Source organism: Oncorhynchus mykiss, chromosome 3 (assembly GCF_057628025.1).
Source record: "Oncorhynchus mykiss isolate SJ-2025 chromosome 3, ASM5762802v1, whole genome shotgun sequence".
Lineage (NCBI taxonomy): Eukaryota > Metazoa > Chordata > Actinopteri > Salmoniformes > Salmonidae > Oncorhynchus > Oncorhynchus mykiss.
The window spans coordinates 14,982,465-15,126,643 of record NC_143024.1 but is presented as its reverse complement, the minus strand read 5'-3'; the positions used below and the strand labels follow the sequence as shown (position 1 = coordinate 15,126,643).

Here is a 144,179-nt window from a genome sequence, read left to right as displayed (position 1 = left end):
GTCTATGTTGAATACTGTGTCTATGTTGAATACTGTGTCTATGTTGAATACTGTGTCTATGTTGAATACTGTGTCTATGTTGAATACTGTGTCTATGTTGAATACTGTGTCTATGTTGAATACTGTGTCTATGTTGAATACTGTGTCTATGCTGAATACTGTGTCTATGTTGAATACTGTGTCTATGTTAAACCATCATAGATACAGTACAACAGACTTTGAGAGGGTTGATTAGTTCAACACATCAGGCCTCACAGCAAGAAACAACATTTCTATGATCTTAACGTGTTTAACTAACATTGTTCAATTCATTCATCTGTTACACGAATATGAATGACACAGATAATGAAAGAAATTAATACATATCACAATTGAACTTGACCTGTGGTCCCTCTGTGTGGTCATATATCTGACCCATCAAAGTGTCAGGCTGATCATTAATGTGGCTTGGCTGCTATGGTGACCAGGTGTTTGGTTCGGGTACAGTGACTCTGTGTCACATTAAGTACTGTAGTTATGGAAGGCAGCCTGGCTCTCTGAAACCCAGTGTGTCTGAAGAGCTGCAAAGTTGCTTAGGAGCCATGAACAGGGCGACCATGTCTATCGGCCCCATCTTGCTATCAGATGTGTGTGTATTGTTATGTATTGTTGGATACTACTGAACTGTTGGAGCTAGGAACACCAGCATTTAGTTAGGTATTACTGCACTGTTGGAGCTAGGAACACCAGCATTTAGTTAGGTATTACTGCACTGTTGGAGCTAGGAACACCAGCATTTAGTTAGGTATTACTGAACTGTTGGAGCTAGGAACACCAGCATTTAGTTAGGTATTACTGAACTGTCGGAGCTAGGAACACCAGCATTTAGTTAGGTATTACTGAACTGTTGGAGCTAGGAACACCAGCATTTAGTTAGGTATTACTGAACTGTTGGAGCTAGGAACACCAGCATTTAGTTAGGTATTACTGAACTGTTGGAGCTAGGAACACCAGCATTTAGTTAGGTATTACTGAACTGTTGGAGCTAGGAACACCAGCATTTAGTTAGGTATTACTGAACTGTTGAAGCTAGGAACACAAGCCTTGTGTACACAACCAGTAACATGTTATTGGATTTGAGCTGTAGGCCCATTAAACGCCACACTCCATAGAATAGCTTTCCTTTTAAAGGCTGTGATCGTCCTCTATAAACCATGTTTAAAATAATGGTCATTATTTACATACATTCCCAATAACAGATTACACAGTATATACTGACTGCTATGTACTGTAAATTACTTTTCAATTTTCACTGATGGACTCTGTTTACTCTCCCTCTCAATACTACTCAAGAGTTACTCTAATAGCTCTTTGTACATCCTTCCATCCTTCCTTGTCTTTAACTGGTTAGTAAAAATGTGAGCCAGGTCAAAAAAAATTGTACAAGTGTGTTCGTTTGTGTGATCACACGTCCATGTGTGGGTGAACTAAATCAGATTGAGACAAAGCTTGCTGGTTATCATTCTAGGAAATATAATAATTCCCTTTTACGATCTTACATTTTATTTAGTTAGTAATGGCATTGTGAAATGAGGCAGAGCCTCTCTTTCCCTAAGAAGCTGTGTGACAATAGTTTGTTTTGGACCATCTCCATGACAAGTATTACAGAATGGCAATGACATACGAATCTAGAGACCAAAATTGATTCCATTCCAGAACTCAAAAAGATTATCCAGTATTTTTTTGAAGAGACAATAAATGAAAAAGTAAGAATTATGATCTGCTGAAGTTCTAGAAGCCTCAATCAGAAGGTTATGGGCAATAAAGTCAACAAACTGAAAAATGCATACATTAATTGATTACAAATCATGATCAGAGTCACCAGTGCCTCACCATCGTTACTGTGATGGAAATACAACACCAAGCACATCATTGTCAGTGATAGAACCAAGTCCAATATCTCATTCCCACTTCATTAAAAATATACTGCAGGTCCTGAAGCAAGTAAAGGCAACCACAGTTGAGTAGTTGAGTGACTATTTAAGTAGGAATGTGGGCGTATTTAGTGGGGAATGTCCTATGATCCTAAAAACTGTACTGTAGGTATGATACAATATGTATGCGCTGAGATGTGACAAAACTTAATTTCCTCCACTTAGGGTACATACAGATGTAGGATCTTAATTTGAGCCAGTTTTCTAGAGCAGGAAAATAATCCTGCAGCAACAGGAAATGTGAATTACGTGGATTATAATTAATGGACATTTATGTCGGGGATGAAACATTTTTCTTTAGGACAAATCAAGTCTGAGTTTTCAAAGTGGAAATTACAAACTTTAGAAGCTTTTTTAAAACTCAAATATACCACAAGTTAGCATTTCCTTCTATGCAGGACAATTCTCAGCAACAAAAGAGTGATCAAATTAAGATCCTACATCTGTAGCTGATATCAGCACTCCTACTGTGAGACTCTTTAAGAATACGGCCCAGAACACATTGCTGGTATCCCACCTGTAATTCTGCTTCTCGCTGCCGATGTAGAAACGGTCATAGTGGGAGAAGGCCTGCTGTCCGTCCCAGTCGGTCACTTCCACCCTCAGGTTGTAGGGCCTTTGGCTGGTCAGCAGGAACACAAACTCATTCCCCAGCCAGTGTTCTCCAAACAGACTCCCAAAGCCCTGCAACAACACAGGAGCACTTGTCTTCTGTTTCTGTAGTGTAAGGCAGCTTGATGTACAAGTACACCCCTTGGACAGGACACTAGTCTGTCGCAGGTCCTTGTCCCAGCAACACATGGAGCTATAGAAAAATAATGAATGTTATATCGGGTTCTTCTACAGGGACAAGATCACAAACCCTATATGGTTCTAGGTAGAATTAAGACTGTTAGAGCGATGTTCTACTCAGTGACTCTTTGTTCTCTTTTTTTAAAGGAATTCTGTTCTGTGTTTTCCTCTCTTTTAAAAAATAATAATAACTATGTTCTGTGTTTTACTCTTTTTTGACAGTAGTGAATTGAGGGAGACAGACAGATGAGTAGATAAAGATATATTTATTTAACTAGGCAAGTCAGTTAAGAACAAACTCTTATTTACAATGATGGCCTAGGAACAGTGGGTTAACTGCCTTGTTCAGGGGCAGAACGACAGATTTCTACCTTGTCAGCTCGGGGATTTGATCCACCAACCTTTCAGTTACTGGCCCCCCGCTCTAACCACTAGGCTACCTGCCGCCCCTATAGAGAGAGAGAGATATAGCTAGCGAGACATAGATAAAGAGGTATATAGATAGAGAGGTATAGAGATATATAGATGGAGAGAGAGATATAGCCTCCAGTATTTATGCTGCAATAGTTTGTGTCGGGGGGCTAGAATCAGTTTGTTATATCTGGAGTATTTCTCCTGTCTTATCCGGTGTCCTGTGTAAGAATGCTCCCTCTAACTCTCTTTCTCTCTTCTCTCGGAGGACCTGAGCCCTAGGACCATGCCTCAGGACTACCTGGCCTGATGACTCCTTGCTGTTCCCAGTCCACCTGCTGTCCCCCAGTCCATCTGCTGCTGCTCCAGTTTCAACTGTTCTGCCTGCGGCTATGGAACCCTGACTTGTTCACTGGACGTGCTGCCTTGTCCTGGACCTGCTGTTTTGGACTCTCTTTCTCTACTGCACCTGCTGTCTCTAACTCTGAATGATCGGCTATGAAAAGCCAACTGACATTTACTCCTGAGGTGCTGACCTGTTGCACCCTCTACAGCCACTGTGATTATTATTTGACCCTGCTGGTCATCTATGAACGTTTGAACATCTTGTCCATGTACTGTTATAATCTCCACCCGGCACAGCCAGAAGTGGACTGGCCACCCTTCAGAGCCTAGTTCCTCTCTAGGTTTCTTCCTAGGTTGCTGCGTTTCTAGGGAGTTTTTCCAAGCCACCGTGCTTCTACATCTGCATTGCTTGCTGTTTGGGGTTTTAGGCTGTGTAGCACTTTGTGACATCGGCTGATGTAAAAAGGGCTTTATAAATACATTTGATTGATTGATAAAGAGATAGAGATTTAGATATAGACAGATATAGAGATAGAGATATAGATAGGTTGGATTCTGCAGCACCAGTACTAGACCAGACCTTGGAATTAATCTTTCTTTACCAGAGACATTTTACAATATATCAACATTTGAATGGTGATCTAAGCACACCATGTTTAGACTCAACTTAAACAGTTTCCTCTCTCCTGTCATTTTCTCTCAGAAGTGTTAAATCAGAGACCATTAGCGTCATTATGAAACACTCCCAGCAGAGGGGTCAACGAGCGAACACATACCCGTTGTTTGCCAGCGTCTTTGCCAGGCTACACTCCACACTTCCTTAGCCCCTGACTGGAGGACAGTCCTCTCTCGCTCAGCCCAGAGGCAGAGGCCTTTTTAGCCACAGGGCTATTTCAAGGCCTAATGGGGCTGGCAGTGACAACACAGTGGATTCGTCCTAAATGGCCCATATTCATTTTAAAGTACAATACTTTTGACCAGGGCCCATAGGACACCCTATTTCCCCATAGGGCTCTGGTCAAAAGTAGTGCACTATATAGGGAATAGGGTGCCACTTGGGATGCACAAAGTCTGTTTTGTGATATGCGTTTGTACTTGCTCCTTTTTCTGTTGTAGTTTGACATATACATTCATATGTTGGAATGTTGTGCAATGTAGAGATTCCTATTTTCCCAAAAATCTACAAAGTTTCAATACCGGGAATAATCCCTATTTATCCCGAGAGTCCTGGGAAATACTGCAAAAATCAGAAGTGTCCTTTTAAAACCAAGATGGTCACTGTGCCAGGGTTCTCCCCAAATAAGAGGGGTGTTGTGCCACCTTGTCGGCTTGGCTGCGCAATTATGGAAAGATTTCAGAGCAAATTAAATGTAAGTTTAGTCATGATAGTTACTCTATCTTTGATCGCCAGCGCATTTCAGAAGTAGCCCCACAGAGCGCCCTCCGAGTATAGCGTTGTTGCTTTGTAACGGCAGTCAAACAAAAGTCAAATGACCAAAGTTGCTAAACTTGCTAGATAACCTCCTTCAACGAATGACAGAATATCTCCCATATTTGGCTAAATCAAGTTGATGATTATACCGATAGCAGAACAGCTCATGAATAACAGGGAGAGGAAGTGGAAATAGTTTAAATATCAAGGTATCTTAACGAGGACTGTTTCAAATATACCCATATCAACTCTCATATCGTTTGTTGATCACACATTCTCTATGAGACAGCACAGAGAAGGGGGGAAAGAGGTATTTTGACATGCATAGGCGAGAGGCGTGCTTTGATAATGCATCCTATGGATTACAGAATAAAATGAGCTGTAGCAGTGAGACAGGAGTCAGGATTTTGGGTTTCATTAGGATTGGATAGGGAAATAGCCTAGGTTCTAGGATGAGAATATAGAATTTTCCCTCATGCCTTATTAACGGACTTCATGCCTGTGACAGAGATGCTTATGCAGTGAATTGTACATAGGCCTATCAAATGTGTGACTGTCTGAAGATTCACAATGACAGCTTAAAGAGGCACATGCTCTCTAAAAGGCTACACTGTAAGGTTTCCTGTGGGGTTTATTAACTGTATTCGGGTCATGTGTGCAGTCCAGAGCGACCGGCAGTGTCAATTATGCGTGCACTTTGAATTTATAGCGACTTTGTGTCAAATATGCTAGACTAAAGGCTTCAATGTGACAACCTGTTTGGATAGTGTCCAATAAATGTTTTTGTTAATCTTTTGCTAAGGAATTCATTAGTGCAGACATTGGGGAATTTTATTGTAATTTCCCGGGTCTTGTCATGTATTTTGGGGGGTAAACGTGAAGAGTGTTCCCGGTAATGTCCCGGGATCCCGATTACCCATGTTAATCCCTGGTGCTACAGTGAGGGAAAAAAGTATTTGATCCCCTGCTGATTTGCCCACTGACAAATAAATTATCAGTCTATAATTTTAATGGTAGGTTTATTTGAACAGTGGGAGACAGAATAACAACAAAATAATCCAGAAAAACGCATGTCAAAAATGTTATACATTTATTTGCATTTTAATGAGGGAAATAAGTATTTGACCCCCTCTCAATCAGAAAGATTTCTGTCTCCCAGGTGTCTTTTATACAGGTAACGAGCTGAGATTAGGAGCACACTCTTAAAGAGAGTGCTCCTAATCTCAGTTTGTTACCTGTATAAAAGACATCTGTCCACAGAAGCAATCAATCAATCAGATTCCAAACTCTCCACCATGGCAAAGACCAAAGAGCTCTCCAAGGATGTCAGGGACAAGATTGTAGACCTACACAAGGCTGGAATGGGCTACAAGACCGTCGCCAAGCAGCTTGGTGAGAAGGTGACAACAGTTGGTGTGATTATTCGCAAATGGAAGAAACACAAAATAACTGTCAATCTCCCTCGGCCTGGGGCTCCATGCAAGATCTCACCTCGTGGAGTTGCAATGATCATGAGAACAGTGAGGAATCAGCCCAGAACTACACGGGAGGATGTTGTCAATGATCTCAAGGCAGCTGGGACCATAGTCACCAAGAAAACAATTGATAACACACTACGCCGTGAAGGACTGAAATCCTGCAGCGCCCGCAAGGTCCCCCTCCTCAAGAAAGCACATATACATGCCTGTCTGAAGTTTGCCAATGAACATCTGAATGATTCAGAGGACAACTGGGTGAAAGTGTTGTGGTCAGATGAGACCAAAATGGAGCTCTTTGGCATCAACTCAACTCACTGTGTTTGGAGGAGGAGGAATGCTGCCTATGACCCCAAGAACACCATCCCCACCGTCAAACATGGAGGTGGAAACATTATGCTTTGGGGGTGTTTTTCTGCTAAGGGGACAGGACAACTTCACCGCATCAAAGGGACGATGCACGGGACCATGTACCGTCAAATTTTGGGTGAGAACCTCCATCCCTCAGCCAGGGCATTGAAAATGGGTAGTGGATGGGTATTCCAGCATGACAATGACCCAAAACACACAGCCAAGGCAACAAAGGAGTGGCACAAGAAGAAGCACATTAAGGTCCTGGAGTGGCCTAGCTAGTCTATAGACCTTAAACCCATAGAAAATCTGTGGAGGGAAAATCTGTGAAGGTTCGAGTTGCCAAACGTCAGCCTCGAAACCTTAATGACTTCGAGAAGATCTGCAAAGAGAAGTGGGGCAAAATATCTCCTGAGATTTGTGCAAACCTGGTGGCCAACTACAAGAAACGTCTGACCTCTGTGTTTGCCAACAAGGGTTTTGCCACCAAGTACTAAGTCATGTTTTGCAGAGGGGTCAAATTCTTATTTCCCTCATTAAAATGCAAATCAATGTATAACTGTTTATAATTTAGAACTGTCTCTCACTGTTCAAATAAACCTACCATTAAAATTATAGACTGATCATTTCTTTGTCAGTGGGCAAATGTACAAAATCAGCAGGGGATCAAATACTTTTTTCCCTCACTGTATGTATTCACCAACATCAGAAGAATGCTGTGAGGATATCCCACCCTGTCCTCCTCACCATCTTGTACTCCTTCCACGTCCTCTGGAAGTCCATGGTTCCATCTTTTCTCCTCTGAATGACAGACCATCCTCCCCCTGCTGCCTCCATGTTACAGTAAACCTACAGAGAGAGAGACAGAAAGACCGTGACATGAGTAACTTACACACTACTCTCACACATGCAGTGCATATCATGACAATAAAGACTGTTTCCTGTAAAAGGAGTGACTCCTGTAGATGAGGCTCCCTGGTCCTTAGTTTTGTGTACCATGGTCAGAGGCCACAATGACGGAATGTGTCCTAAGCCCAGGGACGTAGCTTAGTGTAACCATGGACACTGACAGCAGCACAGCTGATAATGGACAGGAACACACTGTTGCCAGTCAGCCATCTGCGGCTTGGCAGGACACTACTGAGGAGGAGGACATCTGCTGTGTAGCTGTGCTGAAGAGGCCAGCCAAGAGTATTTCCAGCTCCAGGATATCACCCAGCCAGCCAGCCAATACCTGACATATTCCTGGGATATTGCTGTTGAATCTTTTGGGAAGTGGCTTTAGAGTACCGTATAATAATTGCTGCCACTTGCACGTAAACTAAAGTAGGTTACAGTCAAAAAGTGCAGCCATTTAATTGTTCATGTCTGTTTTTGCTGTTTCCATGCAGAGGTAAAGCCAGGCCTGCATATATCATCTAATATATGCCTCTATATTACACATTCTGCTAATAGAATTGACATCTCTTTTCCCCCTCTAATATTTATTGAAGATAATACATCAAGTTTTCCGTACCTTTTTGGTCTCCTGTGTGTTGATGTGAATAGTATATAATCCACTGTTGTTGAAGCCAGCTTGAAAGACTTCTGAGCAGTCCCGATACTTTCTCTCCTCATGAGATGAATCTCTTTGCTTAAAGGCAAGGTTGCTGTTTGCCACCACTGTTTAAATAGATAATGAAACAAGAGCAAACACATTATCAGCTAGGCTCCACTTTGAATGCATCCAAAATCCTTTGTAATCAACAGCCTAGACTGGGTCAGGTCCTATTAGAACAGGTTCTTATGTAATCAACAGCCCAGACTGGGTCAGGTCCTATTAGAACAGGTTCTTATGTAATCAACAGCCCAGACTGGGTCAGGTCCTATTAGAACAGGTTCTTATGTAATCAACAGCCCAGACTGGGTCAGGTCCTATTAGAACAGGTTCTTATGTAATCAACAGCCCAGACTGGGTCAGGTCCTATTAGAACAGGTTCTTATGTAATCAACAGCCCAGACTGGGTCAGGTCCTATTAGAACAGGTTATTATGTAATCAACAGCCCAGACTGGGTCAGGTCCTATTAGAACAGGTTCTTATGTAATCAACAGTCCAGACTGGGTCAGGTCCTATTAGAACAGGTTCTTATGTAATCAACAGCCCAGACTGGGTCAGTTCCTATTAGAACAGGTTCTTACGTAATCAACAGCCCAGACTGGGTCCGTTCCTATTAGAACAGGTTCTTATGTAATCAACAGCCCAGACTGGGTCAGTTCCTATTAGAACAGGTTCTTACGTAATCAACAGCCCAGACTGGGTCAGTTCCTATTAGAACAGGTTCTTATGTAATCAACAGCCCAGACTGGGTCAGTTCCTATTAGAACAGGTTCTTATGTTCTGGAATGCATCTTCTTATGATCTTAGAACATGTGGACATTGAAATGAAGGCCAGTCCGTTCCACGTTTCAACCTATTTTCAACATCCATGGACGTCAGCCGGTGCTCACTGGGTTAGTCCAGCCTTCTTAGTCCAGTTATAGGCTTTATCTGTGCCCAGAGAATATCTTGTCTGAACCTGTGAACATTTGACACAATATATCCTCCAGTACCTCTGTTGTATTTTACCCTACCTAGAGTTTTTAAAGCCAACTCGTTCTTCCTGCAAATAATTACTATCTATGCTATGATATTCATACCCCAGAGTATTTAATTTATACTTTCTGTAACAGGAAACATTGGCCCCAGTATCCATCCAGTACCTCCAGACCCTCTGTCCTTAGAGCAGAGTTTCAGCAGACTGTTGACGGTCTCAGTGAGCTGCTGTTGTTGGCTAAGCAGGATACTGTTGTTGCCAGTGGCCTGGTCCAGATGGGTCTGCAGCTCTGTGATCACACTGCTCTGTCTGGCTACCAGCTGCTGCAGGCTGGATCTCTCCTCCTGGAAGGTGACCAGCTCCTCATGGTGCCCAGACTCCAGCTCCTGCATCTTCTGCTCTAAGAGCCTGATCAATACAAGTGATTTGAAAATCCGTTGATCAGTCGATCAGTCAGTCAGCCAATAAATCAATACAGAACTTTTCATGGGAAGAAAATCATTCATGTTGATTTGACCTGTTCTTGTCGTGCAGCTTGCTGATCTCTGTAGATTGGTGGAGGAGCTGGGTCTCCAGTTTGTTGATGGACAGAGAGTTCTCCAGGAGCTGAATCTCCAGCCTGGAGGTCTGATTCAACACCTGTCCATCAGGAAGCTGTTACTATCATTCATATTCACCCAGTCAAGTGTATAGAGTGTATCTATATAGGCTAAAAGTGGCACCATGTATTTTAATGTACTTCATAGGCCTATTCATCCAATCTAATGAAGATAATTGCTGAGTAGGCTACATGATTAATAGTAAGTGTTACTGATATCATAACATGCACTTGAATGTTCTTTGGAGAGGGATATTTGTACATGATTCATACTGCACCTGGATCTCTACGTCTGTCAGCTTCCGTGTGTGCTGAGCAGTCTGGGTCAGGAGGTTGGTGCCTAGATTCAAGATGGCAGCAGTGTGATTGTGGACAGCACTCTGCTGCAGCTGAGCCATCTCCACATTCAGACTGTCCTTCACATATCTCTCCATCTGACACACAAACACAGAGGAGGTATGAAGGGATGTTTAGGGCTTTACCTCTCTCGACAGACTCTGGGTGTTCTGCACACTCACATTTAATTTCAATTTATGGTAATGTCCTAGGAACGTTCTCCAACTGGCTTAACATTGAGCATGTTCTCACATAGTTCAGAGAACGTTAAGAAACAACTTCCTTCTGTGGGAATTTCAGTACTTCAGCATAACGTTTCCTACAGATTTCCTCTTGGTTCTATTTAAAGTCATGTTCTCAAATTGTTCCAAGAACTTTAAGAAAACTTTCCATAAAAAACACAAGAAAACTTTTGTAATGTTCAGAGAATGTTCTAAAAATGTTATTTAAAAACGTTCTCAGAACATTAAGAAAACGTTCCATTCTCAGCATCAACAAAACTCTATCCTCTGTCTTGTTAAGTGTTTGATCTTAATGAGTGTTTGTTTCCTTTTAAAATGGGGTCTGTTTGAATAGACAAAAAGAACAACTGTGAATGCGTTGTTATTAGTCCACGCTAGCTCCATACTGGTGGCACAGTGGACTAATTCCATGGATAGATGATGCCATGTCACAATAAAGAAGAAATGTGTTTGGATGATTAATGCAAACACATTTATAGGGTTAATGTCCGATAGATCAGTTGTCTGACAACGTCATGAACATGTGCTTTGTTATGATTCTGAACCATCAGATAGCAAGCAACAATGACAAAGAATCTGCCATGCGGGCAATCGTAGATTTATCTTGTTCTTGAAACCATGTCGTGTTTTGACTGATTTCATGTCAATGCTTATATGGCTAAAATTCGATAGCTAGCTAACCAACAACTGTAACGATGTATTTGTGCTCGTTGTGAAAATGTATTTATGTTTTCAATAAACATTTGAAGACAAATGATAGTTTACATGTTGTCAACAATCTAAGCCAACCCTGTCTGTTTTACCTCATATTTGTGCACACATTGGTTTTGTTGCTAGACAACCAACTGGTCTATCTGTGCTTGTAGTTCAAAAAGTAAACCTCAAATAAGCCAGTAGTGTTATTAAAAGTCTTACTGAAACACAACTTCCAAGGAACCGTCCATAAATAACCTAATTATATCCAGGGAAGAAAGAAGATTGGATATGTATTAATTCCCTTCAGCAATTGTGCATTGAAGGATTTCCTGCATCGATATGGTCCTGTCTAAGGATTTCTTTGGCCCCTGGTCAGCTACTTAGGGAGGGATCTTTCAGGGTTGTTGAGTTCAGTCATTTCCTTCTAGTCAACCAGGAGAGATCAGTCATGGGACTGCATCTGTATGTTTTCTGCCACAGATGCATCATGTGGACAGGGCTCAGCTGCCAATGACATTATCCATCTGAAGTTCACTGTCCTGATGATGATTACAATGAGGAGAGGTCTTTCCCAGCAATGTGCTTTAAAAATGTATCATTTTTTTTTTGTGATAGCTCAGGGTCATTCAGTGATTCATTGAAGTTTATGGTTTTCCTGTTACCCCGGCTTTCAAGCCATGGCCTTTTCAGTTCATGTGAATCAGTTTAGCCTTGGACAGCTTTTTAAACTATGCATTTTCAAAAATGTACAGTTTGGAAATTACAGTTAAGTAGTCACAATAATGGAATATAAAATATTTACATTGCAAAGTTAGAATTTCATGTCTCACTTTATCCCTGATTTAACGTAACAGATCACCCTAAGTATGATTTTCAACTTAAGAATGTCTACTTTGTGGCTAGATTCCCTCTTCACAGACAGAGGAAAGGCCTGGTCTCTATGACACTTACTGAAAGATTCCCTCTTCACAGACAGAGGAAAGGCCTGGTCTCTATGACACTTACTGAAAGATTCCCTCTGCACAGACAGAGGAAAGGCCTGGTCTCTATGACACTTACTGAAAGATTCCCTCTGCACAGACAGAGGAAAGGCCTGGTCTCTATGACACTTATTGAAAGATTCCCTCTGCACAGACAGAGGAAAGGCCTGGTCTCTATGACACTTACTGAAAGATTCCCTCTGCACAGACAGAGGAAAGGCCTGGTCTCTATGACACTTATTGAAAGATTCCCTCTGCACAGACAGAGGAAAGGCCTGGTCTCTATGACACTTACTGAAAGATTCCCTCTGCACAGACAGAGGAAAGGCCTGGTCTCTATGACACTTACTGAAAGATTCCCTCTGCACAGACAGAGGAAAGGCCTGGTCTCTATGACACTTACTGAAAGATTCCCTCTGCACAGACAGAGGAAAGGCCTGGTCTCTATGACACTTACTGAAAGATTCCCTCTGCATAGACAGAGGAAAGGCCTGGTCTCTATGACACTTACTGAAAGATTCCCTCTGCACAGACAGAGGAAAGGCCTGGTCTCTATGACACTTACTGAAAGATTCCCTCTGCACAGACAGAGGAAAGGCCTGGTCTCTATGACACTTATTGAAAGATTCCCTCTGCACAGACAGAGGAAAGGCCTGGTCTCTATGACACTTACTGAAAGATTCCCTCTGCATAGACAGAGGAAAGGCCTGGTCTCTATGACACTTACTGAAAGATTCCCTCTGCACAGACAGAGGAAAGGCCTGGTCTCTATGACACTTACTGAAAGATTCCCTCTGCATAGACAGAGGAAAGGCCTGGTCTCTATGACACTTACTGAAAGATTCCCTCTGCACAGACAGAGGAAAGGCCTGGTCTCTATGACACTTACTGAAAGATTCCCTCTGCATAGACAGAGGAAAGGCCTGGTCTCTATGACACTTACTGAAAGATTCCCTCTGCACAGACAGAGGAAAGGCCTGGTCTCTATGACACTTACTGAAAGATTCCCTCTGCATAGACAGAGGAAAGGCCTGGTCTCTATGACACTTATTGAAAGATTCCCTCTGCACAGACAGAGGAAAGGCCTGGTCTCTATGACACTTACTGAAAGATTCCCTCTGCACAGACAGAGGAAAGGCCTGGTCTCTATGACACTTACTGAAAGATTCCCTCTGCACAGACAGAGGAAAGGCCTGGTCTCTATGACACTTATTGAAAGATTCCCTCTGCATAGACAGAGGAAAGTTCTGGTCTCTATGACACTTACTGAAAGTGCAGTGTCAGACTGTTTATCTCTGCAGCTTCCCACGAAGACAATTGAATAGTCGGCTAATGGAATCATTCAAGAATGAATTGATCTGTAAGATCAGAGTGCATTAAGATGCCAATGTTAATGCAGAGGAAAGGAAGAGAAGGTCTAGTGCAGTGTACACATGTTGAGCAGGATAAAACGTGTCAAGTGGCAGTCTCCTTATTACAATGTCCAGAGTCCTCAAATAATCACACACTACATTAGACATAAGAAACCCAGAGGAATAGTTGCAGGGCCGGATTACCACATTAGGGGCCCCGGGGCACCTATCAAATATACAGTAACAGTCAAAAGTTTGGACACACCTACTCATTCAAGGGTTTTTCTTTTGTACTATTTTCTACATCAAAACTATGAAACAACACAAATGGAATCTTGCAGTAACCAAAAACATGTTAAACAAAACAAATATATTTTATATTTAAGATTTCTTCAAAGTAACCACCCTTTACCTTGATGAAAGCTTTGCACACTCTTGGCATTCTCTCAACCAGCTTCATGAGAATGCTTTTCCAACAGTCTTGAAGGAGTTCCCACATATGCTGAGCTCTTGTTGGCTGCTTTTCCTCAGTACCACACTATAGCGTTCATTTAATCAAAGAGGAAAACACATTACCTCAGTGCCACACTATAGTGTTCATTTAATCAATCAAAGAGGAAAACACATTACCTCAGTACCACACTATAGTGTTCATTTAATCAATCAAAGAGGAAAACCCATTACCTCAGTACCACACTATAGTGTTCATTTAATCAAAGAGGAAAACCCATTACCTCAGTACCACACAATAGTGTTCATTTAATCAAAGAATGGCCATGGAGAGGAACTCCTGAAACTATGAAGACAGTGAAACTGATATCCCACAAATACACTGAGGTTGAAGTTCTCTGAAAAGCATGGCCCCACATAAAAACTATATTTTTGTTGCTTTCTTAACTGTCGACTGTTCTCCTGTTAGTTTTCAGATGCACATATAAAACATTTGATGGTGCAGTGAGATGAAGAATAGTTTGTCATTTTATATTCACTGCATGTATGCAGGGTTCCAAGTGCTCACCCTTAAGCATAGCCTGTATTACATTATACCAAATGCAATTACCAAACTCAGCACTGGTAATACTGAAGTGGTAGTCTGTTACTACTGAAGTGGCCTTGTTCTCCCTGACAGAATCATCTCTGGTATTCCTTGGAATGTGAATGCTGCTGGCCTAGGTCCCGGTGGGTCAGGGAACACATAGACAGACAGAGACAGACAGACAGACATAAACAGACACAGACAGACAGACAGACAGACAGACAGACAGACAGACAGACAGACAGAAACAAACACAGACAGATAGATACAGACAGATAGACAGATACAGACAGACAGACAGACAGACAGACAAACAGACAGACAGACAGACAGACAGACAGAGCACTGCCTAACGCTGAGCCCATTCCTTGAAATGGACTCCCCAGCCCTGGATTGGGCCAATGTGACATAGTGTGAGAGGGTTCAGACAGACCACAGTGTTTTCTTAAGGACAGCCAGGCCAGCCGGACACACTCAGAACATCACAACCCAGCGAGCAAGAGCCACAGCCTGCCTGTCACATTTTACCACGGCCCAGTCAAACAAGTCCCTGTCATCAATCTCTCATCCCTGGGGCTGCAACATAGTCCCTGGGTCCACACACACTGGAACAACAGTCCTTTTGAAATGACAGTGTTTTTAATTAATAATGCGGGATATGGTGCATTCCTCACTTATGGGGTAAGAGAGAGATTTTTTAGTATCCTTAAGGTTTCTGTTTCTGTTGGGTTGGTGCTCATGTCATTTAAAGCTGTTCGGTGTAATGGAGTAATCCAAACAACAGATCTCCCCAAATATACAGTATCTATTGTATACTGTACTATGGGGAGTAAAATGTAGATAGGCTGTAAAGCAATGATGAATTGTACTGGGGTATGTTATATCTTATTGCTCCTGAGTAAACAGAGACAGAGGAAAGAGATGGATCCAGGTGGGACCGAGCCAAATGTTGTCCTATAATAATAATATTAATTATGGCAGGACACATTTGGCTCGGCCCAAATAGTTCATGGGGTTGAAACACACTCAATGCTGATAATGTGTACTTAAAGATGCACTGTGCAGAAATCGTTCACCCATTTCCTGGTTGCTAAAATTCTAATTGTTTGCCAATCTACCACTTCTTAGACTTGATTTCAACGACAATGACAGATCTATAACTCACATTTCTACGTGAATTTGGTCGGGTCGCTCAAAAAGTGAGATATTTAATACAGTATAAAACACTACAGATGATGAAATGTAGTATACTTTCTAGCTTTGTCCAGATGTTCCACCTCTATATAACTGTGATAACAACAATGGCTAATGTGTTATAAATGCAATAGGACATAGTTCAATCGGATAAAAAGCTGATCATTTTGACCTGCACAGCCATGGGACATGGCATGCATTTCCTTCTAGAGTATAAATATCTGATAAAGCTCTGTTTAGACTGAAACGCCAGGCTTTAATCTTTATATCAACTACTACTATACTGTATGCTTGGAGAACATGCTCTTACTTTGTGAAGCCACTGTGTGTAGTTGTCCATGACGTTCTCCAGGTGTTGGATCCTCTGGTTCCCCAGAGCCGGGGCCAGTCCTGGGAGCTTGGGCTTTTTCAGGGGGGCATCTCCCTGTAGAGTGTTCCCCTGGTACTGGCCCTGTCCCTGGCTGGTGCTGGAGCTGCCGACCCCCTCCTCCTCCGTCAAGCACGGCCTGTTCCCCCCAGCGTTATCTGGTAGCAGGAAGGTATAGGTGCAGGATCCGTGCTGGATAGAGTTGTACTGGCGAGTGTTAGTGTTAGTGCTGGCGCTCATGGACCCGCTGCCAGCTATGTCCCCTGGGCCCCTGGGCAGCTCTTCCAGAGACACAGACACGTAGCCCGTCAGTAGCAGCAGAAGGGCAGCCAGAACCAGCCAGATCATGTGGCAGCTGGGCTGGCAGGGCAGGAAGTACCACGGCATGGCAGCAGGAAACACAGGCTAACGGTCCTCTTTTATGGCTTCTGTCTGTCTTGTCTCTCTTCACAGCATGTCTTCCTGTCCTGTCGTCAATCAGACGGTTGAGAGGTAGACCGTCGATCCAGAAAGATGGCCGCTTCCCATCAGTAGGAATGGATGAGTAGTCCTCTCAAGTGTCAGTGTGGAACTCATCCCAATTCATCACCAGTTGTCTTGTTAGTTGTTGTTGCTGGTCCAGATCCAGGACAGGGATCCACACTACACAGTTGTGTGATGTAGACTACATTGTCAGTCAGTGGACTGATCTGTGTTGGATCCTCCTCCTCATGGCTGGCTGTATGTAGTGCTGTTCCTCATGTCTGCCTGTCTGCATGTGAGTTTAGAGTGCTTTAACGGGGGGGGGGGGGGGGGGGACACTGGAACGTCCAACTCTGGGCAGGCTCTGTGCCTCCCATACTGAGGGACTGATCGAATGGAATGTGAGAGAGAGAGAGTATGGGGTTGTGTGTGTTTGAGAAAGAGCGAGAGAGAGAGAGTATGGGGTTGTGTGTGTTTGAGAGAGAGCGAGAGAGAGAGAGTATGGGGTTGTGTGTGTTTGAGAGAGAGCGAGAGAGAGAGGTATGAGATTCAGTTCTATTAATATAGTCCTGATTTGAAAACACTTCCACAACACAGGCTTGAATGAATGCCTGGTCCATATATAATGACCCCACAGTCTGTAATTCAGACAGATATCTACCGAGAGCAGGAGATGGGCTCTCAGACACTCTTTATGTACAGTGTCTTCATGTAATCTTCATTTAATCATGCAATCATATCCAGCTCTCCCTCATAGGAATGTAAACGTCTCCCATATAGAAAATAAAACGTTGTTTCAATGTATGGAAGGAGGATGGTTTTCTGGGGAAATGAGGGCCAACTCTGAGGGCACGCTCTGCCATCTTTAAAAGAACAAACCGTTTTCGGTTTTAAGGTACCCTGATTTGGTACAACAAGCTTTTTCCTATTTTTTTTGTTAGAAAACGTTGGTAAATTACATTGACATCCAGAAAGTCAATTTAAACATGACATGAACAAATGGAGAACCCAATAGAATCATGTCACTGAGCAGACACATTTTGTAGCCTACCATTGTTTACTATGGCATGCCAGATTACATATTTACTTGTGAAAAACACAAACAAAAATTTGTTTGAACATGAACAAGAATGTGTGTGTTTTCCCTAGACCCCTGCTAGACTTCAGGACTGAAGAGGAGGTGTAGGAATCAAACTAAAGACTCCTGCTAGACTTCAGGACTGAAGAGGAGGTGTAGGAATCCAACTAAAGACCCCAGTTAGACTTCAGGACTGAAGAGGATGTGTAGGAATCAAACTAAAGACCCCTGCTAGACTTCAGGACTGAAGAGGAGGTGTAGGAATCAAACTAAAGACTCCTGCTAGACTTCAGGACTGAAGAGGAGGTGTAGGAATCCAACTAAAGACCCCAGTTAGACTTCAGGACTGAAGAGGATGTGTAGGAATCAAACTAAAGACCCCTGCTAGACTTCAGGACTGAAGAGGAGGTGTAGGGATCAAACTAAAGACTCCTGCTAGACTTCAGGACTGAAGAGGAGGTGTAGGAATCAAACTATAGACTCCTGTTAGACTTCAGGACTGAAGAGGATGTGTAGGAATTAAACTAAAGACCCCTGCTAGACTTCAGGACTGAAGAGGAGGTGTAGGAATCAAACTAAAGACCCCTGCTAGACTTCAGTACTGAAGAGGAGGTGTAGGAATCTAACTAAAGACCCCTGCTAGACTTCAGTACTGAAGAGGAGGTGTAGGAATCAAACTAAAGACCTCTGCTAGACTTCAGGACTGAAGAGGAGGTGTAGGAATCAAACTGAAGACTCCTGCTAGACTTCAGGACTGAAGAGGAGGTGTAGGAATCAAACTAAAGACCCCTGCTAGACTTCAGTGCTGAAGAGGAGGTGTAGGAATCAAACTGAAGACTCCTGTTAGACTTCAGGACTGAAGAGAAGTAGAAGGATGGAGCAGAAGCTGACTTTTTCTATGTCCTCATTCTAGTGACCATGCTGGGGTTGTTGTCAGAAAGCTGCTCTTTCACCCATTTGGCTCATAGACCCTGCTATGCTCCTTACTCTCCTGCCACAGACAGTCACAGTGGAGTCTCAGAGAGGCTTGACTCTCTCCTCCTCATCGTTTTATTTCTAGAATGAAACCCTGTGTTACTGAGAGGTATGTGCCAAAGCCAAACTTGGAACTGGACTCCAAGTTCACACTTTAAATGACTCCAGTGCATAAATACAGTACACACATTTGTCTAGAGACCCATAGTGCTGTTTGTTCAACACACTTTCAAGTTAAGTGACAGTGATAATATTCAAATCAGGACATTGGTGAGGTAGGTGTTTGGCTACTGCAGGGGTAGTCAACCCTGTTCCAACCAGGCATCACACTGAGCTACTTAGCGAATTGATCAGTTCAGTGATTGCCTAAATACAACACACCTGGTCGGTTAAATGAAAAACTTGAAGCGACAGCTGCACTCCAGGACCAGGGTTGCCTACCCATGGGCTTCAGCTACGGGAATCCATGGAGTAGCAATGTAGGTTTACATGAAATGATGAGAAAAGCGTCCCTGCATTGTTATTGTTACAGTAACACAGGCCTTACTAAACTATCATCAAGAGAGCTTGTGTGAACACTGTGTGCAGACTCAGAACACACCAAACACCACCACAAATTATTTTCATGTCATCCAGGCTTGTTAACCAGTGTGTCTCACTCTGTATAGTTTGTTTTGGAAAGGGTGTGTGTGTGTTTCACTTGATTGAATGAATCAGACTTTAGAGATTTGGCGTGAACTATTTGTGAATGAAGTCACCCTTGTGAAGAGGGTCAAATGAAGCAACAAGTGATGGCTTAATAATATCCCCCTAGTGATGGCTTCATATCCCCCTAGTGATGGCTTCATATCCCCCTAGTGATGGCTTCATATCCCCCTAGTGATGGCTTCATATCCCCCTAGTGGTGGCTTCATATCCCCCTAGTGGTGGCTTCATATCCCCCTAGTGATGGCTTCATATCCCCCTAGTGATGGCTTAATATCCCCTTAGTGATGCTTCATATCCCTCTAGTGATGGCTTCATATCCCCCTAGTGATGGCTTACTATCCCCCTAGTGATGGCTTCATATCCCCCTAGTGATGGCTTAATATTCCCCTAGTGATGGCTTCATATCCCCCTAGTGATGGCTTAATATCCCCCTAGTGATGGCTTCATATCCCCCTAATGATGGCTTAATATCCCCCTAGTGATGGCTTAATATACCCCTAGTGATGGCTTCATATCCCCCTAGTGATGGCTTCATATCCCCCTAGTGATGGCTTCATATCCCCCTAATGATGGCTTAATATCCCCCTAGTGATGACTTCATAGCCCCCTAGTGATGGCTTCATATCCCCCCTAGTGATGGCTTCATATCCCCCTAGTGGTGGCTTCATATCCCCCTAGTGATGGCTTCATATCCCCCTAGTGGTGGCTTCATATCCCCCTAGTGATGGCTTAATATGGGGGATATATTAAGCCATCACTAGGGGGATGTGATGGCTTCATATCCCCCTAGTGATGGCTTAATATCCCCCTAGTGATGGCTTCATATCCCCCTAATGATGGCTTAATATCCCCCTAGTGATGGCTTAATATACCCCTAGTGATGGCTTCATATCCCCCTAGTGATGGCTTCATATCCCCCTAGTGATGGCTTCATATCCCCCTAATGATGGCTTAATATCCCCCTAGTGATGGCTTCATATCCCCCTAGTGATGGCTTCATATCCCCCTAGGGATGGCTTCATATCCCCCTAGTGATGGCTTCATATGCCCCTAGTGATGGCTTCATATCCCCCTAGTGATGGCTTAATATCCCCCTAGTGATGGCTTCATATCCCCCTAGTGATGGCTTAATATCCCCCTAGTGATGGCTTCATAGCCCCCTAGTGATGGCTTCATATCCCCCTAGGCTGACCAACTGAGGGAAAATTAGAATCAATACTGTAACTGTCCACTAGATGGTGACCAATTGAGGGAAGCTTAAAGTCAATACTGTAACTGTCCACTAGATGGTGACCAATTGAGGAAAGATTAGAGTCAATACTGTAACTGTCCACTAGATGGTGACCAATTTAGGAATGATTAGAGTCAATACTGTAATTGTCCACTAGATGACAATCCAACACCTATTATATTGTAAAGATTGAAGAAGTGGAATGTTGAGCTGAGGACTTCACAGAGAGAAGATAAAACAGTAAGATAACTCTTTATAATATATCCATATACTACACTTAAAAATACAAGATTATTCTTCAATTATTACAGGAAGGAAAACCTCATGAATGTATATATTGAGCAAAAACATACACAACAATTTTACAGTTACAGTTCATATAAGGAAATCAGTCATTTCAAATAATTTCATTAGGCCCTTATCTATGGACTTCATATGAAAGGGCAGAGGCGCAGCCATGCGTGGGAATAGGAGGGCATAAGTCCACCCACTAGGGAGCCAGGCCCAGCCAATCAGAATGGTCTTTATTACAGACAGAAATACTCCTCAGTTTCATCAGCTGTCCCGGTGGCTGGTCTCAGACAATCTCGCAGGAAAAGAAGCCAGATGTGGAGATTCTGGGCTGGCATGGTTACATGTGGTCTGCGGTTGTGAGGCCGGTTAGACGTACTGCCCAATTCTTTAAAACAATGTTGGAGGCAGCTTATGGTAGAGAAGTTAACATTAAATTATCTGGCAACAGCTCTGGTGGACATTCCTGCAGTCAGCATGCCAATTGCACGCTGTCTCGAAACTTGAGACATCTGTGGCATTGTGTTGTGAGACAAAACTGCACATTTTAGAGTGGCCTTTTGTCCCCATCACAAGTTGCACCTGTGTAATGATCATGCTGTTTAATCAGCTTCTTGATATGCCACACCTGCCAGGAGGATGGATTATCTTGGGAAAGGAGAAATACTAACAGAGATAAAGAAATGTGTGCACAACATTTGAGAGAAATATGCTTTTTGTGTCAATGAAACATTTCTGGGATCTTTTATTTCAGCTCATGAAACATGGGACCAACACTTTACATGTTGCGTTTATATTTCTGTTCAGTATACATCTGCCCTCACAAAGGTGACCTTCAGGCTTCAACTAATAAAAACAATGTAAAGAAAGAGAGCGCTGATGAATAGTTCAATGCATAGGGGAGGAAGAAAATGGAGAGCGAGAGAGAGAGAGGGTGAAGAGAGAGAGGGTGAAGAGAGAGAGGGTGAAGAGAGAGTTGAGAGAAAGAGTGAAGAGAGAGAGAGAGTGAAGAGAGAGAGTTGAGAGAAAGAGTGAAGAGAGAGAGGATGAAGAGAGAGAATGAAGAGAGAGGATGAAGAGAGAGAGGGTGAAGAGAGAGAGGGTGAAGAGAGAGAGGGTGAAGAGAGAGTTGAGAGAAAGAGTGAAGAGAGAGAGTTGAGAGAAAGAGTGACGAGAGAGAGGAGGAAAAAGATGAGTCAGATGCATTAACATATAAAAAGCTTCAGCTCAGGACAATCTAAAGGGATTGTATGGGATATTTGCATAAAGGAGATTAAAGCAGAATATTAAGTCAATAAAGGCTTCCAACTGGGTACAAATGTCAATTCAACGTCTATTCCAAGTTGGTGCAACGAAATGGCGTGGACACAATGTTGATTCAACCAGTGTGTGCCCAGTAGGTTGTATTTCTGACAGGAAAAGATCATTATAGAATTGCACCATCTAGTCTTCAAGAGGCTCCTTAGTTCCTTTAAGATGCAAATCAACTACTTTGTGAGGTGAGCAGGAAAATACTTTGTCTTATAAAATGGTATTTTGACGTTTAATGCAAAGGGTAGGTGTGGGGAGTAATGCACAGCAAAGCAAAGCACAATGCCATTTAGAAATGCCATTTATGTCATTTGAACAAGATGCATTTTCCTTTGTAGTTCATTTCCCACACAGAATTATACTGCACATTCCCAAGCAATGGACATTGGTTATGAGTTGATAATAAGCTTATAACAAGTAATAATGCATAAAATATAGTGATTTTATGTCAATTGTTAAACATTGAGCTACTCCACCTTTCAGTTAGCTCTGACCACTCACACTCCATCAGGAATATGAATAGAACTATTCCCTAGTGGCTCATCAGAATAGTCCAGTCACATGTTCCATTCTGCTTACACAAGCAACATGGATCCTGCTGTAGCTATGTGCTCACATTGCAGGAAATAAAGCCAGGCATTTTTGAAAGTTTTGATTCCTGAGAAACAATTCTCAGCTAACTTCTCAGACATTACACACGGTTCCTCTTTTTCACAAGAAAGTCCTGCACGCACACAGACACAGACGACACACACACGTTTTGTCCTTCTCGTGGAGAACTAAAATTGATTTCCATTCACAATCCTATTTTTTAACCTAACCCTTACCTTAACCGGTAACCCTAAACCTAACCCTTACCTTAACCCCTGACCATAATTCTAACCCTAATTCTAAGTTTAAAATAGCCTTTGTCCTCATGGGGACATGGGAAATGTCCCCACTAGCATTTCCCTTGTTTTACCTTCTAGCCATGGTGGCCAAAATAATGTTAATAATGATTAAAGTTAGAGTTAGGTAAAGGTTATGGTAAGGGTAGGGGTTAAGTTTAGGGTTTAGGGTAGGAGTTAGGGTTAGGGTTAAGTAAGGGTTATGGTTATGGTAGGGGTTAAGTTTAGGGTTTAGGGTAGGGGTTAGGGTTATGTTATGATAAGGGTAGGGTAGGGGTTAGGGTTAGGTAAGGGTTATGATAAGGGTAGGGGTCAAGGTGAGGGTTTAGGGTAGGAGTTAGGGTTAGGTAAGGGTTATGGTAAGGGTATGGGTTGAGGTTAGGGTTTAGGGTAGGAGTTAGGGTAAGGGTAGTGGTTAAGTTTAGGGTTCAGGGTAGGAGATGGGGTTGAGGTTAAGTAAGGGTTATGGTTATGGTAAGGGTAGGGGTTAAGTTTAGGGTTTAGGGTAGGAGTTAGGGTTAGATAAGGGTTATGGTAAGAGTAGGGGTTAAGGTTAGGGTTTAGGGTAGGGGTTAGGGTTAGGTAAGGGTTATGGTAAGGGCAGGGGTTCAGGTTAGGGTTTAGGGTAGAGACGTTCCAAGGATTCCGGGTAGCACTAACCCCAACGTAATTGGCAACTGGGCATTTTTATACATGACCCTAAGCATGATGGGATGTTAATTTCTTAATTAACTCAGGAACCACACCTGTGTGGAAGCACCGACTTTCAATATACGTTGTATCCCTCATTGTCTCTTTATGTTGGCAGTTACCTGCATACAGTGGGGCAAAAAAGTATTTAGTCAGCCACCAATGGTGCAAGTTCTCCCACTTAAAAAGATAAGAGAGGCCTGTAATTTTTATCATAGGTACACTTCAACTATGACATACAAAATTAGAAAAAAAAATCCAGAAAATCACATTGTAGAATTTTTTAATGAATTTATTTGCAAATTATGGTGGAAAATAAGTATTTGGTCACCTACAAACAAGCAAGATTTCTGTCTCTCACAGACCTGTAACTTCTTCTTTAAGAGGCTCCTCTGTCCTCCACTCGTTACCTGTATTAATGGCACCCGTTTGAACTTGTTATCAGTATAAAAGACCTGCACCAGGCTGGGAAGACTGAATCTGCAAAAGGTAAGCAGCTTGGTTTGAAGAAATCAACTGTGGGAGCAATTATTAGGAAATGGAAGACATACAAGACCACTGATAATTTCCCTGGATCTGGGGCTCCACGCAAGATCTCACCCGTGGGGTCAAAATGATCACAAGAACGATGAGCAAAAATCCCAGAACCACACGGGGGGTCCTAGTGAATGACCTGCAGAGAGCTCGGACCAAAGTAACAAAGCCTACCATCAGTAACACACTACGCCGCCAGGGACTCAAATCCTGCAGTGCCAGACGTGTTTCCCTGCTTAAGCCAGTACATGTCCAGGCCCGTCTGAAGTTTGCTAGAGAGCATTTGGATGATCCAGAAGAAGATTGGGAGAATGTCATATGGTCAGATGAAACCAAAATATAACTTTTTGGTAAAAACTCAACTCGTCGTGTTTGGAGGACAACGAATGCTGAGTTGCATCCAAAGAACACCATACCTACTGTGAAGCATGGGAGTTGAAACATCATGCTTTGGGGCTGTTTTCCTGCAAAGGGACCAGGATTTTTAATAAATTTATTTGCAAATTATGGTGGAAAATAAGTATTTGGTCAATAACAAAAGTTTATCTCAATACTTTGTTATATACCCTTTGTTGGCAATGACAGAGGTCAAATGTTTTCTGTAAGTCTTCACAAGGTTTTCACACACTGTTGCTGGTATTTTGGCACATTCCTGCATGCAGATCTCCTCAAGAGCAGTGATGTTTTGGGGCTGTTGCTGGGCAACAGAGTTTCAACTCCCTCCAAAGATTTTCTATGGGGTTGAGATCTGGAGACTGGCTGGGCCACTACAGGACCTTGAAATGCTTCTTACGAAGCCACTCCTTCGTTGCCCGGGGAGGTGTGTTTGGGATCATTGTCATGCTGAAAGACCCAGCCACGTTTCATCTTCAATGCCCTTGCTGATGGAAGGAGGTTTTCACTCAAAATCTCACGATACATGGCCCCATTCATTCTTTCCTTTACACGGATCAGTCGTCCTGGTCCCTTTGCAGAAAAACAGCCCCAAAGCATGATGTTTCCACCCCCATGCATCACAGTAGGTATGGTGTTCTTTGGATGCAACTCAGCATTCTTTGTCCTCCAAACACGACGAGTTGATTTTTTTACCAAAAAGTTATATTGTGGTTTCATCTGACCATATGACATTCTCCCAATCTTCTTCTGGATCATCCAAATGCTCTCTAGCAAACTTCAGACGGGCCTGGACATGTAATGGCTTAAGCAGGGGGACACGTCTGGCACTGCAGGATTTGAGTCCCTGGCGGCGTAGTGTGTTACTGATGGTAGGCTTTGTTACTTTGGTCCCAGCTCTCTGCAGGTCATTCACTAGGTCCCCCCGTGTGGTTCTGGGATTTTTGCTCACCGTTCTTGTGATCATTTTGACCCCACGGTGTGAGATCTTGCATGGAGCCCCAGATCGAGGGAGATTATGAGTGGTCTTGTATGTCTTCCATTTCCTAATAATTGCTCCCACATTTGATTTCTTCAAACCAAGCTGCTTACCTATTGCAGATTCAGTCTTCCCAGCCTGGTGCAGGTCTACAATTTTGTTTCTGGTGTCCTTTGACAGCTCTTTGGTCTTGGCCATAGTGGAGTTTGGAGTGTTACTGTTTGAGGTTGTGGACAGGTGTCTTTTATACTGATAACAAGTTCAAACAGGTGCCATTAATACAGGTAACGAGTGGAGGACAGAGGAGCCTCTTAAAGAAGAAGTTACAGGTCTGTGAAAGACAGAAATCTTGCTTGTTTGTAGGTGACCAAATACTTATTTTCCACCATAATTTGCAAATAAATTCATAAAAAATCCTACAATGTCATTTTCTGGATTTTTTTTCTCATTTTGTCTGTCATAGTTGAAGTGTACCGATGATGAAAATTACAGGCCTCTCTCATCTTTTTAAGTGGGAGAACTTGCACAATTGGTGGCTGACTAAATACTTTGTTGCCCCACTGTATCTCTACACGGTGTATGGCTCTGCTACAAACGGGAAAATGCAGAAAAGCTGAACTGCACAGTAATGTTACCATATTTCATGGTTAGCTATAGACTTTCTCTCTCCTTAAACTCTCCCTCTATTTCTCCTTTTCCTTCCGGTAAATGTGATATTGGTAGTTTTAGCTGAGCTTGCTGGTCCTGTGCCTAGCACAGCTCCTGGGCAATAAGTGAGTCTCTATTGATGGCTTTCCAATCCATCAGCTCAGGAGTCCTGATAGAGAGCAACAGCCTACTTTCAATCCAGCCAACAACACTGTCACATCTCATTCAGCTACCTGCCTGGCCTTCCTGACCACAGGTTTATGTCTCTAACCATGTTTCTGTGCCTGTGTCCCAAATGGCATCCTATTGGTTCATAATGGTGCCACTACACTCTTAGAAAGAAAAGTGCTATCTAGAACCTAAAAGGGCTCTTTAGCGCTCCCTAAAATAGAACCCGTTGAAGAACCCTTGTAGGTTCCAGGTAGAACCCTTTTGGGTTCCATGTAGAACCCTATGTGGAAAGGGTTTTACCTGGAACCAAAAAGGGTTCTTCAAAGGGTTCTCTTTTGGGGACAGCCAACGAACCACTTCATTTTCTAGATACTCTCTTAGGGGGAAAAAGTCATATGTAAAATAAAAATACATTTAAAAAACGGTTCTTCAAAGTGGACTGGGCCCTTGTCAAAAGTAGTGCACTACATAGTGAATAGGGTGCCATTTGAAACTGAGCCCATACCTTACCTCTACACTGACAACACAGGAACTAAAACCAATGGGACAATGTGTACACAATAACACAGATATTGCTCAGGACTAGATGGAGGCTTGTTTGTAGGGCACTGCATCACAGCCACACAACAGATGGGTTGCAGTACAGACACAAACAACAAACCATGTGGTCTGTAAAAGTGTAGATGACTGGAGAGTAGCCAAAACTAAATGCATGCTTTTCAACCGATCGCTGCCCGCACCCGCCCGCCTGACTAGCATCACTACTCTGGACGGTTCTGACTTAGAATATGTGGACAACTACAAATACATAGGTGTCTGGCTAGACTGTAAACTCTTCTTCCAGACTCATATTAAACATCTCCAATCCTAAATTAAATCTAGAATCGGCTTCCTATTTCGCAACAAAGCCTCCTTCACTCATGCTGCCAAACTTACCCTCGTTAAACTAACTATCCTACCAATTCTCGACTTCGGCGATGTCATTTACAAAATAGCCTCCAACACTCTACTCAGCAAACTGGATGCAGTCTATCACAGTGCCATCCGTTTTGTCAACAAAGCCCCATACACCACCCACCTCTGCAACCTGTATGCTCTCGTCGGCTGGCCCTCGCTACATATTTGTCGCCAGACCCACTGGCTCCAGGTCGTCTATAAGTCTTTGCTAGGTAAAGCCCCGCCTTATCTCAGCTCACTGGTCACCATAGCAGCACCCACCCATAGCAAGCGCTCCAGCAGGTATATCTCACTGGTCATCCACAAAGCCAACACTTCCTTTGGCCGCCTTTCCTTCCAGTTCTCTGCTGCTAATGACTGGAACAAATTGCAAAAATCACTGAAGTTGGAGACTTATATCTCCCTCACTAACTTTAAGCATCAGCTATCTGAGCAGCTTACCGATCGCTGCAACTGTACACAGCCCATCTGTAAATAGCCCATCTGTAAATAGCCCATCCAACTACCTACCTCATCCCCATATTGTTTTTATTTACTTTCCTGCTCTTTTGCACACAAGTATTTCTATTTGCACATCATCATTTGCACATCTATCACTCCAGTGTTAATTTGCTAAATTGTAATTACTTCGCTACTATGGCCTATTTATTGCCTCCTCACACCATTAGCACACATTGTATATAGACTTTTTCTATTGTGTTATTGACTGTATGTTTGTTTATTCCATGTGAATCTCTGTGTTGTTGTTTGTGTCGCACTGCTTTGCTTTATCTTGGCCAGGTCGCAGTTGGAAATGAGAACTTATATATATATATATATATATATATATATATATATATATATACATACATTGTTTAAATAGAGTAATATACAAATTAAGTGCGTCCCAAATGGCACCATACTCCCTATATAGTGCACTACTTGTGACCAGAGCTCGATGGGCCCTATGGGCCCTGGTCTAAAGTAATGCACTATAAAAGGGCATAGGGTGCCATTTGGGACAGATCCATTGTGTTTCTACTGTTGACAGCAGCTAACACCAGTCGTTTATAAAGCAGTCTTATCTTTGCCCGGGGAGTTCTGCTCTTACTTTGTCTCAGTGCTGCTGTAGTGTTTGTTTTCTTTGTTTTCCCAGAGAAGTGAAGAAGCAGCGTTTTTGCTAAACATACTGTATATTATCTCTGGGCCAACAGCACAGTAATGAGGCCAGCCTGCATCTAGCTCCCACATCATTGTGGCTTGTGAGGGTACTTGTGGGCTACGTGCTGGAACTAGAATCTTGGGTAAATAAATGAAAATTCCATTATGAACATTCCATCTCAACCTCAGTCTCTCTGTTGGAAACACACAGAACCTCTACCATTTATATGATGCTATTTAATTCAAGAATGTGACCACAGATAATGTGACCACAGAAGCTCAATCAAGATAAATAGCATAACCCACTTCCCAAATTGAAAGGACAACATTGTTCTGAAAAATTCAGCGTCAATTATCTGATATATGACGAATAACATATACATCGCTACCTCCCCTCAAAAGAAACCCCCCGCTTTTTGAACAAACAATGACTTTTACTCTTAAATGATCTATATGTACTAAAGGTGTTGGCTAAGATACCTGCTACAGCTCCAGTTAAACATCACTGTTAGAGCAACATCTATTTAAGAGGTCAGCTCCAGTTAAACGTCACTATTAGAGCAACATCTATTTAAGAGGTCAGCTCCAGTTAAACATCACTGTTAGAGCAACATCTATTTAAGAGGTCAGCTCCAGTTAAACATCACTGTTAGAGCAACATCTATTTAAGAGGTCAGCTCCAGTTAAACGTCACTATTAGAGCAACATCTATTTAAGAGGTCAGCTCCAGTTAAACATCACTGTTAGAGCAACATCTATTTAAGAGGTCAGCTCCAGTTAAACATCACTGTTAGAGCAACATCTATTTAAGAGGTCAGCTCCAGTTAAACATCACTATTAGAGCAACATCTATTTAAGAGGTCAGCTCCAGTTAAACGTCACTATTAGAGCAACATCTATTTAAGAGGTCAGCTCCAGTTAAACATCACTATTAGAGCAACATCTATTTAAGAGGTCAGCTCCAGTTAAACGTCACTATTAGAGCAACATCTATTTAAGAGGTCAGCTCCAGTTAAACATCCCTGTTAGAGCAACATCTATTTAAGAGGTCAGCTCCAGTTAAACATCACTGTTAGAGCAACATCTATTTAAGAGGTCAGCTCCAGTTAAACGTCACTATTAGAGCAACATCTATTTAAGAGGTCAGCTCCAGTTAAACATCCCTATTAGAGCAACATCTATTTAAGAGGTCAGCTCCAGTTAAACATCACTGTTAGAGCAACATCTATTTAAGAGGTCAGCTCCAGTTAAACGTCACTATTAAACCAACATCTATTTAAGAGGTCAGCTCCAGTTAAACATCCCTATTAGAGCAACATCTACGTATTTAAGAGGTCAGCTCCAGTTAAACATCACTGTTAGAGCAACATCTATTTAAGAGGTCAGCTCCAGTTAAACATCACTATTAGAGCAACATCTACGTATTTAAGAGGTCAGCTCCAGTTAAACATCACTGTTAGAGCAACATCTATTTAAGAGGTCAGCTCCAGTTAAACGTCACTATTAGAGCAACATCTATTTAAGAGGTCAGCTCCAGTTAAACGTCACTATTACAGCAACATCTACGTATTTAATAGGTCAGCTCCAGTTAAACATCACTGTTAGAGCAACATCTATTTAAGAGGTCAGCTCCAGTTAAACATCACTATTAGAGCAACATCTACGTATTTAAGAGGTCAGCTCCAGTTAAACATCACTATTAGAGCAACATCTACGTATTTAAGAGGTCAGCTCCAGTTAAACATCACTGTTAGAGCAACATCTATTTAAGAGGTCAGCTCCAGTTAAACGTCACTATTAGAGCAACATCTATTTAAGAGGTCAGCTCCAGTTAAACATCACTATTAGAGCAACATCTATTTAAGAGGTCAGCTCCAGTTAAACGTCACTATTAGAGCAACATCTATTTAAGAGGTCAGCTCCAGTTAAACGTCACTATTAGAGCAACATCTATTTAAGAGGTCAGCTCCAGTTAAACATCACTATTAGAGCAACATCTATTTAAGAGGTCAGCTCCAGTTAAACATCACTGTTAGAGCAACATCTATTTAAGAGGTCAGCTCCAGTTAAACATCACTACTAGAGCAACATCTATTTAAGAGGTCACCTCCAGTTAAACATCACTATTAGAGCAACATCTATTTAAGAGGTCAGCTCCAGTTAAACATCCCTGTTAGAACAACATCTATTTAAGAGGTCAGCTCCAGTTAAACATCACTGTTAGAGCAACATCTATTTAAGAGGTCAGCTCCAGTTAAACGTCACTATTAGAGCAACATCTATTTAAGAGGTCAGCTCCAGTTAAACATCACTATTAGAGCAACATCTATTTAAGAGGTCAGCTCCAGTTAAACGTCACTATTAGAGCAACATCTATTTAAGAGGTCAGCTCCAGTTAAACATCCCTGTTAGAGCAACATCTATTTAAGAGGTCAGCTCCAGTTAAACATCACTGTTAGAGCAACATCTATTTAAGAGGTCAGCTCCAGTTAAACGTCACTATTAGAGCAACATCTATTTAAGAGGTCAGCTCCAGTTAAACATCACTATTAGAGCAACATCTATTTAAGAGGTCAGCTCCAGTTAAACATCACTACTAGAGCAACATCTATTTAAGAGGTCAGCTCCAGTTAAACATCACTACTAGAGCAACATCTATTTAAGAGGTCAGCTCCAGTTAAACATCACTGTTAGAGCAACATCTATTTAAGAGGTCAGCTCCAGTTAAACATCACTATTAGAGCAACATCTATTTAAGAGGTCAGCTCCAGTTAAACATCGCTGTTAGAGCAACATCTATTTAAGAGGTCAGCGGCATATCAGTAAACATTATCAGACAAACAGTAATATCATCCTTTCAGTCTTGCTCAGGGTTGCATCAGCGTAGAGATCATTTTTCTTTCTATGAATTATGCAAACCCTTTCAGACAGTTTCTTCCAAGGGATGTACGTAACATATACACAGACTGAACCGGTGCTATGATTAAAAGGAAGTGACTGTTAGACATGTCTGTCTGGTCTGTTTACATTGCAGACATATCAACAAGCCCCAGCGTGTTATCCTAACGCTTGGTTTGTTTCATGTAAACACAAGGCAAAAAGACGTTGCCCTCATTTCATCATTATTCAGAGCCTTGAAAAGACAGTGGATAAAGAATTGTATTTATGTTCAATTACAGTGGGGCAAAAAAGTATTTAGTCAGCCACCAATTGTGCAAGTTCTCCCACTCAAAAAGATGAGAGAGGCCTGTAATTTTCATCATAGGTACACTTCAACTATGACAGACAAAATGAGAAAAAAAAAATCAAGAAAATCACATTGTAGAATTTTTTAATGAATTTATTTGCAAATTATGGTGGAAAATAAGTATTTGGTCACCTACAAACAAGCAAGATTTCTGTCTCTCACAGACCTGTAACTTCTTCTTTAAGAGGCTCCTCTGTCCTCCACTCGTTACCTGTATTAATGGCACCCGTTTGAACTTGTTATCAGTATAAAAGACCTGAACCAGGCTGGGAAGACTGAATCTGCAAAAGGTAAGCAGCTTGGTTTGAAGAAATCAACTGTGGGAGCAATTATTAGGAAATGGAAGACATACAAGACCACTGTTAATTTCCCTGGATCTGGGGCTCCACGCAAGATCTCACCCGTGGGGTCAAAATGATCACAAGAACGATGAGCAAAAATCCCAGAACCACACGGGGGGACCTAGTGAATGACCTGCAGAGAGCTGGGACCAAAGTAACAAAGCCTACCATCAGTAACACACTACGCCGCCAGGGACTCAAATCCTGCAGTGCCAGACGTGTTCCCCTGCTTAAGCCAGTACATGTCCAGGCCCGTCTGAAGTTTGCTAGAAAGCATTTGGATGATCCAGAAGAAGATTGGGAGAATGTCATATGGTCAGATGAAACCAAAATATAACTTTTTGGTAAAAACTCAACTCGTCGTGTTTGGAGGACACAGAATGCTGAGTTGCATCCAAAGAACACCATACCTACTGTGAAGCATGGGAGTGGAAACATCATGCTTTGGGGCTGTTTTCCTGCAAAGGGACCAGGACGATTGATCCATGTAAAGGAAAGAATGAATGGGGCCATGTATCGTGAGATTTTGAGTGAAAACCTCCTTCCATCAGCAAGGGCATTGAAGATGAAACGTGGCTGGGTCTTTCAGCATGACAATGATCCCAAACACACCGCCCCGGGCAACGAAGGAGTGGCTTCGTAAGAAGCATTTCAAGGTCCTGGAATGGCCTAGCCAGTCTCAAACCCATAGAAAATCTTTGGAGGGAGTTGAAAGTCCGTGTTGCCCAGCAACAGCCCCAAAACATCACTGCTCTAGAGGAGATCTGCATGGAGGAATGGGCCAAAATACCAGCAACGGTGTGTGAAAACCTTGTGAAGACTTAAAGAAAACATTTGACCTCTGTTATATACCCTTTGTTGGCAATGACAAAGTATTGAGATTAACTTTTGTTATTGACCAAATACTTATTTTCCACCATAATTTGCAAAGAAATTCATTAAAAAAAATTTTTTTCTCATTTTGTCTGTCACAGTTGAAGTGTACCTATGATGAAAATTACAGGCCTCTCATCTTTTTAAGTGGGAGATACTTTTTTGCCCCACTGTATATATTGAGTTTCCTTTATCCTTTTTACATGTTCGTCTTCTGCTTAATGACCCTCGTGACAGAAAAATACATGAATTGGGGTCAATTGCATCTAAATTCCAGGCAATTTAGACATGGAGTTGCACTCAAAGGAAGCGGAAGTCCTATGTCCAATTTAACTGACAGGAATGGAATGGATCCCAGCTCTGACACCATTCCAACGGGCACAGGGGAAGTCCTGATAGATTGTTTGTTTTCTCACCCTCTCCTTGTGGGGAGGAAAATGCAACCTTTGTGAAACCACATGGCTATGCATGCCAGGGCTCAACAGGGCATCAGAGTAACACAATCTTTACCCCTGGCTCCAAGTGGCAGTTCTCCACTGAGTTCCTGTGTGTTTCCAGTGAGGGTCTGACATTGACTAATGTAGTGATCAAGAGGACAGAACTAGAACCTTTTCACAAGTAACTTTTACATCCATTCACAGCCATTAATTTAACTTCCTGCTGTTGATGGTTATTTTTTCTGTTCTTCACTGAGTCTGTGGGCCTGGAATCTGGGTCCGTTCTTTGATATCTGGCGGTGCTCAGGAGAATTAGATGCAGCTTTAGGATCTTTACCACCATCAGTCACTTCATTTCTGCAGTCTGACTGCTTTGTGCTTTCCTCTTTCGTTTTCCTTTCCTCTCTTCCTACCATGTCCAAACAGCAACACTTTAGAGACATTATCTGCAGGCCGGCGTCTCCTTTGTAAAGCGTTATTGTAAAACCCCCAAGTCATAACACTCTGGGGGAGGAAAGATCATCTGTCAGATGACTTCTGTAGTAGTGTTTGTGTGAGGTTCAACCTTCAAACTGACTGTTCCAATACTTGTATTGTTGTGCAGTAAGTTCACTCATGTATGACCAACTATTTCACTAAATCTGACTGGTTCTACATTTACAATGCTTTTATGACATCATTATTATTACTTTTCTCCCTAATTTCAATCTTGTCTCTTCACTGCAACTCCCCAACGGGCTCGAGAGAGAGAGAGGTGCAGGCGGAAACATGACTAATCTAACTGCCATCCTTAACATCTCCACTGACACGGACCTAAACATACTGGAGGTGTTTTACTGTCTGTCTGCCCAATGATAATCCTCTCTAGACAATTCCACTCATTCCCCAAGCTGGTCTCCATTCCATCCACTAGAGGACTAACCATCTACATAACAATGCATTTAGGCTCTTAGTTCAACCAATCCTCTACATATTCTGTTCTACCAGTTAATGGAGGGTGAGATTTAACCAGTCCTCTACATATTCTGTTCTACCAGTTAATGGAGGGTGAGATTTAACCAGTCCTCTACATATTCTGTTATACCAGTTAATGGAGGGTGATATTTAACCAGTCCTCTACATATTCTGTTCTACCAGTTAATGGAGGGTGATATTTAACCAGTCCTCTACATATTCTGTTATACCAGTTAATGGAGGGTGATATTTAACCAGTCCTCTACATATTCTGTTCTACCAGTTAATGGAGGGTGATATTTAACCAGTCCTCTACATATTCTGTTCTACCAGTTAATGGAGGGTGATATTTAACCAGTCCTCTACATATTCTGTTATACCAGTTAATGGAGGATGATATTTAACCAGTCCTCTACATATTCTGTTATACCAGTTAATGGAGGGTGATATTTAACCAGTCCTCTACATATTCTGTTATACCAGTTAATGGAGGGTGATATTTAACCAGTCCTCTACATATTCTGTTCTACCAGTTAATGGAGGATGATATTTAACCAGTCCTCTACATATTCTGTTATACCAGTTACCAGTTAGTAAGATTGAACCATTTTTAAAATTGGGAATAGGGTCCCGTGTGGCTCAGTTGGTAGAGCATGGTGCTTGCAATGTCATGGTTGTGGGTTCGATTCCCATGTGGGACCAGTATGAAAAAGTATGCACTCATTACTGTAAGTTGCTATGGATAAGAGCATCTACTAAAATGTACATTTGGTATTCCATTTAACTCATATGCTGCAGAGCCCTGAGGCTGCTTTCACTACTTGTTGATTCTCGTCAGGTGCCTTCTGTCCTACGTAGCTCTATTCGGGTGCCTTCTGTCCTACGTAGCTCTATTCGGGTGCCTTCTGTCCTACGTAGCTCTATTCGGGTGCCTTCTGTCCTACGTAGCTCTATTCGGGTGCCTTCTATCCTACGTAGCTCTATTCAGGTGCCTTCTATCCTACGTAGTTCTATTCAGGTACCTTCTATCCTACGTAGCTCTATTCAGGTACCTTCTATCATACGTAGCTCTCTTCAGGTACCTTCTATCCTACGTAGCTCTCTGAGGCACATAATCTGGTGTGCAAAAGGTAAGGTATCGATATCTAAAGGCTGAAGTTTAAATAGAGAGGGAGTACAAAACTCTACCCTGGATGAGAATAAAGAAAGCAAAGCACTAGTATGTACTTGACTAGAGGCTACGTACAGTTGGACAACAATACATTTTATTGTACATTGTTTTGTTTCCGGACAGATCAATTAAATATGATAATTAATGTTCTCATAACATTTTAACAAATCTCCCTCCAATACTTGGTGAAAGAACACGCTTGATCAGGGGCTTTCCCCCACATGGCTTTATTGCTGTGATTAATCAACAGGATGATCTGAAAGCCTTAGGGTATAACAGGAGACCTAGCCCTCTACTAACTAGTACGTCAGGAGGCTTCTTCACCTCCTAGCTTCCCTATTACACAACATGGAAATGTAATGTGTTACCCAGAAGTACACAGTGTGTCTGTACAAAATTGCACCTTATTCCCTATATAGTGCACTACTGTGCTATATAGGGAATAGGATGCAATTTGGGAATCAACCTGTCTGTGAGTCAGAGTGTGAGTGGGTCGCCTTTGTTTTCACAATCACTCCCTCTGGTTGACTGACAAATCCTGACATCACAGTTGGTGCGGACATGCTCTAACTGGAGTAAACGCTTCCAGCTGCTCTCCTCTCGCTAGGTCGACTCCAAATACCTTTCCCCTGACTAGCTAGGGAGATAAGCTTCCAGCTGCTCTCCTCTCGCTAGGTCGACTCCAAATACCTTTCCCCTGACTAGCTAGGGAGATAAGCTTCCAGCTGCTCTCCTCTCGCTAGGTCGACTCCAAATACCTTTCCCATGACTAGCTAGGGAGATAAGCTTCCAGCTGCTCTCCTCTCGTTAGGTCGACTCCAAATACCTTTCCCATGACTAGCTAGGGAGATAAGCTTCCAGCTGCTCTCCTCTCGCTAGGTCGACTCCAAATACCTTTCCCCTGACTAGCTAGGGAGATAAGCTTCCAGCTGCTCTCCTCTCGTTAGGTCGACTCCAAATACCTTTCCCCTGACTAGCTAGGGAGATAAGCTCCCATGCCCGAAGCATGCTCATTGTTTACGGCAGGGGTGTCAAGCTCATTTTGCCTTGGGGGCCGAATTCGGTCTTCAACGAGGTCTGGAGGGCCGCACTGAACATGTGTTATATTTCCTCAAAGTCAACATTTGCACAAAAACATTTTTTTTTTTACATTTCCGATGCTCCCCAACTGTCTAGCTTCCATTTGGAGGATTATCAGTGAGCTGGACACAGTCAAGATACTGTATGAATGTAGTGATTATCAGTGAGCTGGACACAGTCAAGATGCTGTATGTGAATGTAGTGATTATCAGTGAGCTGGACACAGTCAAGATACTGTATGAATGTAGTGATTATCAGTGAGCTGGACACAGTCAAGATGCTGTATATGAATGTAGTGATTATCAGTGAGCTGGACACAGTCAAGATGCTGTATGAATGTAGTGATTATCAGTGAGCTGGACACAGTCAAGATACTGTATGAATGTAGTGATTATCAGTGAGCTGGACACAGTCAAGATAATGTATATGAATGTAGTGATTATTAGTGAGCTGGACACAGTCAAGATACTGTATATGAATGTAGTGATTATCAGTGAGCTGGACACAGTCAAGATACTGTATGAATGTAGTGATTATCAGTGAGCTGGACACAGTCAAGATACTGTATGAATGTAGTGATTATCAGTGAGCTGGACACAGTCAAGATGCTGTATATGAATGTAGTGATTATCAGTGAGCTGGACACAGTCAAGATGCTGTATGAATGTAGTGATTATCAGTGAGCTGGACACAGTCAAGATACTGTATGATTGCAGTGATTATCAGTGAGCTGGACACAGTCAAGATGCTGTATGAATGTAGTGATTATCAGTGAGCTGGACACAGTCAAGATACTGTATGAATATAGTGATTATCAGTGAGCTGGACACAGTCAAGATACTGTATGAATGTAGAGATTATCAGTGAGCTGTACACAGTCAAGATGCTGTATATGAATGTAGTGATTATCAGTGAGCTGGACACAGTCAAGATGCTGTATGAATATAGTGATTATCAGTGAGCTGGACACAGTCAAGATGCTGTGTATGAATGTAGTGATTATCAGTGAGCTGGACACAGTCAAGATGCTGTGTATGAATGTAGTGATTATCAGTGAGCTGGACACAGTCAAGATGCTGTGTATGAATGTAGTGATTATCAGTGAGCTGGACACAGTCAAGATGCTGTATGATTGCAGTGATTATCAGTGAGCTGGACACAGTCAAGATACTGTATGAATGTAGTGATTATCAGTGAGCTGGACACAGTCAAGATGCTGTATGAATGTAGAGATTATCAGTGAGCTGGACACAGTCAAGATACTGTATATGAATGTAGTGATTATCAGTGAGCTGGACACAGTCAAGATACTGTATGAATGTAGTGATTATCAGTGAGCTGGACACAGTCAAGATGCTGTGTGAATGTAGTGATTATCAGTGAGCTGGACACAGGCAAGATGCTGTGTATGAATGTAGTGATTATCAGTGAGCTGGACACAGTCAAGATGCTGTATGAATGTAGAGATTATCAGTGAGCTGGACACAGTCAAGATACTGTATGAATGTAGTGATTATCAGTGAGCTGGACACAGTCAAGATACTGTATATGAATGTAGTGATTATCAGTGAGCTGGACACAGTCAAGATGCTGTATGAATATAGTGATTATCAGTGAGCTGGACACAGTCAAGATGCTGTATATGAATGTAGTGATTATCAGTGAGCTGGACACAGTCAAGATACTGTATGAATGTAGTGATTATCAGTGAGCTGGACACAGTCAAGATACTGTATGAATGTAGTGATTATCAGTGAGCTGGACACAGTCAAGATGCTGTATATGAATGTAGTGATTATCAGTGAGCTGGACACAGTCAAGATGCTGTATATGAATGTAGTGATTATCAGTGAGCTGGACACAGTCAAGATGCTGTATATGAATGTAGTGATTATCAGTGAGCTGGACACAGTCAAGATACTGTATGAATGTAGTGATTATCAGTGAGCTGGACACAGTCAAGATACTGTATGATTGCAGTGATTATCAGTGAGCTGGACACAGTCAAGATACTGTATGAATGTAGTGATTATCAGTGAGCTGGACACAGTCAAGATGCTGTATGAATGTAGAGATTATCAGTGAGCTGGACACAGTCAAGATACTGTATATGAATGTAGTGATTATCAGTGAGCTGGACACAGTCAAGATACTGTATGAATGTAGTGATTATCAGTGAGCTGGACACAGTCAAGATGCTGTGTGAATGTAGTGATTATCAGTGAGCTGGACACAGGCAAGATGCTGTGTATGAATGTAGTGATTATCAGTGAGCTGGACACAGTCAAGATGCTGTATGAATGTAGAGATTATCAGTGAGCTGGACACAGTCAAGATACTGTATGAATGTAGTGATTATCAGTGAGCTGGACACAGTCAAGATACTGTATATGAATGTAGTGATTATCAGTGAGCTGGACACAGTCAAGATGCTGTATGAATATAGTGATTATCAGTGAGCTGGACACAGTCAAGATGCTGTATATGAATGTAGTGATTATCAGTGAGCTGGACACAGTCAAGATACTGTATGAATGTAGTGATTATCAGTGAGCTGGACACAGTCAAGATACTGTATGAATGTAGTGATTATCAGTGAGCTGGACACAGTCAAGATGCTGTATATGAATGTAGTGATTATCAGTGAGCTGGACACAGTCAAGATGCTGTATATGAATGTAGTGATTATCAGTGAGCTGGACACAGTCAAGATGCTGTATATGAATGTAGTGATTATCAGTGTAGCTCCATTATCATGTATAAACATTCCATTTGGTTTTAGTCATTTTAAAGTATATTGAGATTGTTTTTATTCTTACCCAATGCATGTTTGACACCCCTGGTTTACGACTTTGTCGCAATCTATTTTGCGTCCCAAATGGCACCCTATTTCCTATATAGTGCACTACATAGGGAATAGGGTGCTATTTTGGACAGACACTCTGTTTGGTAAAAATGTTTAACTGAATTAGCGGTAGGTGTATTACTCACACTGACCATAAACAGTCGTCTCTATAGATCGACATCATATACATAAGAACGGTTCTGAAATGTCTGGCTGATGTTCAGTCAACATGGAGATTAGTTCTTCCAAGTCTTTGGTTTCCTTTGTAGAATAAGCCAGATAAATGCTAGTGCTTTCATGACTGCTTTCATGGGGTCCTGGTCTGGTCTGGAGCTGCCAAGATGTAGTAATAACCGGAAGAGAAGAGTAGAGGAAGAGAGGAAGAGAGGATGAGAGGATTAGAAGAGGAGAGGAGGAGAGGATTAGAGGATTAGATGAAGAGAGGATTAGAGGAGGAGAGGAGGACAAGATTAGAGGAGAGGAGGAGAGGAGGAGAGGATTAGAGGAGGAGAGGAAGAGAGGAAGAGAGGATTAGAAGAGGAGAGAAGGAGAGGATTAGAGGATTAGATGAGGAGAGGAGGAGAGGAAGAGAGGATTAGAGGAGGAGAGGAGGACAAGATTAGAGGAGGAGAGGAGGAGAGGATTAGAGGATTAGAGGAGGAGAGGAAGAGAGGATTAGAAGAGGAGAGGAGGAGAGGATTAGAGGATTAGATGAAGAGAGGATTAGAGGAGGAGAGGAGGACAAGATTAGAGGAGAGGAGGAGAGGAGGAGAGGATTAGAGGAGGAGAGGAAGAGAGGAAGAGAGGATTAGAAGAGGAGAGAAGGAGAGGATTAGAGGATTAGATGAGGAGAGGAGGAGAGGAAGAGAGGATTAGAGGAGGAGAGGAGGACAAGATTAGAGGAGGAGAGGAGGAGAGGATTAGAGGATTAGAGGAGGAGAGGAAGAGAGGAAGAGAGGAAGAGAGGATTAGAGGAGGAGAGGAGGACAAGATTAGAGGAGGAGAGGAGGAGAGGATTAGAGGAGGAGAGGAAAAGAGGAAGAGAGGATTAGAAGAGGAGAGGAGGAGAGGATTAGAGGATTAGATGAGGAGAGGAGGAGAGGAAGAGAGGATTAGAAGAGGAGAGGAGGAGAGGATTAGAGGATTAGATGAGGAGAGGAGGAGAGGATAAGAGGATTAGATGAGGAGAGGAGGAGAGGATTAGAGGATTAGAAGAGGAGAGGAGGAGAGGATTAGAGGATTAGAAGACGAGAGGAGGAGAGGATTAGAGGATTAGAAGAGGAGAGGAGGAGAGGATAAGAGGAGGAGAGGAGGAGAGGGTTAGAGGAGGAGAGGAGGACAGGAGGAGAGGGTTAGAGGAGGAGAGGAGGACAGGATTAGAGGAGGACAGGAGGAGAGGATTAGAGGATTAGATGAGGAGAGGATTAGAGGAGGAGAGGAGGAGAGGAAGAGGTGATTAGAGGAGGAGAGGAAGAGAGGATTAGAGGAGAGGATTAGATGATTAGAGGAGGAGAGGAAGGCAGGATTAGAGGATTAGAGGAGGAGAGGAAGACAGGATTAGAGGAGGAGAGGATTCGAAGGGGAGAGGAGAAGAGGATTAGAGGAGGAGAGGAGGAGAGGATTAGAAGAGGAGGAGGAGAGGATTAGAGGAGGAGGAGGAGAGGATTAGAAGAGGAGGAGGAGAGGATTAGAGGAGGAGAGGATTAGAAGAGGAGGAGGAGAGGATTAGAGGAGGAGGAGGAGAGGATTAGAAGAGGAGAGGATTAGAAGAGGAGGAGGAGAGGATTAGAGGAGGAGAGGAGGAGAGGATTAGAAGAGGAGGAGAGGATTAGAGGAGGAGGAGGAGAGGATTAGAGGAGGAGAGGATTAGAGGAGAGGATTAGAAGAGGAGGAGGAGAGGATTAGAGGAGAGGATTAGAAGAGGAGGAGGAGAGGATTAGAGGAGGAGAGGATTAGAGGAGGAGAGGAAGAGAGGATTAGAAGAGGAGAGGATTAGAGGAGGAGGAGGAGAGGATTAGAAGAGGAGAGGATTAGAGGAGGAGGAGGAGAGGATTAGAGGAGGAGAGGATTAGAGGAGAGGATTAGAAGAGGAGGAGGAGAGGATTAGAGGAGGAGAGGATTAGAGGAGGAGGAAGAAAGGATTAGAAGAGGAGAGGATTAGAGGAGGAGAGGAAGAGAGGAGGAGAGGAAGAGAGGATTAGAAGAGGCGAGGAAGAGAGGAGGGGAGGATTAGAGGAAGAGAGGATTAGAGGAGGAGAGGAAGAGAGGATTAGAAGAGGAGAGGAAGAGAGGAGGGGAGGATTAGAGGAAGAGAGGAGGAGAGGATTAGAGGAGGAGAGGAAGAGAGGATTAGAGGAAGAGAGGAGGAGAGGATTAGAGGAGGAGAGGAAGAGAGGATTAGAGGAGGAGAGGAAGAGAGGATTAGAAGAGGAGAGGAAGAGAGGAGGGGAGGATTAGAGGAAGAGAGGAGGAGAGGATTAGAGGAGGAGAGGAGGAGAGGATTAGAGGAGGAGAGGAAGAAAAAGAGAAGAGTAGAGGAAGAGAGGAGGAGGGGAGGAGAGGGAGAGAGGAGGAGAGGAGGAGAGGAAGAGCTGTATGGGAGGTTATGTTACTCTCTGAAGGGAACAAACACTGGTCTACGAGGCTGATCCCACAGGATGTTCTCCACATGAGAGGAACATTATAGTGGAGAGAGACAGCAAGACGCCACCAGACAACAACGACGTCTTGATATATTGCATGTGTAATGGCTAGAGAAAATTCCACTGATGCGTGTTTTGAAGTTGTCATAGACGTCAAACTGAAGCCACAGCGTTCAATATAACTTCCCTGGGTCATAGTCTTCACTATGAGATGGTGATCTTGTAAAGGTGTGTGTGGTGTCTGTATGCAGGTAGTGGTGTACCATAGAGGAATGGGAGTCCCATCACAGCTGGCTATCCTCTCCTATCTAGAACAGATCCATCAGTGGGCTCGACGTTAGGAGCACACTGTAGGGCTCTCCCAGCACGACGCCTCAAACATTCCCCAGACTCATTAAAAAGTCCTATTTGATGTCTGGCGGTTATGTGACTTGAAGAGAAAAAGAGGAGAGAGAAAGAGAAGTCTGGTACCAATGCTAACCAGGGTTGGCCCAGCTGGGGACACTGAACAAAGTAAAGATGATAACACATACCGTATACAGACTGAACAAATAAATACATCTGTGTCCATCTCCTACATGGATTAATATCCCCCTGACATCTATACTAGTCTGGTCTGGTGAGAGAGACATCTATACTAGTCTGGTCTGGTGAGAGGAGAGACATCTATACTAGTCTGGTCTGATGAGAGGAGAGACATCTATAATAGTCTGGTCTGGTGAAAGGAGAGACATCTATAATAGTCTGGTCTGGTGAGAGGAGAGACATCTATACTAGTCTGGTCTGGTGAGAGAGACATCTATAATAGTCTGGTCTGGTGAGAGGAGAGACATCTATACTAGTCTGGTCTGGTGAGAGAGACATCTATACTAGTCTGGTCTGATGAGAGGAGAGACATCTATAATAGTCTGGTCTGGTGAAACATCTATACTAGTCTGGTCTGGTGAGAGAGACATCTATACTAGTCTGGTCTGGTGAGATGAGAGACATCTATAATAGTCTGGTCTGGTGAGAGGAGAGACATCTATACTAGTCTGGTCTGGTGAGAGAGACATCTATAATAGTCTGGTCTGGTGAGAGGAGAGACATCTATACTAGTCTGGTCTGGTGAGAGAGACATCTATAATAGTCTGGTCTGGTGAGAGGAGAGACATCTATACTAGTCTGGTCTGGTGAGAGAGACATCTATACTAGTCTGGTCTGATGAGAGGAGAGACATCTATAATAGTCTGGTCTGGTGAGAGGAGAGACATCTATAATAGTCTGGTCTGGTGAGAGGAGAGACATCTATACTAGTCTGGTCTGGTGAGAGGAGAGACATCTATAATAGTCTGGTCTGGTGAGAGGAGAGACATCTATAATAGTCTGGTCTGGTGAGAGGAGAGACATCTATACTAGTCTGGTCTGGTGAGAGGAGAGACATCTATAATAGTCTGGTCTGGTGAGAGGAGAGACATCTATAATAGTCTGATGAGAGGAGAGACATCTATAATAGTCTGATGAGAGGAGAGACATCTATAATAGTCTGATGAGAGGAGAGACATCTATAATAGTCTGATGAGAGGAGAGACATCTATAATAGTCTGGTCCTGGTGAGAGGAGAGACATCTATAATAGTCTGGTCTGGTGAGAGGAGAGACATCTATAATAGTCTGGTCTGGTGAGAGGAGAGACATCTATACTAGTCTGGTCTGGTGAGAGAGACATCTATAATAGTCTGGTCTGGTGAGAGGAGAGACATCTATAATAGTCTGGTCTGGTGAGAGGAGAGACATCTATACTAGTCTGGTCTGGTGAGAGGAGAGACATCTATAATAGTCTGGTCTGGTGAGAGGAGAGACATCTATAACAGTCTGGTCTGGTGAGAGGAGAGACATCTATAATAGTCTGGTGAGAGGAGAGACATCTATAATAGTCTGGTCTGGTGAGAGGAGAGACATCTATACTAGTCTGGTCTGGTGAGAGACATCTATACTAGTCTGGTCTGGTGGGAGGAGAGACATCTATAATAGTCTGGTGAGAGGAGAGACATCTATACTAGTCTGGTCTGGTGAGAGGAGAGACATCTATAATAGTCTGGTCTGGTGAGAGGAGAGACATCTATACTAGTCTGGTCTGGTGAGAGACATCTATAATAGTCTGGTCTGGTGAGAGGAGAGACATCTATACTAGTCTGGTCTGGTGAGAGGAGAGACATCTATAATAGTCTGATGAGAGGAGAGACATCTATAATAGTCTGATGAGAGGAGAGACATCTATAATAGTCTGGTGAGAGGAGAGACATCTATACTAGTCTGGTCTGGTGAGAGGAGAGACATCTATAATAGTCTGGTCTGGTGAGAGGAGAGACATCTATACTAGTCTGGTCTGGTGAGAGGAGAGACATCTATACTAGTCTGGTCTGGTGAGAGGAGAGACATCTATAATAGTCTGGTGAGAGGAGAGACATCTATAATAGTCTGGTGAGAGGAGAGACATCTATAATAGTCTGATGAGAGGAGAGACATCTATACTAGTCTGGTCTGGTGAGAGGAGAGACATCTATAATAGTCTGGTCTGATGAGAGGAGAGACATCTATAATAGTCTGGTCTGGTGAGAGGAGAGACATCTATAATAGTCTGGTCTGATGAGAGGAGAGACATCTATACTAGTCTGGTCTGGTGAGAGAGACATCTATAATAGTCTGGTCTGGTGAGAGGAGAGACATCTATACTAGTCTGGTCTGGTGAGAGAGACATCTATAATAGTCTGGTCTGGTGAGAGGAGAGACATCTATACTAGTCTGGTCTGGTGAGAGAGACATCTATACTAGTCTGGTCTGATGAGAGGAGAGACATCTATAATAGTCTGGTCTGGTGAGAGGAGAGACATCTATAATAGTCTGGTCTGGTGAGAGGAGAGACATCTATACTAGTCTGGTCTGGTGAGAGGAGAGACATCTATAATAGTCTGGTCTGGTGAGAGGAGAGACATCTATAATAGTCTGGTCTGGTGAGAGGAGAGACATCTATACTAGTCTGGTCTGGTGAGAGGAGAGACATCTATAATAGTCTGGTCTGGTGAGAGGAGAGACATCTATAATAGTCTGATGAGAGGAGAGACATCTATAATAGTCTGATGAGAGGAGAGACATCTATAATAGTCTGATGAGAGGAGAGACATCTATAATAGTCTGATGAGAGGAGAGACATCTATAATAGTCTGGTCTGGTGAGAGGAGAGACATCTATAATAGTCTGGTCTGGTGAGAGGAGAGACATCTATAATAGTCTGGTCTGGTGAGAGGAGAGACATCTATACTAGTCTGGTCTGGTGAGAGAGACATCTATAATAGTCTGGTCTGGTGAGAGGAGAGACATCTATAATAGTCTGGTCTGGTGAGAGGAGAGACATCTATACTAGTCTGGTCTGGTGAGAGGAGAGACATCTATAATAGTCTGGTCTGGTGAGAGGAGAGACATCTATAACAGTCTGGTCTGGTGAGAGGAGAGACATCTATAATAGTCTGGTGAGAGGAGAGACATCTATAATAGTCTGGTCTGGTGAGAGGAGAGACATCTATACTAGTCTGGTCTGGTGAGAGACATCTATACTAGTCTGGTCTGGTGGGAGGAGAGACATCTATAATAGTCTGGTGAGAGGAGAGACATCTATACTAGTCTGGTCTGGTGAGAGGAGAGACATCTATAATAGTCTGGTCTGGTGAGAGGAGAGACATCTATACTAGTCTGGTCTGGTGAGAGACATCTATAATAGTCTGGTCTGGTGAGAGGAGAGACATCTATACTAGTCTGGTCTGGTGAGAGGAGAGACATCTATAATAGTCTGATGAGAGGAGAGACATCTATAATAGTCTGATGAGAGGAGAGACATCTATAATAGTCTGATGAGAGGAGAGACATCTATACTAGTCTGGTCTGGTGAGAGGAGAGACATCTATAATAGTCTGGTCTGGTGAGAGGAGAGACATCTATACTAGTCTGGTCTGGTGAGAGGAGAGACATCTATAATAGTCTGATGAGAGGAGAGACATCTATAATAGTCTGGTGAGAGGAGAGACATCTATAATAGTCTGGTGAGAGGAGAGACATCTATACTAGTCTGGTCTGATGAGAGGAGAGACATCTATAATAGTCTGATGAGAGGAGAGACATCTATAATAGTCTGGTCTGATGAGAGGAGAGACATCTATAATAGTCTGGTCTGATGAGAGGAGAGACATCTATAATAGTCTGGTGAGAGGAGAGACATCTATAATAGTCTGGTGAGAGGAGAGACATCTATAATAGTCTGATGAGAGGAGAGACATCTATACTAGTCTGGTCTGGTGAGAGGAGAGACATCTATAATAGTCTGGTCTGATGAGAGGAGAGACATCTATAATAGTCTGGTCTGGTGAGAGGAGAGACATCTATAATAGTCTGGTCTGATGAGAGGAGAGACATCTATAATAGTCTGGTCTGATGAGAGGAGAGACATCTATAATAGTCTGGTCTGGTGAGAGGAGAGACATCTATAATAGTCTGGTGAGAGGAGAGACATCTATAATAGTCTGGTCTGGTGAGAGGAGAGACATCTATACTAGTCTGGTCTGGTGAGAGGAGAGACATCTATAATAGTCTGGTCTGGTGAGAGGAGAGACATCTATAATAGTCTGGTCTGATGAGAGGAGAGACATCTATAATAGTCTGGTCTGATGAGAGGAGAGACATCTATAATAGTCTGGTGAGAGGAGAGACATCTATACTAGTCTGGTCTGATGAGAGGAGAGGAGAGACATCTATAATAGTCTGATGAGAGGAGAGACATCTATAATAGTCTGATGAGAGGAGAGACATCTATAATAGTCTGATGAGAGGAGAGACATCTATAATAGTCTAATGAGAGGAGAGACATCTATACTAGTCTGGTCTGATGAGAGGAGAGACATCTATAATAGTCTGGTCTGATGAGAGGAGAGACATCTATAATAGTCTGGTCTGATGAGAGGAGAGACATCTATAATAGTCTGGTCTGATGAGAGGAGAGGAGAGACATCTATACTAGTCTGGTGAGAGGAGAGACATCTATAATAGTCTGGTCTGGTGAGAGGAGAGGAGAGACATCTATACTAGTCTGGTGAGAGGAGAGACATCTATAATAGTCTGGTCTGGTGAGAGGAGAGACATCTATAATAGTCTGATGAGAGGAGAGACATCTATAATAGTCTGGTCTGGTGAGAGGAGAGACATCTATAATAGTCTGGTCTGGTGAGAGGAGAGACATCTATAATAGTCTGGTCTGGTGAGAGGAGAGACATCTATACTAGTCTGGTCTGGTGAGAGGAGAGACATCTATAATAGTCTGGTCTGATGAGAGGAGAGACATCTATAATAGTCTGGTGAGAGGAGAGACATCTATACTAGTCTGGTCTGATGAGAGGAGAGGAGAGACATCTATACTAGTCTGGTCTGATGAGAGGAGAGGAGAGACATCTATAATAGTCTGATGAGAGGAGAGACATCTATAATAGTCTGGTCTGATGAGAGGAGAGGAGAGACATCTATAATAGTCTGATGAGAGGAGAGACATCTATAATAGTCTGGTCTGGTGAGAGGAGAGACATCTATAATAGTCTGGTCAGATGAGAGAGACATCTATAATAGTCTGGTCTGGTGAGAGACATCTATACTAGTCTGGTCTGATGAGAGAGACATCTATACTAGTCTGGTCTGGTGAGAGGAGAGACATCTATAATAGTCTGGTCTGGTGAGAGGAGAGACATCTATAATAGTCTGGTCTGGTGAGAGGAGAGACATCTATAATAGTCTGGTGAGAGGAGAGACATCTATAATAGTCTGGTCTGGTGAGAGGAGAGACATCTATACTAGTCTGGTCTGGTGAGAGGAGAGACATCTATAATAGTCTGGTCTGGTGAGAGGAGAGACATCTACAATAGTCTGGTGAGAGGAGAGACATCTATACTAGTCTGGTCTGGTGAGAGGAGAGACATCTATAATAGTCTGGTCTGGTGAGAGGAGAGACATCTATAATAGTCTGGTGAGAGGAGAGACATCTATAATAGTCTGGTGAGAGGAGAGACATCTATAATAGTCTGGTGAGAGGAGAGACATCTATAATAGTCTGGTCTGATGAGAGGAGAGACATCTATAATAGTCTGGTCTGATGAGAGGAGAGACATCTATACTAGTCTGGTCTGGTGAGAGGAGAGACATCTATAATAGTCTGGTCTGATGAGAGGAGAGACATCTATACTAGTCTGGTCTGGTGAGAGGAGAGACATCTATAATAGTCTGGTCTGATGAGAGGAGAGACATCTATACTAGTCTGGTCTGATGAGAGGAGAGACATCTATACTAGTCTGGTCTGGTGAGAGGAGAGACATCTATAATAGTCTGGTCTGATGAGAGGAGAGACATCTATAATAGTCTGGTCTGGTGAGAGGAGAGACATCTATAATAGTCTGGTGAGAGGAGAGACATCTATAATAGTCTGGTCTGATGAGAGGAGAGACATCTATAATAGTCTGGTCTGGTGAGAGGAGAGACATCTATAATAGTCTGATGAGAGGAGAGACATCTATAATAGTCTGATGAGAGGAGAGACATCTATAATAGTCTGGTCTGATGAGAGGAGAGACATCTATAATAGTCTGGTCTGGTGAGAGAGACATCTATACTAGTCTGGTCTGGTGAGAGGAGAGACATCTATACTAGTCTGGTCTGGTGAGAGGAGAGACATCTATAATAGTCTGGTCTGATGAGAGGAGAGACATCTATACTAGTCTGGTCTGATGAGAGGAGAGACATCTATAATAGTCTGATGAGAGGAGAGACATCTATAATAGTCTGGTCTGATGAGAGGAGAGACATCTATAATAGTCTGGTCTGGTGAGAGAGACATCTATACTAGTCTGGTCTGGTGAGAGGAGAGACATCTATACTAGTCTGGTCTGGTGAGAGGAGAGACATCTATAATAGTCTGGTCTGGTGAGAGGAGAGACATCTATAATAGTGTTGTCTGATGAGAGGAGAGACATCTATACTAGTCTGGTGAGAGGAGAGACATCTATAATAGTCTGGTCTGGTGAGAGGAGAGACATCTATAATAGTCTGATGAGAGGAGAGACATCTATAATAGTCTGGTCTGATGAGAGAGACATCTATAATAGTCTGGTCTGATGAGAGAGACATCTATAATAGTCTGGTCTGGTGAGAGACATCTATAATAGTCTGGTCTGGTGAGAGGAGAGACATCTATAATAGTCTGGTGAGAGGAGAGACATCTATACTAGTCTGGTCTGGTGAGAGGAGAGACATCTATAATAGTCTGGTGAGAGGAGAGACATCTATAATAGTCTGGTCTGGTGAGAGGAGAGACATCTATAATAGTCTGATGAGAGGAGAGACATCTATAATAGTCTGGTCTGGTGAGAGGAGAGACATCTATAATAGTCTGGTCTGATGAGAGGAGAGACATCTATACTAGTCTGGTGAGAGGAGAGACATCTATAATAGTCTGGTCTGGTGAGAGGAGAGGAGAGACATCTATACTAGTCTGGTGAGAGGAGAGACATCTATAATAGTCTGGTCTGGTGAGAGGAGAGACATCTATAATAGTCTGATGAGAGGAGAGACATCTATAATAGTCTGGTCTGGTGAGAGGAGAGACATCTATAATAGTCTGGTCTGGTGAGAGGAGAGACATCTATAATAGTCTGGTCTGGTGAGAGGAGAGACATCTATACTAGTCTGGTCTGGTGAGAGGAGAGACATCTATACTAGTCTGGTCTGATGAGAGGAGAGACATCTATAATAGTCTGGTGAGAGGAGAGACATCTATACTAGTCTGGTCTGATGAGAGGAGAGGAGAGACATCTATACTAGTCTGGTCTGATGAGAGGAGAGGAGAGACATCTATAATAGTCTGATGAGAGGAGAGACATCTATAATAGTCTGGTCTGATGAGAGGAGAGGAGAGACATCTATAATAGTCTGATGAGAGGAGAGACATCTATAATAGTCTGGTCTGGTGAGAGGAGAGACATCTATAATAGTCTGGTCTGATGAGAGAGACATCTATAATAGTCTGGTCTGGTGAGAGACATCTATACTAGTCTGGTCTGATGAGAGAGACATCTATACTAGTCTGGTCTGGTGAGAGGAGAGACATCTATAATAGTCTGGTCTGGTGAGAGGAGAGACATCTATAATAGTCTGGTCTGGTGAGAGGAGAGACATCTATAATAGTCTGGTGAGAGGAGAGACATCTATAATAGTCTGGTCTGGTGAGAGGAGAGACATCTATACTAGTCTGGTCTGGTGAGAGGAGAGACATCTATAATAGTCTGGTCTGGTGAGAGGAGAGACATCTATAACAGTCTGGTCTGGTGAGAGGAGAGACATCTATAATAGTCTGGTGAGAGGAGAGACATCTATAATAGTCTGGTCTGGTGAGAGGAGAGACATCTATACTAGTCTGGTCTGGTGAGAGACATCTATACTAGTCTGGTCTGGTGGGAGGAGAGACATCTATAATAGTCTGGTGAGAGGAGAGACATCTATACTAGTCTGGTCTGGTGAGAGGAGAGACATCTATAATAGTCTGGTCTGGTGAGAGGAGAGACATCTATACTAGTCTGGTCTGGTGAGAGACATCTATAATAGTCTGGTCTGGTGAGAGGAGAGACATCTATACTAGTCTGGTCTGGTGAGAGGAGAGACATCTATAATAGTCTGATGAGAGGAGAGACATCTATAATAGTCTGATGAGAGGAGAGACATCTATAATAGTCTGATGAGAGGAGAGACATCTATAATAGTCTGATGAGAGGAGAGACATCTATAATAGTCTGGTGAGAGGAGAGACATCTATAATAGTCTGGTGAGAGGAGAGACATCTATACTAGTCTGGTCTGATGAGAGGAGAGACATCTATAATAGTCTGATGAGAGGAGAGACATCTATAATAGTCTGGTCTGATGAGAGGAGAGACATCTATAATAGTCTGGTCTGATGAGAGGAGAGACATCTATAATAGTCTGGTGAGAGGAGAGACATCTATAATAGTCTGGTGAGAGGAGAGACATCTATAATAGTCTGATGAGAGGAGAGACATCTATACTAGTCTGGTCTGGTGAGAGGAGAGACATCTATAATAGTCTGGTCTGATGAGAGGAGAGACATCTATAATAGTCTGGTCTGGTGAGAGGAGAGACATCTATAATAGTCTGGTCTGATGAGAGGAGAGACATCTATAATAGTCTGGTCTGATGAGAGGAGAGACATCTATAATAGTCTGGTCTGGTGAGAGGAGAGACATCTATAATAGTCTGGTGAGAGGAGAGACATCTATAATAGTCTGGTCTGGTGAGAGGAGAGACATCTATACTAGTCTGGTCTGGTGAGAGGAGAGACATCTATAATAGTCTGGTCTGGTGAGAGGAGAGACATCTATAATAGTCTGGTCTGATGAGAGGAGAGACATCTATAATAGTCTGGTCTGATGAGAGGAGAGACATCTATAATAGTCTGGTGAGAGGAGAGACATCTATACTAGTCTGGTCTGATGAGAGGAGAGGAGAGACATCTATAATAGTCTGATGAGAGGAGAGACATCTATAATAGTCTGATGAGAGGAGAGACATCTATAATAGTCTGATGAGAGGAGAGACATCTATAATAGTCTGATGAGAGGAGAGACATCTATACTAGTCTGGTCTGATGAGAGGAGAGACATCTATAATAGTCTGGTCTGATGAGAGGAGAGACATCTATAATAGTCTGGTCTGATGAGAGGAGAGACATCTATAATAGTCTGGTCTGATGAGAGGAGAGGAGAGACATCTATACTAGTCTGGTGAGAGGAGAGACATCTATAATAGTCTGGTCTGGTGAGAGGAGAGGAGAGACATCTATAATAGTCTGGTCTGGTGAGAGGAGAGACATCTATAATAGTCTGATGAGAGGAGAGACATCTATAATAGTCTGGTCTGGTGAGAGGAGAGACATCTATAATAGTCTGGTCTGGTGAGAGGAGAGACATCTATAATAGTCTGGTCTGGTGAGAGGAGAGACATCTATACTAGTCTGGTCTGGTGAGAGGAGAGACATCTATAATAGTCTGGTCTGATGAGAGGAGAGACATCTATAATAGTCTGGTGAGAGGAGAGACATCTATACTAGTCTGGTCTGATGAGAGGAGAGGAGAGACATCTATACTAGTCTGGTCTGATGAGAGGAGAGGAGAGACATCTATAATAGTCTGATGAGAGGAGAGACATCTATAATAGTCTGGTCTGATGAGAGGAGAGGAGAGACATCTATAATAGTCTGATGAGAGGAGAGACATCTATAATAGTCTGGTCTGGTGAGAGGAGAGACATCTATAATAGTCTGGTCAGATGAGAGAGACATCTATAATAGTCTGGTCTGGTGAGAGACATCTATACTAGTCTGGTCTGATGAGAGAGACATCTATACTAGTCTGGTCTGGTGAGAGGAGAGACATCTATAATAGTCTGGTCTGGTGAGAGGAGAGACATCTATAATAGTCTGGTCTGGTGAGAGGAGAGACATCTATAATAGTCTGGTGAGAGGAGAGACATCTATAATAGTCTGGTCTGGTGAGAGGAGAGACATCTATACTAGTCTGGTCTGGTGAGAGGAGAGACATCTATAATAGTCTGGTCTGGTGAGAGGAGAGACATCTACAATAGTCTGGTGAGAGGAGAGACATCTATACTAGTCTGGTCTGGTGAGAGGAGAGACATCTATAATAGTCTGGTCTGGTGAGAGGAGAGACATCTATAATAGTCTGGTGAGAGGAGAGACATCTATAATAGTCTGGTGAGAGGAGAGACATCTATAATAGTCTGGTGAGAGGAGAGACATCTATAATAGTCTGGTCTGATGAGAGGAGAGACATCTATAATAGTCTGGTCTGATGAGAGGAGAGACATCTATACTAGTCTGGTCTGGTGAGAGGAGAGACATCTATAATAGTCTGGTCTGATGAGAGGAGAGACATCTATACTAGTCTGGTCTGGTGAGAGGAGAGACATCTATAATAGTCTGGTCTGATGAGAGGAGAGACATCTATACTAGTCTGGTCTGATGAGAGGAGAGACATCTATACTAGTCTGGTCTGGTGAGAGGAGAGACATCTATAATAGTCTGGTCTGATGAGAGGAGAGACATCTATAATAGTCTGGTCTGGTGAGAGGAGAGACATCTATAATAGTCTGGTGAGAGGAGAGACATCTATAATAGTCTGGTCTGATGAGAGGAGAGACATCTATAATAGTCTGGTCTGGTGAGAGGAGAGACATCTATAATAGTCTGATGAGAGGAGAGACATCTATAATAGTCTGATGAGAGGAGAGACATCTATAATAGTCTGGTCTGATGAGAGGAGAGACATCTATAATAGTCTGGTCTGGTGAGAGAGACATCTATACTAGTCTGGTCTGGTGAGAGGAGAGACATCTATACTAGTCTGGTCTGGTGAGAGGAGAGACATCTATAATAGTCTGGTCTGATGAGAGGAGAGACATCTATACTAGTCTGGTCTGATGAGAGGAGAGACATCTATAATAGTCTGATGAGAGGAGAGACATCTATAATAGTCTGGTCTGATGAGAGGAGAGACATCTATAATAGTCTGGTCTGGTGAGAGAGACATCTATACTAGTCTGGTCTGGTGAGAGGAGAGACATCTATACTAGTCTGGTCTGGTGAGAGGAGAGACATCTATAATAGTCTGGTCTGGTGAGAGGAGAGACATCTATAATAGTGTTGTCTGATGAGAGGAGAGACATCTATACTAGTCTGGTGAGAGGAGAGACATCTATAATAGTCTGGTCTGGTGAGAGGAGAGACATCTATAATAGTCTGATGAGAGGAGAGACATCTATAATAGTCTGGTCTGATGAGAGAGACATCTATAATAGTCTGGTCTGATGAGAGAGACATCTATAATAGTCTGGTCTGGTGAGAGACATCTATAATAGTCTGGTCTGGTGAGAGGAGAGACATCTATAATAGTCTGGTGAGAGGAGAGACATCTATACTAGTCTGGTCTGGTGAGAGGAGAGACATCTATAATAGTCTGGTCTGGTGAGAGGAGAGGAGAGACATCTATACTAGTCTGGTGAGAGGAGAGACATCTATAATAGTCTGGTCTGGTGAGAGGAGAGACATCTATAATAGTCTGATGAGAGGAGAGACATCTATAATAGTCTGGTCTGGTGAGAGGAGAGACATCTATAATAGTCTGGTCTGGTGAGAGGAGAGACATCTATAATAGTCTGGTCTGGTGAGAGGAGAGACATCTATACTAGTCTGGTCTGGTGAGAGGAGAGACATCTATACTAGTCTGGTCTGATGAGAGGAGAGACATCTATAATAGTCTGGTGAGAGGAGAGACATCTATACTAGTCTGGTCTGATGAGAGGAGAGGAGAGACATCTATACTAGTCTGGTCTGATGAGAGGAGAGGAGAGACATCTATAATAGTCTGATGAGAGGAGAGACATCTATAATAGTCTGGTCTGATGAGAGGAGAGGAGAGACATCTATAATAGTCTGATGAGAGGAGAGACATCTATAATAGTCTGGTCTGGTGAGAGGAGAGACATCTATAATAGTCTGGTCTGATGAGAGAGACATCTATAATAGTCTGGTCTGGTGAGAGACATCTATACTAGTCTGGTCTGATGAGAGAGACATCTATACTAGTCTGGTCTGGTGAGAGGAGAGACATCTATAATAGTCTGGTCTGGTGAGAGGAGAGACATCTATAATAGTCTGGTCTGGTGAGAGGAGAGACATCTATAATAGTCTGGTGAGAGGAGAGACATCTATAATAGTCTGGTCTGGTGAGAGGAGAGACATCTATACTAGTCTGGTCTGGTGAGAGGAGAGACATCTATAATAGTCTGGTCTGGTGAGAGAGACATCTATAATAGTCTGGTCTGGTGAGAGGAGAGACATCTACAATAGTCTGGTGAGAGGAGAGACATCTATACTAGTCTGGTCTGGTGAGAGGAGAGACATCTATAATAGTCTGGTCTGGTGAGAGGAGAGACATCTATAATAGTCTGGTCTGGTGAGAGGAGAGACATCTATAATAGTCTGGTGAGAGGAGAGACATCTATAATAGTCTGGTGAGAGGAGAGACATCTATAATAGTCTGGTGAGAGGAGAGACATCTATAATAGTCTGGTCTGATGAGAGGAGAGACATCTATAATAGTCTGGTCTGATGAGAGGAGAGACATCTATACTAGTCTGGTCTGGTGAGAGGAGAGACATCTATAATAGTCTGGTCTGATGAGAGGAGAGACATCTATACTAGTCTGGTCTGGTGAGAGGAGAGACATCTATAATAGTCTGGTCTGATGAGAGGAGAGACATCTATACTAGTCTGGTCTGATGAGAGGAGAGACATCTATACTAGTCTGGTCTGGTGAGAGGAGAGACATCTATAATAGTCTGGTCTGATGAGAGGAGAGACATCTATAATAGTCTGGTCTGGTGAGAGGAGAGACATCTATAATAGTCTGGTGAGAGGAGAGACATCTATAATAGTCTGGTCTGATGAGAGGAGAGACATCTATAATAGTCTGGTCTGGTGAGAGGAGAGACATCTATAATAGTCTGGTCTGATGAGAGGAGAGACATCTATAATAGTCTGGTCTGGTGAGAGGAGAGACATCTATAATAGTCTGGTGAGAGGAGAGACATCTATAATAGTCTGGTCTGATGAGAGGAGAGACATCTATAATAGTCTGGTCTGATGAGAGGAGAGACATCTATAATAGTCTGGTCTGGTGAGAGAGACATCTATACTAGTCTGGTCTGGTGAGAGGAGAGACATCTATACTAGTCTGGTCTGGTGAGAGGAGAGACATCTATAATAGTCTGGTCTGATGAGAGGAGAGACATCTATACTAGTCTGGTCTGATGAGAGGAGAGACATCTATAATAGTCTGATGAGAGGAGAGACATCTATAATAGTCTGGTCTGATGAGAGGAGAGACATCTATAATAGTCTGGTCTGGTGAGAGAGACATCTATACTAGTCTGGTCTGGTGAGAGGAGAGACATCTATACTAGTCTGGTCTGGTGAGAGGAGAGACATCTATAATAGTCTGGTGAGAGGAGAGACATCTATAATAGTCTGGTGAGAGGAGAGACATCTATAATAGTCTGGTCTGATGAGAGGAGAGACATCTATAATAGTCTGGTCTGATGAGAGGAGAGACATCTATACTAGTCTGGTCTGGTGAGAGGAGAGACATCTATAATAGTCTGGTCTGATGAGAGAGACATCTATAATAGTCTGGTCTGATGAGAGAGACATCTATAATAGTCTGGTCTGGTGAGAGACATCTATAATAGTCTGGTCTGGTGAGAGGAGAGACATCTATAATAGGCTGGTGAGAGGAGAGACATCTATACTAGTCTGGTCTGGTGAGAGGAGAGACATCTATAATAGTCTGGTGAGAGGAGAGACATCTATAATAGTCTGGTCTGGTGAGAGGAGAGACATCTATAATAGTCTGATGAGAGGAGAGACATCTATAATAGTCTGGTCTGGTGAGAGGAGAGACATCTATAATAGTCTGGTCTGATGAGAGGAGAGACATCTATAATAGTCTGGTGAGAGGAGAGACATCTATACTAGTCTGGTCTGGTGAGAGGAGAGACATCTATAATAGTCTGGTCTGATGAGAGGAGAGACATCTATAATAGTCTGGTGAGAGGAGAGACATCTATAATAGTCTGGTGAGAGGAGAGACATCTATAATAGTCTGGTCTGATGAGAGGAGAGACATCTATAATAGTCTGGTGAGAGGAGAGACATCTATAATAGTCTGGTCTGATGAGAGGAGAGACATCTATAATAGTCTGGTCTGGTGAGAGGAGAGACATCTATAATAGTCTGATGAGAGGAGAGACATCTATAATAGTCTGGTCTGATGAGAGAGACATCTATAATAGTCTGGTCTGATGAGAGAGACATCTATAATAGTCTGGTCTGGTGAGAGACATCTATAATAGTCTGGTCTGGTGAGAGGAGAGACATCTATAATAGGCTGGTGAGAGGAGAGACATCTATACTAGTCTGGTCTGGTGAGAGGAGAGACATCTATAATAGTCTGGTGAGAGGAGAGACATCTATAATAGTCTGGTCTGGTGAGAGGAGAGACATCTATAATAGTCTGATGAGAGGAGAGACATCTATAATAGTCTGGTCTGGTGAGAGGAGAGACATCTATAATAGTCTGGTCTGATGAGAGGAGAGACATCTATAATAGTCTGGTGAGAGGAGAGACATCTATACTAGTCTGGTCTGGTGAGAGGAGAGACATCTATAATAGTCTGGTCTGATGAGAGGAGAGACATCTATAATAGTCTGGTGAGAGGAGAGACATCTATAATAGTCTGGTGAGAGGAGAGACATCTATAATAGTCTGGTCTGATGAGAGGAGAGACATCTATAATAGTCTGGTGAGAGGAGAGACATCTATAATAGTCTGGTCTGATGAGAGGAGAGACATCTATAATAGTCTGGTGAGAGGAGAGACATCTATAATAGTCTGGTCTGATGAGAGTGGATCAGAAAACCAGTCAGCATCTGGTGTGATCACCATTTACCTCATGCAGCACAACATCTCATTTACATAGAGTTGATCAGGCTGTTGATTGTGGCCTGTGGAATGTTGTCCCACTCCTCTTCAATGTCTGTGTGGAGTTGGTGAATACTGGATCACGCTGTCTCTTGTACAAATATGTCCAATGGGTGACATGTCTGGCGAGTATGCAGGCTATGGAAGAACTAGGACATTTTCTGCTTCCAGGAATTGTACACAGACCCTTGCGAGATGGGGCCGTGTATTATCATGCTGGAACGTGATGGCGGAGGATGAATTATACGACAATGGGCCTCAGGATCTCGTCTCAGGATCTCTGTGGATTCAAATTGCCATCGATAAAATGCATTTAAGTTCGTTGTCCATAGCTTATGCCTGCCCATACCATATCCCCACCTCCACCAATAGGCACTCTGTTCCCAAACGGCTCGCTCACACAACGTCATATACACCCTCTTCCCGGTACAGTTGAAACCGGGATTCATCTGTGAAGAGCACACTTCTCCAGCGTGCCAGTGGCCATCAAAGGTGAGCATTTGCCCACTGAAGTCAGTTACTATTTATTTTCTTACCTCTCTTATCTCACCTCATTTGCACATGTTGTATATAGACTTTTCTACTGTATTATTGACTGTATGTTTGTTTTACTCCATGTGTAACTCTGTGTTGTTGTATGTGTTGAACTGCTTTGCTTTATCTTGGCCAGGTCACAGTTGTAAATGAGAACTTGTTCTCAACTTGCCTACCTGGTTAAATAAAGGTGAAATAAAAATAAACAAAATAAAAACGACTCTGAACTGCAGTCAGGTCAAGACCGTGGGGGGGAACGAGCACGCAGATGAGCTTCCCTGAGACGGTTTCTGACAGTTTCTGCAGAAATTCTTTGTTTGTGCAAACACACAGTTTCATCAGCTGTCCGGGTGGCTGGTCTCAGACGATCCCGCAGGTGAAGAAGCCGGGTGGCTGGTCTCAGACGATCCCGCAGGTGAAGAAGCCGGGTGGCTGGTCTCAGACGATCCCGCAGGTGAAGAAGCCGGGTGTCTGGTCTCAGACGATCCCGCAGGTGAAGAAGCCGGGTGTCTGGTCTCAGACGATCCCGCAGGTGAAGAAGCCGGGTGGCTGGTCTCAGACGATCCCGCAGGTGAAGAAGCCGGGTGGCTGGTCTCAGACGATCCCGCAGGTGAAGAAGCCGGGTGTCTGGTCTCAGACGATCCCGCAGGTGAAGAAGCCGGGTGTCTGGTCTCAGACGATCCCGCAGGTGAAGAAGCCGGGTGTCTGGTCTCAGACGATCCCGCAGGTGAAGAAGCCGGGTGTCTGGTCTCAGACGATCCCGCAGGTGAAGAAGCCGGGTGTCTGGTCTCAGACGATCCCGCAGGTGAAGAAGCCGGGTGGCTGGTCTCAGACGATCCCGCAGGTGAAGAAGCCGGGTGGCTGGTCTCAGACGATCCCGCAGGTGAAGAAGCCGGGTGGCTGGTCTCAGACGATCCCGCAGGTGAAGAAGCCGGGTGGCTGGTCTCAGACGATCCCGCAGGTGAAGAAGCCGGGTGGCTGGTCTCAGACGATCCCGCAGGTGAAGAAGCCGGGTGTGGAGGGTCCTGGGTTGACGTGGTTACCTGTGGTCTGCGGTTGTGAGGCCGGTTGGACATTCTGCCAAATTCTCTAAGACGACAGAGGCAGCTTATGGTAGAGAAATAAAGATGACATTCTCTGGCAACAGCTCTGGTGGACATTCCTGCAGTCAGCATGCCAATTGCACGATCCCTCAAAACTTGAGACATCTGTGACATTGTGTTGTGACACAAAACAGCACATTTTAGAGTGGCCTTTTATTGTCCCCAGCACAAGGTGCACCTGTGTAATTATCATGCAGTTTAATCAGCTTCTTGATATGCCATACCTGTCAGGTGGATGGATTTTCTTGGCAAAGGAGAAATGTTCACGAAAAGGGTTGTAAACAAATTTGTGCACAAATATGAGAAGCTTTCGTGTGTATAGTACAATTCAGGGATCTTTCATTTCAGCTCATGAAACATGGGACCAAGACTTTACATGTTTATATTTTTTGTTCAGTATAGAATAGCCTGGTCTGGTGAGAAGAGGGTATCACCTTGTCATAAAGATATCTTGTAAACCAGGTTTATCCTGTCGGTTAGGCCAGGCCAGTCTGGCACCAGACCCCCATCACTTCCTGTGTCTAAACTTCCCAAGCCTGGAATAAACTAAGTGCCTGACCAGCACACAAATGTTGAATTTCAGAATTGGTCAAAATTAGGTTAAGGTTAGGTTAAAGGTCAAGTTTTAGATTTGGTCTAATTGGGCTGTTTGCCAGAAAAGTCCCCCTTAGTCTCTTCCATCTATGAATGAGAGTCAAAATACACGTGCACCTTGGTCTAATTAATGACCAGCTTTATTGGCAGATTAGACATAATGACAGTCAACATGAAACATGCAGTACATATGTGTTCATTATAAAATAAATTGACTGGAAATAATATGCCAAAAATACTTAATTCCATTTTGTACATTGTGTGGTTTATACACACTATTAATTCTTCTTTAGCCACTTAACCAGAGTGGGGTATAATTTCACAGAGGTTACTGCAGGAAGCCCTTCTGGAGGACAAACAACAGTAAAGCATTTTTATGGCACCATATTCTCCATATTCTTCTCCCAAAACTATACAGGGGATAGGGTGCCGTTTAGGATGCAGGACAGTCCTAGTGGACTACCTGGGCAGCATCTCCTCCAGGTCAGCCACTACGTAGGCCACCACCGCCCACAGGGCCGAACACAGGTTCATTTCTATGGGGCTCTGAACAGACATGGTGTCTCCGTTGGTGTGGTGGAACCAGAAGTATCTACTGTCTGCAACGTGCAGGCTGGCTCCTGGAGGACAGACACAACAAAACCGGTAAGGAGTCACTTACATCAATGTATTAACTATGGTTGGTTGGTTTGTTTGTGTGTCTCTGAGTCCTTGAACATACCATTATGACTGATTAAATGTGCAGTGCATACTGTATTCTAACTTCTAAAGAGACAATGAGATTCTAATCAACTCACATTCTCAAAATGATCACTGTTGACAAAGCTAAACCCAGAGTTAATTACAAACCCATTATGTTATGCTTTCCCATTTCTTTTGCAAGTGAATGTAAGTAGGAGCAGGGGGAACCAGAGCAGTATAAGTGCATCTGGTAGCAGTTAGTGTTTAGCTTGGCAATCAGGTTCCTGTACAGTTTCCATTTGGAAACAGCACGATGCAGTGGCCCTTCCTGACACTAACATTCCCAAGGTACTGCTAGGAAGAAATCTAATGTCCTGTTAAACATCTAGCTTTGCGTCTTGTATTCTACCTGATAGAGAGAACCTTTTGTCCTGATAAACATATAGCTTTCTGTCTTGTATTCTACCTGATAGAGACTGTTAAACACCTAGCTTTCTGTCTTGTAATCTACCTGACAGAAAGAGACTAATGTCCTGTTAAACATCTAGCTTTCTGTCTTGTATTCTACCTGACAGAGAGAGACTAATGTCCTGTTAAACATCTAGCCTTCTGTCTTGTATTCTACCTGACAGAGAGAGACTAATGTCCTGTTAAACATCTAGCTTTCTGTCTTGTATTCTACCTGACAGAGAGAGACTAATGTCCTGTTAAACATCTAGCGTTCTGTCTTGTATTCTACCTGACAGAGAGACTGTTAAACATCTAGCGTTCTGTCTTGTATTCTACCTGATAGAGAGAACCTTTTGTCCTGTTAAACATCTAGCTTTCTGTCTTGTATTCTACCTGACAGAGAGAGACTAATGTCCTGTTAAACATCTAGCGTTCTGTCTTGTATTCTACCTGACAGAGAGAGACTAATGTCCTGTTAAACATCTAGCTTTCTGTCTTGTATTCTACCTGACAGAGAGAGACTCATGTCCTGTTAAACATCTAGCCTTCTGTCTTGTATTCTACCTGACAGAGAGAGACTAATGTCCTGTTAAACATCTAGCTTTCTGTCTTGTATTCTACCTGACAGAGAGAGACTAATGTCCTGTTAAACATCTAGCTTTCTGTCTTGTATTCTACCTGACAGAGAGACTGTTAAACATCTAGCTTTCTGTCTTGTATTCTACCTGACAGAGAGAGACTAATGTCCTGTTAAACATCTAGCTTTCTGTCTTGTATTCTACCTGACAGAGAGACTGTTAAACATCTAGCCTTCTGTCTTGTAATCTTCCTGATAGAGAGACTGTTAAACATCTAGCTTTCTGTCTTGTAATCTTCCTGACAGAGAGACTGTTATGTCCTTTCCCCTTTATGTTGATTTGTAAGGACAATTCAGAAGTGAAATAGGGAGACAATGCTAGGAGAGAGACTGGTGGTACTGATGTGGGAAGCAACTGTAGTCTCAACCATGTTCCCAAATCCACTGTAACAGAGAGAAAAAGCAACAACATTTTCACTCTGGAAAAAGGAAGGAATGTGTGTAGTGAAAGGTCATTGGATGGAGCTGCATTACATTTAGGTTGAATCCCAAAATGGCACCCTATTCCCTACATAGTGTACTACCTTTGACCAGAGTCCTATGGATCCTGTTCAAAAGTAGTGCACTATATGGGGAATAGGGTGCCATGTGGGACAAACACATATACTTTTTGCCATTTTGTGAAATGAGAGTGAGGTGTTTGGACAGCTGGTCCAGTGATTCATTTGTTTAACATTGTGGCTTTTTGAACCCTCACAGTGAACAGCCCCTCTCTTGGTTACAACATTCATCCACCCAGAATAGTTACTTTTCCACTGAGATAAGGTGATGTCATTCCTGAAACAGTTCCTTTACAGTAAGAAGGCTGATCTGTTATAACAAGTATTTTTACAGGTGTGGTTACACTGTGTCTGGGTAAGGCTGAGGACAGTCAAATACTTGTCTATTAGCTGGACTGATGGAGGGAGACGTGGGATCATCAACAATAGACTACTGTAGAGGTCTGGGCATGTGGTCATAAAGCATCTCAGCGTACGGTATTAGTGCTGATCTAGAATCAGTTTTGTCTTTTCGATCATAATGAATACGATTATATGGATGGGACGGGGAGGGACCTGATCCTAGAGCAGCACATCTAGCCTACTCTGAAACACTTTATGAATTCTAAAACATCCTCTCCCAGTTCCTAATGAGCTTCATTGTTTATCTCCACCTCAGCTTTAAGGGATCCCAAAACAACTGTGTTGGATGACACCCATGTTAATGAAGTAGGTTAGAGTTAACACATGCTGGTAGGCTGAGTCTCTCTCTCAATTTAGCAAATATCAGCACAACAAATACATTACTGGGGATGTGTTTCATAATACACTTCCTCTTCCCTGTCAGACCAAATGATTTGGTTGCCTACATACTGTAGCAACGCTAGTTCTTTTAAAATCGGAGTACAGGGCATATTTCACTTCTACAAACATGTTATTTGAGAAACTGATCAATTCCACAAAAATGACCACAGAGACAATGTGGAACTGAATCTTCAATTGGTCTAGAAATAACGTGCTACTTCCTGTTTAAAAAGGTAAAAAGCACTTCTGCAGAAGGGGAACATGGCTTGTTAATTTGACAAAGGTCAAAGAGACACAGGTGGAACAAGAGTCAAATAGACTACGAGGAAGCCTCCCCAGCATATCTCCCAGACAGACAATAGAAGGTAGTCTACACACCTGGCTCCTACCGACTCAGACAGACAGACAATAGAAGGTAGTCTACACACCTGGCTCCTACCGTCTCAGACAGACAGACAACAGAAGAGAGTCTACACACCTGGCTCCTACTGACTCAGACAGACAGACAGACAATAGAAGGTAGTCTACACACCTGGCTCCTACTGACTCAGACAGACAGACAACAGAAGAGAGTCTACACACCTGGCACGCCAGCATCCATCCACATCTCTATATCAATTCCCTCTCCGTGTTCCTCCAGGGTGGTGGTGTTGATGGGCTTCAGTAGCTTCATCACCTCAGCCATGACAGCCCGGGCCTGGACTGAGCCTGTGAACTGCAGTCCCAGGGGGGTGAAGGTACCCATGTCAGACTCCATCACTAGGTTAAAGTTAGAGATGTTCACCTGGGGGACAGCAGAATAGGTATAGAATCATAAATAATCATTGATTGGATTTATATTGTGCTTTTCCAGTGCTGAAAGCGCTTTATATTGTATAACTTCTATAATTTTGCAGGACCCCAGGAAGAATAGCTGTTGCCTTGGTAGGAACTAATGGGGATCCATAATAAACCCCAGGAAGAGTAGCTGTTGCCTTGGTAGGAACTAATGGGGATCCATAATAAACCCCAGGAAGAATAGCTGTTGCCTTGGTAGGAACTAATGGGGATCCATAATAAACCCCAGGAAGAATAGCTGTTGCCTTGGTAGGAACTAATGGGGATCCATAATAAACCCCAGGAAGAGTAGCTGTTGCCTTGGTAGGAACTAATGGGGATCCATAATAAACCCCAGGAAGAGTAGCTGTTGCCTTGGTAGGAACTAATGGGGATCCATAATAAACCCCAGGAAGAATAGCTGTTGCCTTGGTAGGAACTAATGGGGATCCATAATAAACCCCAGGAAGAATAGCTGTTGCCTTGGTAGGAACTAATGGGGATCCATAATAAACCCCAGGAAGAATAGCTGTTGCCTTGGTAGGAACTAATGGGGATCCATAATAAACCCCAGGAAGAATAGCTGTTGCCTTGGTAGGAACTAATGGGGATCCATAATAAACCCCAGGAAGAATAGCTGTTGCCTTGGTAGGAACTAATGGGGATCCATAATAAACCCCAGGAAGAGTAGCTGTTGCCTTGGTAGGAACTAATGGGGATCCATAATAAACCCCAGGAAGAATAGCTGTTGCCTTGGTAGGAACTAATGGGGATCCATAATAAACCCCAGGAAGAGTAGCTGTTGCCTTGGTAGGAACTAATGGGGATCCATAATAAACCCCAGGAAGAATAGCTGTTGCCTTGGTAGGAACTAATGGGGATCCATAATAAACCCCAGGAAGAATAGCTGTTGCCTTGGTAGGAACTAATGGGGATCCATAATAAACCCCAGGAAGAATAGCTGTTGCCTTGGTAGGAACTAATGGGGATCCATAATAAACCCCAGGAAGAATAGCTGTTGCCTTGGTAGGAACTAATGGGGATCCATAATAAACCCCAGGAAGAATAGCTGTTGCCTTGGTAGGAACTAATGGGGATCCATAATAAACCCCAGGAAGAATAGCTGTTGCCTTGGTAGGAACTAATGGGGATCCATAATAAATACAAATACACTGCTCAAAAAAATAAAGGGAACACTAACACATCCTATATCTGAATGAATGAAATATTCTTATGAAATACTTTTTTCTCTACATAGTTGAATGTGCTGACAACAAAATCACACAAAAATGATCAATGGAAATCAAATGTATCAACCCAAGGAGGTCTGGATTTGGAGTCACACTCAAAATTAAAGTGGAAAACCACACTACAGGCTGATCCAACTTTGTAATGTAATGTCCTTAAAACAAGTCAAAATGAGACTCAGTAGTGTGTGTGGCCTCCTTGTGCCTGTATGACCTCCCTACAACGCCTGGGCATGCTCCTGATGAGGTGGCGGATGGTCTCCTGAGGGATCTCCTCCCAGACCTGGACTAAAGCATCCGCCAACTCCTGGACAGTCTGTGGTGTGGCGTTGGTGGATGGAGCGAGACATGATGTCCCAGATGTGCTCAATTGGATTCAGGTCTGGGGAACGGGCGGGCCAGTCCATAGCATCAATGCCTTCCTCTTGCAGGAACTGCTGACACATTCCAGCCACATGAGGTCTAGCATTGTCTTGCAGTAGGAGGAACCCAGGGCCAACCGCACCTGCATATGGTCTCACAAGGGGTCTGAGGATCTCATCTCGGTACCTAATGGCAGTCAGGCTACATCTGGCGAGCACATGGAGGAAATGAAATGCCAATGAAATGCCACCCCACACCACGACTGACCCACCGCCAAACCGGTCATGCTGGAGGATGTTGCAGGCAGCAGAACTTTCTCCACGGCGTCTCCAGACTCTGTCACATGTGCTCAGTGTGAACCTGCTTTCATCTGTGAAGAGCACAGGGCGCCAGTGGCGAATTTGCCAATCTGGTGTTCCCTGGCAAATGCCAGACGTCCTGCACGGTGTTGGGCTGTAAGCACAACCCCCACCTGTGGACGTCGGGCCCTCATACCACCCTCATGGTTCTGACCGTTTGAGCAGACACATGCACATTTGTGGCCTACTGGAGGTCATTTTGCAGGGCTCTGGCAGTGCTCCTCCTGCTCCTCCTTGCACAAAGGCGGAGGTAGCGGTCCAGCTGCTGGGTTGTTGCCCTCCTACGGCCTCCTCCACATCTCCTGATGTACTGGCCTGTCTCCTGGTAGTGCCTCCATGCTCTAGACACTACGCTGACAGACACAGCAAACCTTCTTGCCACAGCTCGCATTGATGTTCCATCCTGGATGAGCTGCACTACCTGAGCCACTTGTGTGGGTTGTAGACTCCGTCTCATGCTACCACTAGAGTGAAAGCACCGCCAGCATTCAAAAGTGACCAAAACATCAGCCAGGAAGCATAGGAACTGAGAAGTGGTCTGTGTCTTGCTAATTGCCTATAATTTCCACCTGTTGTCAATTCCATTTGCACAAGAGCATGTGAAATGTATTGTCAATCAGTGTTGCTTCCTAAGTGGACAGTTTGATTTCACAGAAGTGTGATTGACTTGGAGTTACATTGTGTTGTTTAAGTGTTCCCTTTATTTTTTTGAGCAGTGTATATAGTAAGTTGGGAAACTCCCCTCTTCAACCATAAAGCACTGTAGCACTGTTGGGTGATGCATGACAACCATTTTGTGCCAGAACGCACACCACACAGAGAAATACATTTGTACATTCATCTCTCCTGGCTGTTGATATATTTGGCCAGCGTTCGAGCTAAAAAGCTTTACCAGGATGTGAGAGAAGTAGGGGGAAAAGACTGGACCATCACCCCCCATTCAGACACTAGCGGACAACTACGCTTCTGAAAGGGAGAGAGCACAGAATGTCCCACAAAGTGGAATAGAAACATCAACTCCATGATGGTCAATGCAGATTCCTCTTTGATAAACATGACGGGAACGTTTGCTGCAAACGTCTGAATGCAGGGGTAGCTGGACTGGATCTAAGACAGTGGTATTCAAAGTCGTGGGCGCGGAAACAAACATTTAGGAGACAATATACAAACATTTTGGAGAAAGATAATTAGGAAAATAAAATGTTATTGAGTAAATGTATTTATTGGTTTCTTTTCATTTTGATAAGAGATGAAAGTGTAATGAATTGAATTTAAATTTGTTGATGTAAGAATCGAAACGTACCAATTTTTTAAGTTTGGTCATATTTTTGGGGTGGGGTCACGAGAAATTAGAGCGAAAAAAAGGGGTCCCCAGAAATTCTGGTGGAAAAAAATGGGGTCCCTGCTGAAAAAGATTGAATACCACTGATGTAGTGTAGTGGACATTTAGTGTTGTATACTGAAGCTTTTCGGAGAAATCTGAGGAAATCCATAGTATGTAGTTGGAACCAGTGCAGGCCAGGGAGAAGGTGGGTCTCTGGTCAGAGTCAGGATGTGAACCCTCTGTTCCCCTCTAACCTCTGGCCATTCTGATTCCGTTCACATTAGAATGCACAAAAACCACCACGCTCCCAGAATGCTGGTATTCAGTTACAGTGTGGTCTCGGCTCCATTCTGACTTAAACAATCTGTGCAGTGGCTCTCCTACAGTAGATCTGACAACAGTTTACATTTCTGTGTACCGCTCCGAATGAAGCCAGTTCCTACCACATGTTGACTGGCAAAGAACAAGCTGATGTAGATGAAAAGCCATCAGCTATTGATAATAAAACACTATTACCGGTACGCACACAATCTGAAGGAGACTGGGGTCAACGATTCAAAATGTAAGAACGACCACATAATAGTTGTGCTGTTTCAATGGTTTGTATGACATCCTCTACCCAGTGGACCACTATGTGTGTGTGTGTAAGAATCTAAAGCGGAGAGAACAGAAGTCTTAAATCTAGCCAAAAAAGGAGCTTATAGGACATTTCTAGTCAACTCTGACCCTACGAGGTCCGCAGCTTGCTCATTTGCAGGTCTAAATCAGTCCCTGATTAGAGGGGAATCACCCACCTGGAGTCCCAGGTCTAAATCAGTCCCTGATTAGAGGGGAATCATCCACCTGGAGTCCCAGGTCTAAATCAGTCCCTGATTAGAGGGGGATCACCCACCTGGAGTCCCAGGTCTAAATCAGTCCCTGATTAGAAGGGAATCACCCACCTGGAGTCCCAGGTCTAAATCAGTCCCTGATTAGAGGGGAACAATGAAGCAAAGCAGTGGAACTGACTTCCAGGTCCAGAGTTGAGTTTGAGGGCTATAGGATGTACTGTATGACAGGACGATAATGGTGAGAGTGTACAAGTTAAATGGACAGTAAAAAGCCAACAAGATGCACCAGGGTAGAAAGGCACCTTGTGAAGCTGGAAGTACTGTTGCGCTCCAACCCCTCCCTGCTCCTCTGCAGACCACAGCACTGTCCGGAGGGTTCTTCTGGGACGCAGACCTGGACACGCAATCACAATTCATACATGGGCCACAACCATTTCAACAAAGCAGCAATACAGAAAGAGCTTTACGACAAATGGATTCCCTTTTCCTCACCAACCCTTGGGCTGTTTAATATTCCACATATTCAGCAGAACATTCCTATTCACCAGACCCCAGTCAATATTTCCTACATTCACTGCAATGATGAGCCCCATTCATAGAGAGGACTTCCAGAGACAACTTATCTGATTTGGGTTTCAGCCTGTGTGTTATTCTAGAAGTGACCCCCCCCCCCCCCCCCCCCCCCTCCCGAGGCTACTACTTTATGTGGGCTACAAAGGACAGCAGGCCACTCCCTTCCCATAGAGGTTCTCTAATATAACTCTGTAGCCTACACCCTCATCTGACATCAGTGCCATGTCTAGGGTTGCATCCCAAATGGCAACCTATTCTCTATGTAGTGCACTACTGTTGGGCCCTGGTGAACAGTACTGCACTATATAGGGAATAGGGTGCCATTTGGGACGTAGCTGAACAAAGCCCAAGGGACCAATTATTGTTCCGTGGCTTCATCTTGACTAAAAGTTTCATTGATGATAGGTCCTCTTCTTTAATAGTGGGCAAAGCAGAGCATATTCCAGCCAAGTACTTTACTATGTATCCATCCAGCCGCAAGAATGAACAATAAAGCAGCGACTGGTTATTATTGTCCAGACATTAAAATGGCTTCACATATTCAATGGGAATGACATTCTTTCCATTGCAACATTAGTGGGAAAAGGAAAGATTCTCTCAAGTCAACGTTAAGGCTTTCAGTCAGAGAGCACAAACAGCTCGGTGGTCTACTTTACGTGTCTAATTACACTTCATGTGGAAAAAGTCATACTTTATTAAGTGAACAATGACCAGAAAAAGAATGAAGTAAGCCATGCTAATTGCTATATGAGTCAGCAAACAGCAGTTTAAATGCATTTAAGTTTTTCATTTTTTTCATTTCACCAGGTAGGCTAGTTGAGAACAAGTTCTCATTTGCAACTGCGACCTGGCCAAGATAAAGCATAGCAGTGTGAACAGACAACAACACAGTGTTAAACATGGAGTAAACAATTAACAAGTCAATAACACAGTAGAAAATAAGAGAGTCTATATACATTGTGTGCAAAAGGCATGAGGAGGTAGGCAAATAATTACAATTTTGCAGATTAACACAGGAGTGATAAATGATCAGATGGTCATGTACAGGTAGAGATATTGGTGTGCAAAAGAGCAGAAAAGTAAATAAATATAAACAGTATGGGGAAGAGGTAGGTAAAATTGGGTGGGCTATTTACCGATAGACTATGTACAGCTGCAGCGATCGGTTAGCTGCTCAGATAGCAGATGTTTGAAGTTGGTGAGGGAGATAAAAGTCTCCAACTTCAGCGATTTTTGCAATTCGTTCCAGTCACAGGCAGCAGAGAACTGGAACGAAAGGCGGCCAAATTAGGTGTTGGCTTTAGGGATGATCAGTGAGATACACCTGCTGGAGCGCGTGCTACGGGTGGGTGTTGCCATCGTGACCAGTGAACTGAGATAAGGCGGAGCTTTACCTAGCATGGACTTGTAGATGACCTGGAGCCAGTGGGTCTGGCGACGTGTACGTCACCAAGAGTGCTGATCTAGGACCAGGTCTCTCCTGTCCATGTTATCTTATTCATAGTGATGTAAAAGGCTAAACTGATTGATCGTAAATCAGCGCTCCTACTCTGAGACGCTTGGCCCCTGATATAAGGCCCCTGATCACAAAACAGCTTCAAAAGATGCCAATAGACTCGATACAAAACACAAGTATTTTTTTGAGGCTCATGTCAATAAGAGCTTCAGAGATCGTGGATTATGTCCCAGATACATAGTCTAGATCCTAAATGGCACCCTGTTTCCTATACAAATGCCAGGTCGCAATTGTAAATGAAAACGTGTTCTCAACTTGCCTACCTGGTTAAATAAAGGTGAAATAAATAAAAATAGTGGACTGCTTTTGACTAGGGGCCCTGGTCAAACGTAGTTCAGTATAAGTAGGGAACAGTAGGACCTCCCAGGTTCTGGTTCTTACCCAGGTCTTTAAGCAGAGACTCCCAGGTTCTGACCCAGATCTTTAGACAGAGACTCCCAGGTTCTGACCTAGTCCTAAGCAGAGACAGGGCCTCCCAAGTTCTGACCCAGGTCTTTAAGCAGAGACAGGGCCTCCTATGTTCTGACCCAGGTCTTTAAGCAGAGACAGGGCCTCCCAGGTTCTTACCAAGGTCTTTACGCAGAGACAGGGCCTCCCAGGTTCTGGTTCTTACCCAGGTCTTTAAGCAGACAGGGCCTCCCAGGTTCTTACCCAGGTCTTTAAGCAGAGACAGGGACTCCCAGGTTCTGACCCAGGTCTTTAAGCAGAGACAGGGCCTCCCAGGTTCTGGTTCTGACCCAGGTCTTTAAGCAGAGACAGGGCCTCCCAGGTTCTGGTTCTGACCCAGGTCTTTAAGCAGAGACAGGGATTCCCAGGTTCTGACCCAGGTCTTTAAGCAGAGAAAGGGCCTCGCAGTTTCTAGTTCTTACCCAGGTCTTTAAGCAGACAGGGCCTCCCAGGTTCTTACCCAGGTCTTTAAGCAGAGACAGGGCCTCCCAGGTTCTGACCTAGTCCTAAGCAGAGACAGGGCCTCCCAAGTTCTGGTTCTGACCCAGGTCTTTAAGCAGAGACAGGGTCTCCCAGTTTCTGGTTCTGACCCAGGTCTTTAAGCAGAGACAGGGATTCCCAGGTTCTGACCCAGGTCTTTAAGCAGAGAAAGGGCCTCGCAGTTTCTAGTTCTTACCCAGGTCTTTAAGCAGACAGGGCCTCCCAGGTTCTTACCCAGGTCTTTAAGCAGAGACAGGGACTCCCAGGTTCTGACCCAGGTCTTTAAGCAGAGACAGGGCCTCCCAGGTTCTGGTTCTGACCCAGGTCTTTAAGCAGAGACAGGGCCTCCCAGGTTCTGACCTAGTCCTAAGCAGAGACAGGGCCTCCCAAGTTCTGACCCAGGTCTTTAAGCAGAGACAGGGCCTCCTATGTTCTGACCCAGGTCTTTAAGCAGAGACAGGGCCTCCCAGGTTCTTACCAAGGTCTTTACGCAGAGACAGGGCCTCCCAGGTTCTGGTTCTTACCCAGGTCTTTAAGCAGACAGGGCCTCCCAGGTTCTTACCCAGGTCTTTAAGCAGATACAGGGACTCCCAGGTTCTGACCCAGGTCTTTAAGCAGAGACAGGGCCTCCCAGGTTCTGGTTCTGACCCAGGTCTTTAAGCAGACAGGGCCTCCCAGGTTCTGACCCAGGTCTTTAAGCAGAGACAGGGCCTCCCAGGTTCTGACCCAGGTCTTTAAGCAGAGACAGGGCCTCCCAGGTTCTGACCCAGGTATTTAAGCAGAGACAGGGCCTCGCAGTTTCTAGTTCTGACCCAGGTCTTTAAGCAGAGACAGGGTCTCCCAGTTTCTGGTTCTGACCCAGGTCTTTAAGCAGAGACAGGGATTCCCAGGTTCTGACCCAGGTCTTTAAGCAGAGAAAGGGCCTCGCAGTTTCTAGTTCTGACCCAGGTCTTTAAGCAGAGACAGGGTCTCCCAGTTTCTGGTTCTGACCCAGGTCTTTAAGCAGAGACAGGGACTCCCAGGTTCTTACCCAGGTCTTTAAGCAGAGACAAGGCCTCCCAGGAGATGAGCGCTCCACCACCATCATCCATGGCCCCCTGGCCCACATCCCAGCTGTCCAGATGACCACTGAGCAGCACCACCTAAAGGGGGGGACAGACAGCATACCTAGGATTAGTGATGGGGGGGAATACAAAATCGATAGTTACATGTCGGCATATTATTTTTTATGCTATATCGTATCAACAATATTATTTTTGCTCTAATTGGCAGTAACTGCACCAAAAGCTCATTTTTCCTTCATAGCTTGTTCTCCGTCTTCTTTTTAAACTAGAGAGGCAATTTGTTTTCAGATATTTTATTTTCATGACTGATCAAAACTTGTTTTCTCATGGCTCTCTCTGGTCTCTCTGCAGCAGACATACAGTATGGTGAGCAATATGTCTGGAACATCGAATCACAATAAAATCACAGTATCGAATCGCAATACATATAGATACGCAACATATATCGTATTGGCACCTAAGTATGACGATAACATCGTATCGTGAGGTCCCTGGCAATTCCCAGCCCTACCTGAGATCACTACTAAGTTACATGGATGATCATTACAAATCATTATAGTGTAGGTCAGACAGAAGTTTGGTTTCAAAGCAAGAATGGTGAACCGGAAAATCCAGGTTTCACCCTTGGTTCTCTTGGACAACAATGTCAGTAGCCAATAGCCACCGAGGGGTCAACAACCAGCAGGATCCTACTAATGATAAAACGTCAGGAGGATGCCAAAGGTGTTAAAACAAAACACACCGTAGCACCACCTGAATGAGGGCTAGCAGACCTGGGCTCTGTAATACCTTACATACTGGAGAGCAGTACAGGCATTATAGGCCACAGGTTTGGTTTCAAAGGAAGAATGGTGAACCGGACATTCCAAGCTAAAGAATGAAATATGTCACCTGTGGCTGCCTGGGACTACAATGTAGTGTAGCTGCATAGGGGTCAACAGTCAGCCTCCTACTCAGTCTGCATCCCAAATTATACCCTATTCCCTACAGTATCTAGTGCACTCCATTTCCCCAGAGCTTTATGGGATATCAAATCAAATGTTATTGGTCACATACACATTTAGCAGACGTTATTGCGGGTGTAGCGAAATGTAGTCAAATGTCTAAGGAGAACATCAAAGGTGTTCACAACATAAACAGAAAGAAACAAAAAAAGTCTGATGAAAAAAATGTATTCACTTCACAATGGTCAGAAGGAAAAATAAGTTTGAGAACAAACTTTTCCAGATGTTGGCTGTCGTCGGTAGACATGGGAGTGTGCCATACAGAGAGGGAGGAGGGGGGCCGAAGGAGGTGAGGAGCCTTTGTGTAGATGCTGAACTACCCCCCATCACTCAGTGTGTGCCATGTGTTAAAAATATCCCCTTCTTCCATGAAGAGGACTTCAAGTCTTCAACCAGTCTCTTGTCCAAGAGACAATACAGGAGTATGCAAAGTCATTGGTATGGATTTTGGTGGGAATATACTGTAGACTCACCGATCGTGGCTAAAAAATAACCAGACTGACCTCCAATAGGACATGATTCAACAGCTCCCATCGTTACGCCACTAAATAGTTGAATGAGTTAAATACCAATCAAAAGAAACTTGGCCTGACAGTGTGAGTCCCAAACCCCTCGATGATGATGAGTAAACTAGGACTGGCAGAATGAGTCCCAAACCCCTCGATGATGATGAGTAAATATGATCCTCTTCAACATTAATAACCTTTACCACTTTGCACTGGTGGTTTTTCCCAAAAATTAACTCCCAAAACTAGAGCCTGAAATCAAATGCATAGGCCTAATATATTTTCCCTGAAGTACATTTATTCGTTTTTACCAATACCTCAAAGTTGGCTTGGTTACCATGCCAACGGAAGCATGCCGTCAGAAAACCCTTCAGACCAATCATGGAAGCTGATGTATCAGGACCTTCACACACCAAGGTTTAAAGTGTAGGCTAAATCAAAATGGAACACACTTTATCCTTAGAAAATAGTTTTCATACAAATTGAAAAAGAGAAGAGCCTTGAAATCTAAGCTGATGAATTTCCCCAGTGAACTGCCTAAAATATATCTACGATAAATCATATCTACCCCATCGTCTTCTCCATTTGTGAGATATGATGAACTACACACTATTGCCCTCACATCCTGCTGCTACTATTACTGCTGCTACTAGTACTACTACTACTGCTGCCACCACTACTATACTGCTGCTACTACTACTGCTACTGCCACTACTCTTACAACACTGCTGCTACCACTACTACTGCTACTATACGGCTGCTACTACCGCCACTACTATTACGACACTGCTGCTACTACACTGCTTCTACTACCACTACTATACTGCCACTACTATTACTACTACAACACTGCTGCTACTGCCACTACTATACTGCTTCTGCTGCCGCTACTGCCATTACTATACTGCTGCTACTACCACTACTATACTGCTGCTACTACCACTACTGCCACTACTATACTGCCACTACTACACAGGTGCTACTACCACTACTATACTGCTGCTACTGCCACTACTATACTGCTGCTACTGCCACTACTATACTGCTGCTACTGCCACTACTACTGCCATTGCTACTACTACTACTACTACTACTATTGCTACTACTGCCGCTATTGCTACTACTGCCGCTATTGCTACTACTGCCGCTATTGCTACTACTGCCGCTATTGCTACTACTGCCGCTATTGCTACTACTGCCATTGAAAACACCCAATCAGTATTTCTACATTTCAGATGAGGAGAAAATAAATTAGTGCCAGAAAAGAGGGAGGAGAAAGAAAAGGTTTTGATAAATGATATGTTCCAATGTCCGGGAATTAGCCTTGGTTAACTACATCTAAGAAAATAAGAATCCTGTGACCAGTTTCTTCTTCTGTTTATTCGGTATTATTCAGGAACAGACTAAGGTATAGTTGCTGTGGCAACAGAGAACAAAGGTTACTTGATCCTGAGCACTGTGGGAACTGATGTTCTTTAAGGTTTGTTGGAGCAGAGATGATTTTGATGAAAACATATTCAGGATACCAAGCAGAGAAACTAAGCAAAATTAAACTTAAACATGATGTCACTCTTCAGGCAACTTTTATCACAGACTCATTTGCCAATATCAGGTAACTTGATATCTAATCTATACAATGAGTCTGGGAATCTGGCTTTATGAACCATATAGGAGTAAGCAAGACAACAGTAGACTATATGACATTTGTAGCAGAAGAGCATCACCTTAAGGCTCGGATAAACCGCTAACATTTGCCAACCCAGAGTACTTAGCAGCTCTGAACAGAATGCTGGCCATAATTTGAAATCCAATACTACATGTAGAATTGCATGAAAATGTCAGCAGTCAGACATCCAGCAGGGGTGGTCCCTAAAACACACCACGCCGAACAGCAGACATCCAGCAGCAGGTGGTCCCTAAAACACACTGCACCGAACAGCAGACAGACATCCAGCAGGTGGTCCCTAAAACACACCGCGCCGAACAGCAGACATCCAGCAGCAGGTGGTCCCTAAAACACACCGCACCGAACAGCAGACATCCAGCAGCAGGTGGTCCCTAAAACACACTGCACCGAACAGCAGACAGACATCCAGCAGGTGGTCCCTAAAACACACCATGCCGAACAGCAGACATCCAGCAGCAGGTGGTCCCTAAAACACACTGCACCGAACAGCAGACAGACATCCAGCAGGTGGTCCCTAAAACACACCGCGCCGAACAGCAGACATCCAGCAGCAGGTGGTCCCTAAAACACACCGCACCGAACAGCAGACATCCAGCAGGGGTGGTCCCTAAAACACACCGCGCCGAACAGCAGACATCCAGCAGGGGTGGTCCCTAAAACACACAGCCCCAAACAGCAGACATCCACCAGGGGTGGTCCCTAAAACACACAGCCCCAAACAGCAGACATCCAGCAGGGGTGGTCCCTAAAACACACCGCGCCGAACAGCAGACAGACAGCAGAGGGTGGTCCCTAAAACACACAAAGCCGAACAGCAGACAGACAGCAGCGGGTGGTCCCTACAACACACCGCACCAAACAGCAGACAGACAGCAGGTGGTCCCTAAAACACACCGCGCCGAACAGCAGACATCCAGCAGCGTGTGGTCCCTAAAACACACTGCGCCGAACAGCAGACATCCAGCAGCAGGTGGTCCCTAAAACACACTGCGCCGAACAGCACACATCCAGCAGGGGTGGTCCCTAAAACACACCACGCCGAACAGCAGACAGACAGCAGCAGGTGGTCCCTAAAACACACCGCGCCGAACAGCAGACATCCAGCAGGTGGTCCCTAAAACACACCACGCCGAACAGCAGACAGACAGCAGCAGGTGGTCCCTAAAACACACAGTGCCAGACAGCAGACATCCAGCAGGTGGTCCCTAAAACACACCGCGCCGAACAGCAGACAGACAGCAGGTGGTCCCTAAAACACACCGCGCCGAACAGCAGACATCCAGCAGGTGGTCCCTAAAACACACCGCGCCGAACAGCAGACATCCAGCGGGTGGTCCCTAAAACACACCGCGCCGAACAGCAGACATCCAGCAGGGGTGGTCCCTAAAACACACCGCGCCGAACAGCAGACAGACAGCAGGTGGTCCCTAAAACACACCGCGCCGAACAGCAGACATCCAGCAGCGGGTGGTCCCTAAAACACACCGCGCCGAACAGCAGACATCCAGCAGGTGGTCCCTAAAACACACCGCGCCGAACAGCAGACATCCAGCAGGTGGTCCCTAAAACACACCGCACCAAACAGCAGCGGGTGGTCCCTAAAACACACTGCGCCGAACAGCAGACATCCAGCAGCGGGTGGTCCCTAAAACACACCGCGCCGAACAGCAGACATCCAGCGGGTGGTCCCTAAAACACACCGCGCCGAACAGCAGACATCCAGCAGCGGGTGGTCCCTAAAACACACTGCTCCGAACAGCAGACATCCAGCAGGGGTGGTCCCTAAAACACACTGCGCCGAACAGCAGACATCCAGCGGGTGGTCCCTAAAACACACCGCGCCGAACAGCAGACATCCAGCAGCGGGTGGTCCCTAAAACACACTGCGCCGAACAGCAGACATCCAGCAGGGGTGGTCCCTAAAACACACTGCGCCGAACAGCAGACATCCAGCGGGTGGTCCCTAAAACACACCGCGCCGAACAGCAGACATCCAGCAGCGGGTGGTCCCTAAAACACACTGCGCCGAACAGCAGACATCCAGCGGGTGGTCCCTAAAACACACCGCGCCGAACAGCAGACATCCAGCAGCGGGTGGTCCCTAAAACACACTGCGCCGAACAGCAGACATCCAGCAGGGGTGGTCCCTAAAACACACTGCGCCGAACAGCAGACATCCAGCGGGTGGTCCCTAAAACACACCGCGCCGAACAGCAGACAGACAGCAGCGGGTGGTCCCTAAAACACACCGCGCCGAACAGCAGACATCCAGCAGGTGGTCCCTAAAACACACCGCACCGAACAGCAGACAGACATCCAGCAGGTGGTCCCTAAAACACACCGCACCGAACAGCAGACATCCAGCGGGTGGTCCCTAAAACACACCGCGCCGAACAGCAGACAGACAGCAGGGGTGGTCCCTAAAACACACCGCGCCGAACAGCAGACATCCAGCAGGTGGTCCCTAAAACACACCGCACCGAACAGCAGACATCCAGCAGGTGGTCCCTAAAACACACCGCACCGAACAGCAGACATCCAGCGGGTGGTCCCTAAAACACACCGCGCCGAACAGCAGACATCCAGCAGCGGGTGGTCCCTAAAACACACAAAGCCGAACAGCAGACAGACAGCAGGGGTGGTCCCTAAAACACACCGCACCGAACAGCAGACATCCAGCGGGTGGTCCCTAAAACACACCGCGCCGAACAGCAGACATCCAGCAGCGGGTGGTCCCTAAAACACACAAAGCCGAACAGCAGACAGACAGCAGGGGTGGTCCCTAAAACACACCGCACCGAACAGCAGACAGCAGCGGGTGGTCCCTAAAACACACCGCGCCGAACAGCAGACATCCAGCGGGTGGTCCCTAAAACACACTGCGCCGAACAGCAGACAGACAGCAGCGGGTGGTCCCTAAAACACACAGCGCCGAACAGCAGACATCCAGCAGGTGGTCCCTAAAACACACCGCGCTGAACAGCAGACATCCAGCGGGTGGTCCCTAAAACACACCGCGCCGAACAGCAGATGAATGACAGATCATCATTCGGTGCGTTGTGTGTGTGTGGTCCTTTAGGGTATCTGGGGAAGGGTACCAAAACATTTCTGCAGCATTGATGGTCCCCAAGAACACAGTGGCCTCCATCATTATTAAATGGAAGAAGTTTGGAACCACCAAGACTCTTGCTAGGGCTGGCCACCCGGCCAAAACTGAGCAATAAGGGGGAGAATGGCCTTGGTCAGTGAGGTGACCAAGAACCCAATGGTCCCTCTGACAGAGCTCTAGAGTTCCTCTGTGGAGATGGTTGTCCTTCTGGAACAATCTCTACAGCACTTCACCAATCAGGCCTTTATGGTAGAGTGGTCAGACGGAAGCCACTCCAGTAAAAGGTACGACAGCCCGCTTGGAGTTTGCCAAAAGGCACCTAAAGGACTCTGACTTTCTGTAACACATTTCTCAATGCTTTGATGAGAACAAACCAGAGGTTCACAAGGAATACGTGAGTGGGAGTTGAGCCTGTGAAGTACATTATGGGGTCACACTAGTACTTCACTTCCAGTTTAATACTTCAATAGTACTAATGAGAAGAAGGCAGGGGTTTTAATCACTACTAGAACGTCTCTGCCATGGTTCAACATCCAGTACTCCAGATGGTGCATGGTTCAGGTAGTACGAGCAGTGAGGGCTATTAGCCTAACTATTCCTAATAGATTCAAATGATTTGGACAGACAGCCCACCTCTTGTTCAGCACAACAACATGGCCTGATCATCTCAGTTGAGCCATAAATGAGGTTCTATTAGTTGTTTAGTGTAAAACAGACCTGCAAACCAAGTCATTACAGTGCTTGAGGACTGCTGCTGCAACCAAAACTTCAGTCTATTTCAAAGTTGAACACAGCTTGGTTAAAGAGGCACTATGGAAATGTAGTTGCCAGTTGCAAACGCTATGCTTTTAGTCATGATGTTGACAGGAGTTTCCCTTTGTCCAATAAGATAAAAGGAAAAAGTTCCATAGAGGCCTCTTTAATGTTGGTAACTCTAGAGAACGATTGCTTTCTAATATTGTTTGCAACTATACTGGTCTATTGACAAGACGTTGGCATGTCATGTGACTGGAAGGGTACATAAATACTCCCCCAGACAGAGACACAGGCTCACTTATGATAAGCCCTGTCATTTCCTGGAACAGAGCAGGAGTTTCGCCAATTATAAACTAGCAGTATGTATTGTACACCACATGGAACTACAGCACTGTACAACATTCCACGCTTCCAAAAATCAATAAATCACATCACACCCTGCCCTTCTGGCCAAATCAAATACATGTGTATTTGTGACATGCTCCGGATACAACAGGTATCCGCCATCAAAATGCTTACTTACAAGCATTTTCCCCAAAATGCAGAGGTAAAAAGATGTGCGAATAAAAATAGAAAACAGTAATGCAATAAGTAACTATAAGGAGGCTGTATACAAGTAGTACCAGTACTGAGTCAATGTGCAGGGGTACCACGTAGTACAGGTAATATGTACATGTAGGCAGGGGTAAAAGTGACTAGGCAATCAGGATAGATAAGAAACAGTAGCGCATGTGGAGAGTGTGTGACAACTACAAACAGAGAATAACGTTTAAGGTTAAATAAACAACTAAAAACAGAGCTAGATAAGAATGTTTCAGGTTAAATAAATAGGTTAAAAATAGATAGTATCTACACAGTAAAACAGGAGATTTCACAGTCTCCTTCTCGTGCCCTCTGATAATAAAAAAATTAAAATAAGAAAACACGGAGACTAAAAGTTGACAGACCTTGAACAGATTACTACAATTCATTACAGATGCATTCTCTTTCCAGTATTAGGTTAGATCTAGGTTTCCATCTCCATCCTTATCCATTTGTAGCAATGTGATTTACATTATGTTTGGTAAGCATTTTATTTGTTGTGGCCCCCAGGAACTGACAGCCAGTGAATACGATTTCCCAACCACAGTAGTGATGCAGCTGCACAGTGTGTCGGTTTGACGTTGGGCATCTGCAGCCTGCTGATGGGTGACAGCCCAACACACACAGGCAGGGCACATCATGGAGACAATGGAGAGACACATCATGGAGACAATGGAGAAACATCATGGAGAGACATCATGGAGACAATGGAGAGACATCATGGAGACAATGGTGAGACATCATGGAGACAATGGCGAGACATCATGGAGACACACATCATGGAGACAATGGCGAGACATCATGGAGACACACATCATGGAGACAATGGCGAGACATCATGGAGACACACATCATGGAGACAATGGCGAGACATCATGGAGAGACACATCATGGAGACAATGGCGAGACATCATGGAGACAATGGAGAGACACATCATGGAGACAATGGAGAGACATCATGGAGACAATGGAGAGACATCATGGAGAGACATCATGGAGACACACATCATGGAGACAATGGCGAGACATCATGGAGACACATCATGGAGACACACATCATGGAGACAATGGCGAGACATCATGGAGACACACATCATGGAGACAATGGCGAGACATCATGGAGACACACATCATGGAGACAATGGCGAGACATCATGGAGAGACACATCATGGAGACAATGGCGAGACATCATGGAGACAATGGAGAGACACATCATGGAGACAATGGAGAGACATCATGGAGACAATGGAGAGACATCATGGAGAGACATCATGGAGACACACATCATGGGCTCCATTTTTATTCTACAACAAATGCTTTTCCATTTCCCCACATTCATACCACGTGGTACCCAACTTTACAGCAGTGTTGTAGTGTGCAATTTCCATCCAATGTAAAGCACTGGGACTAAAGAGAAGCTCTACATGCAATCCATGATCATGTATAAGTTCTATTACAGCCTTGATGTGTCATGACTCGTGGCTCCTCAACTAAGTGGTCAGAGGCCTATTTATTCAAGCTCTGACTGCATTATTGGCACAAGAAGAAATTGAGCTGAAGGGAACCATAAAGAGACATTTTGATGTTAGTCATCTGTGTCTGAAACCAGATCCTGGACCTCGAGACAAAATGATTCAGGAAATGAGGTCAACAATCCCACCAGTTTCATTTCCTGTGAATATGCAGAGTGACTTCTCCACAGATAAGTGCAGCAGTTGTTTTCACAGTAATGTGTATGGCTCTGGTCCTTTATAACCATGTGATTGCACTGCTTTAATTCACAATATTGAGATGTCATAATAAAATGTGCCATTTTAAAGCAGAGTCGAGGATGCTGAGCTAGGCTTTCTGTAGTGGGCTACTCAACACATCACAGCTGCTACTCTTTGTAGGTCGATGTTTTGGGGTGTGAATTTAACACACCGGTCTTCAGTGTTGGAGCTGAGGAAACATTAGGCAAGACATAAAAAATAAAAATAAAAATCTAAAGATACTCATTTGCATACAAGGCGCATATCTCATACTTAATCTACAGTACATGTCTTTTCTGCCCAGAACCATGTTTCTAAAGTTATGTAGGTGCTGTACATCACCCTTGTATGGTTTTCTGGATGATTCAGTGCCATTACTAAGTGGAAACCGACTGGCTCTGAAAAAGGCATTCGGTCCGATACTAGAGGAATCTAAATCACAGCTCAGTCCAAGAGTCTAGCACATAATACTATTTATTATGAACCTCCAAATGCCTTGACAAGGAATTTATACACCAATTCATCATACCACAAGGAAACAGGCAGCACTTGCTTTTATCACTTTTTTACAGCAACAGTTGATAGATGTGACCACTGTGTCATTGTCTACAGAGAATGGTAGCCAATAGGCTGACTGATAATTGAAGAGGCTCTTCTTGACCCCATTCAGGAAATTGCCAGGCTGAATCCCAAATAGCACTCTATACACCAAATAGTGCACTACTTTTGACCAGATCCCCATTGGTCCTGGACAAAAGTAGTGCACTAGAAAAGGGAATAGGGTGCCATTTGTGACACAGACCCAGCCCCAAGGTTATGTTTGCTCATAAAAAAATATGTTCCCTGGAGTTACGCAAAACACATTCCATGGACCTGACTAGGCCGACTCAGAGCCGACACAGTGAATATTTGCTCATCTCAGGAGAGAGACCCATGTCAGCTAAAGCACATAGCTAGCTGGTATATAGCTTGGCCAACACCAACGTTTCCAGGCAAATCCAGAGGGTCATTCTTAGTGCGGCTGACACCAAACTCCAGGTCCTCCTGTCTTCAGAGTCTGGAAAGGCTATGTTGATGTTGTCGGCACGATGCGTTGACAAATGAAGGGGATGTGCTTTTCTACTGATTGGTTCTCCTCAGTGTCTTTCTCACTCAAACCAACGTGGACAAAATAGTTTGACAACCTTGTTTGTAAAGCTTTTAAATCTCAACCGTTTATCTTTACCAATGATGAAGACACAGAGGTCTCATGGTATGGTGGGGTCTGCAATATAGGTCAACTTTGAGCAACTCTTGAATGTTTTGGCATACCCTATAGACACTTATACACACTGTACATCCATCTAAGTCCATTCCTCCTCTGAACTGCTAGTTGTATAGGTTCATGCAGGAATTTAACCATCACGTGACTGATGAATATGCAGAGAGAGAAGAGTATAAACTATGGTTTCCCCCAGCTGGCTCTGACTCATAAATCAGCAGCCAGCAACAACCTCAGCTAAACCCACCCATGGGGTTTACACCCTCAGCTAAACCCACCCATGGGGTTTACACCCTCAGATAAACCCACCCATGGGGTTTACACCCTCAGATAAACCCACCCATGGGGTTTACACCCTCAGCTAAACCCACCCATGGGGTTTACACCCTCAGCTAAACCCACCCATGGGGTTTACAACCTCAGCTAAACCCACCCATGGGGTTTACACCCTCAGCTAAACCCACCCATGGGGTTTACAACCTCAGCTAAACCCACCCATGGGGTTTACAACCACTTTCTACTGTAAGAAAGACATCAATGTTTAAAACCAGAGAACCGGGCCTCGGTTCAAGACCCAGTCGTCCAACACATGATGCACCTAAATAGGCTTGAAGGACAAGAGAGGATGGTGATGCTGAGGGGCTTTGCTGCGTCTGGGCTCAGCAGCCATGAAGATGGAGAAATAAAATGGCAGTATGCACAGTGGGAAACCACCCCTCTCTGCGGCTCACTGAAACCACCCCTCTCTGCGGCTCACTGAAACCACCCCTCTCTGTGGCTCATTGATCAAGATGAGCGAGTGGCGTACCTCTGCTCTGTGTGGCTGGGACACGCAGGCTCTGGCCCAAATTACACCCCATTTCTGTATGTATTGCACTACTTTAGACCAGGGCACATAGGTAGTACACTACATAGGGATTATGAGGCCATTAAGGAGGGAGACTCACCCTCAAGAACAGCACAAACCCCGGATGGCAGCAGCGAGGGACAGATCTACAGTTACTAGGATGTCTAGGAGAGGAGGGATACTACAGGCAGGTAGAAAGCACCCCCAGGGTCAAAATAGAAAAATGTGCTTTTTCAAATACTTTGAGGATTTGATGGAGCATGCAATGAATAGTCTGTCAGGTGGGCAGGGTTTGACCTTTTAGGACAAGTCCCTAGAATCCATAAACACCCTCCAAGGAGGCATGGTCTGTCCTTTCTGAAAAACAAGTGGCTAATATTGTGCCGTTTCTAGTAAAGTATCAAGGCTATTATTAATAGGCAGAAGCTGTTCAACACAGTGGAGTTAACGAGGGGTTATGACAGGACAGAGGCTATTCAACACAGTGGAGTTAACGAGGGGTTATGACAGGGCAGAGGCTGTTCAACACAGTGGAGTTAACGAGGGGTTATGACAGGGCAGAGGCTATTCAAAACAGTGGAGTTAACAAGGGGTTATGGCAGCTGTTCAACACAGTGGAGTTAACGAGGGGTTATGACAGGACAGAGGCTGTTCAACACAGTGGAGTTAACAAGGGGTTATGACAGGACAGAGGCTATTCAACACAGTGGAGTTAATGACAGGTTATGACAGGGCAAAGGCTGTTCAACACAGTGGAGTTAACAAGGGTTTATGACAGGGCAGAGGCTATTCAAAACAGTGGAGTTAACAAGGGGTTATGGCAGCTGTTCAACACAGTGGAGTTAACGAGGGGTTATGACAGGACAGAGGCTGTTCAACACAGTGGAGTTAACAAGGGGTTATGACAGGACAGAGGCTATTCAACACAGTGGAGTTAATGACAGGTTATGACAGGGCAAAGGCTGTTCAACACAGTGGAGTTAACAAGGGTTTATGACAGGACAGAGGCTATTCAACACAGTGGAGTTAACGAGGGGTTATGACAGGGTAGAGGCTATTCAACACAGTGGAGTTAATGACAGGTTATGACAGGGTAGAGGCTATTCAACACAGTGGAGTTAATGACAGGTTATGACAGGACAGAGGCTGTTCAACACAGTGGAGTTAATGACAGGTTATGACAGGGCAAAGGCTGTTCAACACAGTGGAGTTAACGAGGGTTTATGACAGGACAGAGGCTGTTCAACACAGTGGAGTTAATGACAGGTTATGACAGGGCAGAGGCTATTCAACACAGTGGAGTTAATGACAGGTTATGACAGGGCAAAGGCTGTTCAACACAGTGGAGTTAATGACAGGTTATGACAGGACAGAGTCTGTTCAACACAGTGGAGTTAATGACAGGTTATGACAGGGCAAAGGCTGTTCAACACAGTGGAGTTAATGACAGGTTATGACAGGGCAGAGGCTGTTCAACACAGTGGAGTTAATGACAGGTTATGACAGGGCAGAGGCTATTCAACACAGTGGAGTTAACAAGGGGTTATGGCAGGACAGAGTCTGTTCAACACAGTGGAGTTAATGACAGGTTATGACAGGACAGAGGCTGTTCAACACAGTGGAGTTAACGAGGGGTTATGACAGGGCAGAGGCTGTTCAACACAGTGGAGTTAATGACAGGTTATGACAGGGCAAAGGCTGTTCAACACAGTGGAGTTAATGACAGGTTATGACAGGGCAGAGTCTGTTCAACACAGTGGAGTTAATGACAGGTTATGACAGGGCAGAGGCTGTTCAACACAGTGGAGTTAATGACAGGTTATGACAGGGCAGAGGCTGTTCAACACAGTGGAGTTAATGACAGGTTATGACAGGGCAGAGGCTGTTCAACACAGTGGAGTTAATGACAGGTTATGACAGGGCAGAGGCTGTTCAACACAGTGGAGTTAACGACAGGTTATGACAGGGCAGAGGCTGTTCAACACAGTGGAGTTAATGACAGGTTATGACAGGACAGAGGCTGTTCAACACAGTGGAGTTAATGACAGGTTATGACAGGACAGAGGCTGTTCAACACAGTGGAGTTAACGACAGGTTATGACAGGACAGAGGCTGTTCAACACAGTGGAGTTAATGACAGGTTATGACAGGGCAAAGGCTGTTCAACACAGTGGAGTTAATGACAGGTTATGACAGGGCAAAGGCTGTTCAACACAGTGGAGTTAATGACAGGTTATGACAGGGCGAGTCCCAGAGGACAGTAGCCTACCAAAGAAATGGAATCATTAGAATGGACATAGAACCTCTTCCCTTTCTAGTGATTCCATTTCTATGTAGCCTAGCCAACAAACGGCGGTACCCTCCCTACTATTATCTCTACTACAGGTCCCATACAGTGTGCCACAGCCAACTACTTATTTTAGAGAAAAAAATCATTACGTGACAAATAATACCTGGTATTCTGCTAATGTAGCACTTTGGGCCATATAGGGAAAGTGGATCTAGATGTAATAAAATATAGCCTATGCATGATATGTCTTGTTACATAATTACATTAGGCCAACATGTATATGGAATAATGATATATTCTCAGCAAAGAGAACAGCTAAATGTCTAAATGTAAAGCTTTAATTTAGCTGTCAGTGAGAAGATAATTGCCTTGACATATCCTGGTAATTGTACTGTAGTCTGAATGTGGTGCCAGTCAAACTACTGCTGCCTCTGAGGAGAGAGCAGTCGAGGATCGATTTGTTCTACTGGGACAAAAGAGTCCGTGAAACGCCTGAGTGACAGATGAAATCACAACACAGACCATTCTAAAGGCCATTTTGTCAGAAGACAAATGACTAAGCATGTGAATAGCAGGGCTGGGATCAATTGAAAATGAAGGCAGTCAATTCAGAAAGTGATTTTAATTTAAAATTCAAAAATTGAGAAAAAAATGGAAAAAGCTTCTACTCATCAGTTTATTGAGAAGTCATTGAAAATAAATGCAGTTTTTCACATATTTAATTGTTATTCAAGTTTACTTCCTGAATCCAAAAAGGTTACATAAAGTGGGAATAGAGAGGACAACAACTTCTAGTCCCAGCCATACCCTGCATACAGCACTGTAGCCTCCACATCAGGACATATGAATGAGGCATGTTTATAGCCTACAGTTAGCAACACTGCATTAAACATTTTAGCAAAGGGGAGCTATTCACATTATGGATGGCGTGTGTCTGTGGGGCGAGGAGCCAACTAGGAGCAGACCAAGTGCAGGAGTGGTCACTGAACCTAAGCACAGACGTGGCAGGTCTTCAGAACAAAGGACCAAGCTCATTCTGTGACCTATTATGCTTAGACGTAACCTCAACAAAATTGACCACAATAACCAAAACGGGGGAAAAAATGATTTTATAAGACAGCCTTAAAAAAACACATACATTGTTTTTATTTTTAAACAGAATGGAGCTTTGCAGTCTGACAGAATCTCTCCATTTAGTTATTGTTTTAGCTCTGGCTTTTCCCTCTGCTTTTAAACTTTCTCTCTGTGAAATCCCGCTGACACGGCCGCATTTGCTTTATTTGTTAGAAATGTAAAAGCATCTCTAAAGCATTGGATATAACGCAGAATCTGACTGCCCTTGAGTGTCTATAGGAGGGGAGTTAAGCTCAGTCCCATTTAGCATCAACCACTAAAGAGAATACAGGGTTCTTGGTGTGTAGGGTTGAGAGAGAGAGCAGGGCTGCGATCAGAGCAGTGTTCAGCGGGGAGACATTTGTATGGAATAGGGAGTTACTACCTGAACAGATTTGAGGAACCGGGGGGGGGGGGGGGGGGGGGGTCTGGGTCTGGAAGGGAGAGCCTGGAAGCAGGAAAAAGGAGGGAGGAGGGAGAGGCTTTAGTGTAGTCTGTGTGTGGCATTGTAATGGGCATCACGCATCATTACAGCACAGCCACTCCTCTGACCCAGAAACCCTTGCTTCAAAGACTCCAGAGAAAATGGACAACAGATAACTAGCTCAAAAAACAAAAACAACAGCCTGTCTGAGAAAAGTCAAACTGAAGGAACAAAAGTTAAGTCACGTACTTCTATTACTGATAAGACTCAGTAAGGTGAACGTATCTTATGAGTTACAATTTGATTGCTTTAAACTGTCATTGGCCTTTACTTGTCCTTCTGCAAAGTGCTTCTGGCAGAAGGAGATGAATGGTGAGTATGGGGATTCAGTAGCCATCTCCTCAGGGTATACCTGAAACTTATCTGTGATAGCCTGACACTTGTAGACGAGTCGTGCCTGCAGCCGACTGCCTAGCTCTCCCCTCGAGCCAAGGAAGGTATATCCACAGGGCTTCTGGCTCTGCTCTGGGTTTAGCTAGCTAGAGCTGATAACTCTGCCAGATTAAACATGGCAGTGGAGTCGGTAGAGACTGCGGAGGAGGAGAACGTCCTTCTGCCCTCTGTAATTACAGCAGACGAAGGAAGGCGTCCGTCTGTCACATCACACGTCTGTGGGACGTGAGTAGTGGAACAATGAGGGAAGGAACATCCTCAGTCCTCACCATCACTATCAGCACCAGGCCTGGCTGTGTGACACAGTGAAAAGTCAGACTGAATCCTTCTTTAACCTTGTAAAGACCCATGTAGACTAGCTACCTCAGTAACACATTTGACTGCCATGTGGGCTCAAATAAGTCAAGTGGACCAGACAAGTGTGGTTGAAGTGCGTGAGGGTCTGCACATGCATTAGGCATGGGTAAAAGTTATGTTATACAGGCCTCAGATTTTCCTGGAATAAAGTCAAAGCCTACAATTCCCTTACATATGTCTCCATTATAAAGCCCTCCACTGCAATACCATTGGAGCCCAAGATCTGTACTAGACCTTCCTGCATATTCTAGGTTATATCCATATAGGGAACTATCAAACAGACTGTTGATGATGGAACAGACCAAATCACAGTCAACAGCAAAGTTCACACAGGTTATGCAACTTACACTACAGGACAGAATGGGAACGTTCTCCCAAACCAAAGCAAATATATTTTGGAGGACAGTGTCTCTCCCTCCCTACCATAGACAGTTTATATTCCTCTTCATCGGGAGAGGAGACCTTTTGAGGGCTCCACCTCGACAACACTCATCTAAGCTTCCATGTAAACTACATAAGACCTTTTGAGGGCTCCACCTCGACAACACTCATCTAAGCTTCCATGTAAACTACATAAGATGACTTGAGAAGTCAATGTTAAGACCTCTTTTTACCCACTCAGTGGTTAGAGTGTCCGCCCTGAGATTAGAAGGTTGGGAGTTCCATCCCCCACCGAGTCATATCAAAGACTGGGACCCAATGCATCTCTGCTTGGCACTCAGCATTAAGGAGATAGATTGGTGGTCCGGCCCTGCACTAGACATGTGTCCTGTCCAGGAGGTGTACTGGTACATCAAGCTGCCTCACTACAGAAACAGGAGATAGACTAGTGTCCTGTCCAGGAAGTGTACTGGTACATCAAGCTGCCTCACTACAGAAACAGGAGATAGACTAGTGTCCTGTCCAGGAAGTGTACTGGTACATCAAGCTGCCTCACTACAGAAACAGGAGATAGGCTCCTGCTCCTATGAGCCGTTACAACTCTCAAAAGCCAAGGCTCATGCAAGGCTACTTACTTATTAGGCAATGTAGGTCAGAACTCTGAATTGTTTTAAGAGAACAGAACGGTCTCTTCTTTAGAATCTTTTTTTGATAACATCAATTACCAAGTAGCACATGATTGGAGTGCTCCTCCCTGCCTCATGACTGGATGACTCGGAGTCAGGACAGGACACAGCCAGTCACACACTGCTGTGCTAACGCATCATTGACATCTGACACACAGCAGCTAAAGACAGTAAAAAAAACACTCACACTCAGTGTACTGCCACTGTGACTCATACTAAGATTAATGTCACAATGTTTCAAATCAATTAATGTGGTACTGGAATGCTTGGCATAGGGACTTTCCAGAGAAAAATAAAAGCTGTTTTTGCGGTCACTAAATGAGTCACCTTCCATACCGAGGTGATATCTTTTTCAGAACTGAATGACGCATCAGCACAAGCCCTGTAATAGAGAGGAGAACAGAGACAATACCGTTTCCCCCATGTAGCCAAGTGTTCTTTTGGCCTAGTCAAAGTTCAGAATAATAGGAAGTGAGGTTTATGACACAGAATGACGTTCCATAGTGTCAGTGTTTCCTAGGGATCCCATTTGTGTTTTTCCTCTGTAGAGATGACAACCCAGAAAAGGCAGACTAAAGACAAGTAGGAGTCTCTTACGTCAGCAGAGAGAGCTACAGCCACGTTCCTTCCTCCTTACGAAATCTGGGACCCAGTTCAAACAGAGGAAAGGGGGAAACCTAGTCAGTTGTACAACTGAATGCCTTCAACTGAAATGTGTCTTCGGCATTAAACCCAACCCCTCTAAATCAGAGAGAGCACCAAAGAGAAGCATTACTGACAGGGCATGGCACTACCGAAGGTCTCAGAACAGAATAGTCTCAGAGGACTGGATCTGCTATAGAAGTGTTGAGGGATGCTAGTGACTACAGAATAGTCTCAGAGGACTGGATCTGCTATAGAAGTGTTGAGGGATGCTAGTGACTACAGAATAGTCTCAGAGGACTGGATCTGCTATAGAAGTGTTGAGGGATGCTAGTGACTACAGAATAGTCTCAGAGGACTGGATCTGCTATAGAAGTGTTGAGGGATGCTAGTGACTACAGAATAGTCTCAGAGGACTGGATCTGCTATAGAAGTGTTGAGGGATGCTAGTGACTACAGAATAGTCTCAGAGGACTGGATCTGCTATAGAAGTGTTGAGGGATGCTAGTGACTACAGAATAGTCTCAGAGGACTGGATCTGCTATAGAAGTGTTGAGGGATGCTAGTGCTAAACTCCTCAATCAATATCTAGTACATACCCTACTCCCTAGTTACTCCTGTAGATCTGAAGGGATTGAATAATGAAAACATGAGATACAATGAGGGATCCCCTTAGGTTGAGTACTCATTTCAGAATAGATTAATGCTGACAAAACTGTCAGAATGTGACAAATCTCCTTGTCAAATCAAACAAAGAAACATCTTACTGGAACAAATTCATAGCCCTCTTGCGAACAGATCAGAAGCTTAGATAGACAGAAGAGCGTTAGCTATAGCAGAGACAGGATGAAATGGCAAATCTCCGCAAAGAGCCCTCATCCAGGCAGTAGTCTCATCCCAAATGGCAACCCATTCCCTACATAGTGCACCTCTTTTGATCAGAGCCCTAGGGACCCTGGTCAACAGTAGTGTACTATATAGGGAATAAGGTGACATTAGCGACACAAGCAGTGTCCGGTCAAGACTAATGAGAAACTCCATGGACACGGCTCACAGTGTGCTCGGACAAATGCTGTGGAACTGGACAGAACCTTACAGAATGATCCTCCTTTGACTGACATCCCATTGCCGTCCCTGCCTTCTAATTGGCTCCCAGGGGAGAGGAGATTCAGGCCTTCACGCTGCCCTTACAGCACACACAGAGCATGTGTCAAACCTATGTAAAATTAGTCACCCACTCCCTCCCTACCTCTGACAGAATACCCTAGTCCTGGTCATACCTCAGTGCATCTGTTGGGGGAAAGTGATGCCTAGTCTATGGATTTGTTGGACTGGATGTACAAGGGAAACAGATGTGACAAATGACAAAATGGGAGAGGATTGGAATGCTTCACATAGTGCAAAAAGCAGCCCCATGCTGTTAGTACATGTTTTAATAATAATAATATAATACTCCTTTTTTCGATCTTGTCTCATCGCGTCAAATCCCCAACGGGCTCAGGAGAGATGAAGGTCGAGTCATGTGTTCTCTGAAACATGACCCGCCAGACCATGCATCTTAACCCAGAAGCCAGCTGCACCAATGTGTTGGAGGAAACACCGTTCAACTGACAACCGAGGTCAGCCTGCAGGAGCCCAGCCCACCACAAAGAGTTGCTAGAGCGCGATGGGCCAAGTAAAGCCCCCCCAGATGACTTTGGACCAATTGTGCGCCGTTCTGTGGGCCTCCCGGTCACGGACAGTTGTGACACAGCCTGGGATCGAACCCGGGTCTGTAGTGACGCCTCAAGCACTGCAGCGCCTTAGACCACTCACCATTCAGGAGGCCCTTTTAGTACATTTTAAAATATTCTAAATTAAATAAGATTGCTAATATGGGTGATTCTTAATGGGACAATTGATGGGTACAACCATCAAACTAGTAGTAATGGGACAATTGATGGGTACAACCATCAAACTAGTAGTAATGGGACAAGTGATGGGTACAACCATCAAACTAGTAGTAATGGGACAATTGATGGGTACAACCATCAAACTAGTAGTAATGGGACAATTGATGGGTACAACCATCAAACTAGTAGTAATGGGACAATTGATGGGTACAACCATCAAACTAGTAGTAATGGGACAATTGATGGGTACAACCATCAAACTAGTAGTAATGGGACAATTGATGGGTACAACCATCAAACTAGTAGTAATGGGACAATTGATGGGTACAACCATCAAACTAGTAGTAATGGGACAATTGATGGGTACAACCATCAAACTAGTAGTAATGGCACAATTGATGGGTACAACCATCAAACTAGTAGTAATGGGACAATTGATGGGTACAACCATCAAACTAGTAGTAATGGGACAAGTGATGGGTACAACCATCAAACTAGTAGTAATGGGACAATTGATGGGTACAACCATCAAACTAGTAGTAATGGGACAATTGATGGGTACAACCATCAAACTAGTAGTAATGGGACAATTGATGGGTACAACCATCAAACTAGTAGTAATGGCACAATTGATGGGTACAACCATCAAACTAGTAGTAATGGGACAATTGATGGGTACAACCATCAAACTAGTAGTAATGGGACAATTGATGGGTACAACCATCAAACTAGTAGTAATGGGACAATTGATGGGTACAACCATCAAACTAGTAGTAATGGGACAATTGATGGGTACAACCATCAAACTAGTAGTAATGGCACAATTGATGGGTACAACCATCAAACTAGTAGTAATGGGACAATTGATGGGTACAACCATCAAACTAGTAGTAATGGGACAATTGATGGGTACAACCATCAAACTAGTAGTAATGGGACAAGTGATGGGTACAACCATCAAACTAGTAGTAATGGGACAATTGATGGGTACAACCATCAAACTAGTAGTAATGGGACAAGTGATGGGTACAACCATCAAACTAGTAGTAATGGGACAATTGATGGGTACAACCATCAAACTAGTAGTAATGGGACAAGTGATGGGTACAACCATCAAACTAGTAGTAATGGGACAAGTGATGGGTACAACCATCAAACTAGTAGTAATGGGACAATTGATGGGTACAACCATCAAACTAGTAGTAATGGGACAAGTGATGGGTACAACCATCAAACTAGTAGTAATGGGACAATTGATGGGTACAACGATCAAACTAGTAGTAGAAGTCTAAAAGAAAAAATAATAAAACTGGTGCACATTAATGTTATCAACTTATATCATTAAATATCTTAAGAAAGCATCACATTCCCTCAACAAAGTAGTCATCAGCAAATTCAGTGCTAGTAGGAAGTGCATATTATTATCATTTATTTTTGGGGAGGAGAAAGGAATAGTATCCCTATTAAACAAATCATCTATATGGGGATCCCCTTTAACGTTTCAAATAAACATTTGTATAATTTTTATTTATTTTATTTGACTAGGCAAATCAGTTACGGGACGGCCTAGGAACAGTGGGTTAACTGCCTTGTTCAGGGGCAGAACGGCAGATTCTTTTACCTACCTTTCGGTTACTAGTCCAACACTCTAACCACTAGGCTACCTGCTGCCCCAGGTAGCCTAGGAAGGGGGTAGCAATTTATACAAATGGTTTAGACACAATGGGACATTTCTCGTAGCTTACCTGTTCTGGGTGCTCGCTGCCGATTATCTCAGCCACAGTGTTGAAGGAGTCAGCATCAGGGAAGGTCTGGGCGTTCATGGTGAGTCGGACCACAATCCTCTGGCCTCGCTTAGCCATCCTGGCCATCATCATGGCGTCTTCCACTGTGATACAGGCGGTAGGGATCTTCTGCACTCCCTCCTGGTAGTCCTGCCAGCCTGTGTGAGGACTGCAACACAGAGAGACCCATGTTAGAAATGATCAGCAGAAATAGGGCACTGCACTACTTTTGGATTCCCATAAATGACTTATGATAACACACTTTCAAAAAGTCAAGTTAAAACAATATAAAAGGTGTACTAGAGGAATACAAGTATATGGAATACACAAATAGCTACAAATGTGGGACAAAAATTACATGCAGTCAGACTAGACAGGAAGAGAGATGGCAACATGCAGTCCCAGCCTTAGTCAAGCATTCAACTAATTGGCATTATAAGGGAAGGGATACATTGGATCATTGTGACCCATCCAGTACCTGTTGATGGAGAAGGGTGTGATGGACCGGATGAGAGTAGCCACAGCTCCTACTTCAGCTGCCTTGGATGCCCCAAACTCCCTGTACTGCACAGTCTCCCCATAGCTGACAAAGGGCTGGTTATACACCACAATCTTCCCAATGGCTTCCTTCTGCCTTTTTTTCAGCTCCACAAAAGACTCCACCACCAGCACCTCTGCTTCAATGCCTGAACCGAGAGGAGACCGAAAGCCACAAAAAAAGTGACATGCTTGGAGCAACGGTCTACGGTACTGCATTTCAGTGCTTGAGGCGTCACTACAGACACCCTGGTTCGAATCCAGGCTGTATCACAACCGGCCATGATTGGGAGTCCGATAGGGCAGCGCACAATTGGGCCAGCGTCATTCGGGTTTGGCCGGGGTAGGCCGTCATTGTAAATAAGAATTTGTTCTTAACTGACTTGCCTGGTTAAATAATGGTTATATAAAAATACATCAGTGCACCAGTCGAAGATTCATCTAAATATCTACACCTTGGCTTGAGTTGGGGCCTAGCAAAAAGTGGCAACACCATCAGCATTGTCTAGGCTTGAGTGATAGAACTCATCGCTATAGAACACAGGGGCAGTTCCACGATAACAGAATTACGCTGAGACTCCAAAACCATTGATTTAAACATTTAACAAACCATACAACTAACTCTATGCACATTGACTACAATGAATAATTCACACAGTAAAAAAAAACTAAAAAATAACACTTACTGGAAAACAGATGCAAAGTTTGGTAACTGAATTACAGTAAAAATCTCCCTCAGTTTGATTCTGTTACCAAACTTTGCACCTGCACAGTTCTTCCTATAAATTTATTTTTGTAAAATGTTCAGTGGAAATTGTAGTCCTTGTGTATAGAGTTCTATGGTTTGTTAAACGTTGAAATCAATGGTTTTTGTTTGGTATACGTTTTTAAGTGAAAAATATTGAGCGTAATTTAATTTCCGTGTAATTGCCCATAGACCTACCTCCTTGGGGTGTAGCCACACTGCTGCCCAGTCCAAGGATGGCCATGGTGTGGTTCCGGGGCTGTAGCATCACGGCGCTCTCCACTCCCCTGACCCAGTGTGGGATCTTCACTGGTTCTAGATGTACGTTCTCCAGCCCATCCTTCCTCAGGGCACTGAACATGTACTTGATAGCCAGGTCCAGGTTCTTAGAGCCACTGACACGGTTCCCTATTGTATCTGTGAAGTCTGCCAGTCTCTCATAGGAGCGGTTCTGGGCTTTGCCATACACAGCCAAGTCTATGATGCTCTTGGCTACCTTTGCATAGCTGGCAATTTCTTTAGCGGTCTCTGGAAATGGCTTTCCACCAGTACTGTGTGGCAAACAGTTACAATGGAGAAATGTGGCCAAAAGAGTCAGTGAGGAAAGGCCACATTGTTTTATCTGCCGGCCCTGCATCTGGAGGCAGACATGAACATATGAAGGTTATTTACAAATACTTTCCTCGTGACAACAGTCTATTTGCGCTAATGCACCGACCACACTACATTTCCCTAATTTGCTTAAAATATGACAGCACGCTACACGTGCCAGTGTTTACTTCATTTCTGGGAACAGAAACGTATTGAGGTACAGCGGCAACTAGTATGGGCGGACTGGAGCTCCGACGTAACTCATTTTTTAATAACTACAGATTTCAGAGACATTGTTCCGTGTAATTGCAGGCTATTCTTTGGGTGCGCAAATCACTTTTTTTTTATTAAAACAAATGTGACGTCGGTCCATACCAGTCATAGAGCTTAGTCGGCTAATTGACGCAGTGAAATGCATATCAAAACAAGGAAGCAAGCCACAAAGATCCGTATAGCTAACGTTGTCAGTCGTTGTGATTCCTAACTAGCGAAACTTTTGAAATGACTTTTAAATTAGGACACAAAAAAAGAACAAACCTTCTTCTACAGTTAGTTGGTAAATTGCTGACCGTCTTGACAGATGGAATAATTCACAATAAATGTTATTCCTTCTAGCCAACTAGCTATTTCTTATCAATTTCAAAATAACTTCCGTGATGAATGACTACGGGAAATCAGTAGGGACAGCCATGCGTTTTCACGTTCGTTGACAATTCCATTTTTCTTTGTTTTTGTTTCTTTACCAAATTGTGATAAAAAAAAAGTCTGCTCTAATTACTACCCTTGATGTTTACTATGGACATTTTGCTTTTCTTTCTGCATGACTTGGCATGAGCAAACATTTAGCTCACAGCAGCCTGTATGTTTAGTGTTTTGATCAGAGATCGCAAACTAACAAAAGCTATTTATATTTTTTACATTTTATATCTGCTTGCACATAAAATCTGAGATACCACATATAGTATTTGTGCTGCAAGTTATATTCTTACATTTACTTTGTAACAGTGTCAAAATTCAAAAGAACACAGACATATGTTGGAGCCTTATCAGAAATACAACCAACTCAAGAGAGAAGAAACCACATTGGATGACTATTTAATATTAAGCCATTGTTTATTCAGTAGTGTCTCCCATCATAACATACAACACTGCTTTTGTAACACTAAGTTGCCATCAGTATCCTGTGCTTATATTCGTGACTACTACTTCATGCCACTGAGAAGACATCTTTTGTCCCAAACAGTAAAAAAAAGAAATTAGACTTTCAGAATGGTAGGCACTTCAAAGGCTTAAAACATTTGTGAATATACTTGAACATATTTCAAATATGTAATATAAATTAATATATAAATTATAGTACAGACATTATACAGATGCACCACTGACCTAAAGGTAGTCAGCGAAATTGTGTTGCACAAGCAGCACTGCAGATATTTCAATGAGCAAGATTTCACTCTGTCACACATTCAGTATTTGCACACGGGTTTCCGTCACAGCCCGCTCTTACAATATGGCAGCCACTGGACCAAAACAGCAGAGAAGTTTAGCCTCGCGCTCTAACGCTCTTAGTTGTGGAAATTGACCCACTATGCAGTTTTACTTTATGCATCTACATCATTTCGCTGAGTCTACCTTTAGAATAGTCAGGCCTAAAAGGCAACTAAATAAATGGGGACATTGTGTTACATGTGATAAATGGCAAAAACACTGTTCCAAGTCCAAGGAAAGTCTTACTGTAAGTACCTTTATTCAATAATGACGTACCATGAGAAAAACATCAGCCCAGTGATCATAGAAGTTATTTTTTTTAGGGAAGAGGAACCGTCTGTTCTATTGTAGACATTCATAATTCTTTACAGATGCTAGAGGGGGAACAGATAAGTAATAAGGTACACCATGTCCTGTTCACTGGGACTACATCACAAATAGCACCCTAGTCCCTATTTAGTGCACTGCTTTTGACCAGTGTTCATATGGCTCTAGGGTGCCATTTGGGATAGCACCCTGGACTTTCGAATGACAGATTTTCAGTCAAAGTTGAAACGGATATTACAGAGACGTCCGGTGTCCCATCTGTGGCTAGAGTAAATCACTGTACTAAAGTCAACACAAAGTCAACTGAACAGAGTTGAGCGCATAGGACTGTTCATTAGCATTAGTTCCCCATATCTTGCAAGTCATCATTTAAAAGCTGCAGATAAATGAAAATCAGCTTTTATATCATAAATCAGTCAGAAAATTTTTGCAGGTTTGTTTATAAAAACACCCAAGTCTTAAAATACCATTATGATCAGAGGAGAAAATTAATGGACCTAATAGTGAAACCTACTGAAAAGGTTACTCTATATTTTGGGTAACAGAAACTGGAACACAGAGTACATATAGCAGTGGAGGCTGCTGAGGGAGAACGGCTCATAAGAATGGCCAGAATGGAGTAAATGGAATGGCATCAAACACCTGGAAACCATGTGTTTGATACATTACCATGAGCCGGTCTCCTTAATTAAGGTGCCACCAACCTCCTGTGCACTCCTCAAAGCACGTGTCAAACTCATTCCACGGAGGGCTGAGTGTCTGAGGGTTCACTCCTTCCTTGTACTTGATTGATTAAGGTCCCTAATTAGTAAACACCTCACCAGGTTGTCTAGGTCTTGAGAAGAAAAAACAAAAACCCAGACACTAGGCCCGCCGTGAAATGAGTTTTACACCCCTGCCATTAAGAGTACCATTCAAATCAGTGTTTCTTAACTCCAGGCCTCGAGTACCTCCAACAGTACACGTTGTTGTAGCCCCAAACAAACTCACCTGATTCAACTTGTCAACTAATCAGGCCCTAAAATTGAATCAGGCAAGTTTGTCAGGGACTACAACAAAAATGGGTACTGTTGGGGACTGGAGTTGGTAAACACTGCTTTATATCAGTAATGTTTTACTAGAAGGGAATGTCCTTTGCTTTGGTGAGATGACACTGGGTAGTTATGGAATCCTGTAATTCATTTCACACAATGACAAGAAAAATACCATAATAACAAAGCAAAACAAAATGTTTTCATCCAAGTTAAATTGGAGACCAGATTGCTTTGAGACTAGAAACATTACATCACCTCGACATGAAAAACATAAGTTAATGAAAAACAACAACTTTGGACATGCTATGAAAAAAATCAAAAATAGAATAGCTATAGGACAATTATATTCTGTCATTTTTATTTCAGTGACCTTTTTAAAAAAAAGTTGTTTTTCCTTCCTTCCAAATATGTACCTCTACAGTTAGAAAGTAGTCCATGACCATCTATGAATATGTTTCACGTTCTCACATGACAAGGAAATTCTCCAACCGTTCTAATGATCCACAATATGAAACATTTACAATAGCCCTGTTTGGCCTCATTAAGGAAAAGTATATATTTGCTATATGAAAAAGCTCCTTGAAACACTTCCTCATTCAATACCATTTCAACCAACAGCATGCGAGGAGGACCCTGCTGTATGAGATGTTTTGTATGCATCCCAAATGACACCCTATATGGTGCACAGATACTGGTTAAAAGTAGTAAGTACACTATAGAGGGCATAGGGTGCCATTTGGGACACAGCCTTCGTCTTTATGTTGCTCCAGAGGTTTCTCCTCATAGTGACGGTGGTTGTGTTTCAGGCGTAGAACTCCTTGGTGGGGGCTTTCTGATAGGCTGAGCTAGGGGCCTTACGTTCTCCGAGGACGTAGCTCCCCTCGTCCTTCTTCCTCATCCTGTAGACCAGGAGGAGGATGAGGAAGATGGCGAACAGCAAACCTATAACCCCGCCAGCTATCACCGCTGTGGGGGGAAGAGAAGAACAACGTCAGAAGATGCTTATTGATCAATAATTCAATACAAGTGATTGGTGTTGACAACAGTGGAACCTTGCTAGAAGATAAAGTGTTAATAACAGTCCAATCAGATATGACAGACCTCTACCAGATTGTGTGTGGGGCAAGGTAATTACCCCAACCCAATTAATTATACAAATGTGTTGTCTCACCTAGCTATATTAAGACGAATGCACTAATTGTAAGTCGCTGGATAAGATCGTCTGCTAAATGACTAAAATGCAAAGTAAATGTAACCGCATTACCTTCTCTTAACGTGGATGAACAATTAAGAGGCAACTATGATTGTTTTGTATCAAATGTTTGGCAACAACTCACATTGAGAAATGAATGGGGAAAAGCACCCTGATAGCTGCAGTCTAGTGCATCAAAGTTAAGATCAATGGACTAATCAAATATGAGACGGAGCCGACTCAGGAGGAGTCACAATTACACTCTTCATTCATAACATGCTTTCATTGTAAAACAATCCCGAAGTGTTGTTGGTTGCTTGACTCAGTCTCCTTCCCTCTGCTATCAAACGACAAGACAAAGAGTCTGTTTTTATTGATTCTGAAAGCAAAGTCTAGAGTTACCCAATTTAAGAGAGGCCATGTTTCAGATCCAATCTCTGATTCTGGGCTGTATTGAAAAATGATCTCTTCAATTGGAACTGATAGATTTCAGATGACTGTTTTGATGAATCATTATCGTATTGTGTATCGCTTTTTTGTGTGATTTTTAACATATGTTGTCTCATGATATTTTATTGCTTTCATTATGTTCAGGTCTCATTGGAAAAAGAGACGTTAATGTCAATACGATCTCCTGAATAAATAAACAAAAACCAGAACATACCTGCTAGCACCTCCGTCCTCTGGAATAGGTTTTCAGAGTGTACATCGTAGGGTGCGTCTGCCTCGTACAGCAACCCGGAAGCACCAGTGGTGCTGGGAGGAGCTTCACTACTGATAACAGCCTCCTCTGTCACGTCCAGAGACTGCTCAGGGACCTGGGTCTGACACACACAGACAGAGGGAGAAAGATACATTTAGATTTTCACAGCAACTATAAAACCACAGGGATACTATTAAGTCCTTGCCATGCCAACAGTGCGAGGCGAAATGAAACAACCACACTACTGGCTCAAAGGCCCACACTAAAGTCAGTTAAAAAGAGAGGCATACCTCTGTTTTGGTCTCCGGTTCCGTCTCAGCTATTTCTGTGCTCAGGTCAGTGAATGTCAACATCTCCATTGTGGTTGAAAGGGCTGGTAGAGAGTCCTGGGTTGGCTCTGCTTCAGGAGCGCCGAACACCCTTTTCACTTTGACTGGCTCAGTGGCCTCACCGATAACTGAGGAGGAAAAGAATCTCAAATGTATTGACCCCAAAGAGAAATGTGGTTTGCAGGCAGGGCTAACATGATAAACAACAAATCACAACAATGCTAATGGATTCACTTTTCATAATGAGTCGACCAATAACGTCACAACCCCTGTCATACTGACTCAGAAATAGACTGCAAGCCAGATCTGTTTGGGTGTTCTTGTACAGTACATTACAGTCTATGGTTCAGTATCACTTCAGGTTAGGGTATATGAAATAATGACTCATTCATTATTGAACGTCTCTCTACATGACATATGCTGGGTAATTAACATAGTCTTGGTTGACTGCATGTGAAACATCTGTGCATTCACCGCCTCCGTAGGTCCATTGTGATCCTGCAGTACCAGTGTGCCCTAGCAGGTTAACCAAAGTCAAAAAGGTTTCTGTGCACAGTCTAGGACCTTCGTAGAGCCAGTACAATTATAGATTTACATACAGCTATAACCCTTAACATGGCATTCAGGTTACTATGTAAATGACATTAGGATACAAGGGTGAAATATTTTAGAAGAAGGTAACCATTGCTTACTCATATCACCGGACCCGGAGCCAGAGTTGTAACCGTCGTCGTCTACGGAGTCTCCTGATTGGTCATCCAGGTACAGGTAATCCGACTGGGCCGAAATCAATATCTGTGAATGGAGAACAAGAGATGAACGAAAAAGTGTCTCCACCATATAAATTGAATTCTACATGCTATTTAGGCAATAAGGCCTGAGGGGTGTGGTATATGTCCAATATACCACGGCTATGAACGCTGCAATGCAGAGTACAGCCTGGATACAGCCCTTAGCATGTTGGCCATATACCAAACCCCCAAGATGCCTTATTGCTATTATAAAATACTTCCACATAAATAGAACAAGAGCATTTGCATCATACCCATGGTATATTGTCTGATATACCACAGCTTACCTCTGATTCAGAGGGGTTGGGTTAAATGTGGAAGACACATTTCAGTTGTACATCTGACTAGGTATCCCCCTTCCCTTGATCAGCATCCAGGACCCATAATAATACTCAATAACTGATCACATGACAAACTACTCCCAGTGTAGATTTCATGCCCTTAAGATTATACAAACACTTTTCACTGTGGAGGATATCCATGCTGTTTATTTTATACAGGCATTAGAAGCGCAAGAGCAAAACACATTTGAAAGAACCATGCTAAGAAAATCAAGACAAATATTTTGGGAGAATTTTAATCCATTTTTTAAATCTCACAGTTCCCTGGGAAACAAGCAAATTAACATAAGCAGAAGTCTCATGAGCCTCCCCATTACCTGAAATACCACTTAGAAGCTATGAAGGCCTGGATCAAATCTTCCCATTTTCTGAAGCAGAAACCAAAGACAATGTATAAGTCTTCCTGTAATTCCTCTGCATGTGGAGAGCAGGTTAAAACAGGAAGGTGTCATTGTCTGACTGGCTCATCCAATCCAAAGGCAAAGTGTTATTGTGAACAGAAGAATGAATAAACAGAAACTATTTTTTTTAGGGCAGGAGGCTGCTCTCAGAGCAGATGGAACCATGTAGTCTGACTCTCTGAACCCTGGATCCTTCTAGGTCATCCCTCCCAACCCCCTGCATTCCTTTAGATCTCTGGCGCACCACAGTAGCCTGGTGGCCACCTCTTCAACTAGCCTATCAGGGCTCATGGAAATCACCATTCACAGCCACTGATGCTCACCAAGACGTGTGATGTTTCCACACAATTGTGCTTCCCAAAATCCCCACAAAAGCAATACGTCTGACAAAGGTACTAAGGATACACCCCTCTGTGTGTGTGCGCACGCACACACACACACACACACACACACACACACGTCAAGGTCTGCCTTTTTGCTCCTCTGATGAATGTTGACACTAAGGAGCCTGGTTCAATTTTCAGGTCTTTGTTCGTGAAGGAGAGGGGGAAAAAGTGACATACAAGGATGATGTAAGAAAAAGGAAGGACTCTTGCTTCAAAGGAAGCAGAGCCTAGTACACAATAAGAGGACAAGTCATTTCAGACTCACTGAAGGAGAGATGCTTCAAAGAGCACAACAATGGCTCTGGTTGAAAAGAGGGAATACCCAGTTAGATAAAGACCTTCCCTTTTGGCCTCTGGGATGACATTTTCTTTTTTAAATAATTGTCATGTGTACAAAAACACATCTTTGGTATGCCATTGTGTTGTGCTCCAGTTGTCTTTCAAACTGTCACACACAGTGAATCATCTTTTGTTTGCTATGCAACATACTATAGAGAACGCAGCAGGCAGAACATGAGAGGAAGTGATGATCAAAGTAATCCAGGAAAACAATGTGTAAAAGTGCTCCCAAGACCACCATGCTACTTAACGGTGTTAGTACACATTATACATACATAACCGTGGTATTCAAACGAGGCTGCAATGAAAACGAATGGGACTGTAGCGACTGCATTGGCATCAAAATCCAGAGAGTAAACTACGTTTCTATTCAAGCGTTGATTGACATGGTAATGGACCAATAGTATTTGAGAAAAGTTAACGGACCCCTCTGACACTGTACGTTCTATTGTGATGTGTCAACGCTCAAGGCACGTATGCTACGTGTGGGCTAGGTGCAAAAATGTTGTTCAGAGTCTAATCATATAGCATACTTGTGTGTTCACGTCGGCCTCTGGAAAACAGAGCCTGACACAATCTTAGCCTAGAAGACCACATGTACACTATGAAGAGTAGGAATGGAGTCATGAATGACTGATACCTACTGTACACTACTTCCGTTTGCCAGCCCTGAAAACACTTCCCAGTATTTAAAAGTATTTGACCCAGGTCTACTCAGCTGATTTAGCCTCTGAAGCAGTCAAGTGTTATGACAAATGTCAAGTTGACCCCAAACATCCAATAGAGATAACATTGTGAGAACGATGGAGACTCTCAGGGTCAGCCGGTGCCCATACAGTAGTAGTCTAGTCAGTGTGAATGCCCAGCCACTGAATCATGAAGTACAACATCAATACAGACTGACGTTAAACAGCCCTAATCATTTCCTCCAATGTCCTTTGTTGATCAGGATTAGTCAAGGACTCAGATCAGGCCCCGGTACAGTACAGAGTACAACTAGCTACTGAAAGGCCCCATTTTCCTGCTGCCGGCATTCCATTTTCTTATTAGATAGTAGTGTTAGGTTAGGCTTTATCTAACAGGCTAAGATTGTGTCAGGCTCTGTTTTCCAGAGGCCGATGTGAACACACAAAAGTATGCTATATGATTAGACTCTGAACAACGTTTTTGCACCTAGCCCACACGTAGCATACATGCCTTGACAAAATACACTGTTCAAGATGTGAGGATCAATTACTTTCACATCTTGTGAATAGACTATCTAAAGCAGTGGTTTATGGGGGTTTCAACAGCATCATATGGGGCTGCCTCAACTCTTCAGAGGGAGGTAGAGCGAAGAGGCGATGAGAGAACCATGTTTGCAGCAGTACGATGTGGTGGTGAATAATATCTCTCATTCCAAAGCAAACTGCTGTCAGACATATGAAGGTGAGCCTCACATTCCTGGGCCAAAGTAGCAGCACAAGTGAGGTATTGTGCAGGGAGCTGAAGAGCTCAGGACTGGGCTTTCAGGCTGTGCCAAGTCTACAACTGAAAAGGAAATACTCCCTCTTCTCTCCCTCTGCTCACTAGCTAGCTCCTTCCAAACAGCCCAGTCAGCCAGACCCTACTAAATGGTTGAATCATTAAGGTATTGTTATTAGCGGCTAGGACAGCAACAAATGCTGGGGACATGTCAGCTAATCATGTCACCCTCCTCCTCCACAGGTATAGTTGTCAGCTGTAATGATGGGAAGAGAGAACCTGCCAAGATATGGCTAACACTGGACTTATGGGGCTTTTTAAAATGCATTCCAGGCAGATCTAGGATGACTACCTGATATGAATGTAATCTCAACATGAAAAACATTGGATTTCCTTTGAAAGTCCTCCTCCATGCCCTGAAGGCCTGGCTGTGTTGTTTCTCAGCATACCCCTGTCGGACAGCCAGAGGAAAACAGGATGTTCTGAGCTGCTTACCTTCACACATTAAATAACATCCAACGCTACCGGCAACACTGCCCATAAATATATACCGTCCGTCAGCATCGCCCAATGACAGCAACACCATGAATGCAACCAAACAGGTCTACCAAGACATTAACCAGCATGTGGACCAACAGTACAGGAGCTCTCTAGTAACCAGCTTCCTTCCACAGTGCTGGGAAGCAGCACAGATGTTACAGGTGTGGGTTACAATATTAACCCACATCTGCCGAGGGCTCAGCGTCATACAGGGCACAGCAGCTCTAGGCTACGTCCCAAATGGCTCTCGATTCCCCATTTAGTGCACTACTTATGATGGGCCCTAGTCAAAAGTAGTGCACTAAATAGGGAACAGGGTGCCATTTGGGATACAGACCTTGCCGATGTAGTAGCTGTCCAACCAGCTGCTGACATTCGCAGCCCCTCAGGAGTACACAGGAAGAGCATTAACTAACTGCTGGACGATGCCAGCGCTCCACCAGAACTGCTGCAGAGACTAACAGGATGAATACAGCCCATTCAGACCAGAGGCATGTCTGGTGTTCTTCATATGATTCAATAAACACAGGTGTTGTACTAGGGCCATGAGGCTGGGATATTCTACGTCTTCTTGGAGGGGGCGGAGAGCAGAATACTGAGTCAGACATTCTGTGGATATTTGTTTCATTGACTGTACCTGAATGACAGAACTAGATGTAGTGTATGTTGTGAAATTATATCAGAGAGTGACAACCAAATTATGGTGAGATTACATGTGCTAGTTTCAGAAAGCACAAAATATGATTTTGTCAAGCGTGGTCTTTCAAAGAGAGAGACGTTGCCAATACTCGTCAGAGCTTCTTATACTCCAAGCCTTTCTCACTGCTGTCTATGCCTTGGGACAGGTCATCATTGTAAACAGGAAATGTGTTAAGTTATACTTACCTATATAAATGAAGATTAAATAAAAACATGAACTTTGGTCCTTGGATAACTGAACACCACAGTAGTGTGAGTATGAAGTAGTTTACTGTGATGTGGGACCCTGTGTGAGGGCTGGCTGATCCACACTCCAACTATTACCTTAATGTTAAGGACTACATTCAATCAAAGCTGCATTGCAGATTTTCGGCAGTAGCTCTCTGGAATGACCACTATGTCCAGCAGATATTAAAATTATATCTTATAATTCTAGGAAGCTTTCGGAGGTAAGAGTTCATGAAAGAGTTGGGAACAGAAAATCTAACAATCATTTATAACAAAATCCATTATTTTCTAACTCCGTTTTCCATCCAGGTAATCATGGTGTGAGACTGTCATATTCCAGGGATTACCAGAGCCAAGACATGAACAGGGGACATGAGTGGGAGTTTCAGGAGTAGCCAAGGAAAATCAAAGTTCAGTTGTGCAAAATATAGCTAATGTAAAGCAGATATGCAATGAATTTCTCAATATCTTTGTATTAATGCCAGAGTATGCCTTGGGACATACTCATTTGACAGCAAATGAGTCTGCACATGAAATCACTTCAAAAGACAGGATTACTAAGCAATTAGTGTCTACATTCAGGCTCAATTATAGCTTTTCACAAGTTCTTAAACTACACCCCAGGCTTGGTCAGACAGAAGCTATGGATCGGTCTCAGTTTGTGGTATTCGTTGACGTGATGCCACCACACACACAGCTTTAAGGCCTCTACACTGTTTACGTGCGTAGATCACGTGCATGTTCATAGTTGGAGTCATGAGGGGCCCAGACACTCACTCTAGCAACGACATTTAAAAACGTCTGGATCCCATGTATTTGCCCGTTTACAAATACTAGCTAGCTACATGTCTGGTGTTATGCTTCTAACTCTACTTTAAGGACTAAAAATAGAATTAGTTTAAAATATATATCTTAACACTCCAGATACAAATTTACTTTCAGGATTTAACTAGCTACAAAAGCAAACATGTCTGCCTCCAAATTAGAAGAGATTGAACTGCTCTTACTAGTCGTTTGTTTTTATTTCTCACGAGGGAGAAAATGGCATGTTGGTCCACTGATCACTACAAGAGGGGACAATTGAGAATATGTCTCTAGTCTGACCTATGCAAAGCATTGACAGGGGAAGACATGTTCAGTACTTTTGGATGTTTTTGGCAATTACAGGCACACAGCAAAAGCATTGATGCTAGTTAGAAGCTAGGAAACAACCGTTTTTGCCATCGTCAGCGAAGCTTGGCAGGATACCTGGCATGTCTCGAAGGCAGATTTAGTTGCTTATCCCTCAGTAGCAAAATGGGCCGAAATCACCTGAGAGTTTTGGGATCGTTGGAATTATCAGTTGTGTAGGAGCAGTCGACGGGACACGCATTCAGATCCGAGCTCCAGCAAACTCTGGTAACGAGTACTACAACTACAAGGGATGTTTCACAATAGTCCGGATGACAGGCCGCAATGCAAAGTACCACTTCACCATGGTCGACGTGGGCGCATTTGGTCGGGAGGGAGATGCCGACACCAAGGCCAGGGTCCTTGCCGATGACCCAAACACTGAGCCCATATTCCCGCTGAAGGTCAACATGATGCGACCTTATCCAGGTAAAATTCTGTAAATCTATATGACTGGTATAATTTTCACATGGTAATATTACACCAATGTGAATAGAAGTAATGACATGCCTCACATAAAAGTGCTCTGGCATCCCAGTAGGAGGATGGGGCCTATGTCCCAAGTATAAAGTACAGTTGTTACAGTACACATCTGATAGCCTTCATGATCCTGTTCAACACTAATGACATGCCTCACATAGAGGTGCTCTGGCATCCCAGTAGGAGGATGGGGCCTATGTCCCAAGTATAAAGTACAGTTGTTACAGTACACATCTGATAGCCTTCATGATCCTGTTCAACACTAATGACATGCCTCACATAGAGGTGCTCTGGCATCCCAGGAGGAGGATGGGGCCTATGTCCCAAGTATAAAGTACAGTTGTTACAGTACACATCTGATAGCCTTCATGATCCTGTTCAACACTAATGACATGCCTCACATAGAGGTGCTCTGGCATCCCAGTAGGAGGATGGGGCCTATGTCCCAAGTATAAAGTACAGTTGTTACAGTACACATCTGATAGCCTTCATGATCCTGTTCAACACTAATGACATGCCTCACATAGAGGTGCTCTGGCATCCCAGTAGGAGGATGGGGCCTATGTCCCAAGTATAAAGTACAGTTGTTACAGTACACATCTGATAGCCTTCATGATCCTGTTCAACACTAATGACATGCCTCACATAGAGGTGCTCTGGCATCCCAGTAGGAGGATGGGGCCTATGTCCCAAGTATAAAGTACAGTTGTTACAGTACACATCTGATAGCCTTCATGATCCTGTTCAACACTAATGACATGCCTCACATAGAGGTGCTCTGGCATCCCAGTAGGAGGATGGGGCCTATGTCCCAAGTATAAAGTACAGTTGTTACAGTACACATCTGATAGCCTTCATGATCCTGTTCAACACTAATGACATGCCTCACATAGAGGTGCTCTGGCATCCCAGTAGGAGGATGGGGCCTATGTCCCAAGTATAAAGTACAGTTGTTACAGTACACATCTGATAGCCTTCATGATCCTGTTCAACACTAATGACATGCCTCACATAGAGGTGCTCTGGCATCCCAGTAGGAGGATGGGGCCTATGTCCCAAGTATAAAGTACAGTTGTTACAGTACACATCTGATAGCCTTCATGATCCTGTTCAACACTAATGACATGCTTATTTATGCAAAGGTTCTTCAGGCCTTGATGATGCCAAGAAGATCTACAACTACAGTCACTCCAGAGCCAGAAGAATTAGTCCTGAAGCATGAGACAGAATACACTCAGCGGTTCAGGACGACAGCTAGCCTAGCGTTTAAGAGCATTGGGCCAATAACCGAAAGGTTGTTGGTTTAAATCCCTGAGCAGACTAAGTGAAAAAAATGGGTTGGTGTGCCCTTGAGCAAGGTCATTAACTCTAATTGTTCCTGTAAGTCACTCTGGATAAAAGAGTCTGCTAAATGACTAAAATATCAATCTCGACTTGTGTTTTCTATTCAGTTCTGAAAGCTGTGGGCCAAGTCAGGCTCCCTCTGGATCTAGAAAAGGATCCCAAATGTACTGGTGAAATTCTTTGAAAATCTGTGACATGCTTAGCAGTGTTCTACAAAAACACAGAAAATCCTCAGCAGAGAAAGAAAATCCCCAGTGTTGAAAGATCAACACAGGCTCTGTGAGAAACTTCCCTCCCTTAAATCATCGCTAAATATAAATAATTGATTTAACCCAAGTGACGGAACTCAGATTCTTCAGAGGGGGGGGGGGGGGGGGGGGGGGGGGGGGGGGTAGTGACTTAAGTGGAGAATCTCAGACCTTTCAAATAAGACTACAAAGCTGTCAAACCACAACCCTACAAGTTTGACCCAGCAACAAACTCAACCCCACAAGTATTCAAATCAGTTCTGATTTATCACATAAATAACATCTGCTAAAAATGTGTATCGCAGGTGTACTGAAATGCTTGTGTATTTGACCCAGCAACAAGCTCAACCCAGAAAATGTTTAAAATTCCAGACAAGCTTTGGTGGACAGATAAAAGGCAAGCCTCTTACAGAACTGTTGAGAGAGAAGGAGACAGAAAGAGAGCTGGGGAAAACGAGTAGAAATACCAATGGAGCGCAGATCCACTTACATGTGAAGCTGCATGACTCCCAGACCAGCCCTATCCAGTCAGCGCTGATAGGTTTGACAGTACATACTCTACCCTGTGTACTGCATGCATGACTAACACTGGGGAGGGCCTCCCTCCTGATGACAGGAAACATTTTAAAAGAAGTATTTAAAATATTCTCAAATTAAGGTCAGGCAGAAAATACCACCACTTAGGATCTTGTGCGAGATTGTAGTTCCAAAGGAAATAAAACCGATTAGTTCCTGTTTTGCATTGATATCGTTATCACAGCTTGTCAGTCTGTCCTTCTGTGGATTCAGAGTCCAGATCACACCACACCGTCTTTCACATCCAGACCGTCACCTCTGACTCACATACAGCTTCGGTGGTCTCTAAAAACAACACTAATGTCTATTGAGAGAACGTCTGCCAGTTACATACAGTACAAAAACATCTGGAGTGGGTGTTTTTGTTTTCAGGAAACCGGTATGGCCATATATGGAAGTAACGCAAGGCAAAGAACATTTAGTACCAGTCACATCTATTAGCAAAGAGCAGACAGGGGTATTCTCTCAGGATGCTTTTCAACCGGGTAAACAAAGTTGGCTGGCATAACACCACAGCAAGCTGTCAGCATACACCGTCATGGAACATCTTGCATTTGACCACGGTCCACGCTATTCTAGAAAAATGTTACATTAAGGTTAACTTTCACTCTAGGATGTATGATCAGAGTAGCAATGATCACAATTCCATGTACAATCAAATCCACACAAACAAAGAGAAGTCCAAACATTTACTAAATCTTCAGGCATAGGCTACATTTGTCAAGAACGGTTCAAAACTAACATCTCTTATTATTGACCTTCAGATCTGAGCCAAACAACCTACACAGTTTCATTATCCAGTTGACAAGTTCAGGGCTTCATAGATACAGAGCAGACGGTGTGTACATCACAAGGTTTTCCCATCTCACAACACAGCCGTCTAGTGCCTTGCTGCCTAGCCACCCCCAGGTTTTCACTGAGAACTTTACATTTGCTAAGCTAATTGAGGCAGGGGAGGAATGAGAGTAGCAGTCAGTACTGAAGCTGCGGCATGTGACCATTTTCCATCCTCTCAAGAAATCCTATTTGTCAGGCTAGTAATTTCATTACTTTTCTCATTCAGGATTTCCATGCATATTTCTAGAGCTTTGATCTCAGACTTAAGTACATCCAACTCTAGATGTTTCTATACTGTTGAAGTTATTCCCAACCATGCCTTAGTATTTGATGTGGGCCATCTGTATGAAGCACTTTCAATTACACAACGTTGGTGATGATATGACAAGTCATTTCAGTTCCATCTAAACAGCAGATGTTTCTTCACTGTTGACTTTAATACCAATCAAGTCAGATGTCATGGTGACAGTGATATAGTACATGAAGTACTTTCAGTGACAAATCGTCAATGATGACATGTTACATCTGTTTAATATCGAGATATAACTAGAGCAATAGTTTCTCTGTTTCCGCATTAACAAAAAGATGGATAGTGATGGAGGGAAGAGTCCTGTCCAATATGTGATGAATTAGAGAAAATGGCTGCCTCTCAGAGCTGGTGTTTATGTTTTCTGCTGAAAAATGGAAGGGGGGTGAGCGATGGTGGTTTCTGAAATCCTGAATGGACCAAATACAGTCAAATGCTCCAAATGAGGAATCTGACCTAATGTTAGAGGGGAGCGTGAGGCATGCAGCCTTCACCACAGTCAAACACACATCAGCCTAAAATAACTTCATTCATTCACCCACCTTCACTTTAGTAGAATGTCCATAGGTTGATACCATCACAACTATAGAACCCTGCACCCCCATTCACTTTAAATCAGAGATGAGGGCCCTTGCCTTTAACTCCACTGATGGACAATTCAGTAGTTGTTTAACGTGTCTTTCAATAGGAGGTTATTGGACACGTGTAAAAGGCAACACTGAGATGCCCTGTGTTCTCAGCCTGGTTAAATGGAAACATTTCAATCTGTTTTGACCAAGGAACAGAGACGACTGTAGTTCCACACCGCCTCTTGAAAATCACATTTGACCACCGTGGAATCAAAACGGTAAATAAACTATTTGGTTTTACACAAATATTAATCAAGACACGTGCTTTTCTGGCAACTGTAAAAAGGTATCTTTATAATTTGGGCCACAATGTGATAAGACTTCAGTCATATGGGAAGTGCACAAGGGGAAGAAGGACATAAATAAGGGAATAGTTGACTTCTTTACTTGTAAAAGTAGCCAGATAAATGACTCGTTGAGGTTATGAAGACCGCGAGTGAGACAAGCATGCAAAATAGCGTACATCGAAACCAAAGCCCGTAAAAAACAACATTTCAGCACCTCCTTACCGCGCGAGGTATAACAAAACACATTTTATATGACTTTCTTTGTCCTGACAACTTTACTCACCGTTTCACTCATAAAACAGGTCGCCACCGCGAGAGTCAATAGTATCCAAGTGTTCGTCATTATTCCTTTGGAAAGAACAAACCGTGGCGAAAAATAGATCTATTGGCTAGCGCTCATACAAAACATATGTAATTATCTTCACAGTTGTAGACGCCACTCTCTCTCCCAGATTATACTCTCCCAATCGAATTATTCCAAAACGAGCAAAACTAGATCCTCCCCACTCGATGTTTCTCTCCGAATAAAATAGTTTATTTCCCGTTTTCCTAGTACTTTTCTACTGAAAGGGAAAAGCGGAAGCACGCGCTACTACATGTACGGATGCGCCAGTTTGGAACTCAACATTCATTGCGGAAACAAGGTAGTTAGGAAAGAGTCTTCTATAATTGGTTGATAGATACTTGGAACATAAAGAAGCGTCATTCACTTGAGTGTGCAGTGATAATTTAAATTGACAATTTGACATAGCCACAAGTGAGTTATGATAGGCTAGTAGAGTATGCCGACACAGGTTATGAACCATCCGGATATGATAGCCCCATCTCACTTTTGACACCAGTGCAGGATTCCGGGGTAGCATAACACCTCACAATACATTGAAAGGTCTAAACCAGGACTCTCCAACACTGTTCCTGGAGAGCTATCGTCCTGTAGGTTTTCGCTCCAACCCTAATCTAGCTCAACTGATTCTAATAACGAGCTGGTTGGTAAAATGAATCAGGTTAGTCACAACTGGGGTTGAAATAAAAACGTACAGGAGGGTAGCTCTCCGGGAACAAGGTTGGAAAGGAGCCCTGGTTAAACCTATCGTTTTCACATCAGTGGAGATGAGAGGGCGCCACTCAAATGTTTAGATCAGGGGTGTCAAACTCATTCCATGGAGGGCCTAGTGTCTGCGGGTTTTGGGGTTTTCCTTTCAATTTAGACCTAGACAACCAGGTGAGTGGAGTTATTTACTAATTAGTGACCTTAATTCATCAATCAATCAAGTACATTGGAGGAGCGAAAACCCGCAGATACTCGGCCCTCCATGGAATGAGTTAGACAAGTGGTTTAGATGTACTGTTGTCTATAGACTTGGATATTGACTTTACTTAAATAAAACATCAATATATGAATACAAATGTAATAATGTGACGGGATCATAGAACAAAATAAAGCTGATCATGTAAATAATACTTTGATTATACCTTGCTCACAGTGTGGCAAATGTAATCTAATATTTGGTCTGATTAGTTCAGTTTTGCTTCCCCCTGTTGGGGAAAGTTGATTCGTACATACACTCAAGTTATGTGCCTGAATGACAATGTTATTATCAAAGTCCTTGCAATTGAGATGTTATTAAATAATTCAAAACAGCTCAAAGGCATGTTTTATGATGCATCAAAAAGGTTCATGTTGTTTGAAGACACAGAATAACATGACTGCTGTCCTAACATGATCTGTTTAGACCGAGGTTTCCCAAACTGGGTCCTGGGGTCCCCATTGGGTACACATTTTGTTTTTGCCCTAGCACTACATAGCTGATTCAAATCATCAAAGCTGGATGATGAGTTGGTTATTTGAATCAGCTGTGTAGTACTAGGGCAACACCCTGGTTTAGTACTATGGAAGGTAAATTGTATAATGTATGCAAAGCTATAATGATGAGTAGTAAATCATAGAATGAAGGAATCTGCATGATTAGGGCTCTTTCTGGATTCATCTCAAAATGCATTGGAAAGGGTCTGGGGGGATCTTGGACATTATCTTTCAATATGGTTGAAGGACGAGGTCTGGGAGGGGGAACTTGGACATTATCTTTCAATATGGTTGAAGGAGAAGGTCTGGGAGGGGGAACTTGGACATTATCTGTCAATATGGTTGAAGGACAAGGTCTGGGAGGGGGAACTTGGACATTATCTTTCAATATGGTTGAAGGAGAAGGTCTGGGAGGGGGAACTTGGACATTATCTTTCAATATGGTTGAAGGACAATGTCTGGGAGGGGGAACCTGGACATTATCTGTCAATATGGTTGAAGGACGAGGTCTGGGAGGGGGAACTTGGATCTTATCTTTCAATATGGTTGAAGGAGAAGGTCTGGGAGGGGGAACTTGGACCTTATCTTTCAATATGGTTGAAGGAGAAGGTCTGGGAGGGGGAACTTGGACCTTATCTTTCAATATGGTTGAAGGAGAAGGTCTGGGAGGGGAGGGGGAACTTGGACAAGTTCCCCCTTCCAGACCTTCTCCTTCAATATGGTTGAGAAGGAAGCGAGGCTAGGAGAGAGGATGTGTGGAATTGCATAATGGCAATTTAAGATACAGCCAGGCTAATACTTTCAGTAGGTAATCTGACAGGAGATATTTTCTTGATTCTTCTGAGGGCTGATGTTGTTGAGTCAAAGTAGTCATCACCACCGGTTCATGTCAATTATGTGGACATTACTATGTTAAGTGCTGTAGTTGATAAGTATACCGCGTTATGATAAGGTAAACATTTCACGATTTATACACATCTACATAACACATTATCAACATTCATAAAACCACTAGCGGGTTGACTCATTACCGGCAGTCCCGCGGTTATATCTGCGGGGCGGACGGGTTTAGGGTCATTACATGTCGTGTGGCTGAAGGGCACGTGGGTGGCGGGCGGATTAAATAAAGAGAAACAATACCTTTTAAAAAAAATCCAGAAATGTTTAACTATTGTGATATTTTTATAGGCTACATTGAGGTTCTGGTATTTTTTAAAATTTCTTCACGCCTAGAAAAAAAACCTCCACGATTCCGTCATAACTGTCATTTTATAGATAAAAAGAGAGAATTACAGGGGGCAGTTTGGAAAAAAAACTATCCTGTCCTAATTGTCTTGTGGAATAACGGACATTTCTGTGATAAATTCTTAACCAACGTTCTCTAGTAATACTAGTCCCGTGCGAATACGGCTATATCCTTAATAATAGCCTAACTCATGCAGAAGTAAGCATTTCTTGCTGTAAAATTATATACCAAATGTAGGTAAAATGTGGATTTGGGTACAGGAGTGGAGAAATATTTATTTCGTTCTGCATTTTGAGAGAATGCCATGCTCAGTTACTGTAGATAACATCTGGGTGCTGTCTTCATAATAAAAACGGATAGTATTTCAATTTAAACCACATAAAATATGCTTCGAAGCCGAACTCAAATTTTATCAGAAACATGTTGGGTCGTTTTCACAGTTTACTTTTGGCTTACAACCGGTCAAACTAAAATCATTTGGACATTTTGCACAGAAAAACTTTCCCGTTTTTTTTTTGTTGCTTCATTGTATTTTCTCCCCAGCCCCTAACTTCTTTGCTCCACGAAAAATGAGAGAACTTTACCGATGTCAACTAGATTGAAGCATTCATTCTATCGATCTATTACATTCTGTTCAGCAAGGGTTTATTTAGTCTTCTAAAGCAACATATAATGACAGAAGCCAACCAAAATGTCGGAAATTATAAGCATAAATACCGAAATCAGGCAAAAACAAATCCTGCACCCCCTGTCAAAATATTGCTCTGCAGCCTCCGACTGTAGCCTAGCGCATTCTCTATATATGCAGGTTGGGTGTGGACCCCAGATTCTCACTTTATAACATATAATCCGGCGGTTGCAGATGGGTTATTTGCAATTGCTTGCGGGTGAACAAACAGCTGACCCGCGCACCACTAGTGTAGACACAAAAGGCCTACCAATACCCCACATGTAATAATTTATTTTATGAATTATTAAATATTTCACATATGGACATATTGGCTATTTTACCCTCCATTCGACTGTTAATGATGAAGGGGTATATCATCACATTAGAGAGATGTTCCTTATTTATATGTGTTGCTGCAATGCTATGTTGTCGTCTTAGGTCTCTCTTGTAGTGAATTGTTTTGTCCTATATTTTTATTTAATTTGTAATGACAAACAGCATGGCAGTGACCATTTTGTGAATAATACAACTAATAAATACATACTACATTACTGTATGTGAATGGCACAATAGTTACAGTGCCTTGCGAAAGTATTCGGCCCCCTTGAACTTTGCGACCTTTTGCCACATTTCAGGCTTCAAACATAAAGATATAAAACTGTATTTTTTTGTGAAGAATCAACAACAAGTGGGACACAATCATGAAGTGGAACGACATTTATTGGATATTTCAAACTTTTTTAACAAATCAAAAACAGAAAAATTGGGCGTGCAAAATTATTCAGCCCCCTTAAGTTAATACTTTGTAGCGCCACCTTTTGCTGCGATTACAGCTGTAAGTCGCTTGGGGTATGTCTCTATCAGTTTTGCACATCGAGAGACTGACATTTTTTCCCATTCCTCCTTGCAAAACAGCTCAAGCTCAGTGAGGTTGGATGGAGAGCATTTGTGAACAGCAGTTTTCAGTTCTTTCCACAGATTCTCGATTGGATTCAGGTTTGGACTTTGACTTGGCCATTCTAACACCTGGATATGTTTATTTTTGAACCATTCCATTGTAGATTTTGCTTTATGTTTTGGATCATTGTCTTGTTGGAAGACAAATCTCCGTCCCAGTCTCAGGTCTTTTGCAGACTCCATCAGGTTTTCTTCCAGAATGGTCCTGTATTTGGCTCCATCCATCTTCCCATCAATTTTAACCATCTTCCCTGTCCCTGCTGAAGAAAAGCAGGCCCAAACCATGATGCTGCCACCACCATGTTTGACAGTGGGGATGGTGTGTTCAGGGTGATGAGCTGTGTTGCTTTTACACCAAACATAACATCTTGCATTGTTGCCAAAAAGTTCCATTTTGGTTTCACCTGACCAGAGCACCTTCTTCCACATGTTTGGTGTGTCTCCCAGGTGGCTTGTGGCAAACTTTAAACAACACTTTTTATGGATATCTTTAAGAAATGGCTTTCTTCTTGCCACTCTTCCATAAAGGCCAGATTTGTGCAATATACGACTGATTGTTGTCCTATGGACAGAGTCTCCCACCTCAGCTGTAGATCTCTGCAGTTCATCCAGAGTGATCATGGGCCTCTTGGCTGCATCTCTGATCAGTCTTCTCCTTGTATGAGCTGAAAGTTTAGAGGGACGGCCAGGTCTTGGTAGATTTGCAGTGGTCTGATACTCCTTCCATTTCAATATTATCGCTTGCACAGTGCTCCTTGGGATGTTTAAAGCTTGGGAAATCTTTTTGTATCCAAATCCGGCTTTAAACTTCTTCACAACAGTATCTCGGACCTGCCTGGTGTGTTCCTTGTTCTTCATGATGCTCTCTGCGCTTTTAACGGACCTCTGAGACTATCACAGTGCAGGTGCATTTATACGGAGACTTGATTACACACAGGTGGATTGTATTTATCATCATTAGTCATTTAGGTCAACATTGGATCATTCAGAGATCCTCACTGAACTTCTGGAGAGAGTTTGCTGCACTGAAAGTAAAGGGGCTGAATAATTTTGCACGCCCAATTTTTCTGTTTTTGATTTGTTAAAAAAGTTTGAAATATCCAATAAATGTCGTTCCACTTCATGATTGTGTCCCACTTGTTGTTGATTCTTCACAAAAAAATACAGTTTTATATCTTTATGTTTGAAGCCTGAAATGTGGCAAAAGGTCGCAAAGTTCAAGGGGGCCGAATACTTTCGCAAGGCACTGTATGTTTGACCTGAAGATGAAAACTTGAGTTACACTACATGACCAAAAGTAAAAGTAAAGCTCTTCAAACACCATATGGAGTTGGTCCCTCCTTTGCTTCTATAACAACCTCCACTCTTCTGAGAAGGCTTTCTACTAAACTGAGAAGAAAAAAAACATCCCTTTGTCAGGACCCCGTCTTTCAAAGATAATTCGTAAAAATCCAAATAACTTCACAGATCTTCATTGTAAAGGGTTTAAACACTGTTTCCCATGCTTGTTCAATGAACAGTTAAGGAACATGCACCTGTGAAATGGTCGTTAAGACACTAACAGCTCACAGACGTTAGGCAATTAAGGTCACAGTTAAGAAAACTTAGGACACTAAAGAATCCTTTCTACTGACTCTGAAAAACACCAAAAGAAAGATGCTCAGGGTCCCTGCTCATGCTGCAAGGAGGCATGAGGACTGCAGATGTGGCCAGGGCAATAAATTGCAATGTCTGTACTGAGACGCCTAAGACAGAGCTACAGGGAGACAGGACGGACAGCTGATCGTCCTTGCAGTGGCAGACCACGTGTAACAACACCTGCACATTATCGGTACATCCGAACATCACACCTGCGGGACAGGTACAGGATAGCAACAACAACTGCCCTAATTACACCAGGAATGCAAAATTCCTCCATCAGTGCTCATTCTGTCCGCAATAGGCTGAACTGATGGCTTGTAGGCCTGTTGTAAGGGAGGTCCTCACCAGACATCACCGGCAACGTCGCCTATGGAGACAAACCCACTTTCGCTGGACCAGACAGGACTGTGAAAAAGTGCTCTTCACTGACGAGTCGCTGTTTTGTCTCACCAGGGATGATGGTCAGATTTGCATTTATCATCAAAGGAATGAGCGTTACACAAAGGCCTGTACTCTGGAGCGGGATCAATTTGGAGGTGGAGGGTCCGTCGTGGTCTGGGGCGGTGTGTCACAGCATCATTGGACTGAGCTTGTTGTCATTGCAGGCAATCTCAACGCTGTGCGTTACAGGGAAGACATCCTCCTCCCTCATGTGGTACCCTTCCTGCGGGCTCATCCTGACATGACCCTCTAGCATGACAATGCCACCAGCCATACTGCTCATTCTGTGCGTGATTTCCTGCAAGACAGGACTGTCAGTGTTCTAGAGCCCGGATCTCAATCCCATTGAGCACATCTGGGACCTGTTGGATCGGAGGGTGAGGGCTAGGGCCATTCCCCCCCAGAAATGCCCAGGAACTTGTAGGTGCCTTGGTGAAAGAGAGGGGTAACATCTCACAGCAAGAACTGGCAAATCTGGTGCAGTCCACGAGGGGATGCCCTGCAGTACTTAATGCAGCTGGTGGCCACACCAGATATTGACTTACTTTTGATTTTGACCCCCCACTTTATTCAGGGACACATTCCATTTCTGTTAGTCACATGTCTGTGGAACTTATTCATTTTATGTCTCAGTTGTGGAATTTCATGTTCATACAAATATTTACACGTTAAGTTGGCTGAAAAGAAACTCAGTTGACAGTGAGAGGACGTGTCTTTTTCTGCTGAGTTTAGATGTTAGAACATTGCTGCGGGGACGTGCTTCCATTAGTGAGGCCGGGCACTGATGTTGGGCAATTAGTCCTGGCTTGCAGTCGGCGGTCCAATTAATTCCAAAGATGTTCGATGGGAGTTGAGGTCAGGGCTCTGTGCAGGCCAGTCAAGTTCTTCCACACCGATCTCAACAAACTATTTCTATATGGACCTCGCTTTGTGAATAGCTGCATTGTCATGCTGAAACAGGAAAGGTCCTTGGGTTTTAGTTCTTTCAAAGTTTGAGACTGCTCAGTACTCTATATCTTTATTTATTAGCTGCATAGTCAGTCAAAACTATGTGAACAGTGGGACCATGTTTTTGGACAGTAAGAATTGGTGCAGTATCCTTGAATACAGATGGAGGTATACAGTGTTCTTCATTATAACAATATATCCAGGATGTTAATAAATACATTAACACTGCTTACAACAGTCTTAAACCAATTGCAAAAAAACTGATATTGAGATTATGAAGAGAAAAAAAACATTCCTCTGCAATAAACGAGTGGAAAATCTCACTGTAGTATGAAAACAGTCAAACAGTTCAGATTCCTCAGCAGAGAGGTGGTGCAACAAGGAACTATCATCTTAGTCCACTCTTCACCTCTCCTCCTTTTGAGTTGATTTGGTTTCTCTTCCAAACTGTTGGGATCTAGGGAGGACAAAGAGGCTTTTTATAACAACACAAGTCATGGAAATGATCTCAAGACGAAACACTGAGTTTAAGCATGGTCAAGATGTCAGACAGGGGCTGGTATTGACCATTAGTGAGTTATACACGTTACATATTAGATGATACACATTTATATCCAAATAAATAATAATTAACTATTAAATTACCTGTGGGGGGACGGTAGGCTCAAGGTGTCGACCCAGAAACGAGAGCAGTCTCCTCCAGATTAGTCCACTACCCAGGAACATGAAGCCTGTCACCAGCCAGAACACCTTGGGGTCCTGGGGGAACAAACACGACACCATAGATAAAACTCTGTTCGATCTAGCGTTATATCTCTATGGACCACACACTGAGCCAGTCACCCTTCACCTCAGGTTCATCTGCCATTTAGCAATATTACATTGCTGCAGCTGGCTAGTTTACAATGAGCATGTGTTGCCAGGTTAACAAACTCATTGTTAAAGTGTCTCATGTGTAATTTCTAAGATTAAAGCTTTATCATCAACACATATCATTAACCTCCTCAAACGTGGATTCCAAGTTCATCCCGAAGGCGACGCCCATCAGGCCAAATAGGGAGAGTGAGAAGGTCCCCATGGTGAGCTGCAGGTTCAGACGCATCATCACGTTCCGGTGACTGGGTGGGCCATGGCCCATGGGGACAGACGGAAATGGGATGGTGACAAACTAGGCCTGACTAACAGAGAGCTGGTTAAGCCAATTAACAACAGGAGAAAAGGAAAATGCCATGTTCAGCAGTTGGAAAAACAGGCTAGTTCTCCTGATAGCATTAAATGCAGCTTAGAACAGAAAACAACATCAGGACAAATGAAGTCTACCAAAAGCCAGTTAAATCAGCAATACACTTAAACTGATTTATTTTTGTCTAGCTAGATAATTCTGCCAGCATATTTTGTATGGACGCAGCATGACTATTACACTATACCAGAGATGCATAACAGGTGACGCAGCATGACTATTACACTATACCAGAGATGCATAACTGGTGACGCAGCATGACTATTACACTATACCAGAGATGGATAACTGGTGACGCAGCATGACTATTACACTATACCAGAGATGCATAACTGGTGACGCAGCATGACTATTACACTATACCAGAGATGCATAACTGGTGACGCAGCATGACTATTACACTATACCAGAGATGCATAACTGGTGACGCAGCATGACTATTACACTATACCAGAGATGGATAACTGGTGACGCAGCATGACTATTACACTATACCAGAGATGGATAACTGGTGACGCAGCATGACTATTACACTATACCAGAGATGGATAACTGGTGACGCAGCATGACTATTACACTATACCAGAGATGCATAACTGGTGACGCAGCATGACTATTACACTATACCAGAGATGCATAACTGGTGACGCAGCATGACTATTACACTATACCAGAGATGGATAACTGGTGAAGCAGCATGACTATTACACTATACCAGAGATGCATAACTGGTGAAGCAGCATGACTATTACACTATACCAGAGATGCATAACTGGTGACGCAGCATGACTATTACACTATACCAGAGATGCATAACTGGTGACGCAGCATGACTATTACACTATACCAGAGATGCATAACTGGTGAAGCAGCATGACTATTACACTATACCAGAGATGCATAACTGGTGACGCAGCATGACTATTACACTATACCAGAGATGCATAACTGGTGACGCAGCATGACTATTACACTATACCAGAGATGCATAACTGGCGACGCAGCATGACTATTACACTATACCAGAGATGCATAACTGGTGACGCAGCATGACTATTACACTATACCAGAGATGCATAACTGGTGACGCAGCATGACTATTACACTATACCAGAGATGGATAACTGGTGACGCAGCATGACTATTACACTATACCAGAGATGGATAACTGGTGACGCAGCATGACTATTACACTATACCAGAGATGGATAACTGGTGACGCAGCATGACTATTACACTATACCAGAGATGCATAACTGGTGACGCAGCATGACTATTACACTATACCAGAGATGCATAACTGGTGACGCAGCATGACTATTACACTATACCAGAGATGGATAACTGGTGACGCAGCATGACTATTACACTATACCAGAGATGGATAACTGGTGACGCAGCATGACTATTACACTATACCAGAGATGGATAACTGGTGACGCAGCATGACTATTACACTATACCAGAGATGCATAACTGGTGACGCAGCATGACTATTACACTATACCAGAGATGCATAACTGGCGACGCAGCATGACTATTACACTATACCAGAGATGGATAACTGGTGACGCAGCATGACTATTACACTATACCAGAGATGCATAACTGGTGACGCAGCATGACTATTACACTATACCAGAGATGGATAACTGGTGACGCAGCATGACTATTACACTATACCAGAGATGCATAACTGGTGACGCAGCATGACTATTACACTATACCAGAGATGGATAACTGGTGACGCAGCATGACTATTACACTATACCAGAGATGGATAACTGGTGACGCAGCATGACTATTACACTATACCAGAGATGGATAACTGGTGACGCAGCATGACTATTACACTATACCAGAGATGGATAACTGGTGACGCAGCATGACTATTACACTATACCAGAGATGCATAACTGGTGACGCAGCATGACTATTACACTATACCAGAGATGCATAACTGGCGACGCAGCATGACTATTACACTATACCAGAGATGCATAACTGACGGCCCCCCTTAAATATGACTAACAACAGGTTAAACACATTTTGGCCAAGGGATCTGTGAAATAAGTTTAGTGTGTAATACAATCAAATATAATATTATTCATCTACAATGTATGTTTTTAACCCTGGGCAACATGGGCCTGGGAGGATCACAGGGATATTGATATACACAGTACTTCACCAACTATACATTTGGAAGTCATTGAAGCTTTAAAACTACAACGTTTTGTCTCTTAAAGCTGCAACAACAAAATAATCTCTGGCAAGTGACAAAATGTGTAGAATTACAGGATATTGGCTTGAAAACTGCAAAATGTTGTATCTGATGTCAAGAGACGGGCCTTTAAAAATGTTCCTTCCCAGGGCCCCAGACTTGGTTCGTCTGGCCATGACCTGCTGAAGTCATAGAAAACCTTTTTGTATGCTATTTGTTTTTATCTCACTCGAGGTGTGTTCTGATGAGGGGGTCCCTGATTAATTTTCAATCACAAAAGGGGTCCCCGGGCCCAAAAGGTTGGAGAACCCCTGCCCTATTCCCTACATAGTGGACTATGTAGCGTTTCGCTACACTCGCATTAACATCTGCTAACCATGTGTATGTGACAAATAAAATTTGATTTGATTTGATTTACTTTTGAGGCCTATGGGCCCTGGTCAAACATACTGCACTATATTAGGAAACAAGGACACAGACAGGGTTTAGTTGTCAGTACCTGTCCAGGTTGATGAAGATAACACTCTCGGAGTCGTCTATCAGGCCCTTGAGCTCCCTGGTCGTGTTGCCCAGCTCCTCAGCCTGCATGAAGTAGTTCTCCAGGAGAAGCTCCATCTCCTCAGCATGATCAATGCCCAGACTGCTCTCCTCACTGCCTCCAGAGACACACACAACAACAAGAGAGACCAATAAAGCCTTCATCCAACAACTCTTAAGAAAAACGAGAGAAATGTGTCTCCTGCTGTACCAACCCCTCAGACACACTCACAGACTAGGTTTAAAAGGCTGGACCACAGAGCAGCCACAGTGCCGTGCCCAATGAGCAGTTCAGGAGGTTTATATCAAGTGTGACCCCTGACGTGTTGACGCCAACAACCCTCCCGTTGTCCGCTCACTCCCACCATAATGAAAAACGTGTACAATGAACACAAATAATCTCATGAAGTACCATGTGCCTACAAAATCTGCATGTTGAAATTTCACTTACAACACACGTGGATCCGTCCATTTGGTGACACAAAGCTCCTCGATCATCTCCTCTTCGTCTAGGATCTTCAGCAGACTGTCCTTGAAGACCTTGATGTCTGTCTCCAGCTCTGACAGGCTGGGCAGAAAACAGTTAGGATTGAAAAATTCTGGTAACTTGCAAAATCCCGGTTGGAAGTCTCCCGAATCAGGATGGAGAAAGGGAATGAGATTGACGACACAGAGCTAAACCAGCCACGCCTTCTAGTGCAGGATTTCTAGATCCATACAATAGCCCTGGCCCAACTATAACCATAGGTGTTCATCTGTTCTACACCTACAATACATTTTAGTCATTTAGCTGATGCTCAAATCCAGAGTGACTTACAGGAGCAATTAGGGTTAAGTGCCTCGCTCAAGGGCACATTGACAGATATTTCACATAGTCGGCTCGGATTCGAACCAGAAACCTTTCAGTTACTGGCCCAAAGCCCATAATAGAGGATCTGCCTTGATAAGATGAACCAAACGTTACATACAAAAGCAGCAACGCTCCTTATCATGATGTGACTGGCATTGCTTTTCCACTCACTTCTTGCTGTTCTGAAGAAGTATATGCAGTTTGCTGCGATCTGCAGAGAGTAGTTTAGGATCCACAAGTGACTCTAGAATGTCCAGGATGACAGGGTGAACCTCATTCAGTCGAGCCTGAAGGGTGTTTACCTATACACAAAACAAACAGACACATACATGCGTAAACAAATACCAGGTGACACTTTATTTGGATAGTCCCAAGTAGATGGTTTGTAGATGTTCAATAACTGTCAACAACATATCAACTAACTATCCACTAACCCTTATCCTGAGGTACTGACTGACCTGTTGCACCCTCTTCAACCACTGATCATTATTTGACCCTGCTGGTCATCTATGAACATTTGAACATCTTGAAGAACAATCTGGCCTTAATGGCCACGTACTCTTTTAATCTCCACCCGGCACAGCCAGAAGAGGACTGGCCACCCCTCAGAGGCTGGTTCCTCTCTAGGTTTCTTCCTAGGTTCCCGCCTTTCTAGGGAGTTGTTCCTAGCCACAGTGTTTCTACATCTGCATTGCTTGCTGTTTGTGGTTTTAGGCTGGGTTTCTGTATAGCACTTTGTGACATCTGCTGATGTAAAAAAGAGCTTTGTGAATAAATGTAATTGATTGATCCGAACTCTGAACTCAACCCTTACCCTAGCAACAGTTCCTTATCAACAGATAGTATGACCATGAGTAGATCATCAATATGGGACTATCCAAATAAAGTGTGAACAATTGTTGTGATAAATGAATAGTAAATGAGTGATTGCGTAGCGTGTGTCTTACCCTGTGCTGCAGAATAGCTTCAAGGGCTCTGAACTCAAATGGCAGTGAATGAGTGGCCAGAGCTCCATGATCCCCATTCAACTGTGGAGCCAACTCCAGGACCAGCCATCTCTCCAATCCCAGACCTCGGAAATCCAACACCAACAGGCTATTGGGGGTCACTACTGCCTTCAAGGCCTGAAGACACAAGAACAGACTCGGTTCAGGTGCAAAAACGAGTCAAGTTCGGTCACCTGTCTTTTCTAGTGTGCGATTTTCTACTTGTTTTTTTAATCATAGGATTCTCTAAAAGTTAGAGGATAATTTGAGGCTAGCTGTCACGACAGGTGACAAATGCAGCAGTTTAGCTAACAGTACCTTCAGCATAACTCTGTAACACGAAACAAAAACAATATGTAGCTACCTCCATGCGAATGATGATGTTGTTGTTCCTAGCGGTGATGCTGGTGAGGTGTTGGAACCTGAGGTCTCTGGCCTGCAGACTCAGCTCATGATACAGCTCCATCTTCTTCTTCTCTGCGATAGGAATCAGACCAGGGGTCAGAAGTCACACTCAAAATGTATAGGAAGGGCAAATACCTTGTCAGTAACAAAGTACAATAAACAATTGCATTTCGATGTAGTCCTTGTGAGAACAGAAAACTAAAGAAAAGCTAATAATGGGCAAGCTAATGAGGACAATAGATGTTCCAATACTTACCAAATGTGGTTACATTTCCATCTTTGTCAAATTTCATCTATGACAGAAGAGCACAGTTGTAGCTACTGCCAGTATATTTCTGTAGAACTTCTAGATACATTCCACACACTCCCTCAGGTGAACAATATAGGTAGTCACAAAGAACTGACACATTGGTTCTCTCTCTTCTTGCATTTTGCAGAAGCAACCTTTTTTTTAATAGAATGTTGGCATTGTCAATGTTGATAAACATTTGATCATGTCCGATATACTGCTGACAGACATAACATTCAGGAGAGACTAGAATAACAATTTAAAATTGGATATGATTGACAACTAAAACTTGCCACTTACCATAACAAAAGCAGGAGCCACACTGGAGAGGGATGCCTCAGTTCCTCTATGGCGAATGAAATATGCTGCCAATTAAACAACATTAATAATCCATTAGCCAACAACAACATTTGTGTTGCAGCTAGATCTTCCTTTTCAGGGGGGTTTATCAGCAGTTGGCATCCAATCTTATGGTGCATGACCTACTGTACTGGAGTGTGGGCCAGAGACGGGGAGAAACTAAATCCTACCTGCCAGCCCCGTTGCTCTTAAAAAAATATTAAATATTTGAGACTATATCTAATGACGTTCTACTTAATATACTCTAAACTAACTTCCTGTTTCCCCTTCTCCCTCATATTAGATCTCAGCCTCTCTCTTTCCCTCTGATACTACCCACAGTGTAGCAATACATGCTCCACAGTCTCTGTTTCCTGGCAATAACCACACTTTCATGTTGGATGCTTTGTTGTCACATTTAAGGACATATTCAACTGGTTGTGTCCCACTCTTAATCTTGTAAGAATAGCCTCCTCTCTTCTGTTCTTTCCTGGCGCCCTCCCCAACTTTCCTCTGTACTTGAAATAAATGCCGGCCCATAGTATCTCTATTCCACTGCTCCTGCCATCTCTGCACCTTCACTGTCCACATCAGGCTTTTTGCCACTGCATGGCTCATTGAAACGACAACATCAACACTACTAAGTGCTGGTTTCACCAGTACATCAACTGCCTCGTTCCCCTCCACCCCTACATGGGCTGGGACCCAAGTCAATCTTATCTGTATACTAATCTGTCTATTCCTGCCATGGGTTTGTAGCACTTTGGAAAGCAGGTATTGTCTGCTACATGAGCTAAAGGACTGGAGACTCATTAACACTGCACATGAATCAGAGCAAATAACTACTATGTCTGGCTTGACTTCCTCCAGCCACTGGAAGGCCAACAGTATGGCCATCAGCTCCACAGCCAGATGATCTGTAATACGTTTCCTGACTTCCACCCCACATCCCTGCACTACAAATGCTGACCCAGTACATCCTGTCCTTGGATCTTTTGAACCACCTGTGTAAATGACCACACAATCCTGATACACAGTATCCAGATGTCTCTTAAACAAATACATGTATGTAGTCTCCCCATCACCTCTAAATCAACTACTGGAGGCGGGAGTAGCCTTGTGCAGCTAGGTCTAGCCATAACAGTAAAAATGTTACATCGCCTACCAGACGGACATGATCGCAACAGTGTTGCTTTCCCCCTCGTCACCGGCTGATGCTTGGAGAGTTGGCATTTTATAGGTGATCTGGAACAACTCACTGTTCTGCAGGTCAAAAAGCCGGCGAGGACCCTGAATTTAATGTCCAGAGATCTCCGAAGACCACCCATGGTGAACGACTTGAAACAAGCTTCCATTGCTTTGTTCAGCACCACTGCATTTTAGCAAAGTGTCCTTAGTTATTTAGCAACTTTGTTGGTCTAGCCAGCTGATCAGTTGCATTACTGGTTATTCCACTTGCATCCGGAACAGAATCACTAACGTAGGCTAGGTAGCTAGTAAACTTATCAGCACTGTTCTGCAAAATCATACAACCGTTTCAGTCCAAAGTCGGGTAAAATGCTGGATCAAATCCCCGAGCTGACAAAAAGCTGTCGTTCTGACCCTGAGCAAGGCAGTTAACCCACTGTTTCCCGGGCGCCGAAGACGTAGATGTCGATTAAGGCAGCCCCTCTTTGATTCAGAGGGGTTGGGTTAAATTCAGAAGACACATTTCAGTTGAATGCATGCAGTTGTAAAACTAACTAGGTATCCCCTTTATTTAGCTAGTTAGCACGCAAACAAGGCGCTAGCTAGTAAGTTAGCTAACTGCTAACGTTAGCGAACAAACTTCTATGCCGCTAGCAGGAGACTAGCTCGTGCTTCCCGAACGAACTTCTCAACCTGTCGCAAAAAAGTGCCATATGTGAGTAAAATAACAATAGGCTTGCATCTGGTATTGCTAAATCCAAGATACGTTATTCCTCCTAAACACAGGGACAGCTGGCTCAGAGCAACTACAACCAGCAGGCAATGGGGTGTTTTGGTGTTACAGTAACACGTGCTCGTGCATGACCCTGAACTCGAGAGGATGAATCAATTTCAACCAATGAAGTTGTTCAACGAAAGAAAACCTTACTTGAGATTTCCGTAAATGTTCGGGAAGAAACAAAACACCCTACACATTTTCCAATTTATCCACGAAATGTAATTTCCCTATGCTGAAAATATACATCACATTGAGGGCTGTGTTTTCACATTGTGGGTACCACTGTGGGCACCCATTCGTCACCCAGTATTTGACGTGACGTAGACCGAGGAGACGCAGCATCACCACCATCACCGAATAGGCGTCTCCGCGTGCTGCCTGGATACAGTTCTGGGTTAGAAGATGCGGAGCGGCATGATGCGCCTGATTTGATAAATTGTATATTTTCTGATATCATTGACGCACTTTTGTGGTCCTATACTCCTAGCTTTAGCTGTCAATGTCCACCATTCGTTTTGGTCGTTTTTTATTTTTACATTTCATACCAGTATGTTCCCTTCGTGCTATTCAAAGCCGACGAGTTCAAAGGACCTATTCAAAAGGACTTATCTGACAAAGATATTACTAGGAGTGTTCGTCGTGTATATGTCACACACCTGCTGGGTGATTTATGGCTTTGTGTACACCAAGCCTTGTGAGAGAGGTAAAGGAGACTGCATTTCTTCCTATCTTGCAGAAAGACCTCGTCTCCAGGTAAATAGTGGCCTTGATCTTACACATACTGCAGTGAAACCCTAGATTTAGGGTAGGTTTTTAGTGCAATTAATAATTTTTAGCTATTGTATTTGGTCAGAGAATTCATGCATCACAATTTAATTAGTGACCATGGTGCACAAGAAGTGTCTTTCAGAGCCCATAAAGATACATTGAATTGAATCAATGCGAAGTCTGATTTATTTTAACAGCTCAGCATTTTCTCCAGTTTGAGGCCTGACCACAGTGAACTCAACCTCATCATCAAGATAGATGACTTTGACATACATTCTAAATTTGAAAGGTAGGCCGAAGTCCCATTTAAATCTGCAGTCATGTGGCGTAAAAATAGCATGTCACTTTTAGTGGAGTATAAAGATAAGGTTATGGGCTGCATCCCTAATGACACTGTATTCCCTATGGTCCCTGGTCTAAAGTAGTGCACTATATAGACACTATGGTGTCATTTGGGACAGAAGCCTATATCTCTCACCTGTCACCATTGCTTTTCTTGATTTAAAGGGTGGTGAATGTATCCCTGCCGTTGGCAACACGTAACAACGGGACTCTGCACACATTGGTTTATGTACACAAGTTTGGAGTGTCTCCCTTGCAGGATAACCGGCAGGTCCATCATGTTGCCCAGCTCAGCACCTACATGATGTCCCGAAAAAATGTCAGCTCTGCTAAAGAGGTCCTCAAAGTAAGACAACAAAACGATTCCTCTATGTTTCAGTCTGGACTGGCAAAAGATCAGCTGTAACGGCTCTGTTTGGTTGACCCATTTGATCATCTCCTTCATGGCTTCTCCTGGTCTTGCCTTTTCTCAGAAACATGCTGCCACTGCTCCTCGAGTAGTAGACAGACCCATCTCTCACTGGAGGTCCCGTCTAACCCTAAACATGATGTCAGAGGACTTCACCTTCAACAGATGGACCTTGCCAAGTGATGTCCGGCGCTACATGAGAGTGTAAGTCTCATATAAAATGTTTGTATTGTGTGAGTGTGTTTATTTGGGGAGTGGGTGTGCACTATAAGGCCTACAGTACACTTATATAGCACAGCATCACTCACATTATGCAGAGCTAGCTACAGAGATGGTGAGAAATATGGATGTACCATTTGGGACAGTTTGTGTAGATTTGGGTATCAGTACTACAGATAGTTATCCATGGCAGGCCTCTGGATAAACCCACCATCCGCCCACAAACACTACCTCCAGCAGCACACGAATCTACTGATCTACTCCCATCTACCTCAGAACTTTTTTTATTTTATTTTATTTTATTTCACCTTTATTTAACCAGGTAGGCTAGTTGAGAACAAGTTCTCATTTACAACTGCGACCTGGCCAAGATAAAGCAAAGCAGTTCGACACATACAACAACACAGAGTTACACATGGAGTAAAACAAACATACAGTCAATAATACAGTAACTAACCCAGCTCTATCTGTTTCTCTATGCTGTTCTGTTCCAGTGCTGTGGAGATGCTTTAGCACCATAGTGATTCTCCTGAAAATGCTGGAGGAACAAAGCAGCTTGCTAGGTCTCATTCCTGTTGGAATAGGAACCACAATTGAGGTATCTGCCATGAATCAGCAGTTTGGAAAGGATTTAGAACATCAATAGAAATAATCAATGCTTTTTGCCAACCATAGCTGTGGATGGCAGAAGGTTCTGTGTGACCATACCAGGTCTCATGAATTCCTTCTTCTCCCTCTACCTATAGGTGTGGAAGGTGAAAAAGGTCTCCAAAATACAGCTACAGTGGAGAACCTCTAGGTCTATAGTTCATGTACGTATTACAAACAAATATAGAAATAGTTTATTCACGTTGTGTGCATGGAGGGCCAATGAGTATATGTTGATTTAATTAAGAATCTGTTATTGAAAAAACTGATTGAAAGAAATGTATCTTTTAGTGTTTAAAAACAAACAGTAGTATAAATTCAGGATTATTCCTTGAAACTGGTTGTCTTCAGGTTGGTAAATTTGATGAGTCAGAGAGAAAGACTATACAACATGACACACAGGTAAGTGCTGAATTAGTGGTGTGTTTGGTTCCTCTTAACACTAATACCATAAATCAAGCAGACAAGTATTTTCTAATGCAGTTCTCCATTTTCTAGGCAATGAAATGCCTGTCTTATTTAGTGTACCCTCTGTCTATTAGTGGAGCCATCTTCTCTCTGGTATACCTGAGGTATAAAAAGTAAGACAAGTCTGGAGTTTAATTACATTTAAAATATAACTAAATAGGTTTGATGAGGACATTGATCATCAACGTATCTAATATTCACATTTTATTTTGACAGCTACTATTCATGGTTAATCAACAGCCTTGTCAGTGGTAAGTTTACACATACTCTATCAACCCTCCTTGGAGGTTATATTTTGAATTTAATATCAATTGATCACACAAATACAATATTTGATATAGATCTTTAACACTAGCCTGGTCAAGCAGACTGAACGATGCACTCACTATTTGTTGTACTGTGAAGTGAAACAGAATGTGACCTACCGAGAGATCAGGCTGGTTCACAAGGTTCACATTGACATAAATTCGCTGAATACCCACACTAACACACGGCGATATGTGCAATGTTATTGCACATTACATAAAGCCTACTTTTGGCCAGCTAATAGCTTAACCACCAATCAAGCAACATGGACTAAACATTCAACTCATGTTGCTGCAGCATTATTTTGCTTTGACAATAAAGGTCAAATTAAGATCCTACATCTTGTATTAGTGGGTAATATCAATAATTCCAACTGAAACTGGGCTTCCCCCTGCAGGGATTTATGCTTTTGGATTCCTCTCTATGGCTCCTCAGCTGTTCATTAACTTCAAGGTTTGTCTTACTTTTGTCCTAATTTAGAGCATAATGAGCCCTGACTAAAATGTTCTATTTTGACACAAATCTTCACTTCACTTTCTTTTCTTCCTCTTGTTCTTCTTCAGTTGAAGTCCGTGGGCCATTTGCAATGGAACGTATTGATGTATAAAGTGAGTAGTAACTGTTTTATAGTATAATTCATTGTTGTTGTTGGAGCGATAAGCAGCTGCTTACCTAAAGTCCATCTAAAGTGTCATCAAGTTGTCTGTTCTTCTTCACATTGACACTGTGTATGCATCCCAAATGGCCCTCTATTCCATAGTGCATCCTATGGGCCCTGGTCAAAAGTAGTGCACTATAGGGAATAGGGTTTCATTGGGGGTGCATTCAGAGTGAGAATTAAGCATTCTTGTGCCTTCTCTTTAGGCAGTCAATACATTCGTCAACGATGCCTTTGCCTGTGTCTTCAGCACACACCCATCCCACCAGCTGGGCTGCTTCAGGGATGAGATTCTGTTTCTCCTCTGCCTTTACCAGAGGAGGTGGGTGGGACACAGTTCAGCTATTGTCAGTGACCCTGAAATACTCTAGACTACGTCCCAAATGGCACCCTATTCCCATATGGCTCTGGTCCAAAGTAGTGCACTTTAGAGAATAGGGCACCATTTGGGATATAGCCCTATAGTCACTCGTTATTAGATAATTTAACTTTTCATCATTCTGAGCCCTTCTGTGATCTATTGACCTGGATGAGCAGGGGTTTGGTTTCTGACAGTTAACAAAACATGTGATCTCATTAATTTACTTCTCTATCTGCCCCCCACCCCCTGTAGGCTTTACTCTACAAACAAGACCAGATGTCGTGAGTATGGATCATGCCACCACAACCACAGGAAACTCAAAGCCCAATGATGACTGAGGTCATCACCAGAAAACATGGTTGAATGAAGGAAACATACCTGCACATGGTGGGGTTGTAAACAGCATGGGAGGCTCTCTGAGGGTGCATCAGGGTTTATTAGAAGCCTTTAGTAAAGTTCAGAATTAGTTTTGTAAGTAGAGAATACAGCTTATTTTCAGTCAACCCTGTGTTAACCACTGATATTTCCATGTGTTAGAAGTTTGACCAACCCATATGTAGCCAACAGAAGCATGAACCGTTTTTTAGTGATACATATTGATTACTGCATTGTTAGGTTTGAGGCTAGCAAGAAAGGCATTTTACTGTACTTGTGGACATGACATTAACACTTGAAAAAGGAGGCTGCCCCTCGCCCTGCCTGCACTGCTCCATGTTACCAGATATAACCAGTATGTAGCCTACTGAAGCATAAAGCTGCCCCTTGCCCTGCCTGTACTGCTCCATATAGTCCACAAGGAGGCAGTGTTGTCAGCCCCTTGCTGTACTGTTTTCTGCTTGTTCTTTCAGTCCTCTACTTCCTGTTTGAGAATAGTACATGTATAGATGGGTGCTAAAGGGGAGGAATGAGAAACATGTACAAAAGATGGAGTAACGTGAAGTACAGTGAACTCCTGATAAATCCAATGTCTTTGGACAGTCATATGTGAGAGCTAACCGGAACATGCACATAACCTGTATCTATCCAGGCTGTATTTGAAATGGGACGATTGAGCTACAATGCACTAATGAGGTTTTTTGCACTTTGCATACAATGCGCACTTATCAGGAATCAACTGTACTTTTAAATAATGAAGATACTGTAAGGTCTTTAAAAATTAAGTAGGAAGCGTAGCCTGATGTTTTTGAATCACATCCTTCTACCAGGGTTTATGGAATGACTTTCCTCTTTGATTAAATTATTACAATTAAATGATTTACCTGTATCTCTGTTGCATTGTCATGACTAATGAAAAGCATTAGCTGGTGTACACACAAAGACAATTATTTAGTGTAGAGGTGCTGACCAACAGCGAATGAACTGTAAGCTATAAAAACAAACAGTTGCACAGTCCATACTAATACAGTCCCAGTAATCTACTCGGTAAAACACTAATGCCATGAATGCTTGAACCAGGTTTTGTAAACAAACAGTGCAATTAGTGCAACCAATGACAGTAGTGAGGGGTGTGTCATAATTATTAGGTTGATTAGAATGAATTGAGTGAAACTGTTAAAAGACAATAGTTTACAGCATATGGAATATATTAGGCTATTGTTATCATATGGAAACATAATTATATATTGTACATAATATTAGCATCAACACACATCAACTCCGGGGAGGGGCCAGCTGAGTGTAAGACTGTGTCATCTGCATATAAATAGATGAGAGAGCTTCCTACTGTCTGAGCTATGTTGTTGATGTAAATTGAGAAGAGTGTGGGGCCTAGGATCAAGCCTTGGGGTACTCCCTTGGTGACAGGCAGTGGCTGAGACAGCAGATTTTCTGACTTTATACACTGCACTCTTTGATAGGTAGTTAGCAAAGCAGCCCAAAGACCCCTTAGATACACCAATACTCTTTAGCCGGCCCACAAGAATGGAATGGTCTACTGTATCAAAAGCTTTGGCCAAGTCAATAAAAATAACAGCTCAATATTGCTTAGAATCAAGGGCAATGGTGACATCATTCAGGACCTTTACGGTTGCAGTGACACATCCATAACCTGAGCGGAAACCAGATTGCATACCCGAGAGAATACTATAGACATCAAGAAAACCAGTCAATTTAGTTTTTCCAAAACGTTTGATAAACAGGACAAAATAGAAATAGGCCTATAACAGTTAGGATCAGCTTGCTCTCCCCCTTTAAATAAAGGATGAACCGTAGCTGCCTTCCAAGCAATGGGAACCTACAAAGGAAAGACAGGTTAAAAGGTTTGAGATAGACTTGGCGATGGTAGGGGCAGCAACCTTAAAGAAGAAAGGGTCTAAACCATCTGACCCAAGATGTTTTTTTGGGGTCAACTTTAAGGAGCTCCTTTAGCCCCTTCGACTCAGTGACTGCCTGCAGGGATAACATTTGTTTCGGGGCAGGGGAAAAAGAGGGAGAAGGATGGGTGAAGGAAATGTGATGAGGAAATGTTGGACGGACAAGGAGGCATGGCTGAGTCATATAGGAATCCTGATTTAATAAAGTGGTGATTAAAGAGCTTAGCCATGTGCTTCTTGTCAGAAACGTATTTCTCATGGTCTGAAAGTCCTTTAAGTACCATTTGGCAAACTCCAAGCGGGCTGTTGTGTGCCTTTTTCTGAGGAGTGGCTTCCATCTGGCCACTGTACCATAAAGGCCTGATTGGTGGAGTGCTGCAGAGATGCTTGTCCTTCTGCAAGGTTATCCCATCTCCACAGAGGAACTCTCGAGCTCTGTCAGAGTGACCATTGGGTTCTTGGTCACCTGCCTGACCAAGGCCCTTTTCCCCCGATTGCTCAGTTTGGCTGGGTGGCCAGCTCTAGGAAGAGTCTTGGGGTTTCCAAACTTTTTCTATTTAAGAAATATGTTAGCCACTGTGTTCTTGGGGACCTTCAATGCTGCAGGAATGTTTTGGTACCCTTCCCCAGATCTGTGCCTTGATACAATCCTGTCTCGGCGATCTATGGACAATTCCTTCAACCTCATGGCTTGGTTTTTGCTCTGACATGCAAATGTGGTCAAATGTGGGACCGTATATAGACAGGTGTGTGCCTTTCCAAATCATGTCCAATCAATTGAATTTACCACAGGTGGACTCCAATCAATGGAAACAGGATGCACCTGAGCTCAATTTCAAGTCTCATAGCAAAGGGTCTGAAAACTTATATAAATTAGCTATTACCGTTTTTTATTTTTAATACATTTGCAAAAAATTCAAAAAAACATGTTTTGTCGTCATGGGATGTTGTGTGTAGATTGCTGAGGACATTTTTTTATTTAATCCATTTTCGAATAAGGCTGAATTTAACAAAATGTGGAAAAAGTCAAAGGATCTGAATACTTTCCGAAGGCAGTGCCTTTTGTTACTTTACAGTTTTATTCTAAAATGGACTAAATACATTTTTCTCCTTACGACATTATTTAATAATAATAATACATAAGCCATGAAGTGCTTTGAAAGGCTGGTCATGACTCACATCAACACCATCATCCCGGAAACACTTCCCATTCCCACCTGGACAAAAGGAACACCTATGTGAGAATGCTATTCATTGACTTACAGCTCACCATAGTCCCTTCCAAGCTCATCACCAAGCTTGGGACCCTGGGACTGAACACCTCCCTCTGCAAATGGATCCTGGACCTCCTAATGGGCTAAACCTACAGTGCCTTGCGAAAGTATTCGGCCCCCTTGAACTTTGCGACCTTTTGCCACATTTCAGGCTTCAAACATAAAGATATAAAACTGTATTTTTTTGTGGAGAATCAACAATAAGTGGGACACAATCATGAAGTGGAACGACATTTATTGGATATTTCAAACTTTTTTAACAAATCAAAAACTGAAAAATTGGGCGTGCAAAATTATTCAGCCCCTTTAAGTTAATACTTTGTAGCGCCATCTTTTGCTGCGATTACAGCTGTAAGTCGCTTGGGGTATGTCTCCATCAGTTTTGCACATCGAGAGACTGACATTTTTTCCCATTCCTCCTTGTAAAACAGCTCGAGCTCAGTGAGGTTGGATGGAGAGCATTTGTGAACAGCAGTTTTCAGTTCTTTCCACAGATTCTCGATTGGATTCAGGTCTGGACTTTGACTTGGCCATTCTAACACCTGGATATGTTTATTTTTGAACCATTCCATTGTAGATTTTGCTTTATGTTTTGGATCATTGTCTTGTTGGAAGACAAATCTCCGTCCCAGTCTCAGGTCTTTTGCAGACTCCATCAGGTTTTCTTCCAGAATGGTCCTGTATTTGGCTCCATCCATCTTCCCATCAATTTTAACCATCTTCCCTGTCCCTGCTGAAGAAAAGCAGGCCCAAACCATGATGCTGCCACCACCATGTTTGACAGTGGGGATGGTGTGTTCAGGGTGATGAGCTGTGTTGCTTTTACGCCAAACATAACGTTTTGCATTGTTGCCAAAAAGTTCAATTTTGGTTTCATCTGACCAGAGCACCTTCTTCCACATGTTTGGTGTGTCTCCCAGGTGGCTTGTGGCAAACTTTAAACAACACTTTTTATGGATATCTTTAAGAAATGGCTTTCTTCTTGCCACTCTTCCATAAAGGCCAGATTTGTGCAATATACGACTGATTGTTGTCCTATGGACAGAGTCTCCCACCTCAGCTGTAGATCTCTGCAGTTCATCCAGAGTGATCATGGGCCTCTTGGCTGCATCTCTGATCAGTCTTCTCCTTGTATGAGCTGAAAGTTTAGAGGGACGGCCAGGTCTTGGTAGATTTGCAGTGGTCTGATACTCCTTCCATTTCAATATTATCGCTTGCACAGTGCTCCTTGGGATGTTTAAAGCTTGGGAAATCTTTTTGTATCCAAATCCGGCTTTAAACTTCTTCACAACAGTATCTCGGACCTGCCTGGTGTGTTCCTTGTTCTTCATGATGCTCTCTGCGCTTTTAACGGACCTCTGAGACTATCACAGTGCAGGTGCATTTATACGGAGACTTGATTACACACAGGTGGATTGTATTTATCATCATTAGTCATTTAGGTCAACATTGGATCATTCAGAGATCCACACTGAACTTCTGGAGAGAGTTTGCTGCACTGAAAGTAAAGGGGCTGAATAATTTTGCACGCCCAATTTTTCAGTTTTTGATTTGTTAAAAAAGTTTGAAATATCCAATAAATGTCGTTCCACTTCATGATTGTGTCCCACTTGTTGTTGATTCTTCACAGAAAAATACAGTTTTATATCTTTATGTTTGTAGCCTGAAATGTGGCAAAAGGTCGCAAAGTTCAAGGGGGCCGAATACTTTCGCAAGGCACTGTAGGTGGTGAGAGTAGACAACACCTCCGCCATGCTGACCCTCAACACAGGGGCCCCTCAGGGGTGTGTGATTAGCCCCCTCCTGTACTCTGTTTACCCACAACTGTGGCCATGGTAGCAAAGTAATTACAATATAGCAATTAAACACTGGAATGGTATGATGTGCGAAGGATGAATGTGCAAGTTGAGATACGGGGGTGCAAAGGAACAAGATAAATAAATAAATATAGTATGGGGATGAGGTAGATTGGATGGGCTATTTACAGATGAGCTACGTACAGGTGCAGTGATCTGTGAGCTGCTCTGACAGCTGGTGCTTAAAGCTAGTGAGGGAGGTAAGAGTCTCCAGCTTCAGAGATTTTTGCAGTTCGTTCCAGTCATTGGCAGCAGAGAACTGGAAGGAGAGGCGGCCAAAGGAAGAATTGGCTTTGGGGGTGACCAGTGAGATATACCTGCTGGAGCGCGTGCTACGGGTGGGTGCTACTATGGTGACCAGTGAGCTGAGATAAGGCGGGGCTTTACCTTTCAGAGACTTGTAGATGACCTGGAGCCAGTGGGTTTGGCGAAGAGTATGAAGCGAGGGCCAGCAAATGAGAGCATACAGGTCACAGTGGTGGGTAGTACAGTATATGGTGCTTTGGTGACAAAATGGATGGCACTGTGATAGACTGCATCCAATTTGTTGAGTAGAGTGTTGGAGGCTATTTTGTAAATGACATCACCGAAGTCGAGGATCGGTAGGATGGTCAGTTTTACGAGGGCATGTTTGGCAGCATGAGTGAAGGATGTTTTCTTGCGAAATGGGAAGCCGATTCTAGATTTAATTTTAGGATTGGAGATGTTTAATGTGAGTCTGGAAGGAGAGTTTACAGTCTAACCAGACACCTAGGTATTTGCAGTTGTCCACATAATCTAAGTCAGAACTGTCCAGAGTGGTGATGCTGGACAGGCGGGCAGGTGCGGGCAGCGATCGGTTGAAGAGCATGCATTTAGTTTTACTTGCATTTAAGAGCAGTTGGAGGCCAAGGAAGGAGAGTTGTATGGCATTGAAGCTCATCTGGAGGTTTGTTAACACAGTGTCCAACAAAGGGCCAGAGGTATACAGAAGGGTGTCGTCTGCGTAAAGGTGGATCAAAGAATCACCAGCAGCGAGAACGATATCATTGATGTATACAGAGAAGAGAGTCGGCCTGAGAATTGAACCCTGTGGCACTCCCATGGAGACTGCCAGAGGTCCGGACAACAGGCCCTCCGATTTGACATACTGAACTCTATCGGAGAAGTAGTTGGTGAACCAAGCGAGGCAATCATCTAAGAAACCAAGGCTGTTGAGTCTGCCAATAAGAATGTTGTGATTGACAGAGTTGAAAGCCTTAGCCAGGTCGATGAATACGGCTGCACAGTAATGTCTCTTATCGATGGCGGTTATGAAATCGTTTAGGACCTTAGAGCGTGGCTGAGGTGCACCCATGACCAGCTCGGAAGCTGGATTGCACTGAGGAGAAGGTACGGTGATATTCTAAATGGTCAGTGATCTGTTTGTTAACTTGGCTTTCAAAGACTTTAGAAAGGCAGGGCAAGATGGATATAGGTCTGTAACAGTTTGGGTCTAGAGTGTCACCCCCTTTGAAGAGGGGAATCTGGGCGATATGAAAGAGAGGTTGAACAGACTGGTAATAGGGGTTTCAACAGTGGCTCTTTCAGAACATCTGCTATCTGGATTTGGGTGAAGGAGAAGCTGTGGAGGCTTGGGCATGTAGCTGCAGGGCAAGTAGCTGCAGGGGTGGCCAGGAGGAAACCATGGCCAGCCGTAGAAAAATGCTTATTGAAATTCTCAATTATCATGGATTTATCGGTGGTGACAGTGTTACCCAGCCTCAGTGCAATGGGCAGCTGGGAGGAGGTAAGCCCTGGCATCTGTTCCTGACCAGGGGATAAGTCTGGCACCCAACTGGGCACTTTGTCTAAGAGAAAAACAGGGTCAACATTTGTCATCATCCCTCAATTATAAACACAGCTCGAGAAATAACCTAATCCTGTTTGGAAGGTAATTCTATGCTTTACAGATGTAGACTGACTGGCTCCAGATTGGATTAGATTCAGGCTGGTGATGCCTTTACACTATGCAACCAACTGTGACATGTATTGCTATGGCCCTGGGTTGGTTTGAGTTTGTTGCTGCTAGTTAGTACACTGTTGTAGTCAGACATGAGTTAGCTAGTACCACCATAGCTGCATTTTGGGGCGGCAGGTAGCCTAGTGGTTAAGAGCATTGGGCCAGTAACCGAAAGGTTGCTGGATCGAATCCCCGAGCTGACAAGGTAAAAATCTGTCACTCTGGTAGGCTGTCATTGGGAATAAGAATTTGTTCTTAACTGACTTGCTTCGTTAAATTAACAAAACAGTAAAAAATCCAATATTTATTTGTTCCCAAGAAATGGGTTACGCCTCAGAGGCTAATGTGACTGTTTTGTCTAAATTACACTAACTTAGAGTGGCATGGAAATAGATGCTAAAGTAGGCAAATAATTAATAGGAAACAACTTTGCCATATTATGTCTTAAAATTTACTTTAGAGAGATGGCAAAGTTTGTCTAAAATAGCTAGCAATGCTAATGTTAGCTAGCTAAAATATGGTGGTCTGGCCCCTCGATCTTAGTTAGCTGGCTAAGGATATACTGCATCTAAAGTCAATCTAGCGACATCACAATCATGACAAAAGGTTTTATTTGCCTTTTTATTATTCGTCTTTTTTTAATGTTATCATATTTCCAAGCCAAATCCGAGTTGTATTGAGGTAGGCTAACGTTAGCTAGCTACCTGACGTCAGCTTTGCTAGCAATGATAGTCATAATAATTAACAAAATATACATAACCCTCAGTCTATGGTCTAGCTACCGGTATACTCACCACCACTGGGGACCAACGAACTCCAGCCATCTATTCATCATGATAGAGTCATTTGGCAGGGCATGCTAACCATAGTTGATCAATCCATATTGAGCTTTTCAGTCTCAAATGGCTGTGACCTTTGAACGCGTTGTGACCCACTGAGCTTCCAAACTCCGTTTTAGATAAGACTGACTTTATGACCAAAATTATCGTATTTACACTTTCTAGTCAATTTTGACACTCATATCGATAGACCGTTTTCAAAGTGATTCGTTGGATATTAGGGTCAGTCGCTCTTTAAATGGTAAAGAACTACTGCTCTCCCTCTCCCACAGACTATCCACTCAGACACAAACATCTTCACTGTAGCTCTTCCTCACACCACACACTCATACTTACATACATACACTCACTCAGACACACCCTCACACCACACACTCATACTTACATACATACACACCCTCACACACTCATACTTACATATTGTCATGGAAATTCAGTACTTAAAAAGACTTGGTCATTTCTTCAAACAATCATCTTTATTTAATATAGATTCATTATTGCAATAATGAAGCCATCAGCCCAGCAGTCTTGAATGTCGGACCGAGTGCTTGAATCATGCAGAGAATACAGTGTCTTTATATACCAAACCTACGGCTGGCTCCACCCTTCCCAGATAGTTTGGGGGGCACCATGAGCCACTTTGGGCTCATCCTGTCTTTATCTGCCCCTGGCGTTATCTTAACCCCCGACCCCGGCCTAATTTCCCAGATGCCAGGATGTCTAAGGATCATTGAAGCCTTTGTTCTACTGCTCTCTATCCCAGCTAAACATACACCATATCTTGTCTATGGAATGTAGGCTCAATCAGACCAAAGACATATGTCTCACATGCACCACTAATCATAGAATGGAATGTGGCTGTTTTGTTTCTTATCACCGAGACATCAATCAATTATCAGCTTTAAACTATCTCTAGTAGAACCCATGTCCTCAACACCCAGACTAGTTGCAGGATGCTAGAGTGGAGACCATAAAACTCAGCATTAGCAGGACAGAAATATCTTACTGTTTGTTAAGTAAAAAATTGTTACATATCTAACAAATAAGGCAAATATATCATTTTTCTCCCACAATACAGTATAATTGAAGTATAATTACAAGCATGTCATAGGTGTCAAAGGCTTTTATTGACAATTACATGAAGTTGATACAAGAGTCAATATTTGCAGTGTTGACCCTTCGTTTTCAAGACCTCTACAATCCGCCCTGGCATGCTGTCAATTAACTTCTGGGCTACATCCTGAAGTTTGGCAACCCATTCTTGCATAATCAATGCTTGGAGTTTGTCAGAATTTGTGGGTTTTTGTTTGTTCATTCGCCTCTTGAGGATTGACCACAAGTTCTCAATGGGATTAAGGTCTGGGGAGTTTTCTGGCCATGGACCCAAAATATCGATGTTTTGTTCCCCGATGTCTTTTCCAGTTAGTTATCACTTTTGCCTTATGGCAAGGTGCTCCATCATGCTGGAAAAGACATTGTTCGTCACCAAACTGTTCCTGGATGGTTGGGAGAAGTGTTGGTACCATTCTTTATTCATGGATGTGTTCTTAGGCAAAATTGTGAGTGAGCCCACTCCCTTGGCTGACAAGCAACCCCACACATGAATGGTCTCAGGATGCTTTACTGTTGGCATGACACAGGACTGATGGTAGCGCTCACCTTGTCTTCTCCGGACAAGCTTTTTTCCGGATGCCCCAAACAGTCGGAAAGGGGATTCATCAGAGAAAATGACTTCACCCCGGTCCTCAGCAGTCCAATCCCTGTACCTTTTGCAGAATATCAGTCTGTCCCTGATGTTTTTCTTGGAGAGAAGTGGCTTCTTCGCTGCCCTTCTTGACACCAGGCCATCCTCCAAAAGTCTTCACCTCACTGTGCGTGCAGATGCACTCACACCTGCCTGCTGCCATTCCTGAGCAAGCTCTGTACTGGTGGTGCCCCGATCCCGCAGCTGAATCAACTTTAGGAGACGGTCCTGGCGCTTGCTGGACTTTCTTTGGCGCCCTGAAGCCTTCTTCACAACATGATGTCAGCTGGTCCTTTTGTGGCAGGGCTGAAATGCAGTGGAAATGTTTTTTGGGGGATTCAGTTCATTTGCATGGCAAAGAGGGACTTTGCAATTAATTGCAATTCATCTGATCACTCTTCATAACATTCTGGAGTATATGCAAATTGCCATCATACAAACTGAGGCAGCAGACTTTGTGAAAATTAATATTTGTGTCATTCTCAAAACTTTTGGCCACGACTGTATGCTACTGGTCACTATTGCTCCTGTTTACATGGACATATTATCATTAGCATATTACCAGAAGTATTTAGCCCTAGTCTTGCACACACACTCACACTAACACCCACACACTCCTATACATACACTCACACCCACACACTAACATACACACACTCACACTAACACCCACACACTCCCATACACACACTCACGACCACGCACCCGCCCATCACTTATGCTGCAATGCTAACCCTGCCTACAGGTACTGTACACCCTGCTCATTGTACATGTGGTGCTGACACTGACCCTGACCCTGATACTGACACTGACCCTGATACTGACACTGACACTGACCCTAACCCTGACCCTGACACTGACCCTGTATAGAGCTTACATTCTCCTGTTTTCTTTCTCTCTCTCTTTCATTCTCCTGTTTTCTTTCTCTCTCTTACATTCTCCTGTTTTCCTTCTCTCTCTTACATTCTCCTGTTTTCCTTCTCTCTCTTACATTCTCCTGTTTTCTTTCTCTCTCTCTTTCATTCTCCTGTTTTCTTTCTCTCTCTTACATTCTCCTGTTTTCTTTCTCTCTCTCTTTCATTCTCCTGTTTTCTTTCTCTCTCTTACATTCTCCTGTTTTCTTTCTCTCTCTTTCATTCTCCTGTTTTCTTTCTCTCTCTTACATTCTCCTGTTTTCTTTCTCTCTCTTACATTCTCCTGTTTTCTTTCTCTCTCTTACATTCTCCTGTTTTCTTTCTCTCTCTTACATTCTCCTGTTTTCTTTCTCTCTCTTACATTCTCCTGTTTTCTTTCTCTCTCTTACATTCTCCTGTTTTCTTTCTCTCTCTTACATTCTCCTGTTTTCTTTCTCTCTCTTTCATTCTCCTGTTTTCTTTCTCTCTCTTACATTCTCCTGTTTTCTTTCTCTCTCTCTTATAGCTCCTATTTTCTTTCTCTCTCTCTTACATTCTCCTGTTTTCTTTCTCTCTCTCTTATAGCTCCTGTTTTCTTTCTCTCTCTCTTACATTCTCCTGTTTTCTTTCTCTCTCTTACATTCTCCTGTTTTCTTTCTCTCTCTCTTACATTCTCCTGTTTTCTTTCTCTCTCTTACATTCTCCTGTTTTCTTTCTCTCTCTTACATTCTCCTGTTTTCTTTCTCTCTCTCTTACATTCTCGTTTTCTTTCTCTCTCTTACATTCTCCTGTTTTCTTTCTCTCTCTTACATTCTCCTGTTTTCTTTCT

The 144,179-nt window shown here is 43.4% G+C and overlaps 5 protein-coding genes across 11 annotated transcripts in view; 1 reads left to right on the top strand and 4 right to left on the bottom strand.

The window, feature by feature from the left end:
• LOC110507394 (angiopoietin-1) overlaps positions 1-16,911 on the bottom strand; it is a 20,029-nt gene extending 3,118 nt beyond the window's left edge. Inside the window, exons 1-7 of one of the 2 annotated variants that reach the window (XM_036966123.2) lie at positions 16,098-16,911; positions 10,230-10,385; positions 9,871-9,992; positions 9,520-9,761; positions 8,296-8,441; positions 7,527-7,628; positions 2,491-2,657 (exon numbers count right to left, since the gene is read on the bottom strand). In XM_036966123.2, the coding sequence (XP_036822018.2) occupies positions 2,491-2,657; positions 7,527-7,628; positions 8,296-8,441; positions 9,520-9,761; positions 9,871-9,992; positions 10,230-10,385; positions 16,098-16,541 (1,379 nt within the window). In that variant the 5' untranslated portion in view covers positions 16,542-16,911. The remainder of the gene's footprint in view (positions 1-2,490; positions 2,658-7,526; positions 7,629-8,295; positions 8,442-9,519; positions 9,762-9,870; positions 9,993-10,229; positions 10,386-16,097) is intronic. The other variant, XM_090221723.1, reaches the window with a different exon arrangement.
• Positions 16,912-60,241: 43,330 nt separating this feature from the next.
• LOC110493962 (carboxypeptidase Q) lies at positions 60,242-96,443 on the bottom strand. The gene is made up of 8 exons (XM_090221708.1): positions 96,130-96,443; positions 95,200-95,638; positions 94,198-94,405; positions 93,681-93,888; positions 72,160-72,271; positions 68,416-68,507; positions 63,757-63,958; positions 60,242-60,743 (listed from the first exon to the last, which is right to left on the bottom strand). The coding sequence occupies exons 2-8, from the start codon at positions 95,636-95,638 to the stop codon at positions 60,583-60,585; spliced, it is 1,422 nt and encodes a 473-aa protein (XP_090077834.1). The 5' UTR covers positions 96,130-96,443; the 3' UTR covers positions 60,242-60,582.
• Positions 96,444-96,686: 243 nt separating this feature from the next.
• LOC110493965 (syndecan-2) lies at positions 96,687-112,798 on the bottom strand. Of its 2 annotated transcripts, none has more exons than XM_036966108.2 (5): positions 112,016-112,798; positions 101,358-101,460; positions 100,627-100,793; positions 100,298-100,457; positions 96,687-99,407 (listed from the first exon to the last, which is right to left on the bottom strand). In XM_036966108.2, exons 1-5 carry the CDS (start codon positions 112,073-112,075, stop codon positions 99,244-99,246), a joined length of 654 nt encoding a protein of 217 aa, XP_036822003.2. In that variant the 5' UTR covers positions 112,076-112,798; the 3' UTR covers positions 96,687-99,243. The 2 variants fall into 2 exon arrangements, with proteins under 2 accessions (XP_036822003.2, XP_090077844.1); XM_090221718.1 differs by having other exon boundaries at positions 100,298-100,451; positions 112,016-112,566.
• Positions 112,799-119,493: 6,695 nt separating this feature from the next.
• On the bottom strand, positions 119,494-128,356 carry LOC110507370 (magnesium transporter MRS2 homolog, mitochondrial). 5 transcript variants are annotated; one of them, XR_016492154.1, is made up of 11 exons: positions 127,472-128,334; positions 126,268-126,332; positions 125,935-125,971; positions 125,638-125,750; positions 125,235-125,411; positions 124,459-124,589; positions 123,889-124,005; positions 123,400-123,556; positions 120,440-120,557; positions 120,085-120,198; positions 119,494-119,896 (listed from the first exon to the last, which is right to left on the bottom strand). XR_016492154.1 is itself a non-coding variant. In XM_036966094.2 (11 exons), exons 1-11 carry the CDS (start codon positions 127,659-127,661, stop codon positions 119,828-119,830), a joined length of 1,284 nt encoding a protein of 427 aa, XP_036821989.1. In that variant the 5' UTR covers positions 127,662-128,356; the 3' UTR covers positions 119,494-119,827. The 5 variants fall into 5 exon arrangements, 2 of the variants coding, with proteins under 2 accessions (XP_036821989.1, XP_090077803.1); XM_036966094.2 differs by having other exon boundaries at positions 123,400-123,552; positions 127,472-128,356; XM_090221677.1 differs by having other exon boundaries at positions 123,400-123,552; positions 127,566-128,346.
• Positions 128,357-128,401: 45 nt separating this feature from the next.
• Positions 128,402-132,782, top strand: LOC149984403 (lipid scramblase CLPTM1L-like). The gene is made up of 14 exons (XM_090230555.1): positions 128,402-129,025; positions 129,238-129,329; positions 129,548-129,728; positions 129,856-129,995; positions 130,109-130,125; positions 130,448-130,608; positions 130,757-130,822; positions 131,010-131,060; positions 131,157-131,239; positions 131,343-131,377; positions 131,830-131,885; positions 131,996-132,040; positions 132,297-132,412; positions 132,704-132,782. The coding sequence occupies exons 1-14, from the start codon at positions 128,822-128,824 to the stop codon at positions 132,780-132,782; spliced, it is 1,326 nt and encodes a 441-aa protein (XP_090086681.1). The 5' UTR covers positions 128,402-128,821.
• Positions 132,783-144,179: the final 11,397 nt, after the last annotated feature.

Bases quoted from the DNA above. Each gene is read 5' to 3' on its own strand.
- LOC110493962 (XM_090221708.1), bottom strand. From the start codon at position 95,638: ATGCAGGGCCGGCAGATAAAACAATGTGGCCTTTCCTCACTGACTCTT. The intron at 94,406-95,199 runs GTAGGTCTATGG...CTCTCGGTTCAG, and splicing joins TGTGGCTACACCCCAAGGAG to GCATTGAAGCAGAGGTGCTG. The intron at 68,508-72,159 runs GTAAGAACCTGG...TTGCGTGTCCAG, and splicing joins GTCTCTGCTTAAAGACCTGG to GTCTGCGTCCCAGAAGAACC.
- LOC110507370 (XM_036966094.2), bottom strand. From the start codon at position 127,661: ATGGAAGCTTGTTTCAAGTCGTTCACCATGGGTGGTCTTCGGAGATCT. The intron at 124,006-124,458 runs GTGAGTGGAAAA...TTTTCTGCCCAG, and splicing joins CTTCTTCAGAACAGCAAGAA to CCTGTCAGAGCTGGAGACAG. The intron at 120,199-120,439 runs GTTAATGATATG...TTGTTCCCCCAG, and splicing joins TGGAATCCACGTTTGAGGAG to GACCCCAAGGTGTTCTGGCT.
- LOC110493965 (XM_036966108.2), bottom strand. From the start codon at position 112,075: ATGACGAACACTTGGATACTATTGACTCTCGCGGTGGCGACCTGTTTT. The intron at 101,461-112,015 runs GTGAGTAAAGTT...CTCCATTCACAG, and splicing joins CCTGTTTTATGAGTGAAACG to ATATTGATTTCGGCCCAGTC. The intron at 100,794-101,357 runs GTAAGCAATGGT...TTTCCTCCTCAG, and splicing joins CTCCGGGTCCGGTGATATGA to TTATCGGTGAGGCCACTGAG.
- LOC149984403 (XM_090230555.1), top strand. From the start codon at position 128,822: ATGTTCCCTTCGTGCTATTCAAAGCCGACGAGTTCAAAGGACCTATTC. The intron at 129,330-129,547 runs GTAGGCCGAAGT...CTTGATTTAAAG, and splicing joins ATACATTCTAAATTTGAAAG to GGTGGTGAATGTATCCCTGC. The intron at 130,823-131,009 runs GTACGTATTACA...GGTTGTCTTCAG, and splicing joins CCTCTAGGTCTATAGTTCAT to GTTGGTAAATTTGATGAGTC.